At 44.0% G+C, this 144,179-nt stretch overlaps 1 protein-coding gene across 3 annotated transcripts; it reads left to right on the top strand.

Moving 5' to 3' along the window:
- Positions 1-37,498: 37,498 nt before the first annotated feature.
- Positions 37,499-137,816, top strand: MYOCD (myocardin). Of its 3 annotated transcripts, none has more exons than XM_055307107.1 (14): positions 37,499-37,826; positions 75,323-75,388; positions 84,665-84,720; positions 86,194-86,269; positions 89,162-89,323; positions 102,889-103,064; positions 105,771-105,896; positions 111,256-111,503; positions 113,055-113,208; positions 121,753-122,682; positions 125,630-125,773; positions 126,772-126,903; positions 129,409-129,466; positions 132,080-137,816. In XM_055307107.1, the coding sequence occupies exons 1-14, from the start codon at positions 37,772-37,774 to the stop codon at positions 132,631-132,633; spliced, it is 2,937 nt and encodes a 978-aa protein (XP_055163082.1). In that variant the 5' UTR covers positions 37,499-37,771; the 3' UTR covers positions 132,634-137,816. The 3 variants fall into 3 exon arrangements, with proteins under 3 accessions (XP_055163082.1, XP_055163083.1, XP_055163084.1); XM_055307108.1 differs by lacking the exon at positions 37,499-37,826 and adding an exon at positions 79,609-79,635 and having other exon boundaries at positions 75,321-75,388; XM_055307109.1 differs by lacking the exons at positions 37,499-37,826; positions 84,665-84,720 and having other exon boundaries at positions 75,324-75,388.
- The last annotated feature ends 6,363 nt before the right edge of the window (positions 137,817-144,179 follow it).

The raw sequence follows: 144,179 nt of genomic DNA, 5'->3' as shown, positions 1-144,179 counted from the left end.
CTGGCACCGAGGCACTGCTTGCCCTCACCTCACCTCTGTCCTTGAGGATTCATGGTGGCCATGTGTACGTAGCTAATCTCTGTGTTATTTTCCTCTTGGCAGTTTTCTGGACAGCTGACACCTTTGACAACGATATCAGAAGTAGGTTTCCAAATAGCCCTATCCAGAGCCCACTCAGAGAATCTGAGCAAATGGATTAAAGCCTTCCTTATCTTTGCTCTTTCTTAGGCAAGTTAGACCGAGGTGTGTCAGCAGCTGAATAATCTCCACCAGGGACAAAGAGTCTAGGGGGGAACCAAACAATAAAAGCTGGAAGACCTCTCAAGTGAGCCCTGAACTCCCTGAGCTTAGAAGAGAAATCAAGGGATAAATTCTTCCCACACTCACACGTCCATATCCCTCAAGCAGAAAGCAAAATACTGAAATGTGTGTGCAATATTATGGAAGGGAATTAGAAAGATTGAAAGGTTAAAGATAACAAAATATGGATTTTGTTAGGGTGATTAGGTGACAGGCCTTTTCTTTCATGACAGTTGTCTTCAGTAATTAGTATCAGTTAGATGTTGTAACACAATGAAAAGATGCCCAATATCATTAATCCTCAGGAAATTGCCAATTGGAAGCACGATGACACGTCACCTCGCACTTGTTAGAATGGCTAGTACCAAGAAGACAAGAAAGAACACGTGTTGGCAAGGATGTGGAGAAAAAGTGGGAGCTGTTGATGGGAATGCACACTGGTGCAGCCACTGTGGAAGGCAGGATGGAGGGTCCTCAAAAAAATTAAAAACATCAATATCACATGATCCAGCAGTCACCGCTCTGGGCAAATATCCAAAGGGGATGAAATCATTGTCTCCAAGTGATATCTGCACTCTCGTGTTCACTGTAGCATTATTCACAGTAGCCAAGACACGGAAATATCTCACGTGTCTGCTGACAGATGAATGGAGCTTTTTTTTTTTTTAGTGCAGTATATATCTACCATGAAATATTATTCAGCCATAGAAATGAAGGAAACCCTGCCATTTGTGACAACCTGGACAGAATTTGAGGGCACTGTGCTAAGTGAAATAAGTCAGACTGAGAAAGACAAATGCTGTACCATTTTACTTACCCGTGGAATCTAAAAAAGCCAAACTCATAGAAACAGAGAGTAAAGTAGTGGATGCTAGGAGCTAGCATGGGTGGGAGAGACAAGATGCTGGACAAAAGGTACAAACTTCAAGTTAGAAGAATCAGCTCTGGAGAGCTCGCGTACAGCATGGGGATTACAGTTAACAATTCTATATTATAGGGCAGCCCCAGTGGCCCAGTGGTTTAGCACCACCTTAACCCCCCGGGGTGTGATCCTGGGGACCCGAGATCGAGTCCCAAGTTGGGCTCCCTGCATGGAGCCTGCTTCTTCCTCTGCCTGTGTCTCTGCCTCTCTCTTTCTCTCTGTGTCTGTTGTGAATAAATAAATAAAATCTTTAAAAAAAATTAAAAAAACCAATTCTATATTATATATTAAACAGTTGCTAAGAGAGTAGATCTTTTTAATTTTTTAATTTTTTTTTGAGAGAAAGAACATGAATGGGTGGGATGGGGCAGAGGGAAAGAGAGAGAGAATCTCAAATAGGCTCCATGCTCAGCACAGAGCCCAATGCAGGACTCGATCTCATGACCCTGAGATCACCACTTGAGCCAATATCAAGAGTCGGATACTTAACCAACTGAGCACCCCAAGAGAGTAAATCTTAAGTTCTCAAAAAAAAAAAAAAACAAAAAAAAGCAACAGTCTTTAATGTGACATCATGGAGATGTTGGCTCAGGCTACAGCAGAAATCATTTTGCAATCTATAAGTGTACCAAATCAATACATAGTACACCTTAAACTTACACATTGTTATATCTCAATAAAGTTGGGGAGGGGGAGTTGCAAGACAAAAAAAGCTTGCAGCTTTTCATTTAGAGTGAGTCCTGTCCAGGTTTTCTGGCTCTGTTGGCTTTGATGAGAATAAGTCCACAGATGGTTTGCTCAGGCTTGACTCCACTTCCTCCCCTAAAATAAAGGCCTGTGACTGTGAGTGCCCCTGTCTCATCCACTAGGTAGCCCCAAAACCTCACACAAAACCTCAGAATATTTGTTGAACACTGAAGGGACCATGTCATGTAGGGGGTCACTGCCCAGACTCTGGAACAAAAGAAATGTAGAGAAAGAAACAGTGTGCCTCAGAGGGGGGGAACATGAGATTTTAGAAAATGCGACCCTGAACATGTGCCTGGAGTCAGCTGGAGAAGGAAGTTCCAGGCAGCAGAGAAAGTTGTTTTGAAGTCCATTAGATGGTTCTCGATTTTTATATCTGGGGACACAAGAGACTGGGGGTGCAATAGCACCTGCCCTCAGAGGTTTAAGGCACTCTAATCAGCAGATATGTCCACCTGAGGTTTGGGAGGTAAGACAAATCAGGCACTGGACTCAGCCTTATGCCCTCATTGACCATCTGGTGCTAAAGGTGAGCACGCGACTCTCATCACCCAGACAAGCACTGTGGTGCTGGAGGAAACTCATACTCTCGCCTCCTCTCTGCCCTCGGGGGAGAATCCAGAGAAAACAGGGAAGCAAATGATTTCTCCTGACTCTCCAGTCCATCCTCTCAATTCCTGTAATTACATCTCACTGTTGTCAGGAGGAGTGAGAGCAGACTTCCAGAGCCCCTCCAGGAAATTATTACAGCTGAGTCTGGAGAAGACCATGGGAACCATCAGAGCTACGTATAGAATGGGCTGCCTCCCCAGGCAGGGTCCCTGAATGAGCCTGAGGGACTGCATCAGTGGCATCGTCAAGGGGAGTCTCCACTGGAGGGAGCTTGAAATTGGTGACTCCCCCCCCCCACTCTTCCAATAACAGCACCCTGTTGCCAGCATCGCCAGCACCCACGTCCAATGTCAGCTGACCTGGAGCAGGTGCACTCACACCCCATTCCAACCTCTGAGGTGAGTCAGGACCGCAAAGCCAGGTGGCCCTTCTATCCTCTGTGGTAGGGTGCTCAGAAAACTTATCACACAAACTAGGACACTCTTACAAATGAAAGGAGACGGTCATAATGTGGTGCATCAGAGCAGGGAGGGATCTATGGTATTCTAATTAGACTGTGTCATTAACAAAAATCCCAGACTTATGGTGGGGTCCATGATTCTCAAGCATAGTGTTTATTAAAGGCCTAAAAATCTGCCTGGTGCTACTAAAGACCAAGAGTCTTCAATGAATTTAACAATAAATATAGCAGTGTGTTGTCATATAAAGACTCTTGGGCTGGGAATTCCAGTGATAGAGAATACGGAGGGGAGGTGGTTATGATTCAAGGGGACTCCTCAGGTCTGAAGAGCAGAGATAAAGTACTGAGGAGACGAGAGTGGGAGGAGACATACTTCAAACTGCATTTCCATAGATACTTTTAAACACCCTTAAAAGAAGACCACAAGGGACGCCTGGGTGGCTCAGCGGTTGAGCATCTGCCTTTGGCTCAGGGCGTGATCCTGGGGCCCTGGGATGGAGTCCCACATTGGACTCCCTGCATGGAGCCTGCTTCTCCCTCTGCCTGTGTCTCTGCCTCTCTCTCTGCATCTCTCATGAATAAATAGATAAAATCTTAAAAAAAAAAAAACTACAAAAAGTCTCAACTGTCCATGTCAAATTATATGATTTTTTTCCTTTTGTTTGCAGTGGCTTGGGGGTGTCTGGAATAGAAAGTGGGGGGAGCTAAATCTCCCTGCTGCACCAGGCCCCCACAGCACCATCCCCAAGTCACACACCACACTGGCACTGCCAGGATTTACACACATCCGAACTTCAGGTCCTCACCCGAAAAGCCAGCACAGATGCCTTTGCCCGTGGGATTCCATCCAGCTCGGCCCACTGAGATTTCACTGGCCTGTTGACCTACAGCAAAACAGTGGACATCATGCCAAGCCCTGCGGACCCACTAGAGTGATTCATTAACAATATTTGTAATCTCTGAAAAATGAGGTTGCACCATAGAAGTGTCAGCAAATAACCGTGGCTCAGTAACGTGTCAGCGTACGTACCTAGGAGTCATTCCTGACCAAACAATTTTATAAGCATCTGCTCTCTTACTTGCTTCCACTGGCTTCCTATTTTTCTCCCCTCTTTAGAGCTCCTAAAGTCAGACTCACACTGGAATAGCTTGCAAATTCCCGTCTTTTCTGATTGGGCCCATCTGAATGGGGCCGTCACAGTGTCTTCTCAAATGGCATTTCCATTAACATTTCTATTTCTGTCCATTTGGGGCACCTAAAGATTTCCCACCAAGATTTACATTGACTATTTTAAGAAAGTGCTTTTAAAAAGCCAACGCGTTGGCTAAGTTTAAATTTGACTTTCTCAAGGGATGCTTAAAAGAAATATACTAGGTTTTGTTGGCTTTTTTTTTTTTAAGAACCTTTGTAAGTTCAAAATAACATTCCAAAAGGAGTCACTAGAAAAACATTCAGGGTAAGAGGGAAAAAAAATTTTTTTTTTTTGCAGACCTCATATTTTTTTCTACGTTTGCTTTTTGACACAGAAAAGTCAAATAGCCATAAGAGTCAGATAATAATTGAAAGAAAAATGGGTTGTACTTCTCAAGTCCAGAATCTTCACAGAAGAAGGAGGAGTCAAGCCTGTCGAGATCCATTATTCAGTAGGCCAGGTAGAAAGGGAAGATTTTGACAAATGGTAGATCAAAGGCAGGGCTTCGGAGATTCTCTTAGATCTTGGAGGAGCAGCGTCACAGCCATACTTGAACCATGCCAACTGGAACTTTCCATCAGGCTGATGACCTGTGACCTCCTGGTGCCGTAGCCTGGTGAAATGCCCTAAATATGCTTGGACAGCTGCCAATCAGGAAGATAAGCCACGGATGATTACTTCGACAAAAACGTAGAGCTGAAGTGATTGTTTCCCTAGGCATGGAGACAGATCTCTGCTGGCAGAGCAACATGAATGGTGTATCAGTGAGAATTGGTTGTGTTGCTAAAACTAAAAAAAAAAAAAAAAAAACTCTCATAGTGTGGCAGCACCACAGCATCATCAGGGACCCAGATCTTGACTGTTTTCCACTGCCACCTTGAGTATGTGGTTTCCATGTTCCAGATTTACCTCGTGGTCCTAGAGAGCTGCCAGCCTGCCATCCATCAGAACTGCATTCCAAGGAGGAGAGAGAGGAAGGTAGGAGGGAAGTGCGGTCCCTCTCTTTCAGGGGATGTCCCAGGAATCCCACACAGCATTTCCATTATACCTCATTGGCCAGAGTGTGGTCACGCGGCAATCCTTAGCCACAGTGCAGAGGCTGAGAATTGCTCTTCTAGCACAGTGCTCAGCCACCTCTTTCACATATAGAGCCTGCAGTGAGCCTTTTCTTCTCTTCCAGAGGCACCAGCTGGCCTCCACTCAGCATGTTACACCACGAAAGACTTGATGAGTGTTTGCTCATCTTCGGACACAAGGAATAATCTGGATGTCTGAAAAGAATGCCATTAATTCATGCCCTACAAAAAAATAGTAAATGTTTAGTCTTGAAAATGCGGGTAAGAGTTTCTCCTATGCTTTGAATGAGCGAAGAAAGCCCATAGTGTAGTCTCATAATCATGTGGTGTCTTAAAGTGACTTTAAAAAAAGATTTGATTTGATTTTACCTTAATAATCTCTCTACACCCAACATAAGGCTCGAACTGGACAACGTCGAGATCGAGAGTCAGATGCTCCACTGACTGAGCCAGCGGGGCATCCCAAAGTGACCTTTAAAGGAACCTGCAGGGGCAGCCCAGGTGGCTCAGCAGTTTAGCGCCACCTTTAGCCCAGGGCCTGATCCTGGAGACCTGGGATCGAGTCCCACGGCGGACTCCCTGCGTGGGCCTGCTTCTCCCTCTGCCTGTGTCTCTGCCTCTTTTTCTCTGTATGTCTCTCAGGAATAAATAAATAAAATCTTTAAAAATAAATAAAGGAACCTGCAAAAACCATTAGCTTCCAGAGAATGGCTCCCCAGTGCTTGCAGCATTCATACCCAGAGATCCCAAGATCTAACTCTATTCAGAATAGCTGCAGAGGCATCAGTCTGGTGAGAAGGGCAACATAGGAGGTAAACTCGACTCAAAAGGGTATTTCCGGAGCAAGCATGATGTCTGGGATATGCTCAAAATCTGTCAATTTCTGGCCTAATCCCATTCCTGTGATGAGGCAATTTAGCCACATGAGGCGAGGCGGTCCTGAGTTGGAAACTTTCTCGATATTTCCACACAACCGATGTGTACAGAGCGGGTGCCAGCGACGATCGGGCTGTATTCAGACATCAGTCCATATGGGGCCTGCTTCCCGGGATACCACGAGATCCCTGGTGAAAATGCTAAGTGGGGTTTTCAGCTTTCAGTTTTTCTTTATGGCCCTGGTGGTGTTTAAAAAAAAAAAAAAATTCCAGCTTTCTGGAGGTATAATTGACAAATAAAACTGTAAGGTGTTTGGGGATCCCTGGGTGGCGCAGCGGTTTAGCGCCTGCCTTTGGCCCAGGGCGCGATCCTGGAGACCTGGGATCGAATCCCACGTCGGGCTCCCGGTGCATGGAGCCTGCTTCTCCCTCTGCCTGTGTCTCTGCCTCTCTCTCTCACACTGTGTACCTATCATAAATAAATAAAAATTAAAAAAAAAAACCTGTAAGGTGTTTAAAGTATACAAGGCGATAACGTGATATACACATAAAGGATGTACCCCGTGGAGTTAAGAAACACATCCCCTCATTTACTTAGGTATTATTTATTGGGGAGAACATGTAAGTACTTCTCTCTTAGCAAATTTCAATGATGCAATATCATGTTATCAATATAGTCACCATGGTATACATTTAGTTCTTATATCATATTCACCTTCTAACTGCAAGTCTATTTCCTTTTACCAACCTCCAGAGATTTCCCCCATCCCCAGCCCCCCTTTATTATTATTATTATTTTATTTTTTTTTTTTTTTTACCATTTCTGAGTTCAATTTTTGGAGGTTTGTTTTGAGATTCCGAGTATCCGACACCCCCTCCAGTAGGCAGATCCTGGATGGAATGAACAGGAAAGTGTGTCCATCCTGGGTTTTCTTCCTCGTCCCCCTCACCCTTATGCCCAGAGGCACAGAATCTAATGTGCATAAGTAGGTTCAGGAACCTCTGGAAACCGCACGCCAGGTTGTGTGTATTTGTGTATTTGCAGTGAGGGCATTCATCAGATTCTCTACAAGATCTGTGGTCCTTAGAACTGCTGCCCTGGTATTTTATACTCCAGCAATGCAGACACCACCACCCCACTCCCCGGCCATACACACAAGGTTACCTCATGCCCCCACATCTGCCGGGGCATTCCGGGTAGAGAGAAGTACCGTGAACCTAGCATTCTCCTGCTGGGCCTCAATACTTCAGCACAAAATCTGTCTTCTCTGTAAAACCGACTCCTCCAAGAAGATAAGAGTTTTGCTGCTTGTGCCCTGGTTCATCGTATTGTGTTGTAGCTGTTTGCTTGCCTGTGATAACAAGGCAATAACGTGATAGACGTTCCGAGTATTTCTCACCTAGTATCACAACTGGCATGTTCCAGTGAGTTCCCGGAGGGTGAGTGGGTAGACGATGGATGGATGGATGGATGGATGGATGGATGGATGGATGGACCCTCTCTTCTCATTGCTGATTTTGCTTTATCTACCGATCCTCCTCTGGTCCCTATCAGATTAGTCCTTTCCTCAACTGCCATGCTAATGGCAATGCCTGAAATCGCCGAATGTTTAGGCTTTGAAACAAAAAATCTTGTTGAACAGAATTTTGCTCCATCCATTTCGGTTTTCTCTGGACAAGTTCTAGAGCCACAGCTGTATTCTCTAAACAGGCCTCGTTCGGTTCCTAAGTAACAGGTCATGTCTTCTTATTGAGCGGGGGGTGGGGAGGGCTGCCTCATGCCTCTGCCCTTTTGAAGAAGGAAAAGAACTTCTGGACTCTGTCTGACCCGAATCTAGCACCATGTCTTGCAAGTTGTTTCCATCTTGGCAACTTTACACGGCTCTCTATCATCAGGCCCAGCCCTTGACAGTAACTGGATTTTATAATGGTCCATTGGTCGCTTCCTGGGGTTTTGACTAAGTTTTAACTTTGCAGTGCTGAGTGGCATGTCTTAGATGTGCCTAGCTCCAAGCTTATGCCCAGGAGCTGGTAGATTTTCTCTTCCATTCCCATCAGTCACAAAAGACCGAAGCACAGGGAGAGGCAAGAGTTACTGTCTCGCCAGCCCCAAGTCTGCCTCCTGGAGCAGCGTTTTGGATGAAGCTCATTATTTGTGGAAATGGTGTGTTCCACAGGCAAAAATAACTTTTTAAAAAAAGAACCAATCTGTACCCTCCTGAAGTCATCTCAAAATGGATGCAAGATTTCTCATGAAGAGAAGAACCTGTTTTGTTATGGCCCGAAGGGTCCTTGTGTTCTTGGCCACCCCACATGCAGCCTAATCTAGGAGGCTTTAGGGTCCAGAAAAAGTTAATAGAGGCTTAATGACGAGGTAATGAGAACAGAGGTCAAGGGTGGGAAGCAGGTTTTCTATTTGGAGCCACACAGCCATGGGAAAATCTCATTTGCAGACTGTAAACTACCAACAGAAACCATTGAAACAGAAAAATATGGGAGCTGTCCCTCACCTGATCTTGTATTAAGCACAAAGGACACCATGATTTAAATAATAAATAAAAACATAGAGGCCAGCTCCAAATGAGAATCAACTAAGATAAAGACAAAGAAGGGGGAAAAATAGAGGAGAAGGGAGGGGGGGCCTGGGTGGCTCAGCGGTTGAGCATCAGCCTTCAGCTCAGGTTGTGATCCTGGGGTCCTGGGATCGAGTCCCACATTGGGCTCCCCACAGGGAGCCTGCTTCTCCTTCTGCCTGTGTCTCTGCCTCTCTGTGTCTTTCATGAATGAATAAGCAAAATCTCAAAGAGAGAGAGAGAGAGAAGGGAGTAAATCGAGGAGAGAGAACAACATCTGGAGAAATGACCAGCACTTACTTTGTGCCAGGCACTGTTCAAAATCTAATGTCTCGTGGTTGTTTTGATCATTCTAACAATCCACAAAGCCTGTGTGGTTATTATGCTCTGTGAAGGAGTGAAGCACAGAGGGGTGAAGTGGCGTGCCCAAAATCAACCCAGCTAGCTGGGAGAGGAACTGGGATGTGAACCCAAGCAGCCAGACTCAGGAGTCCACAGTGATGCAGGTGTGTGGACAGGTGTGATAGAAGGTTCGGGAAGGCTGAGTGCTCCCGCCCAGAGCTGCAGACCGACTATTTAACTATTGGTATACCTTCTGGATTCACGAGTTGACACCTGACTCCAAAGGTGATGCTAATTAGGAGGCGGGGCCTTTGGGGGATGAGGTCATGAAGGTAGAGCGGGAGTGCCCTTATAAAGGCGGCCCCTTCCGCCATTTCGGGATGCACCAAGAAGATGGTTGTCTATGAACCGGAAAGCAGGCCAGCACCAGGTCCTGAATCTTCCAGCATCTTGATCTTGGGCTTCTGACCTCCGGAACTGTGAGAAATAAATCTCTGTTGTATTTGATCCCCCACCACCCTGCCTATGTTGAGATCCCCTGGAGCACCCATTCCAAATCCCACCAGTCCAGCTGCCCACCCTTTGCACACACCATGGACTTTTGATCCACTATTACTGAATGCCCAGTTCAGCCCATCACCTCTCATCCGGGGATGACCCCACCTTAATCTCCTGACCTATGTGACCTTGTGTCCTGCCCTCTGGGGGCCTGGTACCCATCTCCAATGGGCATGTTGGAGAGCTCTCCATTGCCTTAGCCACACCTCCTGCTGACAGCACACCTGGCCCATTGCTTGACCAATTGGTGCCCACCTTCTTGTCCTAAGCTGATGGAGTCCCTGGCAGGATAAGATGACATGAACATAACTCAGCACTTAGGGGTTCAACAAAAACAGATGCTGAGAGAAGCAAGAATTGGTTCTCCATGGGGATGTGCATAGTGGGGTTGGATGCTGATGCCGAATGGACTCAGATACTTCTGATCTCATCACTGTTGAAAACTAGAAGTTTCGGCAAAGCCAGTGAACTCTGCAGGGTGTACGTTCTAGCCTCAGTGGTAGGACCTCAGTAGAAGGGAACAGCACGTGATGATTTGTTGACTTGATGTAGAAAAGTTTCCAACCCTGAACATCTACCTTGATAAGACCATGCTATATTGGAAAATGTTGTTTTGTAGACCATACCCTCTAAGTAACAACTTCTGTTTCCTAGAAGTTCTTGTATAATCACAAGCTTTGCCTCTAGTTCAGAAGACACAGTTGGGAAAGCCCTGAGTTTGAGTTAGGTTGTGTTGAGCTGCATAGCAAATATAGTAATGTAACTTACTGGGAGTGTTGGGCACTGGTGGATCTCACCTGAATCTTGCTTAGGCATATGCTCTCAGCCAAACAGAATTACCCACAATTTCATCCTCTGCAGGGCACGTGTATCCACTGCCTGCTACTCAAGGATGGGGGATGAAAAAGCCTGGTCTTATTCCCTGAGGGCAGGACAACTCCAAAGGACCATCCCAGTTCCAGAGCTGGCTGGGGTCCAGGACTAGGACCTGCATGAGTGGAGGAGGCACTGACTCATCTCAGGTACAACGTGAGGCACCAAAGATCTCAGTGATCACGATGGGTACAATTTTAATGCACATGTTTCTTAAAGCCCCCCCCCAAAAAAAATCCATGGTAAATATCAAAATTTCAAATATATACTAACCTCAACCAGGCCAGGATTAGGATAAGGAGATTGAAATAAGTCCTTACAGATGCAGGGTGAAATTTAAAATTTTGTTCATCATGGATTTTTTTTAATGTCAGCTTAAAATTATTTATATTAAAAAGTTTATTTAATTTGAAGAGCACAAGCATGAGTGGGAGGATGGGTAGAGGGAGAGGGAGGAGCAGACTCCTCACCAACCAGTGAGCCCGATGTGGGACTGGATCCCAGGATCACGACCTGAGCCGAAGGCAGACACTTAACCAACTGAGCCACCCAAGCTCCCCACTTAAAATTATTTAAATGCTGCATTAAAATATTATGCATCTTAGCTGCTGAGTTTTCTGGCACCCCTTAGGTATTACCCCAAGGCAAGGCTTCATGCCCCCTGGTCCCAGCTGGGATCTGCTGGAAGCTTCCACTGCAGTCCCAGGTCACTGTAACACCCCCTTGCATGGTCCCGCCCACTTTCTGCTCTCCTTTCAGAACTTTTCCTAAGCCATGCCCAGTAAGCCTCCTACATCCACATATAACGACTTCCCCAGCAGTTTCCTAGAGAACCTTCACTGAGGACAGGAAGTCAACTTGGTAGCACAGAAAACTAGAGGGTGGGCAAAGCTGAGTTTGAAGCTCAGCCCCACGATTTACTGGAAGTGTGATCCTCAGCAAGGCGTGCAGCCTCTGCAGCTGTTTTACCCCAATGCAAAATGAGAACAATAATGCCTCTCATTCCCCTTTAATCCTGGAGCACTTTGAGGAGTAAATGAGTTAATCCAGGTAAAGAATCCCATTTCATGTCTGGCAAATAACAGGTGTTTGGGGAAACAGAACTACCCCTCCCAGGAGGAAATGACAAGCACTGTGACCTGGCACAATAAGGCTGGAAACTTTGAGTGAAGAGATGACACTGTTGCACTGGCTTTGCCAAAGCTGCCTGGGCGCATCATCCTACAGCTAAGTCAACACGCTTTATCCTTCTGGCTGCTGATAATCCAACCCAGTGCTTCCTGGTGAGATCCTAACGTGTGGGGTCTTGCTTCTTAGCCATTTCTAAACATCTGTGATTAGGGACAATTAGAGACTAGGCGTGCCTGCCATCCTCCTTTCTGGCTGAGGAGGAAGTCCCGATGCGCCACTATCAGGGGCGAGACAGCATCTGTCAGCTGGTCTCAGGAATCCACGGGCTCATTCAGACCCAGCACCAGTCCTGCTGACTTTATCTCAATTCCCCAAATGCCTCAGACTGTTTGCTTCTCACTGATAGGGGAATCTGGCGTCTCGTTTTCTCAATGACCAGAATGAGATTCCTAAATAGCAAGAAACTGAGATAGGTGTTATGGAATGTCAGGGAAATTGGGAAAACCAAACAGAGGATACGGTCCCCTCTCTCAAGGAGCTTCCAACATTCCAGTAGGGTAGAGAGAATAAACAGACACGAGACAAGCAAAACCCATGACCACAGACTTACGATAGGATATACCCATGTCCCTGCACGCTGCCTGTCAAAACCCTTCAGGGCACCTGTGACACCTCCACCGTTAAGTGTCCTGCTCTCCTGCACCAGCCCCTCTTCCCATCCCAGACAAAAGCCATTTCTATTTCCACAGCCTATTGCAATCCTATTACCATAGCATATTAGCATATACAACAGCGTATGTATAAAAGCATATTGACGTGCCTTCCCATTTCTAGGAGCTTTGCTTCAAATTTGGATAACTGCACCTTCTCCCATGTATTTTTTCATTTGTCTCTTCTACAGTATTTGTGCAAAATAGGTGCTCAGTAAATGCTTGCAAAGGAATGGCACTGTTAGAAAAGTCCAGAAGCCCCCATTTCCATGGAGGGGGCAGGGAATGAAATTTTTTTCTGACACAGCTTTTTTTTTTTTTTTTTTTTAAGAGAGGGAAGGGGAAAGTGCAGAGGGAGAATCCTAAGTAGGCTCCATGCTCAGTACAGAGAGGGACACGGGGCTTGATCTCATGACCCTAAGATCATGATCTGAGCTGAAATCAAGAGTCAGATGTTCAACTGACTGAGCCACCCAGGTGCTGTTCTGACATAGCTTTGGAAGGAACACAGCAACATGTTCCTCTGGCATTGGAGCTACAATCTGGAGCCCCAAGGGCCACATTCAGCCTCCCCACATGTTTACTGGGTTGGCAGGATGTTGTGAGGTTTGAACTTTAAATGCCTGTGGCCAGCATATACAGCCCCCAATGGAACCCTATTTGCCATCGGTTCTTGTTCTCTACAGCTAGGACAGATGCCTGGCTTCCAAGGCCATCTGACTTCATCTCCTGCTCTGTAGCGGCCAGTCCATAGCTGCTTCCCTCTCTGGAGTTAGATGACTCTGGCCAAAACACCTGGAAGATTAAGGTAAATTTCCCTCAATTTCTCAGTCATGTCCCTAAATGTAAAGTAAGCACTCCTCTTTCTGAGCCAAAAACAGATCTGGGAAGTCAAGGGAGACAGCTGTTTTTGAGTGCAGACCATAAAACAATGCTTTTTTTTTTTCTATTAATCCTGACAACCACCTTGAAATGAGTTATTACTTATCCCCATTTTACATAAGAGCACACTGAGGCTCAGAGAGGCTAAATAACTTGCCCAAAGCTACAGAGCTAGGAGGAGGCAGAGCCAGATTGCAGACCTAGATCTGCATGGAGCCCTCACCCCTAATCATATCCCAACTTGGAGTTGCCAGGGAGGGGCAGTGGCACCGAGCCTCCATTTCCAAGGGCAGAATTTGGGAGGAGGGCGATTCATGTTCTGAGCAGCATGGTGGTTTGCATGCAAGTAATTCCTGTTTATCTGCAGTAAGGCAGGCTGGTCATGTGCAGATAATCCAAAAATAGTTTCTAATTTTTCTTGGGATAAATATGAAATTTTTGGCAACAGACACCCCTCTCAAAGCGTGTTTTGATTAGAGTTACACGAAAAGGCGTTTTTATTCTCTGAGGAGTTGCCAACTCATGGGCAAAAGGGAACTGAGAAGTGTGCCAGCCGACCTTCCTCCTGCCCACCAGTAGGACTGTGTGGACAGTCCACACAGCTGTCAGCGAAAGGACACTGGTGGAAGAAGGACATCTGGGCTCTGGCTGAGTCCCTGCCACTCTTGAACAGGAAACTCAACTCAACCTTTCTCCTTTCACAGACAACATTGCTTAGGAAACTAAGATCTGGTTGTGAAGTGTCTTAGCCAAGGTCGCAAGGCAAGCTCGTACAGAATTGGAACTTGGAATGTGGAGCCCTTAACTTGTCAATACTAACCCGCCTCCCTGATGCTCATGTGGGACTGCCCCAGAGTCAGGAATGGCCAGGAATTGAGATAAAGAGATGCCTGCATATGATTCAAAGTATGGCCCAAAAATATGAGAAGCAGGCAATGACGGCTTCGCAATACTCTCTGTTCTAGGCTTCCTTGAATACCTTATTTCTGAAGAGTAATGAGCAACTTGGAGACAACAGTGAGGTGGTGTGAGTAGTGTGGACAGTGCTGAAACTTGGAGTTAGCCAGACCCTTGAGATTTGGGGAACATGACTTAATTTCTCCTGGCTTTCCCTCAATGGCAAATTTCAATTACCAAGAGAACTCCCAGGAGAACTTGACATATGGAAGTATTCAATTAATGAAGACAAGTGGTCTTGCTGAGGGTGAAGGAACCCTCTTCCTCTGGTCCTAATGGATGCATCTGGCTTCTGTTAAGTGATTTATTGGTTAAATTTAGTGACTTACCGGTGGATCAATTTTCTTTCTTCCAAATATCTGCAACAGATGAAAGAGAATTAATAAACAGTCACACAGAAAGAAATAAGATATATCCTTCCTGCCCCTCAGACTCAAAATCCATGCTCTTCTGTTCCACAGTTAGATGCTGATGGCAGAAGTTGCAACACAGCTGGATGAGGGATGTGGGGAAAGGAGGAAGGAGGAAGTGAAGCAGCCCTAGGCCATCCTTTTGGGAGTTCACCAGCTCCAGTAGACCAAGGTTGACCAAAATCATACAGCACAAACAGGAGAACCATCCTAGCTAGAAGAGCCAAACCAATGGGCATCATATTTCTGCCTCTACGATGGGATCTAAGAGAGGCAGGAGCTTCCCATCAACGTAGTCTTAACTGTCACTTACTTGATCTTAGCTGATCCTCAGGAATAACCCAGGAATAGTCAGCATGAATTCAGTAATTTCATTCTACAGATAAGCAAATTGAGACTCAAGTTAAATAATTTCTCCAAGAAAATAGGGCATGTAATGATAGAGCGGCTATTAGAACCTGTTGTGGATTGTAAGGGACAATTCACACACCTCATTACTGCTTTAGGACAATCTGTATCTCATTTATCTTGTGACCTCAGTGCTTAGCAGACAATAGGGCTTCTTTGGTAAGCATTTGCTGAAGGAATGAATTTCCTATATATTACGCTACTATGCATGTATTTGAGAATCTACTATTACAAATCCCCATGACTTGTCATCCCAACAGCATGACTTCAGAAAATCTGTGTCCAGAAACAGCCAAGTATAAGCTAGTACAACAGATCTTTAGCCATATTAAAGAGGTTTAGTATAAATATTGTTTTTTTAAAGATTTTATTTATTCATTCCTTAGAGACATAAGAGAGAGAGAGAGAGACAGAGACAGAGACATAGGCAGAGGGAGAAGCAGGCTCCTTGCAGGAGCCTGATGCGGGACTCAATCCCAGGATCCCAGAATCATGCCCTGAGCCGAAGGCAGATACTCAACAGCTGAGCCACCCAGGTGTCCCACAAATGTTAACTAATCATAGTTCATCAATCATTTAAAAAGTTATTGTTTGCCCAACTTTGAAATGTAATCAAGAGGTCTGAATTATAATTTCTTATAAGAAATGGAAAGCGCATCACCTAACAACATAAATCTGATGAGCTTAGGTGGCCATAAGATGAGAGGTTAAGTCAGCTGGGCATGTGTTTGTGATTAACAATGCCAACTTTAGAATTTCATCTGGGCTCCACCATTTTCATAGTCCTCTACAATAGTGTATTTTGGAAAAAGGACGTTCCTTTCAGCAAAAGAAAAGGAAGGAAGGAAGGAAGAAAGAAAGCCAGCCAGCCAGCCATTTGTTTCTTATTTCAAGATAACTCTGTCCATCATCTTTGAATCCATTGCCCCTTGCCTTTGGTTTGCATTCTTGCCTACATGTGATGCTTTCCACAGCTCCATTCAGTCCCTTGCCAGATAGTCCATGCAGACAAAAACTCTAAAGCCAAGTGTAGGAAGACAAGGGGAGGGGAGATGTCAGTAGTTTTGCACTATAAAAGAGCACTGACCTGACCCTTGAGCCTGAAATCTAACACCACCAATTCAGCATGTAAGCTGATAAATAGGAAGCAGCCACATTCCATGATTCTATGCTATTCTGTTAGGATTTAGAGCTGACATTTTAGTGAGGAAAAGGGCAAGGTGGAATATGAGATGGTATAGGATTACCAGAGGGGATGTCTGAGGTTGCTTGGGCTGTCATAACTAAATACCACAGGGTACTGGACTTAAACAAGAGACATTTATTTTTCTCATAGTCTGGACACTGGAAGTCTAAGATCAAGGTGGCCACAGGATTGGTTTCATCTGAGACCCCTCTCCTTGGTTTGCAGGTGGCCGGCTTTCCCCGTGTCTTCACTTGGTTTTGTCTTTATGCATATATGCCACGGGTATCTCTCTGCACGTCCTAATCTCCTCTTCTTATAAAGACTCCAGCCAGTTGGATTAGGGCCTACTACATCAGCCTCATTTACCTTAATCACTTCTTTAAAGACCCTGTCTCCAAAGGCAATCACATTCTGAAGTACTGAGAGTTAAAGCTTTGACATATGAATCTTGGGAGGATAGAGTTCAGCCCATTATCAGGTGATGTGTACATACACCACAATCAAGCTTCATCTTCATCACCAATTTTTTTTAAAGATTTTTATTTATTCATGAGAGACACACACACAGAGGCAGAGACACAGGCAGAGAGAGAAGCAGGCTCCCTATGGGGAGCCCAATGCAGGACTCGATCCCAGGACTCTGGGATCACAACCTCAGGCTTTGCAAAAGCTCAACCACTGAGCCACCCAGGTGCCCCAATCACCAAATTTTTCCAGGCAGATTTAGACATTGGACCTGGGAAAATGAAAAATGAATACATTTTCTAAGAGCATTGTATGCTAGTAAACATAACAACCATCCTTTGGGCAAAGGGGAAGCCATGATTTGTAGTGTTTGTCAATTTCTGTGGTGTAAATATTCCCAACACCAGATATTTCAAGTTAGCACTGTGATGTCACTGAACACAGGGCTGGGAAGAGATGAAAACAATCAAGATCTCACCAGCCAGTGTGAGCAGGCTCCAACACACTTGTAAAAATTGAAAAGTGAAGTGATTGTGTCGTCCTGGCCCGATTCCTTCTTGCCATAGTTGTCTCTGGCTTGAAGTCCATCCCTACTCTCTATAAGCTACTGGTTTTCTAATCTGGAAATTTGAAGATCTGTACATGTAAACATTTCCTGTTTTGCTTCATCTGAACCTGAAATATTTTAGTACTGATACACAAAATCCTCACTAGAACCTATCTCAACTCTCAGTACTGGACAAACCATTTCTAAGAATGACCATGGGGGGAATGCAGTAGATGTATGAAAATGTTTTACCATCTCTGAAAAGGGAACCCATCTGATAAATCAAAGGAGATGCCCCTCCATTTCAGTAACAGTTACTGCAATAATCATAGGCAACCTAATCTCTAAGGATGTATTTTCAGTACTTTTCAGGAGGATTTTACATTTCTGAAGCTGCTCCTGAAAAGGAAGCAATCTGACATTAGAAAATACTTATTAGCCATTTTAAAATGACAGAGACATTTTAAAATGCAGTATATAGCAAGTGGATTCTGTATAAAAATTGAATAAATATAATTATAGTACAAGTTCAAAAGATTCCCCAGTCTTGGAGGAGGAGAAATGTTCTTCAACATTCAGACTTTAAAATTGTACCAGTATAACCATCCTTGTAAAATAGACCAGAGAAGACGATTTCACAAAAACAAATAAATAAAATCAAGAGACAATGCATGATTGAAGAAGGCAAAATACAAATAAGTGGTGGTGAGTAGTAACAGTAATATATAGACTATGGTTTCATAGTTTTTGTTAGAATGATTCTGAAACTGAATGCAAATATAAGAACAATTCTTGCCAAAACAAAACAAAACAAAACTGTATAATGGAAAAATAAATTAAGCCTCATTATTCAGGATTTAATATTCTTGATTATTTTAGCAAAAACTAGAAGAGGGACAGTAGTAGAGGTTAATGTATACTCTAATTTTTTTTTGTATACTCTAATTTGAAGAATGAGTGAGGGGTTCCCAGAGGAAGCACCACTTACCCAAGTTCTTACAGAATGTCTAGGTGATAAAAAGGAGATTACTTTTAACAGAGGGAACATGTAAATGGAAGCCTAGGGTGTAAATAGGGAAATATATGTTTGACTATTTTTTAAATAGATCAGATAGTAATAAAAGAATAGGAATAAGATCTAGAATTTGAAAATCAGGGGCGCCTGGGTAAGTCAGTCAATTAAGCATCTGACTTTGGCTCAGGTCATGATCTCGAGGTCCTGGGATTGAGCCCTGTGTTGGGCTCCCTGCTCAGCGGGGAGTCTGCTTCTCCCTCTGCCTCTGCCCCCTCCCCCTTGCTCATTCTCTCTCAAATAAATAAATAAATAACCTTTAAAAGAAATTTTTTGAAAACTTAAAAGTCACTATAGGAAAAAATATTAAAGAGAAAATTAACTACTATGGAATCATAGAAAAGCAGAAAACATAAAACAAGGTGAATGAAGTCAGGTTTACAAACAATGTATCACAATAAATATTAATAGGTTAAACCTTCCTCATTAACAAAGACTCTGAAGTTGAATCATACTGAGAATCCAGATTGTGTATTTTTATTAGATAAGTACCTAAGACAACATGGCTTGAAAAGGTTAAAATAAAAAGATGCACAAAGGGGTAACTTGCAGAAGAAAACAAAGAATACAGGGATAGTTATACGAACATTAAAGAAGAATTCAAGGCAAGAAGCATTTAATGACACAGGATTGTGTACCTTTCTGTTGTTCTTTCCTTAGTATAAAATGCAGAAAATTAGAGACAGTAAGAAAGTAATGGAGAATATAATGAGTCCTATATGAATACTAAGTGAGATGTTGCTTGAAAGTACTTAGCACAATGCTGCCTGGCACGCAGAAAGAGTTAAATAAATGATGATAGAGAACATAAGAGACATCATTGACCAGTTCCTTCAAAAATTCTTTCATATCTCTCCTTTGCTCTCCAACTTCATCTCTACAACTGTACTATAGTCTCTCCTTATATTTCTACTGGATTACAGAAATAATCCCCTAACTGGTCTCCCTGTCTCCAATCCCACACATTTCAATCTGTCCTGCACAGATTAATCCTCTTAGAACACTATTTTTAGTATGTCACTCTTTGGCTCAAAAGTTGTATACAAGAAGAAATCCAAACTTTCCAGCCTATTATTCAAACTCTCTACAATATTCCATGATCCTACCTTTATTTACAGGCTTATGTTATATATTTTCAATATGAACTCTCCAGGAACATCCACCTTTTCAATAGCCCCCCAAAAATATTTTAATCATTTGTCTCTGTGTCTTTTTTCCTTCAAACTTGAAAGCTCCTTCCACCCATCTCCATGTTGACCCTCTCTGCTGCCAACCCCGGTACCAGTCTTAATGAAAACAGAGTTTAGCCTATTCCACAAAGAAACTTTCCCCTTCCAATAACCAAGGAATTAGGTCCTGTATTCCAACACCTAAATAAATCCTCCCTACTATCATTCTTACCTTATTTCATCAAATTTAAGACTCGTGGTTGTAAGAGAAATCATAATTGTATGTTCAAGAAAGAAAAAAAAACCTGTCAATGACAGTATGACATTCCATTAATTTTTAAGAGCCATTACTTCTTTGGTGATAGTGAAAAATGGGAAAATGTGCATCTTAGGTTCAATAAAATATGATGGTTATTTCATTCATCCATCCATCCATTCATTCAATCAGTATTTTCTTATTGCCTACTGTATGCTCAGTATTACACAGATAGTATCTACAAATAATACCAACAAGGTGCCTACATTCACATTTATATTCTTGCACATGCCTTTTATCACCCCTGCTCCCCAAAAAGGATGGTAAGGTCCTCAAAGGTAGAGATCAATGTCTTATACTTTACTTCCCACAGTAGGTAGTACTTTTCCTATTTTGCACATAGCAGGCATTTAGTATTTAGCAAGTGAGGTAATGGCTGAAAAGAAGTTGCACCGAATGCAGTCAGCTCAGTTCTAAATTCAGACATGAGAATATGTGATCTGTTAAGAACTAGTTATAGACCTCTCAGTGTGAATGCCTTTACACTAGTTTACAAAGGAGGGGTGGGGGTACAGTTTGAAAAGTGTAGGATGGAGTAAGGCTGTTATGTAGATGAGACTGGAGTCTGTCTCAAATACTCTCCAGGCTAAGCAAGAGGATTATTATGCATTATTTGCACTGCTTTATAAAACTACTGACTTGACGATTATTTTGTCTATGTAGCTTTTTTTTTTTTTTTAGAGAGAGAGAGAGAGAGAGAGATCGCGTATGTGGATGCCTGAGTTAGGGGGTGAGGGAAGCGAGGGAGGGAGAAGGAGAGAGAGAATCTTAAGCAGGATCCATGCCCAGTGCAGAGCCCATAACAGGTTGGATCTCACTACTCTGAGATCATGACCTGAGTTGAAACCAGGAGTCAGACACTTAACCAACTGAGCCAACCAGGTGCCCACCCAGTTATTTTGAATAACATATCAGTAGATCCTTGTCATTTGTTGATTCAAGATGTCTGTGTTTTACCTCATATGAGCACCCCTAGAACCCATGATGTCTATCAATTTGCATTTTTCTGGAAACTACATCACCCTGGAGATAGATCTGCAGCCAAAAGCCACCAGGCCAGGAGTGATCACTGCAGACTTCCACCCAGAATTCCAGAATTTCATTGCAGACTTGCCTTCTCCTTTTCAACATTATTCGGAAATCTGAGGATTCCAGAGATCACAGGATATGTCCCTTAAAAATACCCATTGTGGGTTTTGATCAGCTGGGGCCCCTCACTCTGGGAAGTTCCTACTTTTTAGTCACACTCCTTGGAGAACTGAGCGGGGAGAAGGCCACTGAGCTGCCAACAATGCTCATTTGATCAATCTACAAACATATAAAGAGATTTACAATGTGCTGGGCTCAGTGTTAGACAGTGGATCACGTACAAAGAGGGGTACACTCTGAATGAGTGCAGTGCTCCCTCAAATGCACACAGTCCACTAGAGGGCTTTTATACTTTTAGCTGTTCAGTCTGACTTTCCTTTTGGATCCTCATCACCACCCAGTGTATTAGCCAGGGTACCTCTTATTAGTTCCATTTTATACTGATGAAAGCACCACCCAGAGAGATTTATACAACTGCCCAAATTCAAGTGGCTAAAAAGGTTCCCTAAATTGCAATTCCCAGATTACAGCCTCTTGACTGAAAGTCTAATGCTCTTTGCCAGGATTATACATGTAGAGAGTCAGGGATACCAGAGAGGTGGATGGATTTCCAGATAATTAAATCCTGGGGCACCTGGGTGGCTCAGTGGTTGAGCTGCCTTTGGCTCAGGTTGTGATCCCGGGTCCCTGGACCGAGTTCCGCATTGAGATCCCCGCAGGGAGCCTGCTTCTCTCTCTGCCTGTGTCTCTGCCTCTCTGTGTGTGTCTCTCATGAATAAATAAGTAAAAATTTTTAAAAAAAAATTCCATGTAAGTCCTGATAATATTCCAGAAACATCACCCCTCTCCCCTGCCACCAAACACAAAAATCAATGAATTGTATCAAAGAGTACCGACTGAACTGAACATCTAAAGGTTCAAATTGGGATCCCTGGGTGGCGCAGCGGTTTAGCGCCTGCCTTTGGCCCAGGGCGTGATCCTGGAGACCCGGGATCGAATCCCACGTCGGGCTCCCGGTGCATGGAGCCTGTTTCTCCCTCTGCCTGTGTCTCTGCCTCTCTCTCTCTCTGTGTGTGACTATCATAAATAAATAAAAATTAAAAAAAAATAAAGTTTAAAGGTTCAAATATAAATGCCACACAGAAGCTCTGTACAAACCACATTAGCAATGGAAGACAATAGAGAAATTTCGGATGCCCCCGTGTTCCGTTTAACCCTCTGCTCTTGTCCATGCCTTGGTCCTGACCAAGAAGTTCCAGATGGAGCAGATAGTGTCTGGGGCCAGGCTTTGGGGTTGTGTTATGACTTCAAGTTGGTGTCTTGCCAGGTTGGGCCTTCACCACATCCTCCCCTGTGACCCTGGCCCATGTTGGCTGGCCAAATTATTTAAATATTGTACATTACTAGTTAATAGACACAACATATTGAAAGTTTTACAATCAAATATTTATGCTGCTAGAAAACATTTTACATTATCTTTAAACAGCCATGTCATCTATTTATTTTCAATCTCTGATCTTTCTGTTTTGTATCAGAATTAGAGAATTTAGCCTATTTACCCAGAAGTAAATATTATGATGAAAACATTGGGCAGCTCAAAAGTAGACTTTAGTAAAGCGTGGAAGTATTTTTTGTTATGGTCAATTGCACAACAGCCCCTGCATGGCAATACATTGAGAAATTTCCTTGAGAAGCTTGAAGCATGGAGATTAATATTTCATGGCTAGTCGTTGCTCCTACCTGCCTTTGGTCCCCCTTTGATGGAGCATCCTGACCCTACTTTCTGGCCATTCATCCCTTTTCTTAGCTGGAAATATAAACATTCTGGGGCACAGAATGGGCATTTGCAGGTGACTCTGATCAAGAAAATACATTTCATATTTAACCTTGGGTGTAAGTAAGCATTGACACATGGCAGTCTAAAGTCATCTGTTGGGCAATTAAAGGCCTCATGCCCTCAGCTTGGCCTACTCCTTTCATGCCAGATGCTCCCTTCAAATCTTCCAAATGTTTCTCTCTCACTCTGTCCTATGTTGCTGCTTTATTAGGCTTCCAAAACTAGTCACCGTGTCTCAGGGGCAACTTATCTCTGCCCTAGAGAGGGTCCAGCCAGTAAATGCCTCTCATCATTGACTCAGAAAGAAAGACCCTCCTTGAATATCAGGTGTTTTGGTTTTTTTTAATCCATGTCATTTCCAAAGAATACTCTTAAAATTACAGGAAATGTGCCTGGACATCAAGGGGCCAGAAAGCACCATCTTTCTGATGAGTTTTGCCTCCTTGTGTCTGCCTTGTGATGCTTAAGATGTAATTTCTGTCTCTGAGTTTTAGATTAGCTCTTTTGAACTCTCTGTTCCTTGAGCTTCACTTCTTCACCCATCTCTGATTTCTTAAGCTCAGGCTAAACTCCCAATCAGGGTGTTAGTTGTCTCACTCCCCACTTTGGAGGCTGAGTAACCTACAGATCCCTCTCCTGACTTACCAGACTTATGTCAGAATCTATGCCACTTTCTCGAAAGCCTTCTAACCTCCTTGAATGTCAGCTTCCTCCCTAAAGAAAGAGGAAAGTGGGGGCACCTGGGTGGCTCAGTGGTTGAGTATCTGCGTTTGGCTCAGGTCATGATCCCAGGGTCCTGCAATCAAGCCTACTTCTCCCTCTGCCTGTGTCTCTGCCTCTCTGTATCTCTCTTGAATAAATAAAAATAAAATCTTTTAAACGAAAGAAGAAAGAAAGAAAGAAAGAAAGAAAGAAAGAAAGAAAGAAAGAAAGAAAGAAAGAAAGAAAAAAGAAAGAAAGAAAGAAAAAGAAAAAAGAAAAGAAGAAAAGAAAGAAAAAGAAAAAGGAAGGTATATAGGTCTTAGGATTGCTATGAGGAATAGGTAAGAATTTATGTGTACATTTATGAATTATGTGTAAAGTACCTCATACTATGTTTGGTCCAGAGCGCATACTCCTCGATTAAGTAGTGATATCTGTAATTATTACTATTTGTGCACAAATGGCCCGACTTCCTCAAAGATATCCCAGGTCTTGATTTCTCCAGGTGCTCTGCCACATGAATATGGTTTTCCCCACATCAGTATCTAACCATCAGCTCTCAGTGCTTCCTAGCTACAAGGAGATAGGACATGTCAAAGAATATAGAGAGAGAATAGATAAAGATTGGGGAAATGCACAGTAGAAAATCCGTGCTCTACAAGAAATTACTCATTGCTTTAAAAACAGACAGATTCAGCAAATTGACCGTCAAGAGCAGAGGTCCCTTTCTACAGAAAAGACAGGATACAAATAAAACAGGAATTCAAAAAACAAGAAGGACAGCCCTAGGTCACAGAAACCCTGATTCAAGGTCTTATGTTCAAGACCCAGACAAGGTCTATTTCTAGGGATCTCAGCTTCCTCAGTCAACAAACACTTAAAAACCATTTACTGACCATCTACCATGTGCAAGGCACAGTTCTAGGAACTGAGGTTCCATTGGGGTGTAAGAAAGACAAGATTTCTGCTCACTTGCCTGTATCCTCCAGAGTGAAAGCTGGGATAGAGGAAGATCGTTCTGACTTCTGTGTAGAGAGTGACTTCGGAGGTGCAAGAATGGATTTTGGGGAGAGTATTTAGGAGGTCATTAACACCATCTAAGTAGGAAATGCATATTGGCGTGGTCTGGCATGGTGGCTGAAGATAAAGCAAAATAAATGGATAGACATTTGAAAAAACATTAAAAAAAAACAAACAGTTTCCACCATTGGCAAGAGCTAAAGGTGACCCTTCTACAAGTCTAATGGGAAATAAAAATGCACATATATTGTCACTGCTACAAACTCTGGAACTTCAGCACCAACACCAACAAATGTGGCTTTTAATGTGCAAAGTGCATTAAATGCATTAATACCCACTCTATGCTGTTTTTATTTATAAGAAGGAGAGAGAAAATAAGGAATTTCCTAAGCCTGGCATGTAGAAAAATGATTTGTCTAGTCGACCCGATAAATAACAAATAGTAAAGTCTTCCAGTTTTATTGTTGGCATGATCATAAAGAACGTGCTGTGCTTATTATCTGGTTAAAGGGGTTTCATTCAGTGTGATGTTGAAGTGAGTTATAATCTTTAATAAACAAATGTCAGAAATTTTTAATTCCACTGTCATGAATGTTTACGGAATTGAATTTTTTTCTCTCTCTCTTTGGTGACACTTGTTGGACATCGGAAATGCCTTTCTGTGTTCCCAGAGGTGGTATCATTTCCAACTAAAGATCTGAAGGCCAATCCTAGGAATCCATCTATGTCTCTTCAAGGATCAGGCCACACCAGTGACAAGCAGCTTAAAGGCTGGTGTCATAATACCAACCCTAAACCATTAATTCATTCCTGGAAAGCCCCATAAATAAACCTGAGAGCACTATTAAATTCATATTTGTATGTAAGGTAGAGCTAGAATGGAAGGTGGTCAGAGACCAAAGAGAATTGTGGAAGGGTTGTTTGATTATTCTGCACATATTAATATTGCTGAAGGAATTGATCATTTTTGCAAAATTTACACATACAAATCACAACTCCTAGTACTTTAAAAATAAAGAATGAATATGCAAGTGCCTCTGACATGCCTAAGGTCGAATAACAGCCCTGCCACTTACCCAGCTGGATTATTTTGTTCAAACTGCTTTACTTCTCTAAGCAAGGCTACCCACCCCTAGGAGGTACAGGAGATTTGGGGAATTTTTTTTTTAGTAGGGCTCCCATCTAAATAATTAATCTGAGTCACTCAAAATCAGCATGTCAGCATGATTTCTGGCAGCCTAATAACACACAAGTCAGAGGAAGTTATCAGCTCACCAGGCTGTCCTCCTAGAATCAGGGCTGGTCATGGGAGCACAGACCTCTCATTAGGTTCCAGTGCTAGAGCTCATGTGGACATCTGGTCAACCTCACTCCATACACATGGGCTAGAGGGTTAGAGAACACCCCAGAGGGGAGAAAGAGAAGGAGTGGGCCCATCTGGTCTGATTTGGGCTCACAGCTCTTAGCCAGAGTAGTACTGCTGGCCATAAGGCTTAAAAGATTTCAGGCAGCCCCCGTGGCTTAGAGATTTAGTGCCGCCTTCAGCCCAGGGCGTGATCCTGGAGTACTGGGATCAAGTTCCGCATGGGGATGGAGCCTGCTTCTCCCTCTGCCATATCTCTGCCTCTCTTTCTCTGTGTGTCTCTCATGAATAAATACATAAAATATTTTAAATTTTTTTTAATTTTTATTTATTTATGATAGTCACATAGAATGAGAGAGAGAGAGGCAGAGACACAGGCAGAGGGAGAAGCAGGCTCCATGCACCGGGAGCCCGACGTGGGATTCGATCCCGGGTCTCCAGGATCGCGCCCTGGGCCAAAGGCAGGCGCCAAACCGCTGCGCCACCCAGGGATCCCCATAAAATATTTTAAGAAAAGAAAATTTCAAGGGAGGCACTCCAAAGCAAGGGGGTTCCCTGAGATATGGCACCTGGGGTAGAACCCCTTGTCTAAGAATAACAGTCTTTCTGAATCTCAATTTCCCTGTGTGTAAAATGGGAATAAAACTGGTACTACTTCCCAAGGCTACTGGGTGTATTAAATGAAATAACAAAACCATTCATATCCCTAGAATTTACTTGATGTTAGCTAATGCTGTTGTGTTCTTGTACATACATACATACATTAAATACATACATTTAAATAAGTATTTTGTAGCCCAGATTCAAAAAACTTTTTGATGATAGGTCATGTCTATCAGCATTTAACATATGGCTTTATTTTCTGGCAGGTACAATATGTGTTGGCCTACAAAACTGCCAATCAGCAAACCCAAATACAGCAACAACAGCAAAGAAAAAAAGGACACAAAACTTTTTAGAAACATTAGTTCTAAGTTCTCAAACTTCTACCCAAGTAGGTATTAGTCTTAAGGGTTTTGGTTTTCCTTTTCAAGTAGGGCAAAAACCAGGGGCGCCTGGGTGGCTCAGTCAGTTAAGTATCCAACTCCTGGTTTCTGCTCAGGTCATGACCTCAGGGTCCTGGATCGAGCCTCACATTGGGCTCCACACTCAGCAGAGAGTCTGCTTGGGATTCTCTTCCTCTGCTCCTTCTCTCTCTCTCTCTCTCTCTCTCTCTCTCTCTCTCTCAAATAAATAAATGAATCTTTAAAAAAGAAAACGTAGTACAAAAACAAAACTTAAAACCGAATATCACTGTTTCCATTATTATAATTAACTTAAGCAAGGATCATTCCACATTTGTATTTCTCCTGTGGAATCTTTAGAAAAAACTCAGATGCCAGCCAATGCTCCTCTACCTGCAATACCACCACCCGGCCAGGGGGAGGCACTGATTTCTTGCAAGGACAGTCTGGTTTCATGTTATTGAAAGCTGTTTCAAGAATGCTGACCTTGCCACCCATGTGGAATTGCTCTGACTCTTTCTATCACAGAAAATAATTATTTCCCAAGGGGTCACTATTCACAGATCCTAATATGTAGCTTTGAGATTATATATATATATATATATATATATATATATATATATATATATATATATCGCTTTGCCTGCAAATGGGTTGGTTGATGCATAGATCACCACCACCATTATGGTCATCATCATGGCTCTCCTTTTTGGGGGGAGTTTCCCACATACCCAGCTTTGTCTTAAGAGCTTTATACATATTTATCTGTTGAATCCTCTCCATGACTTTATGACCTAGACATCCTCATCTTGCAGACAAGGAAACTGAGACACAAGGAACAGAGAAGTAATTTGCCTGAGGTCACACAGGTCATAAAAGGTAGAGCCTTGAAATTACTCTTAGGCATCTGGCTCTGGAACCCACATCCTTCGCCATAAGTAGTCTCTGTGTTACTACTGCCCCTGTACACAAGGGGAAGAATTATACTGCTAACAGTTCCAGGTTTCAATAAACTTCATTCCAAACTCAACCCATCAGCAGACAGGTAAATTTTATTGAATCTTCCAGGATCCTCCTTTGGTCACTTTTAACAAATTTTCTGTCAAGACTGGAAGATACTGGAAAGCCTTGGACACAAGGTTACTATTCTTCAGCTTTGCATGATAATGTAACAAAATCCTGGTTTGTGTGTGCCTGGGAGTGTGTGTGAGGTTTTTCATTGTGTGTGTGTGTGTGTGTGTGTGTGTGTGTGTTTTAATGGAATGGGTCAGCACCAAGGTCAGTTCACAATAAAGAATTTTCCAGAAGAAAAACAGGAATTGGCAACATACTGTAAGAAAATACTGCATGAGCCAGGAAGCTGCATTGAGATGTTTAAAGTTTCCCTGACATGAATACTGACCACCCAGAGGAATTAAAAAAAAAAAAACCCACCTGTCAAAGGCAGGGCATGTGGATACCCAGAGAGGGAAACAAGCGGGCTTCTGAGTCAACTGTCAAAGCAGAGGCTGCAAAAGCTCCTACAAAGAGCAGTCCCACAGAAGCGGGGAGCCCCAAGACCTGGTCTTAGCTCCACCTCTACCTGGAGGGACAACCTCTGGTGGCTCAGCACCCCTCTTTTCTAAGGCAGCTACTCCAGCCATCAAAAAGTGTCCTCAGGGGCACTTGGGTGGCTCAGTGGTTGAGTGTCTGCCTTCGGCTCAGGGCATAATCCTGGGCTCCCCTCAGGGAGCCTGCTTCTCCTTTTGCCTGTGTTTCTGCCTCCCTCTCTGTGTCTCTCATGAATAAATAAATAAAATATTTTTTAAGTGTCTTCAATACCTCACAGGATGGCTATGAGGATCACAAAGGGAAACACTCAGAAGGGCTTCGACAAGGTAAAGGTGCATTTGAATTGAAGCTTAGGGAAAATAGTACAATTGTAAAACAGGAAAGTCTTCTGGGAGGGTGGTGAATGAGATGGAACACAGAAGATTTTTAGGGCAGTGAAACTATTTTATAAGGTGGATCCATGTCATTAGCCCTTCATCCAAACCCATGGAGCATACACCACCAGAAGTGAGCAATAATGGAGACTCTGGAATATGGGTGATTCTGATATATCACCATAGGTCTATCAGTTATAACAGACCATTTGGCTAGGGGAGGCTTGGGAATGCGGTGGCAGATGGTGTATGGGAAATCCCTATGCCTTCCTTTCAGTTTCGCTGCACATCCAGAACTGTGCTAAAAAAGATAGTATTGATTTAGAAAAAAAAAAAAACTTACAAGAAGAGTCATGCTAAGGGTTGTAACCCCTGTCTTAACACCATGTGCATTTAAGTCTGAGAGATGCCCGGGTCAATTTCTATAAAACTGACACATCCATTCAACTTATGTTCATAAAAAGGAATTTTGCTACAGAAACATCCAGTGGATTCAAATATCCCTTGGCCTTTGGCTGAAATAAATGATTTTTTAAAAGATTTTATTTATTTGAGAGGGAGATAGAGATCACAAGCAGGAGGAGCAGCAGAGGGAAAGGGAGAAGCAGGCTCTCCACTGAGCAGGGAGCCTGATGCAGGGATCATGTCCTGGGATCGTGACCTGAGGCGAAGGCAGGTGCTTTACCAACAGAGCCACCCAGGTGCCCCATGAATGATTTTTTTAAAGTTTCTTTTTACTGGACACCAGGTTCCTGAGATGAGTGAGGGTGTTGTTGGCTAACACGGCCCCACCCTGAATTTTCTTTCCTGTTATCATTAACTGGTTTTAATCGCACTTGGATTTTGCCCTTTTCAGGCGTTCTTACTTGGAATGGACTGACTTCAATAGTGAGATGTCAGCTTTATTTAGCATGTTCTAACTCCCTGAGTGGGCCCTGTTGTTTTCAGAGGGAGGGAAACACCTTCCCACACACGGTGTCCCCCAGAACTCTTCTGCCTCATTCACAGCCCCGGAGACGTGGGATGAAGTAAAGAAGCAGTTTGGAATGCTCTCGAGTGATTGTGGCTCACTGAGTCGTACGGCTGCCTGCAAACCCTCATACTCCCACCCCACATTGGGTAGTGCTTCACTATTCCTTAGCCATAATAGGCGGCCCAGGTTAAGGAGGCCAGGCATGCAGGATTTGTCAGGGCATCTGAAGCAGGTCGGGGATTTATGGGTTTCCATTCTGTTTTCTGGGGAGCGGAGGAGACAGCAGGGATGCTGAGCAAAGTAAGGAGTCGGGAAAACAGAATGTGACCAGTTGCCAAGCAAAAAAAAAAAAAAAATGGTTTGGAAAAGCAAACTCCCAGATCAGACCACATGAACCAAAAGCAGTTTCGTCATCTCTGGAAAGCGTGAATGGAGTGAATCAGAACAAAACAGTCCCCACACCCCAGGCATCATCTCACCACCCCCTGTTCCAACTACTCTTTGAGAGCCCAGTTATAAGACACCTTGGTGAATATAAAGAATAATACGATGTAGCCACAGCCTTCAAGAAGTTTAGAAGCTCTTTGTAGAAGAGAAGACAAAGAGAAAGACGAGAAACACCGGTCTATATATAATAATTCAATCAGAAATTAGGCCGAAGGACAGTTTATTACAAGATGAGTCATGCAGGGAACTAACAACATAAAATCAAAAGGGAAAATAGATAGTGGGTTATGGACATGAATGAAAACAACGTCTCTGTCCCCCAGGGGCCCATAAAGTCCTGGAAGGATTTTTGTGTTAAAAAGTAATTGATAATCCTCCCTGACAAATACAATAACAGAAGCGCATACGAGATAGGAAAGTAGCAAAGCGAGGAGGGCCGGAGCCTCCCGGCCTGAACTGTCAAGGAAGATTTCCTGAATAAGGTCATCTGAGTTGGGTTGTGAAATATAAGAATGATGCTTTGAGATAGGAGAAAAGAAGGCATTCTCGGGGAAAAAAAGAAACATCTTAGGAAAAGAAAAACCTCTGTGTTCATAACACTATTTATCATTGCTAGTAGACAGACAATAAAATGGGAGGGGCAGGAACTAAGATAGACTTTGTTGGGGTCGAACAATATGGAGCTTTCTATGGCACCTCAGGAGTGTGGCAGTTGGGAGCCATGGCAGGATTTAGGCAGGAAGCAAAGTGATCCTGCTTGTGATTCAGAAACATCACTTCGGTGATAACACTTACTTTGCTTAGCATCATAAATCAGCTCCATACACATCGTTGCAAATGTTAAGATCTCAATCTTTTTTTTTTTTTTTTTTGGGTGGCAGAGGAATCTTGCATTGTGTGTATGCACCACGTCTTTTTTATCCATTCAACTGGCAATGGACATCAGGACTCTTTTGGGAAAGTACAGCAGAGAAAGCATTTGGTTCTATGGGTCTAGAGTGTTAGGGAACAATTTCAGGAAAAAATACAGAGGTGGAAGGAGTTTTGAGAGAAAGAAAAGGATTGGCAATGCCTGGCCCTCAAGAGAATCTAGAAGCACAAACACTAATAAGTGCCATTGGGACAGGGGCCCTGGGTGGCTCAGCAGCTGAGCATCTGCCTTCGGTCCAGGGTGTGATCCCGGGGTCCTGAGATCGAGTCCCGCATTGGACTCCCCACAGCGAGCCTGCTCCTCCCTCTGCCTGTTTCTCTGCCTCTGTGTGTGTGTGTCTTTCATGAATAAATAAATAAAATCTTTTTTAAAAAGGTGCTATTGGACAAAGATTATTCACATCCTGTGCCCTCCACATATAGGGAAAACAAATGGAAGTGGCCCCAAGAATTGGCATCAAGCAAATTCCATGTATCCAACAGTGAAGGACAACCGTGGGTGCCACTCTGTGCAACACGCACTTCCAGCTCCCGTATTCTTGAGGGCAAGCGAGTCCCAGCCATGCAACAGGCCCCTTGGAGGTACCCAGGACCCCAAGGAAACAGTCACTGCACACATTCGAGGCCAACTAGCTGAAGGAATACTCACAGTGTCGGAATGCACATTCTTTATTTCTGGTCTATGCTCCTCCCCGCCCTCTCAACAGTCATAGCAACAAGGAGGCCCAAGAAGAGGCAGCACATGGATGCATGACTTTTTAGTGCAGTGACCCTGCCCTCTAGTGAATGCGGCCCGACCCAGTGGCTTTAACCCAGAATGATCAAATCATATTGCCTTTCCTTGGGCACAAGCTAGGATGGAGGGTGGGAAGCATTGCTGGCAGGCAGTGCCCCCGACCGCCCCCCCCACACACACATACAGACGAGCTGTGACACCTACTTCCAACCGAATCCACTTCCTTTACATTTTAAAGAATGTTCAACTGAGGCAAGAGTCCTTCTACATTCACTTTGATGAAGGAAAACAGGTCACATTAATAGGGTGGCTCACATGAGTTCTATCTGAGATTTCATCCTGCTATAGCATAATAATGCCATTGGATTGGGAGCTTGGGGCTGCCTTGCCGCTGGCTGTGACCTTAGCCTCTGGAGGCCCAGGATCACAGCTGCATTATGACCCCTGCAGTGCTAGAACACAGTCGGCACTTAATAAATACTTCTGGAATTGAAACAAAGCAGTAGGCTGAGGCTGCGGTCCTCACACAGGTAATTCCTCAAACTGGCAGCACAGAGTTTACTTCCTGGGGTCACGGAGCCTTTTAGGGACCAGAGGTATGTGAGCCTCGTTTGGCTTGCACATGTGTTTGATTGGCTCCAGAGACAGATTTGCCATGAAGTTAATGATGCCTCAGCTTCGGGGTCTCCCTCCACCCACTTACATGGGCCCTGTGGGTGCTGGGAGTGGCTGGAAATTCTAAAGAGTTCCAGGTTGGAAGGGAAGCCAGGATGCAGTTACGAAGCATTTCCGCGTTGCCATTTCTGGTCAGTTGATCGAAGGATCTGAATCTTCCATGCCTTCCTTAGTTGCTGTTCAACTTCTCAACCTTGGCCAAAAGTCACACTTTTGCAAACCATCACATTTCTGATTTTGCACTCATTTTTTTAAAGCCCCACCCCCACCTCATATTGTATAAGGCTCAGGTCCCACATCCTGAATCTGCCCGTGGTTGACTCATACGGTGTTTTAAGAGTTGGTTTTGTTGTTTGTTTGTCTTTGTTTTTTGAAGTTACTAATAGTCACTCACATTTTCAGAAACCAATACATGTCACATTTTACCCTGGGTTCTCTGTTTGTTTGATCTGGAGGGGACGGCAATCAGTTTCTGTTTGGGCAGAATCAACCAGAGCATTAGGTCATAGCTGCCCCATCTGGACAGGGCCTGTGTGTCCGGTCGGCCACAGACACCCCCGCCCCCCACACTCTCTCCTATCCTTGCTCGAATCATGTGAGTTTGCAAACCCGTGTGCATGCTGGATGTCTACCAGGAGGGCACTCGCCAAAGTGGCTTGCACAGATCCCTATTTGCACTTTCAACGACTGGATAAAAGAGGAACAAATGCTCATCAGACACGTGGAAGAAAAAAAAAGAGAAAACAGATACCAGATGATACTGGGAAAAGGCATTGGGGACAAGGACATGATGAGATCCAAAAAGACAGTGATGCCCTTTGGTGAGCGAGGGGATTGTGCTAAGAAGAGAACTGGAGGTCCTGAGGTCACGTAAGAGAGCTGTTCCTTTGCTCCCTCCCTGCATCACGAGGAGGTCCACACAATGTCGGGTTCAAGCTGACCACCCTGAGCTGTGCAGTGGACTCACGTCTCCAGACACAACCACTCCCACCTGGCTGAAGGCCTGGGACCACAGTTTTGAAGAGCATAAGACTCTGAGTTTTACTCTTGTAGAGCCATCTCCCTTCAGCCTGGGAGGGGCCGGTGAAATGGGACAGATGACATGGCCATGGTTAGGTTATGTGATTGGGCAAATGTAAAGGGGTTTTGAAGATACCATGAAGGTTCCTTAATGGTGTGACTTTGAGTTCACCAAAAGGGAGGTGATCCTGGGTGGGTGTGGCCTAATCAGGGGAGTCCTTCTTAAAGGTCTCTTGTGAAAGAGAGAATCTCCTGCTGGCCTTCGCAGAGCAAGCTGTGATGGGTTCTAGAGCTGCAAGGAGCTGGATTCTACTCAGCCAGTGAGCTTGGAAGAGGATGCTTGGCGTTTGACGGGGTCGCGACCCCAGCCAGCTACCCTGACTGCAGCCCTGGGAAATCCTGAGCCAAGGCACACCCAGAATCCCAACCCACGGGAACCGTGAGAGAATAAGCACGTGTGTGCTGTTTTAAGCTGCTCCACTTGAGGTGACTTGTTACACACTCATAGATAACTCAGGGTGAAGTAAAGGGAAGCTGTAACAAAAGCTTCCAGGGTTGCCTGGAATCATCAAGAATGATTGGAGGTCAGGGGATGGTAAAGAGAGGGACCTAAAACACGCCAAGGAGAATTGTTCTGGGTGCTCCCAGTGTCCTATCTCAGTTAAACTTCCCAGCCCTTCTGGAAGTAAATATGTGCAACATCATGTTACAGAAAGACATTGAAAACTCACTCCAGGTCACAGAGGGAGCTCCAAGTCAGATGAAGGCCTCCCTGATGCAGGCAGCTCAGCCACCTTACAGCACAGGCTCGGGAGAGAAGTCACAGGGTCGCACAATGTGGGACAAGTGCCACCAAGGTGGTCAGGTTGCAGGACAGAGCTTGGTGGCATGCCATCGCAGCTTTGGCCTCCTGCTCTCCTAGCCGCTTCGGAGATCTTTTCCCCTTGGGAACATCCTCTCCAAATTGCCCCTTTTTTTTTTCCAAAAGAAAGCTTGCATAGAGACAGGGAAGGATGAGCTTCTATATGAGCATATTTATATCCAGAGATATTCCACACGGGGGGAGGGGGGGTGGCACATAAGTCTCAGAGGGCAGACGTCAGCAGCTCTGCGCTGTGATGGGAAAATTGACGTTTGGGTTACCAGCATTTCCCAAACTCACTCAAAAAAGAAACCAAGCTCCTCTACACACACACACACACACACACACACACACACACACACACACTCAGACCCGCGGAGGGAAAAACAATGTATTCCTGTCCAACTCCCTAGGTCACACAGACCCTTACTTTCAATGCTGGCTTCAGCTCTTTCCCTCACAACTTTCGCTGAAAAAGAATTCTGTGCCAAGTTGCGTGGACCTCTTCTCGGCCCTGCGGCGCTCAGGATAAAAATCTGTTTTGTTTTGGGTTTTTGTTTTGTTTTGTTTTTTTTTAAAATGTTGCCCAGAACAGTTTTTTTTTTCTCTCTCTCTCTCTACTCAGTTCATCTTGCAATATTCGCCGTGGCACTGGTCCCTTCCCTATGGAGCACCTCTGTGCCATGGGCAGCTCCAAGGCACTGGAATCTTTCCAGGCTCCTGGGGTCCCCACCCCACCCCGTTGACTCCTGTCCATTGAAGACCAAGAGCCCCAGGGCTCAACTGGGGATAAGAACCTACTGGCAGAAGGAGGGCTCACTCTATGTCATGCCAAATAACGTCTCCCCTCCCCACTGTTCACGTCTCAGTCCCAGGAGTCTGTTACACTCCTCGGCAAAGAGGAATTAAGGTAACAGGTGGAATTAAGCTTGGCAATCAGCTGACCTTGCACCACGGTTTCCCTAGGTGGGCCCAATTTCATCACAAGCATCCTTAAAGTGGGGATCAGAGCTACTCTGACAGGACGAGAGCCTGTCCCCGCCACTGCTGGCTCTGAAGATGGGAGAAGGAGACTGCCAACGAAAGAACATGCATGGCCTCTAGAAGCTGGAACGGGGTAGGGAACCGTTCTCCCCTAGAGCCTCCAGAAGGAAACATAGCCCCGACAGCACCTTGATCTTAGCCCACGAGAACCCATTTCAGACTTCTGACCGACCTCCAGAGCAGCAAGGTAGTAAATTGGTGTCCTTTTAATCCACTAAAGCCGTCACTTGTTACCGCAGGACTAGGAAAATAACACACTGTGTGTATGGAAGTACCAGTCACCCAGGTGCTCCTGTGTCTCCCCCCATCCTGTAAGCCACCTCCTCTGCCTCCAGGACCCAGTTCTCAATGGGAGCATGAGTGGATTGCTCTGCTTCCCCCCCTCTTTTTTTTTTTTTTTAAGATTTTATTTACTCATGAGAGACTCAGAGAGGCAGAGACACAGGCAGAGGGAGAAGAAGACTCCCTGCAGGGAACCTGATGTGGGACTCGATCCCAGGACCCCGGGGTCATGCCCTGAGCCAAAGGCAGATGCTCAACCACTGAGCCCCCCAGGCGGCCAGCTCTGCCTCCCTTCTGAGGCAGGAACTGAATGGCCTAACTCAGAAAGCCTTCTGTACACAAATCACTGGTCAGATCCAAAGCGTGAAGGCGAGGCTCAGAGAATTCTGGCAGAGGTCTGAGCTCAGGGTGCTGGAATCTGTCCTAGGAGCTATTGTCCTATGGGGTCTTCACCTGTCACCCACTGACCTTTCAAGGGTTGCGTTCTCCTGAGACCTAAGCAGTCATGTATGTGATCCAGGAGACTGGGGCCCAGGCGCATAGAAGGTTGCAGGTAAATTCAACCCAACATCACAGTTTGGGTTTTGTTTTTGCTGCTACCACCTACTGAGCAAGCTTCTTGAAACTAGAGTCTTCATTTTAACTCCCCAGGAGCCTTCTTTGCTAATTTGGAGCCCCTTCAGAGCAGGCAAAGCTTATAACCGCTGGCACATTCTAGATGTCCAATAATTCAGTTTGGGGTTCCGATTACCCCCACCCCCTCCACGGAGGGATTCATGCGTAGGAAAAGCCTAGAGCCTTTGCAAGCACAGCGCGACCCCAGCCCTGACACCCCCTGCTCCCAAGACCCTCCCTCCTTGAGTCCCACCCTACTGGATGGGGGGGGGGCGGCGTGCACAGGGCGTCCGTTCCCTAATGTGTCTTTCCCACCACCCAAGAGGGAGGGCCTCGCGTCCCGGGCTGGATCTGCGCGTCCACAGAGTCGGGTTCATCCCGGAAAGTGCGCATCCCGGGAAAACGCAAGGCTGGCTTCTCAGCGGCTCCGCGGCCCGCTGGCCTCTGCCTGCGCCCCGAGGCCGGGGAACGCGGGGAGGAGTTGGGAGCGCGCCGCGCCCGGAGCCCCGCTCGCTTCCACGCGCCCCGAGGCGCGCGCGCCCGTCCTGCCCGCCGGGATGGGGGGGCCTCGCACCCACCTCCCGCGGCCCGCACGCTCCCCGCGCGCGCCCGTCCTGCCCGCCGCGATGCGGTGGGGGGCCTCGCACCCACCACCCGCGACCCCCGCGCACCCTTCGCTCCTCTCGCGCGCGCCCGTCCTGCGCGCTGGGATGGGGGGCTCTCACCCATCCCGCGCGCCCCCCGCGCCCCCTGCGCCCCCCGCGCTCCCCGCGCGCTCCCGTCCTGCCCGTCGGGATAGGGTGGGGGGGCCTCGCATCCACCCGCCTCCCTCCCCGCGCACCCCTCGCTCCCCGCGCTCGCGCCTGTCCTGCCCGCCGGGATGGGGGGGCTCTCACCCATCCCGCGCGCCCCCCGCGCCCCCCGCGCCCCCCGCGCCCCTCGCGCTCCCCCGCGCGCTCCCGTCCTGCCCGCCGCGATGCGGTGGGGGGCCTCGCACCCACCCCGCCCCCCCCCGCGCCGCCCACCCGCGGGGACCCCGCTCCCGCCGCTCCCCCGGCGGCCCGGGCCCCGCTCGCCGCCCCTGATTGGCTGAGCTGCTGTCAGTAGTAAAAAAGTATCAGATGGCAAACTTGGGCCCTTCATAAAGGCGCGGTGGCGATCCTCGGCGCTCGCTGGCAGCCTATGACATCAGCCGGGCACGCCTGGGATGCCGCCGCGGCCGGGCGGCCTCGGAGCAGGAGGAGGGTCCCGCCCGCTGGGAGTCAGTTAGCCCCGCGCAGCGAGGGGGGAGCCGCCGGCTTTGCGGGGACGCGGGGTCCTCGGCCCTCCTGCCCCGGGGCGCTCCCGGAGAGCTGGATGAGTTCTGGGTCGTTAGCTGCGCTCAGCGGGGCTCCCGGGAGCCCGTTCCCGGCGGAAGACAGGGGGCGTCTGGCCAAGGGACCAGCGGCTCGCTGAGCCTCAACATGACACTCCTGGGGTCTCAGCACTCTTTGCTGATTAGGAGCAAATTCAGATCAGGTAGGGCTAAGGCACTTAGCAAATCCTTGCTGACTTTCCTCCTCCGCACCTCGCCACCCTGGACTGCTTTCCAGCCAGCGTCTCGGAGCCTGCGCTTGGCTCCCGCCACTTGGTCCTCCCAGAGCACATTTTTGAAAGTGAAGACTTTTATTTGACTTTGGGGTTGGGAGGAGGAGGGGGGGGGGACTTTGATGTCTTCCGTGGTCGATGCTTTGAGTTGCCGGATGCGATTTGTTGTTGTTGTTGTTGTTTGGTTGATTTGTGAAAAGGCCAATTCTTTTATTTCATACCCCCACCCCCACCCCATATCTGTGAATAGAAATTTTGGAAGGGTACCTCTGAAAGGGCCAACTTTGAAAATGAACAAATAAGGGATTTCGAGTTTGAGAGCTACATAATATCAGTTGTAACCGCTGAGAAGATGAACCTGATGCTGTGTATTAATAGATACAGGGTCACTTAAAATGTAGCTAATCCAAACAAATGTATTTCCCAAAAAAGTCACTTGGGGGAAGTAAAAATAGCAAATTTGGAGCACACCAAGTATTTAGGATGACATCACTGTAGAAAAAAAAAAGTCCAGTGCCACAAATATTTTTTCCCAAACCATCTGATATTTATAAATGGAGAATTTCCCCCCAAATTTCTGTGTTAGTGGCGCACAGAGAAACTTCTCAGAGAGGTCGCCGGGTGAAGGTGAGTGGAAGGGACAGCCGGGAAGTGTAGCGGCTCCCCACCAAGGGTTGGTTTAGGCGCCCACGGAAGGTACGAGCGAGTGGGTCTCCCCATTTAGACAGGGAGACATTCGCGGCCTTAAGCTCTTGATCTCAGTAGCACTGTGTGTAATACTGGTTTTATAAAAGTGGTGACAAACCACTCAATAAATGGCAAAATTTCTACCCAGAAGGTGGATTACATTCCTACCCGAACACTCCCTGTAACAGGTGTTAGCAGGATGTGGGCCTCGTTTAGGGTGTTCTCAAAGCTCTTGTAAATGGGACCATTCGGTGTTACTTTCACCTGAGATTCATGTTTCAAAAATGAGAAGCATGGGTGTGGAGAGTGAGGGTGGTCTGCGACCTCCTTGGGCGCTTCTGGCTTTTAGATGTCCGTGGGGTCCACTGGAGGTTTCCTAAGGCTCTGAGCTGTTGTAGGGAGATGACCCTTCTGGAGCTTCTGTGGCTGGTTGGTCGTCTCTTAATGAGCTAGAGACTGCCGCTTTGTAATTTGGTCAAAACCGCAAGGCAACACTGCCACCTTTCTGAGGAAGAGAGGATACGGATTTGTTTTGCAGAAAGCCACTGCTCATTTCAGCTGCAGCCTGGGCAGTTTTTTTGGGTAGGGGAGGGGCTGGTTTGCCTCTAAAAGGATTTGAAGTACTTGATAGTAAAATCGCAAAACCGACTTATGGAACTAATCAAGGGATCCTTCCTTGGGGGAAAAGTGCAGAGGAGAAGGAAGAGGAGTCTGTGGGTCAGTGGAGTCCTGGTGTCTCCTAGGTAGACACCCTGGAGCTTCAGAGAATTCCAGTTGCCAACTTGCTTTCTCTTTTTTCTTTTTCTTTCTTTCTTTCTTTCTTTCTTTCTTTCTTTCTTTCTTTCTTTCTTTCTTTCTTTCTTTCTTTTCTGAGCTTGGACAGGCTTTTGTGTCACAGGAAGAGTAGCTTCAGGAAAACATGAGATATCCATGCAGATAGGAGCATGCTTAACCCTCCACCTTTTGATAATCGGCCAAACTGGGGTCTGGAGGTGGACAAAGTGCTTTGATCATTGGAGATGCAAGGGGTTGATAATCTGCATGAGCAGAAAAGCGAGCAGCATGTGCGGCTAAGTAATGCAGTGTTGCAGACCTCGATGATTCTTCCTGGATATAATTGCAAGTCTAGCTGCACCAGCTCAGACCTTGGCTAGACTGCCTGCTTGCTAGCAAGAGGGCCTGCCTCTTCCCAAGCGAACTCCATTTATTTTGTGGCTAACCGTGGGTAGGGAAGCCTCTTCTGTTTTGATTTGTGCTCCTGGCTTTTTTCTTTTCTTTCGTGAGCTACTCATAATGTAAATTCACAAAACTCTCACTGCCAGTGTTTGCTTTGATGATAAACCCTGGTGTTACTTATTTAATTAAAATTATTTCAAAAAATAAATGGGACTAAGTTGTTCTCTGATCACAGCAAGGCAAATTATTTCAAAAATAAATGCAAGTAAGTTGTTCTCTGATCTCAGCAAGGCACCCCATACTGTAGGGCCTTTTTAAAAGTGAGCAGATGACCATTTTGATTCTGAAATTGGTGTGTATGGCAGCGACGTCCAACCGGCTTTCTGTAAACCGTGCTCGAGTGACCTTGGTATTAAGGATAAAATCCTGCTACAGGAGCAGCAAAGTGAGAAATTTTACATGTGTTAATATATTTAATGATATAAACTCCTCTTATTTGAGAGGCTGTTGCGGGGTTTCATGGTTGAGTGTGTGAATCCTGAGCCAAGCTCAGGATTGGATTTTTTTTTTTTTTTTTGCAGGTGCCTCTACTTTTGAGCTGTGTAACCTTGACCTTAGATAGATTTCATAATTCCCTCTGCCATGGTTTGCTTCACTCAAATAACCGTGATAGGGTTGTTGTGACGGTTGACTGTGATACCACAAGCAGGGCATTTTAAAAATGCCTGGTACTTGGTAAGCCCTCAAAAAATATTGTTCTGACAGTGTGACCCTAGGGGGGTCACTTCCTCTCTCTGAGTCTTGGTTCCTTAACATTGTGTCAGGTTTGGACTAGGTGATCTCGCAGACCCTTTCATAACATTTTGTGGTTTTATGAAAGCACACAAAGACTGGGAACAAACAAAATTGTGATGGGGCTATGTAGCTGTTGGACATAAATGGTGGTAGACTTTTCATACAAGTGCAATAAGTAATATTCCTTTGAGACTGATCATATTTTTACCTTCTTAAAAAATTCTCGCTTGTTTTGTCAAGATCTCTAACCAGAATCACTGTCAATGGTTTCCCTCAATACCATAATCCTCGTGGCAACAAAACTCCGACTCTAATATATGGATATAGACACACATGCAAACACACACCATGCACCAAGGATCAAAAGGAGAGGGCGAGGGCCATTCATAGATTTCCCTTCAAAAGAACTGCTTATTTCTTTTGCTTTTTGTCTCCTCTTCTGACTCAAACACTCCACGCAAAGGCAGACTCTGGTATCCACCGTGATCCTGCCTCCTTCTCCTGCACAAATTTAGGGCCGTCAGATTTAATAAGTAAAAAAAAAAAAAACAAAAACAAACAAACAAAAAAAAACACAGGATGCCCAGTTAAATTTGAATTTCAGGTAAACAAGGATTAATTTTTTAACCTATTGCAAAATTAGGGGCATACTGTTACCTAAAATCCAAACCGAACTAGTCCTTCTGTGTTTTTTCCGACAAACCCTGCCTTCAACCCAAGCCACCTTTGACCAGCACTCTCTGCCGCCCCCTCCAATATCCCATCAAGCTCTCGAGACTCTGGGTGCCCAAAGGCTCCTCAAAATGCAAAACTTGCATTTTAGGCATGAAAGAGGAGACTTGAAATGAAATGAGAGGTGTCAGGAGTATGAATGCTGGGTCACCTGGGGTAGAGCCAGCATGTGGGTTGAGGAAAAACATGGGAGCTTCTCTTTGGGCTTTCTGAGGAGGCAGAGGGCGAGAAGCTCAGCAGACCAGCTGGCTGGTGCTCAGGTGCAGGGGCTCCCAGACTGGGGGCTGCAGCCGAAAGAAGCCAAGGCACATGCAAAGCAGGTGCTAGAGAAGTAGTGGCTGACTCTGGTTGAATCTGCAATTGTTTCCATCTCTAAGACTTGACGTGTTGGTTTTTCCCCCCAAATGAATGGCCGAAAAGTTGAAGACTGTTAGCTTCGTAAAACCATTACCATGATATTTTCAGACTGTTGCATTATCAGGGATCTGGGCATACAGTAGGTGTTCAATATGTATCTCTCGAATGGATAAATGAATAATCCGCACCTGTCATCTTCATAATTAACACGATGTTCTAAGATAATTGTTCATGTGCTCACATGCTGCCTCAGTATTTCACTCAAAGCCACTTTTCCAGGTGAAGCCTACTGGAGCACAAATATCTTACCCACTCCTCGATTCCACCTTGCTATTGAAATGACCAGTTGGTTTATTTTTAAAATTTGGGGAAAACTTATCCTATCGGGAACTTTCAGGAATTTCTACTGGATGCAAGCAGAATGAAAGGAAGCTAAGGGCTAATTCTCACTCTGGGTGTCTGTGCAAACTTCTCCTAGCTGAACTAATTCTTTCTTTGCCACTAATTCCTTACTCAGCAGCAATGGCACCCACCTCCTGTGGCTGCTGTAGCAAATTACCACAAAGTTAGCGGCCTGAAGCGATGCACCTTTATTGTCTTGTGGTTATGGAGGTCAGAAGTCTGAGAAGGGTCTCCCTGGGCTAAAATCCTGGTGGTATCAGGCCCGTGTTCCTTTTGCAGACCCTACAAAAGAATCAGTTATCTTGGTTTTTAGATGCTAGAGGCGCTGGCATTCCTTGGTTCATGATCCCTTCAAGGGACAACGGTGGAGCATCTTCAAATCTCTAACTTGCACATATAAGGAATCTTGTGATTCCATTAGGCTCATTTAGGATAACCTCCTTATTTTAAGGTCAGCTGATTAGCAACCCGAATTATATCCCCAGTGTCATGTGTCTTACTAGTCCACATGGCCTGCTACAACATATCCTAGACTAGGGGGCCGAGACAATAGGAATTTATTTCCTCACAGTTCTGGAAGCTGGAAGTCCGAGTTGCTCTCCTCCCGGCTTGCAGATGACCACCTCCTCTCTGTGTCCTCACATGGCACAGAGAGGAAAAGAAAGAGGGGAGACATAGGGAGGGTGAACTCTCTGGTTCTCTTGTTCATAAGGGCACTCATCCCTTTAGGGGAGGCCCACCCTCATGACCTCATCTAAACCTAATATTTCCCAAAGGAAATACCATGGCATTGGGGTTTAGGGCTTCAACATATGGATTTGGAAAGGGAGGAGCAGGACACAATTTAGTCCATAAGACCATGGGAGGTAACCCACTCATAGTTCCCAGAGATGAGGACATGGACATCTTGGTGGGGGGGGGCATTATTCCTCCTATGACCCCACGTTCTAATATGTTATTCCCACCTCTTTAACCCCACAATCCCTCTGTTGTGCAGACTTTGTTCTGCAGAATTTTTCCCTTAATCTGGATTACCTGGCCATAATCCTAATGCCCCCCAACCACCACCACGATGGTCCACAGAAGACTGATGCTACACGACATCGACGTTTGCACGGCAGGACATTTTTTTTTCTCTTTTTTTTTATAAATTAATTTTTATTGGTGTTCAATTTACCAACATACAGAATAACACCCAGTGCTCATCCCGTCAAGTGTCCCCCTCCGTGCCCGTCACCCATTCACCCCCACCCCCCGCCCTCCTCCCCTTCCACCACCCCTAGTTCATTTCCCAGAGTTAGGAGTCTTTATGTTCTGTGTCCCTTTCTGATATCTCCCACACATCTCTTCTCCCTTCCCTTATATTCCCTTTCACTATTATTTATATTCCCCAAATGAATGAGACCATATAATGTTTGCCCTTCTCCGATTGACTTACTTCACTCAGCATAATACCCTCCAGTTCCATCCACGTTGAAGCAAATGGTGGGTATTTGTTGTTTCTAATGGCTGAGTAATATTCCATTGTATACATAAACCACATCTTCTTTATCCATTCATCTTTCGATGGGCACCGAGGCTCCTTCCACAGTTTGGCTATTGTGGACATGGCTGCTAGAAACATCGGGGTGCAGGTGCCCCGGCGTTTCATTGCATCTGAATCTTCGGGGTAAATCCCTAACAGTGCAATTGCTGGGTCGTAGGGCAGGTCTATTTTTAATTCTTTGAGGAACCTCCACACAGTTTTCCAGAGTGGCTGCACCAGTTCACATTCCCACCAACAGTGTAAGAGGGTTCCCTTTTCTCCGCATCCTCTCCAACATTTGTTGTTTCCACGGCAGGACATTTTTAACAGTGAGGCGGAGGATGCTGAAAAGTCACACCAGATTTTTAACCTCAGGATTTCTGGAAGACTTTACTAGTTCTTATGTAGGTTGTGGACTTTTAAAAAGTAGTGATTCTCCAATATGTTTCACCTTTATTCACACAGCATCCCATGGGGCAGGTTTATCTGGAAAAATGCGTTATGGAAAATTCTGCTCTGGACAGAGAAGCTCACAGTTTCCAACTGTGAATGCTTTAATGGGGTGAATTTCTGTATGTAGGTTCCTGGCAGGCCCTTCCCCACCCCAGGTAAGCACTTACTTTGATGGTTCTCCTTCCTGGCTGCTTGCTTAGGTGCCAGCTCACCCTTTCACTCTTTCAATATGTTTTGTTGTTGTTTTTTTTTAATATTTTATTTATTTACTCATGAGAGACCCAGAAAGAGGGGCAGAGACACCGGCAGAGGGAGAAGCAGGCTCCCTGCAAGGAGCCCGATGCAGGACTCAATCCCAGGACCCGGGGATCACGCCCTGAGCGGAAGGCAGACGCTTAACTGCTGAGCCACCCAGGCGTCCATGTTGTTAATTGGTATCAGGCATGAGTGCTCCCCACCCCAGGGATAATCTCTGTAGGATTGGAACCCTGTCCTCAAGAAGCTGACCTGGAAAATGCTGTGAGTTACATATTCATTCATTCATTCATTCATTCATTCGACAGCTATGTCCAAACAGGTTTCCCTTGCAGTAGATGTTACGAGAAGCTAGGGGTCTGAGTATACAGTTGGGGAGTAAGAAAGAAATCTTCCCCATCCTCACATGGAACCTTAGAGCGACCTGCTAATGTTCTGTGCATGGTTCCAGCAAAACTGTGCCTTCTGAAGTCCACATGAGAACACAATTAGCTGGACCTTAAAGGGCGAATGCATTTTCATTCCTAAATGGGAATTTAAAATCTTTTTTTTTCTTTTTTTTTTTTCAAAGCAAAAGCAACATTCAGGGTCTGGCTCAGGCCACCTGCTTGAGACCATCATTGTTCCCTCCTGTCTAGGTGTGTGGGGTTTACTCCTGTCCTGGATGGCCTTCCCTTACCATCTTCATTACTGGGGCAAGAGCCCCCACCACCCACCTGCCTTCTTTTTATCCATAGCTCTTATCAGTGATCAGTTATATTAAACATTTGACTTAGTTACTTGTTTGTTTTTTGTCCTTCACGCAGGCCAGGATTTTTGTTGATTAGTTTGTTTTCCCTGCTTTATTCCCTAGCATGTCAAATCATAATTGGCATAAAAAAGACACCATTAAATATGTGTTGCAAACATATTTTATTCTTTCCCTGAAGACTACTCAGAAGCAATAAAAGTAAACAATCTGTGTGGGTTTTTTAAGAAGATTTTATTTATTTAAGAGAGAGGGAGAGCACAATCAGGGGGAGAAGCAAACTCCTCGCTGATGAGCAGGGAACCCAATCTGGGCCTCAGTCCCAAGACCCCAGGATCATGACCTGAGTCAAAGGCAGATGCTTATCTGACTGAGCTGCCTAGGTGCCCCAATAATCTGGTTTTATGTATTTTTAGGCATAGATGTTGTGTATTAAAACTAGAACAGCAAGGGTAGAAAAGACTATAAATACAAAATTCAGAAAAGTAGTTCCTCTGGAGCAAGGAAAGGAGTAGTTAAGGAGGTCAGGAGGTAGGGTATAGCCTAGACTAGGGAAGGAGGTAGGTAAGGAGGTAGGGTGTAGCCTAGGCTAGGGAAACCATTGCTGGTGGTGTTTTTAATCAGGTTAGGCAGTGGGTGTCTGCGTGTTTATTATTAAGCAAATTAATTAAACAGTGTTCACTCAGGGCTCAATGATATGTGGTAATGCAACATGAATCGAGGATTATAATGAGTCCAGTTTTGTGTGCCTGGAGGGCTTTAAAGAAATTAAGTTTTTCAAGACCAGAAAGAGTAGCGTTCATCTTTTCTCTGCTATAGTATGTGTCAGGCACAATCAGGAAGACTTTGTCAGGTTGGATTGAACCAGATTGAATGGATTCTAATCTAGTTGAATCCAGTCGGAGAGTAACAGATGGACATGCCAGACCTAGAGATGCTCAGCTTCAGGGTTCAACTTTTATATACTTCAGAAAAGCCAGACATGAATAGAAGATGCTGGAGCACAAAGTGATCTCTCATTGCCTTTTTTCCATGTTATTAGCAAGAACTCACTGGCCATCTAGCAGATGGTGACCCACTATCATGCATCTCTGCCCAGATCCGGAAGGAGGAGCCAGCAGGTGCATTTCACAGGGGTCTGCCTTCCTGGGCTCACTCATGCTCTCCCATGGGCAGGGCCATGGGCGGAGCCCGTCACATTCCCGCCAATGACCTTGGGAAAGTCAGCCCTGCTCACTTGGCTTTTGTTTCCATCCTGATAAAATGATTCATGCCATTTGTAAGGGAAAGACTTTTGTAGAATCATTGACGGTTTCTTTTTATGGAAAGAAGTCCCCATCCCCATATGGGAAGGGACAGCTTGACGCAGTGGCATGCGAATTGCACAAGAAAGAAACATGGAGTGGTTCAAAGCTTTTGATGGACATAAATAGGACTTAAAAAACAACAAAAGCAATTAGCCAAGTAATAGTATTACAGCAGTGCTGTTCTACGACTTAGATTTTCAACTTTATCATTAGGTAGCATTTGTTTTTAATGAGTAATGTGCACTAATTTCTATTCTGATGTCACGTAGAATAAGTAGTAAGTCAAACTTACCCAGTTTTAGATTTTATTCCTAGATAAACTGAGGATCTCCAAGTGCTGTTAAAATGTGCCTTCTCTCTTATGAATAAGTACATAAAATCCTTTTTAAAAATCTTTTAAAAATGTGCCCTTTATTCCCAGAAATCTAGAATAAATAAGGCGATTCCTGATTGTATTTATTTTAAATTTTATTCATTTACTCATGAGAGACAGAGAGAGAGAGAGAGGCAGAGACACAGGCAGAGAGAGAAGCAGGATCCCTGCAGGGAGCCCGATGCAGGACTCAATCCCAGGACCCCAGGATCATGACCTGGCCTGAAGGCAGATGCTCAACCACTGAGCCACCCAGGTGCCCGGCTTTATTTACCTATTTTGCTGGGCCTAGGTCAATGCCCTCTGGAGCCATTGAAAACTGAGTAATTTCTTTCTTTTCTCCTGTTAGTCAAGGGAAGATAAATTTTTCCATTTCCCCATAGATGCTATTGAAGCATGTAGTTTAATCATGTCAGTCACCCTAATTGACAATTGTTGTATTCAGCCATCTTAGATGAGCCCCCTGAGATTAAAGAAGCAGTAGAATGCTAGGAGTAGAAATACTGATTTACGCTACTGTGACATTGTAGAATGTATATAATGGCTTCCCTCCTGTGTGGAAACTTAGCCATCACTCCATATGTGTAGCAATAAAGAGGAGATCTACAACCTTTCAGATACTTAGGACATCTTGCCTAGCGCCCCTGGTCTGGTTGCCCAATTGATCTACCATCCAAGTGAGATTTCTGTCCTCAGTCTACATCTCTTTCTTCTAAGCCCCTTAAGTGGTACAAAGTCATCAATTCTTTCTTGAGAAACAAAGTCAAATAGTCCCAGAGGCAGAGAAATGACTGGAATATCTCCCATAGCTTTCTGCCCTCCCTGTGTCTGGGAACACTCTTCCTTCTGGAAGTCATTCGGGTTTGTTCTCCTCAGGACTGGCTGGGCTGGTTCCTCTGTCTGAGGTTCCACATGGAACTTTATTGGTACTCAAGCTCCAGAGGGGGCAGGAAGGCTCCAAATCAGGCCAGATCCAGAAAATGTTACTCAACATTAATTGAACAATCATGTCAATACTTTAAAAGTTTTTACTATTTTGGGTTTCCTTCCTGTCCTTGTCCAGATGTGTAAAGATTTTTATAAAGTTACAGGGTGTATACATAGGTTGATAGTGTTTTTGCCCATGAGCGTATTATCCTAAATCATTTTCTGAGCTGCTGTGCTCGTAGCACATTCTTATTTAGAAGACTGTATCAAAGTCTATCAAGTGAGTACGTAGTAATTTGCTAAACCTTTTCCTTTTCGGTTGGAAAACGAAGCCTCATTATTTTTATATTACAAATAACATTATAAAAATCTTAATGCACATAGTCTTTTTATTCCCCAGGATTGTTTTCTAGGATACTCATTGTTTAGAGTAACTATCCAAGTGTGGGAACAATGGTTATGAATCTCTAAGATCCACTTTGGTAGCTAATATTTCTGGAGCACCCCCGATGTACCAAGCTTAACCCTAGTCTAATTTCCATATGCCAGTGAATGCTTGCCCCTGGAATAGAACTGGCTCAGAGTCAGCTTGGTGACTGATGTTCTGGAAGCTTTTCATACCTTTTCAGTCAAGAATAAAAAGGAAAAGGAGCCACAGTTACCTGATACCTTTGGAAATGTCTGTGTGACCTGCTCTTTGGGGATCACCTGTTACCAGATAGGACTGATGTTTCATCAGGGAGAAGCACAGAGGGCTAGGGGTTAATGGAGCACTTTTATGATCTCATTTAATCCTTAGGGAATGTTGTCAGACACCTATAGATGGAGAAGTGGAGGCTCAAAGATGTTAAGCAACTGGTTCAGAGTACTGTAACCAATAAGCTGTTGAGGCTACATCTGATCAGGTTGGTGCCAGGATGACCATAGCTATTACCACCTAAAAGCTCCCTCCTTCCACTCCACCCCCCCCCCTCCAACATATATGTCCACTGGCCAAGTGGATTTAAAATACTTCATTCTGGATGACAACACCAGACATATACCCAATTGCCATTCTTATCCTTGATTTCCTAAACAGTGATTTATCAAGAGACCTGTTTCTAGTATGAATTAATCTATAAATTATACACATCATTCTCCTGGAATTTTAGGACTTTCAATGAAAGCTATTTAAATCTCAGTTTGAGAATAAAAGTTCAAGAAATTTTTGAAAACCAATAGTAACAAGAATAGGCTTGCCCTAAGACACTAAATATAGCTTAAAAAGAAATATCCAGTACCAGAGAGTACATGTTGGTTGCCAGGGGCCGGAGGGTGGGAGACATAGGGAGGCTTATAACTTTCAGTTATAAGATGAATAAAGTCTATGGATCTAATGTATAATATGGTGACTGCAGTTGATAACATTGTATGTGTAACTGAAATTTGCTAAGAGCCTAGAACTTAAGTGTTGTCACCAAAGAAACAAACAAAGGTAAATATCTGAGATAAAAGCCCTGTTAATTAATTCATTGGTGGGTTTCCTTCCACAACGTCTAATAGCAAACCATCATGTTGTGCACTCCTATAATTTTATCGATTATACCTCAATAAAATGAAGGGGAAAAAAGCAACCCATACCCATGTAGTAATTAGTATTAGGAGAAAAACATACTATCAGTGGATCACAGTTGTGTGTGTGTGTAACGTATACATGTATGTATGAATTTACTCTCTATTAAACTCCAATGATAACGGTGTCTACTCAAATTAGCAATAAAATATGTGATGAAAGTGTTGCAAAAATTGACATCCTTTTGGAAGTAAATTAATTCAGCTATTTTATAAAACATCTTAAAAACTCCTTATGTGGGCACCCGGGTGGCTCAGTGGTTGAGCGCCTGCCTTTGGCTCAGATTGTGATCCTGGGGTCCTAGGATCCAGTCCAACATCAGGCTCCCCGCAGGGAGCCTGCTTCTCCCTCTGCCTGTGTCTCTGCGTCTGTGTTTCTCATGAATAAATAAATAAATAATTTTTTAAAAATAAAAATTTCATATGGATTAAAGAGCTAAGGAAATCTATAAAATATTAGAAGAAAAAAGAATAGTTTTATAATCTTGGAGTAAGAACTGTCTTTCCATGCATAATACCAAAGCCAGAGAAGAAATAAAAATTGATGTATTTGGCCACTTAAAAAGTTTAAAAGGCTACATGGAGGGGGGTGGGAATCAGCAAAAAGAAATTTTAAAAATCAAATAGTAGATTGAAAGAAAACACTTGAAATGTGTATTCAAAGTTATTAAAAGGACTTGTGTAAACAATGGGATTAAAAGCCCACAACCTAAAGAGCAAGATAATTCAAGGGAATTTCAATAAGCCGGCATGAAATGTATTCAACCCACTAACATTCAAGAACGTGCAGATTGAAAGACAGCATTTTTTTTCAAACGTCAGATTTGCAAAAATGTAAAATATTGATAACAATATTAGCAAGCATGGAGAAATAGACACCTAATCTCTTTAGTGAGCACATCTGAAAGGCTTAAGGGATACAGTTGGACAGTTTCTATTGCATTTTAAATGAGCTCACCATCAACCAAGATACATTAAGGCATCTTAATTGAAAGAAACACTTGTATGTACAGGGATTTTCAGGGCATTATAATTTATAATGGGACATTATAAATTACAATGCCAAAAAGAGTGGAAAGAACGTAAACATCCATTAGAGAGGGCAAGGTTAATTAAGTTACGCTACACTCAGGAAAGACAATAAAATGCAAAGGAAAAGGAGATAAAATTCCGTATGAACTGACATGGAAAGATCTCCAAGACATACACTTAGATTTTTTTTAAAGCACATTATGAAACAACCACACAGTATATTTGCAGTTTTGTTTTTAAAAATTGGTATAAATACATAGAAAAAAATCTTAAGAATAGAAGTTCAAACTGTTCACGGTGATACCCAGGGGTAAGAGGAGGACAAATGTTATCATATATATGTGTATATATAAAAATGGGATGGAGATACATATATATATATGATATATATTCTAATGATATACATATATATCATTAGAATCTTTTAGAACAAGAATGGTATCTATGAAAATTTTAAATATGACAATGTATAAAGAGAAATTGGCAACATCATGATAGAAGTGGAAAACAACACATTTCTGTAAGCCTAATTGAATAGACAAAAATTCAAATCGGCATTTGTAGGATATGAGCACTGAAGGTAAGTTGACTATATATTTTAAACCTCTGACATGACCTAGAATATTAGAAGACTATTTTAAATTCAGTGCCCACCCCCAACACAACACATGCTGAAATGTCAATAAATTTAAAATATCAAGCTCATTTCTTGACCATAGGCAATTTTGAAAGAAAATACTTTTATTTACTTTTTTAAAAGATTTTATTTATTTATTCATGAGAGACACAGAGAGAGGCAGAGGGAGAAGCAGGCTCCCTGCAGGGAGGCCAATGTGGGACTGGATCCCAGGACCCCGGGGTCACGACTTGAGCCATAGGCAGATGTTCAACCGCTGAGCCACCCAGGCGTCCCTAAAAGAAAATACTTTTAAAAGCTGAAATATTTTAAGCTCCATGAGTTAGGAATCAAAACAGACCACAAACCTACCAAAAGCGTTGAAGCATATGCATAGAAAAAAGCCTAGGAAGTGATTACCTCTGGGTGGTAAGATTGGGAGTAATGATTAATTTTCCCTATATTCTTTCTTATACTCCCATATTCTTTATTTTGATTATTCAGTATCTCCTTGGCCTTCTACAATAATCAGGAATGAGTTTGGTAATAAATCAACTAGCAAGTGAGCATTGTTTGTTTATGAAGTAACAGAGATTACAGAGATCTTATCTGAGGAACTAGATCTGGAAGTGGCTGAGCACCCAGCAGGGGCAAGTTCTTAATAAATTCTCCACCTGTCCTAAATCATGCTCATGTTGAAACTATAACCCAGGGGTGCCTGGGTGGCTCTATTAAGTGTCTGACTCTTGATTTCAGCTCAGGTCATGATCTCTGGGATGGAGCCTGGTGTTGGGCTCCCTGCTCAGTGGAGAGTCTGCTTCTCCCACTCCCTCTACTCATGTTCTCTCTCTCTCACTCTCAAAGAAATAAAATCTTAAAAAAAAAAAAAAAAAGTAACCTAAAAATTTTGCTCGTCTGTGAAGACCGAAAACCCCCTGGCCCCATCAGAAATTGTAAATGGATGTATTGAGGCATGGTCTCCAGGGCCTGGCTGGTGTGGGTTCAAATCCTAGCTCCACTCTTCGTGGTTATAGGAAGTTAAGCCTGTACTTTTAAGTTCTCAGACCTCCACTTATCTTTGTTGCCACATCTACAAATAGAGAGGCCTTCCCCCTGGAGGTTCTGTGAGGCTTCAGTGAAAAGCCATATAAGAAGTGTTTGACATAGTTCAGGGATGTGCTCACATATTCAATAAATTGTAGCAGTTTTATTCACAGATGGGTATCAATTCTATATTATTGTTAGATTAGCATGCATATATTAGATATGGTGTATTAATTTACAATACTTTAAAACCCCTTAAAAGGCATTATAAAACATGTTGTTTCTAAATTCGCAACCACCAGCTGCTTGTGAACATCTCTTAAGGTGTGCCACTAGCTTCTCTCATTTCTTTTTTTTATACCCCAAGCTGTGTTTAAGAGTGATGACAATAATTATCATCACTATAGAATGTACACTGTATTCTATAAAGTGCTCTGTATACGCGGTGTCACCTATTGTCTCCCTTGCAAGAAAATTCTTATAGAAGGCTTTCTTGTCACATTCACTTTCCAGAGAGGGGTGGCTGGTATCCAGCTTAGGTCCTTCGGTGTTATCTCAAGAGAGCCCGAGGCCTTGTCTGGGACCACAATGTTACCACTGGCTATGAGGATTAGCAAAGGCTCATGGCTGTTTTTCAGGCAGTACTGAGAACCCAAATCCTATGCTCTTAGAATCGAAAATACTGTTCTGTCTAAAAATAAAACCAAGAAGAAAAGCACTCTCCACAGGGAGCAAAATTTGAGGCTCACAGAGCTAGTGGAACAGTCAGCTTTATATACCATATATAGTGTATATTACATCATATAATATAATATATGTATATATTATATATGTATATATATGCATATGTATATGATTTATACATACATTTATATGTATTTATATATGTATTATATATAATATATTAACATACATCATATGTCATAATACATATTTACATATAATGTAAAATTATATAATATATAATGTATATGTGTATATAATATATGTATTATATATTACATATATATGCAATGTTATGTATGTGGAACACTGTATATATTACTCACATATATGATATATATGCAGTATTATATACATATAATATTTTATGGTCCATTAACTACCCCCCCAAAAAAATCCTATTAGTCCATATGCTTTTATTTTCATACCAACTCTGTGAGATCACAAAGCCGGTTGTACAGATGAGGAGACATTAAGACCTTGAGAAATGTGTCTGGGCAGCCCCGGTGGTGCAGCGGTTTGGTGCCGCCTGCAGCCTGGGGTGTGATCCTGGAGATCCGGGATCGAGTCCCGCGTCAGGCTCCCTGCATGGAGCCTGCTTCTCCCTCTGCCTGTGTCTCTGCCTCTCTCTTTCTCTCTGGGTCTCTATGAATAAATAAATAAAATCTTTAAGGAAAAAAAAAAAAGAAAGAAATGTGTCCAAGGTCACCCAGTAGATTTAGAACCAGAACTTTCATCTCTGGGCCTCCAGCATCAAGTTCACCATGTGATCCCACAGAGGAATGTGCTGGCAGGGGAAGTACAAACAGTGTTCAGACAGGCAGGTACCTGGTGTGGAAACCAGTGGCTCTCTCAACAAAATGGTCCCCCTGTTTAAAGCTTTCTTCACATATAGTAGCCATCTGTACTGGCCTCAGAATGGAAGGGCTGGAGATCAGGCGACGGGAAGATTCAGCACACCAAACGCTCTATTGGCTGAGAGTCGAGAACAGGATGAGTCTTAGGGTTTGCAGAGGAACCTCTGACTCAGTGGAATGCCAGCCTCTGCAACGGGTTCTGGTCTTAACACATAGATTAGAGCCTGACACCATGGAATGTCCCAGACACAGAAAATGTTCTAAATGTTATGTCTGGTTGCTTCAAAATCTTGTGCCTAATGGCAGGGCTGAGATTACTTTCTAACATTTTTTTAAATGTTAATATATCTACATTTACTATTTTTCCAAACTTGATAAGTACCAGTACAAGTATATTAATGAAAGGCCTAAGGTATATATAACATGTATATACTCATGTAGAGTCATACATATACCTACATATATATCTTAATATGTAGCACTTTATAAACATAATAGCATGCATGTGTAAGGTATAGTCTTATACTGTCTATTGCATATGTATGTGTACACTATACATATCATGAAAGACAGAGATTTCATATTTGTAGTGTTCTATCGGCTGCAGGAAAATTGAAAGAAAAACCTGAAATGTTCAACCAAAGGAGAATGTTTGAATACACTGAAAATGGGATTGTAGCATGCCCATTAAATATGGTGTTTTCAAAGTATACCTAATGAGGAGGAAAGCTGTCTACAAGGCAAGAAAGAGGTTTCAGTGTCCTACACATCCTGTGATCCCAATTCCTGAGAAACTGTAGAATAGATTTTTTAGAAAATAGATATTTTAGAAAATGAATAGATATTTTAGAATATAGATATTTTAGAATATGAATAGGTATTTTAGAATATGGGTAGAACTGTAGAATAGAAATTATATATCTATGCATATGCATATGAATTGGAAGAAGGAAGGCCAAACATCGACAGGTGTATCACGGCAAGTGTTAAAGACGTGAATGACCATTAATTTTGTGTTCCATCCTGGAACTTTTGTACATTTTCCAAGTTTTCCCTAATGAACATGCCTTTGTTTTATGACCAGAAAGGTCGTTCATGCTCTAAGTATAGTACACCACTGGCATCACTCGGGATCTCAAAAGAACTAAAATAGACCTTCAGAGAATCTAGCAAACGTGGAATGAAATTTTTTCTCTTAATCTGGGAAGCAGTCCTTTACCTCGGCCTCCTAAAACACCCCCTTTGTTCCAGGCTCTTCCCCCTGGTTAACCAGTTCTCCTCCAGGAAGCCACTGGACAGCTCCCTCGACCTTGTTCATATCCCTGTGGTAATTTACCACAGCTCATGGAGTCGGGGTTGGATCCTTGCAATTCCCTATACTTTGGGTACAAGGATGCCTTCCTTCTGGGTACATAAAGTGGGAATAATAGTATCTTCCTTGTAGGGGTTAGATCAAGGGTTGATCACCTGTTCTAATTCATGCACGTTGAGAAATAGCAGAGCTCAAACCGGGAACCCCACCCCTACCCCAGGCCTGGGACCTGGTGACCGCTCCGGCCAGTGGGTGGACACCAGGAGGACTAGATCACAGGTCCTTTCCTCAAGGACCTCCCTCAGCAATCGCTTTCAAGGAAAGCAGGTCAAACCGCAAGCTGCTTCCCCCCGCAGACCGCTCCTGGGCCCGGGAGCGTGCAGGCTGTCTGCTTAATTCACTCATGGCTCTGTGCCACGGAATACATAAACAAGTGGGGAAAGCCTCCGAGAGGAATCTGGATGCCCAAATGGAACAATCTGTCTTCTGAAATTATTGTTTGAAATTGTTTATGTCAATCGCCGCGTTTCTGTTCTATGCTTCGGGGACCTGTTTGTGATGGGGGGGTGGTGAGTATTCCCTGCCGCTGAGCAGGGACCCTTGAGGGACGGCTCTGGGGATGGTGTGGGGAGCTGTTCACCTGTCCTCCTGACACAGGAGGGCTTTGGGGAGACTCCATGTGCCCCCAGGATTACCTGGTGCTCGCTGGGTGCTGGATCCTCCTCTAGGCATGGAACACATGCTAATTTTCATCCTCGCAACAACGAGTTGGGAGGTGTCACCCCTCCCTACTTCCAAACTCACACATGAAGAGATGCAAGCATCTTGAAGGAAACTTAAGTTTCCATTTCTTAAGTTTCCTGGTCCAAACAGACCAGGTGGGACTTGAACGCTTGCACCCCAGGCTTCGGAGTCCATGTGCTCACTCCTCCCCTGTTCTGTGTCTCGTCCACACAGCACTGGCCAGGACTGGCTTCAGCCACCTGACTTCTCAACCATCCTCCCAGAGACCGCGCAGACCGTGATTCTGCCTCTTAGTGACATGGTAAAAACCCAAGGCATTAGGTCCAGGGTCCAGTCCTTGTGGTGTCTTGCGCTGTTGTAACACACACAAAAAGCCTTCAGCTCATGGACCTGGCAGTTTGGTGAGTGAGCGAGAATTCCTTTTGAGGCATGAATTAGTCTTCTTCAAATGTTTTGACAAACTGAGTGTGGTGCTTGGGAAAGAATAGCTTCACGGTGTTTGTGTGAACAGACCTCTTTCTAAAACCACTTTACACCCAGCCATGAGGCTTGATCATTGAAACAACGGTATGGCAAGGCCGAGTTTGGCTCTCTGGGTTTGAATAGCCTCTTGGTTTTTACCCTCCAAATGCCCTGTGCTTGAAGCCGGTCTGAATTAATGTCTCTCGGTCTCCTTAAAGGAACCTGGAGTCAGAATATCTCGTAGGATTAAGAAAGAACAGTGTGTGCCTGGTCCCAGACTCTTGCATGCATGCCTGCTTGTCTGTGAGGGCCACTGAGGCCAGTCCAATACCCCCCTCCCCAGGCTCGCCTTGTCCCCCTGCCCCAGACCACAAACCAGGTCATCATTTATACCTTCTCTTCTCTGGATGCTCCCAGCAGTGAATGGGTAGACTATTGGGCCTTTGTCATTCTTGGTCACTGGGGTCACTTGACCATACATCAGGATGCAGGGCAGTGTTTGGCCAGGGAATAGTTATTATTGGTACCTGGAGTCAGAAGGCAAGGAGCAGAGTGTGCTCAGGCATCAGAACTACACACAAAAATAAGTCCTGGCTCTGCGCCTTATTTGGGAAACATGGCCAGGACCCGGACAGGAACAGCATCGGCAACCTGCACATCAGGCCATGTTCTCCCAGCTGTCCATCCACAGTGGATCCACAGTCTCCTCTTGACCCAGGCAGGTTGATTGCCTGCACGTACCCCCAAGGAAGAACATGTCAGACCCGCAAGTGACTCACCTGTGCATGTGAAGGGTAGCTTTGTCCCAGAGTTGGGTAATGCCAGGTGGAAGAAAGAATTTTGTGGGTGGGCCACCCACTGGGCAAAAGGAGAGGTTGTATCTACAATGTGTCCCACAGTATCGACTTCCTGCTTTGGTTGCAATCCAGAACTTCCTGGAGTAGTCTTGCTTGGCCAGCAGTGGCCAACAGTGGTCAACAGCTTCCCAATGTCCTTTGCCTGACAGTGGCCCTAAAGACAAAAATGTCAAAGGTATGGGTCATATATGAAGATCAATCCGGCTAAAGTCAAGGGTTAAGTTATGGGCATAGACTGTTGCCCTTTCTGAGGGAAGGACCTTCAGCTGGCTGCTGCTCTCCTGTGTCCAGGGCTTGTGGTCTTTACCTGGCACTGTACAGAAAGGACACTGCAGCATTAACAGCCACCCAAGATGCTTTGAATAACCTGTGTCACCCAGGTTCCTGGGCATGACCTTGGCATATTTTGGCCACCTTCCCTGGTCTGAGTCCACCTTCCAAGCTCTGAGTCCATACACCTAGGAGTCTGGGCTGGTAAAACATGATTTAAAAACAGATCTCAACATTTTCCTTGGTTGGGCTCATAGCATCCCCCCACCCCTGGATGTTCTTCCCCAACAGTCATCAGTGGGAAACCTCCTTGTTTGCAAACAATAGAGAATCAGATAATAGTATCTTGAACAAGATTGAGCAAAAAGAAACACTTACTAGAAAGATACCTGGGTGTCTCATGAAACTCAGCCACAGGGATATGTTTGATACTTGGAGGAAAAAGAGCTAGAATTGGGAACTGGGGCACCTGCAGGCCACTGACCCTGGCTCCTGCCATACGGCATCTTGCCCTCTCCATCAGCCACCTGCACCATTTTCTCAGTTCACATGGTTGACAACAGCCACCCCCCAAAAGCTCGTGAGTTTGCTCCCTCTCAGTCCGATATCCAGAATTCCCAGGGACAAGTGCAGTGTGACTGGATCGATGCCTGTTCTTGAAACAAAAGCTGTGATCCGGGGGCGAGGCAGCTCAGTGGGAACATCTTAGCTGCATTAAAAGCCACTTCCATAGCAGATTTCAAAAAGGCATTTCTTTGTAAGAATCCCGTGGAAAGCCATTCAGAAGAGAATAAAAGGGAAGTCATCACGAGGCTTCTGGATTGTTCTCTTATTCCTCACACAGCCAGTAACTTGGCTATCCATATCTCCCTCTCTCAGGAGGCACGCCTAGTCTTCAGGAAATGAGAATTACCGCCACAACCCCAACACACACATGAAACAAATTAAGGGTTGTGGGCTTAACAGTTTCATTTATTTGTTTGTTTAAATTTCTCGGGAGAAAGAACCAGAAAAGCCTCCTCTGATTCCCAGACAACATAGAACTTCCCTTTCATGGCATGCCCATAGTTGTAACATTTGCTTAGCCTCTTTGTCTTTCTCTTCCCCTAGACTGCAAAGTTTATCTAGGCAGAGCTCATGACAGCTTTATTTCCAGCTGGATCTTTAGTGTCTGAACAGTGCCTGGACATAGTAGTAGGTGATCGATAAATGTTGAACAAATGAAGTGCATGAATGAATGATGTTAAAGTGTTCACCTGACTGCCAAGTTCCCAGATGCAAGTGTGACCCCAAAGGCTCCTGGTGACTCTACCAATCTGGTCCCAATAATCCTAGTAGCACTAATACCCCGATTCCTTCCTTTCTCTTTTCTCTCTCTCCATCTTTCTCTAATTTCATTAACAAGACAGAGTAATTCCTCCTTGTGATTCACTTGTTTCTCAAATCTTCCCTCTCTTCCCCATCCCCCTTACATGGAAGTGGACTTTCTTGCCTTACCCATGGGTCTGGAAGGGTCTTCAAACCAGTCCTGTCTCCCCTCTCTGTGTTAGCATGAAATTAGTCATCCCGAAATCTCAATGTTACTGTGTTGTTCCACTGCTCAAAGCATGCTCATATGCCCATACTGCCTCCTTGAACAGGATGGAATCCAAACACTTGATCACAGCATGTAAGGCCCTCAGTGCGTGAATCCCCACCTCCTCTTCCAGTTTCATCTCCTACCAGTCCATGATAGGATGGAGCAAGCCAGTATTCGAGGGGACACTACATAAATTGTGGAGCTCCATGCAAAATAGCATGGCGCCCTTCACTCAAAAATGATGAGAATGTCAGCTGGCAACAGCGTTGTGTTGAGCCAAGCACAGGGTCCTGCTGAACCTGGGACTCTGGCTGCACAGGTCATATGCTCCCAGAGCCAGCCCCAGTCAAGACACACCATGTTTATCCCATGTTCAAGTTTGTACGTGTGTTCTTCCCTTGGTCAAGAATGCCCTGTGTCAACCATCATCCCCACAGGATTCTCCCTTGCAAATGGAAAGGTCCCCTTCTACCCTTGGTAGCCTCCTGTGAAGATTTATTCTCCAGTCACCTGTGGCCTAACACTTTATTTATCTAACTCAAGTAAGTGTGTGTGTCTTGTCTTCCCCCCCCCCCCCCGGCTAGATTATTCCTGTCTTAAATTACTTTGTATCATCCCCCCTCTTCTACAGATGCTTCAGCAAATAGCAAGGAACTGTTAAATACTTTTTGAGAGACCAAACTGGCAGCTAGATGCATGGATGCATGATCACCAGACTGGCCTGGTGATCCTGAAGATTTCTCTAGCTGTTCTTGTTCCCATTTCCGACCACAAGGGTCACGTGGGGACCCTGTGTTTCTGACTTCTTAGAACCCATACTGCCTTGTGGTCTTTGTCAGCCCTTCCCTGCACTCTGAACACAATGCTAAGAACTATCACAAGGAATATTGTGATCTCATAGGGGAAACTCTAGGGATTAAGTAAAAATCCCAGAGGTTTGACCTTGGAGACAAGCAAAGTCCCTGGTCAAAAATGAAGCCAAGGATCATGAACTGTTAGCGCCCCGAGGAGCCTCTGTGATCATCAGCTCATCTTTCTTGCTTTATGAAGGAAGAGAAACTACAGCTTGAGGGTGAAGTGTGTAGACCAAGGTCACATAGTTATATAGTGGGAAAAATAAGACCTGATCTCCTGAACTCTTGTGTGACTTACAGGGTACATCACATTGATTTATTGCAGCAGACAGAGCTTTGGATGACCTTCTAATCACTACCCACAGGTATCTTGTATGCACAGCAGAAGTCAAATACAGAGGCAGGTTATTTTTGAAATATAATTCATTTTGCTTTTCTGTAAATTTCTGGACTTTGGCATCTGTCCTCCAATATACAAAATATTTAAAGGATTTGCATTTAGATGCAGAGCATATTATATATGCAGGATGTGGAAAAGGTATAGAGTGATGAGACAAGAAGCAATCGTGGAGTCTGATGGAATGATGGCTCCTATGTTACCAAGGGGTGCTGGTTGCCAGGCAGGGTCAAAAAAGATTCTAATAGTCACCAGGAGTCCGTTGTAAGAAGGTGCTGCCGAGCCGCAAAGACCCACCACCATCTGCTGGTGTAAAAGAAAGCTTCACTCTGGTGCTGTTGCTAAGGGATCTGGGATTGATCCTCGTCTGGAATCAGGAGACTTCCTGTGCTCGCGAGCCTTCACCACCCTGCAGGGAAGGCTCAAAGGACCAAGATGTTTTGGGGGGAACAGGGTTCTCTCCATGCGTTGGCACCATAACCCACCCCTCACTTCTTCCTCCTAAATAGAATCACTGCCATCTATTCCTAAGCAGCATCTCTTAGGTGATTTGAGACTTTTTTAGATAGAAATCACAAAAAATAACATTTAATTTAGAAAGGACTTAGGGATGAGCCAATCCAATGATTTTTCAAACTCTGCTCCATGGAGCAGTGACATTTTGTGAGGTTCTGCTTTTATCATTTGCCCCTGGGCTATTTTCTTCCTTCCATGTAAGATTCCGTTTTAAAAATGTTTCCAGTGTTTTGTTGTTGTTGTTGTTGTTGTTTTAAGTTTGAGAGGCCCTAGTCCATCCTTTTCTTCAGGGTAAGGAGGCTGGAACCCAAAGGAGTTCCTTTGTGTTATTACTTTGAAGTAGTGTTGGAAGTAGTCCTTAGGTTCACTCAGAATTTGGAACATTATTCTCACCTTCCTGCATAATCAAGGCAGAGCCATTCCTAGAGGGACTAAAGATCGTGGCACATTGGAAGAAACAGAGGATGATGATTCTGTGAATGATGAATATGTGGTTGATACAGTGAGTACACATCTTTCATTTATCATGCGCCATTTTGGGGGTAATTTTAGAATTATTTCGCCCCTCCAAAGTACTTGACTTACTAACTATAGAGTAAACGGAAGTTATTTTATGACTTTGGTAAAGTTTAATTATTTATTTATTTATTTATGATAGTCACACAGAGAGAGAAAGAGAGAGAGAGAGAGGCAGAGACACAGGCAGAGGGAGAAGCAGGCTCCATGCACCGGGAGCCTGACGTGGGATTCGATCCCGGGTCTCCAGGATCGCGCCCTGGACCAAAGGCAGGCGCCAAACTGCTGCGCCACCCAGGGATCCCGTAAAGTTTAAGTACAAATTAATTTATGATTCAGAAAAAGAATCTTGTTAGACTACACATTCTGTTCCTTTACAAAATACGACCGTGCTCAGAGGCTTGCAGAGGGGCTAGAGAGTAAAGTGCACAGAGACCACAGGCCAAGTGAGGCCATGGGGAATTGGCTTTAAAAAAATGAGGGTTTTGTAGGGAGAAACGAACAGTTAAGTGGAGGGCATGTAGGACACAAACTCAATCAAATATGAATAATATGATGGTCTTAAAGAGGCAGCATATCTATGGCAAGTAATGGGTAAGGATGATGCTCTTAGCAATGATGGCTTCTTGACATGGACCAAATACAAGGTTAACACACAGGTCCCAGGAACTCCTTTGTGATTCTTTGGATGATACAATTTCTTGGGCCCACGGAGTATTCTAGATAGAAGGTAATATAAACAAGAAGTAACAATTGCCAAAGAGTTGAGAAACACCAAGATATACCTAGTGAAACACTGGAAAGTCTCCTCTACCCAATGGAGTTGAAAGAACAGCCGTTTTGCACATTGCATGAAAGCAAGAGAGATTTCTGGGTTTCAGTGGACCTGCCAGCTTTGCCAGGGCAGGCCAAACTGAAGCATGGATGGGTGGTAACCCTGTTTATTAGAGGAGGATGCATAGCTCCATCACTCCGGCCCCTAGTTTTCTGCTTCCAAATTATCTAAACAGTTGAGCAAATAGAATCATTTTGAAATTCTTACAGCATATCTTTCATGTGAAAATAGGTTTTGTTTCTTTGCTTTTTATCCTTTACTTTCCTCTTTCTCCCTTCCTTAGAATCACCTCCATGTTGAGCCTAGCTAGGGAGACATCCCATGAAAAGGCCAAAAGCACAGCTTTATATACCCAGGGTCCTGCCAGCATAGTTGGCCTCTTACTTCCCACTTGGGGCAGAACCTGGTGTGGCATGATTTAACACCTCTCTCATTTTCCATTAAATACACATGAATTAATAGTCTTCACTGGAATATATATTTATACACAAATACTCTCAAAGTAAAAAAAAAAATTAAGACTGTTTTCCTACCATCGTTTCTTTTTTACTACCTCTTTCTATACCATTCTTCCATTCTTGTTTTCTCTCCTTTTGTCTGCTTCTCATTGTCCCAAAAAACCTCAGGGCATTCAGAATTGATTACTATGCCAATTTCATTGGATTAAACTCCTACCTGTTGCATGTTAAACACTTACATGAATATAAATAAATAAATAAATAAATAAATAAATAAATAAATAAATACCTAGCTCTACTATCTTATTGTGTTGAGTTGCCTCTGCTGCTGATGTGGGTAGAAACTACTTTCCACTTCTTGGTCCCTTAAAAATTTGCATTCTGAAGTCTTGGTTTGAGAGATCTAAATTAGGATTGTGTAACTGGGGGATTCAAATTATCCCAAATTAGACTCCTATACCCTATGAAGTGGATATTTAATAAGTCAGATAAACCCAGCCTGCCACCAAACAAAAGAAAATATTGAGGTCAGAAAACAACGAGTAGAAAGAGATTCAAGGTTATGCAAGTCTATAGTATGACAAACACAGTATCTAAAATCTCTTTGATCAAGAAATTGTTAGAAAAACTAGTTAACAGTTTGAAAAAAAATAACTAGAGACTTTTCTAATACCGTATACTAAAATGTGATGCATTGCAAAGTCAAATGCAAAACCAAAACCATGAAAATGTTAAGAACATTTAAGCAAATATATAATCTGGATATGGAGATCTTTCTAAGTGTACACCAAAGATAGAATTCTTAAGAGTTTTTTAGAAGGATTGAATATAGAAATGTTAAATGCCAAAATCATCACAAACAAGATTGAATGGCAAACGAAAGCCAGGGGAGGTTTACAACATAGATGACTATATTTAATGTGCTTTAGGGGGTATAAATAGCTCTCCCAAATCTATAAGAGAAAAAAAAAAAAAGAAAACATGTGCAAAGAATGTTACCAGGCAATTCACATAAGAAAAGATATGAATAGTCAACAAATCTATGAATGCATGTTCGACTAATTAAGAAATGTTAATTGGGATAACATTATTACTTATCAAATTAACAAAGCTTTTTTCCTCCTAAATAATAGCATCCATTGTTAATAAAGGGTGTTGACCAAGGAGAAGAGGCCATAAAGCAACCGGAAGTGCTTATTTGGGATCTTAGGGATTGCAAGGAACCAAACTCAAAAGTGTACTCCGAATTGTAAGCAGAGAGTAGGCTTATAAAGGCAGAAACCACAAGGTTACATAACTTGTTTTGAAGGAATTATGATTGGTGCTGACAGAGTTAAACTATCTCCTGCATGATTGGCTATTCAGCGACCAGATGCTACATTATCTCTGTTCCAGTCTAAAGTAGAAGGATGTGTTCTGGGACATGGTAGAGGTGCGACTGACAAGTCGCAATTGACAGGAGTCAAAAGTCCAGGGTGTTCCAAAAATTGAGACAGGAGATGCACACAAGCCACCTTCTTCAATGTCTTCCTCACCCTGTTCTGAAAGACTCTCTTAGCAGTGCTTGCTGCACTTTGGAGTTTTCTTTCACAAGGGGTAGTGAGATGGGGGCCCTCCAATAGTCCTAGTAAGAATCCAAAGTAGTATATCATTTCTGAAGAAAAGAACAACAAATGGACAATAAAAAGGGAGTAAACAGATATTGAAACATGGCGATATACTATATAGCCATTAAAAAATAAGAGTCTATACATACACACCCACATGAAAAGTAACCCTACTATTTCCAGTGAAAAAGCAAGGTACAAAGGCCCATAAACACATAGTTTTGCACTTTGTATTTGCATAGTTCTATTTCTCAAACCTACTTTTTCCTCAGAATTTCCAGGCAGGTTTGTTAAAATATATTTCCAATAGATCCCAGAACCGGCTGAACTTTAGGAAAGGGACCAAAGAAGTGGTTGTTGTTGTTTTTTTCAGTCCCTAGGTGACTCTTAAGATCAGGTAAATTGGGGAAATTGGAATCTAATCTGATCTTTTCTTTTGATTTATATTGACCTTGAGATCCAGAAAGCTTCTGAGACCTGTTTGAAGTAATGACTGTGTAGTAGCAGAATGTGGTCTAGAATCACATGTGTTGGATTTCAGATGAATGATCCCTTTCTAGAACACCAAGCTTATTTAGACTCATGTTCTTAAATTAAACTCCCAGCAACCTATTACTTCAGTCAGACAGGTAAGAAAACTTCTCCTCAACTCACTCCATTGTTTCTCATTCAGTAACGATATTTCTTTGTTGATGGCAAGTGGAAAGTTTTCTATTTCCACCGTTCCCTAGCAATATGACATTTTCAAACAGTAGCACAAAACTCTTTAAATAGAAAAGATCCATTTCCACTCTATCGTGACTCAGTAACAGCCACAGGATTCTTCTCAAACTTTCCTAAAAATGTCATCTTTGGGCTGGACTCAAGAGGAACATTTCAGCCAAGGAGACACATTTTCCACTCTGTCAGGAATGAACGAGCATGGGATTGGAACATGAAGTGTTTTGCAATCCTCAGAAAAGCAATACTTCTCACCAAAACCATGGCAACAACTCTGTGTGATGCCGTCAGAGTACGGGCTCATTCAGGAGCCTCATCCTAATCAGAGACTTAATTGGGCCCATTACCTGTGTTGGTTAGAAGAGCCACCCCGCTGCCTATTGGCTCCAGAAAGATAATGGTACCCTACATGACTGTTGCTATGGAGACACTGTAGGCAGTGCTGTTGAGCCGAGGGTCCTTATGTTGAGTTACATAGGTGGCAGGTAGTGTAAGATGTATTCCTCATGTTATGAGTGGCTCCTGCTCCTTCATTTGAAATTCATTAAAACATAAGGTAGAACATGGATCCAGTTGGAATTTGTACCCGGGAGTCTGAAACCATCAGTTTGAAATGTGCTTCCCTCACTTCATAACTTCACGGCTTTGGAGGAGTTATTTGTGCCCTCTGAGTCTTACGAGCTGCAACATGGGATGATAATTTCTAGTCCCATAGGCTTAGCAGGTGGTTTTGATGAGATGATGTCTATAAAAGCTTCTGTGATGAGTTAATAACTCAGTTTCTTCTGTCCTACTCCTGCCATCCCCACCTCACTCAACAAATGGTGGAATCCTTGTCTCTTCGGTAGATTCTGTAGAAGATTCCTTCAGATTCCTCCTTCCCGATTTGCACTGCCTCTCACTGCAGGGCCTGGAGCCTTGGCCTGGCCAGTGTTTAAGGCAGCATGACTTTTTAAAGTTCTACATTATTATTCCCACTGCAAATGATTCCCTTTTCTCATCCAGAGTCTGTAACCAGAACCAAACAGGTGGGCTTCCTCCTCAAACTGCCCTTATCAATTTAACACAGAAAGACATTTGACAGCCTTGTCTAGTTTAGGAAGTGGTTAACTCATTACCTCCATCCCGACAATGCTGTGCAATTGGTTATTATGATTTATTAGTCATAGGACTATTGCTGTGTATACAGATGAGAAGGCTAGGACTCATGGACACAGTGTCTTGTCTAAGGTCACACAGCATGGTGGAGTCAAAGTTGAGTCTTCTGTTTTCCGTTCCCAACTCCCTCACTCCATCATGCTGCCTCCCCCTGCATCCAGAAGGGCCTGCCCTCCTGTGCTGGGCATGTGGCAGAGGTGGCTGCCTGTGTGATAAGAAAAATGTCATAATGTCCATCCATTCTGGTATCTCCTGCCTCTTCAACCTGAAACTCTCAAGAGACCCTCGCAGTTATATCTAGTCCTTTGTCTCCTGGGTGGCACTGCTTCCTCTCCTGGGCCCAGGCAAGTGACGTGGTCTGGTTGCAGCTTCATGGTGTGTAAAGATATTCTAGCTCCCATTCTTGAATCGAGTATCCAGTCCCAGCTGCATAAAGGCAACTATTCCCAGTCCTGACCTATACTTCATCCAGAAGTTTCTATGTATTCTTTAATCATCATTAAACAGGAGGCTGTTTCTCTGACTGGATGGTGTTCACACTTTACAAAATAATAAAGGAACATATTCTTTTTTGGGGGAGGTAGTCCTTGGTGGGGGGATGCGGTGGGTGGGGGGAGTGAAACTTGCTGCCCTGGTCCTGAAGTTTATTTAGGGGGAAAAGACAGGTTAGGATGGTCACAAAATACTTGTTTCAAAGGGACAATAGAAGATTCTTTGTATTAGATGAAAGTCTATGGAAAGTCTACAATAACTTAAATAGTGTGGTACTGTGGACAAGAATAGCCAGACAGATGAGGAAATCAGACTTGAGAGCTCAGGACCTCTGAGGAAAGAAGCAATTTGAGTGCAAACTCCCAATTCTGACAAGGGCCAAAAGAATGCAAAAAATAAAATAAAATAAATGCTTTGGTTGTGAAAGCTACGGAAGATTGACACCCAAATGCCAGAACCGTAAGAGAACATACTGAGGTGACGGAGACTAAGAACATCCCTTCCTTCACCCGTCAAAGATGACCATGTGGCCTCAAAGGAGGTGAAGAGAGAGCACTTTATGAATACCTGTAACTTGTAGGTGGTTCAAAGTAGGCATTGTGGGTTGGGGGAGGCTTGGGCCAAAAAGCAACCCTCTGCTTAGAGTATTTTTAGCTACGGTGGATCAGTGGATGTTTGCCAAGAGCTCTGGGGACACAAAAGGCCCCAGCCAGCTGAAAGCAGGGGGAGGAAGGGAGGGACTGCCCAGGGAAGCACGCAGAGGCAGTTCAGGAAAGAGGCCAGTGCTGGCCAAGGGCAGCTGTGCCCACAGGGAAAGCCTGCTTCACCAAATCGCAAGGTTTCTGCCCAACCCATCAGGACTCCCCCACATGCAACAGGAAAACAGCCACAAAAATAGAGGTGGTCACTCAGCTCCCACCTCCAGCATCAGAAATCTGCCAGACCCGAACAAAAAGCCACCCAGGGACGAGTTGCAGTCCCAGGATCCTCCTGGCCTTGGCCCTCTGGCTTTCAATTTGACACATTCTGTACCCAAACAGTTGCACCTCTAGGAGTATATCCTAAAACCATATTGAGGGTGTGGACGTAAATCAACCACAAAGAGTGCCCACTGTAGTAAAAATACTAGAAAGTAAAGAATTAACAGTAGGCATTCGGTTCAATGACGTACAGAATAACCAAAAAATTAAAAATTAAATACCTACCAAAATGTCTTTTGAAGGGTATGAAATGATCTGGAAATATATCTGTGATGTGGTACTAATAAAAATCAGCTAAGGAAGGAAAAATTTATAATGTGACCCCACATAAACGTCTAGGAAAAAGGAACTTCAAGGACAGGAATCAGACATGAATAATAGTTAGCTCTAGTTCAGGAATAAGATTTTTTTTTCTGGAAGCTTCTCTCTGTTTAGCAATGTGTCTACATTGAGTACATACCAATTATGCTTTCCAGTCTTTTAGCCCTTGTCTTATGTTGTAAGAGAACCATTCAGTTCATCTCCTTGCTTAGCAATTCATGTTTAAATATGTTCGTTCCAATATTCGTTCCAATACTCAGCCACCCATTGAGTTTATCTTAATCGTTACTCAATGTTTGCTTTATTTCCATAATTTAATTTTTACTTATAAAACGTTCATAAAATTTACCGTCTCAAACATTTTTAAGTGTGCAGTTCAGTGGCATTAGGCACATTAACATCATCACACAACCATCACCACCATCTGTCTCCAGAACTCTTTTTACCTTGCAACACTAAAACTCCATACCTATTAAACAGTAATTTCCAATGTCTTCCTTCCCCAACCCATCACCTGGAAATCACCATTCTGTTTTCTGCCTTTGTGGATTTGACAACCCTGAGGAACCTCATGCCTCATATTTGTCCTTGGGTGACTGGCTTATTTCATTCTGAGTAATGTCCCAAAGTTTCATCCATGCTGTAGCATGTGCCAGAAGCTCCTCCCTGTTGAAGGCTAAGACTCTAGTGTATGCAACATGTTGCTTGTCCATTCATCTGTTGATGGACCCTTGGGTTACTTCCATCTTTTGGTTATAATGAATCATGCTGTTATGAACATGAGGGTACAAGTATCTCTTCAGGTTTCTGCTTTTACTTCTTTTGGATATGTACTCAGAAGCAGGATTGCTGGATCATATGGTCATTCTAGCTTTGAGTTTTTGAGGAGCCGCCATATTGTTTTCCATATGGTTGCATCATTTTACATTCCTACCAGCAGCAGACAAGGGTTCCAGGTTCTCTACAGCCTTTTCAACTATTGTTCTTTTCTTTTCTTTTCTTTTCTGCTTCTTTCTTTCTTCCTTTCTTTCTTCTTATTGTAGCTATCCTAATGAGTGTGAGGAGATGATTATTCTATTTTTCTGCCTCTCCCCCAGTTTATTATTAACTAATGAACATTGTCTATCTCTGAGAAAGGTATGTTTTCATTTGTTCACACTGTCACCTTGAGTATACGTTCTTTTTTTGTATGTTTAGGGTCTTCCCTTTGTGGTACCAACATTCCTTCCAGGGTAAGTGATTCTAATTGCACCCTCATACTGTGCTTTTTTGGAAACCTGTTAGACTACCTGATGCACAGGTGAGCACAGCCTGGGGGAAAAAGATACATTGCTGACACGTGTGCTTTGATTTGATTTCAGGGACTAGGAGAGAGGCACAGGATGCTCAGTAGCTAGTTTCAGGCAACAAAGGGTTATTGAGCCTCTTGGGTATTGCCAACAATCTGGAGTCCACTCCTGTGTCTCCCAGATACCATATTTGCTGTTCCTTCCTAGACACTGACAGCCCCTTCCCATTACCAATGCCTGGTCCAATGTGGAGAGGGATTCAGGACATGGTGGAGACTGATCTTTTCCTTGGGGACCCTATCTAACAGCCCTGTTAGAGGGAGCTTTACACTCACTTGTGCTTCTGGGCAAGGTGGACACTTGGCAAGGCTTTCTATTACTCACTTGCCTATGTCTTATGATGTACTTTTCCAATCCAATGCCATATTCTGTTTATCTCCCAAAGATCATTTACAGTTTCAATCCACTGAAGAATCCCCTTTGTCTTTTCAGGGCAGGTATAGATTTTTACAGCTCTCATTTCTGTTATTTATAGGACTCAGGAACCATTTCCTACTTTTGCTGCTAAAAAAGAGGGAAGGATCAAAAGTGTAAGTTAGTATAAATTAGATCACAGTTCACATCAGCATGTTAGTAAATGACAGAGGTGACATTACCAATCAGTAGACAAAGGGAAATTTTTTAATAAATGGCGGGTATATATAGTTCACAAAGTCTTTGGAATAAACTAAAATTATGGCCTAGCCTCAAACCATACACCAGATTCCACTGGTGGGTATATCATAATCCAAGGCAAGGTGTGTAAACATTTGGTAGATGTTGGACTCAGGTAGAAACAAACTAAACTGGAGGAGAGAGTTTGTGTGGGAATTGTACTTGTGGAGAAGACCTCAAACCCCAGAATCAGGAGCCACTCGAGGATACTACACAAAGGAATCATCCAAAAATAGAGTTTCAGAGAAATTAGTTTGGTTACACGTATAAGGTGCACTATAAGGAGAGGGCCTCCTGGAATAGATGTGAGATGATCTAGTCTAGGTCAGAATTGAGGGCACTTAACTTCTGGAGGTCCCAGAGACTTCTTAAAATCTGACAGAAGTCACAGGCCAATCCACAAAAATATGCATGTGCATGTACATTGTATACAGGTTCAGGGAATGAAAAAAAGCTCCTGAAGACCAGCTTCTTCTTTCTTTGGGGAAAGAAATTATTCCAGAGAAGGCAAAATAAAATAGGAAAAAAACAAAAAGGAATAAAAAGACTATGTGTTCAGGAAAAATTGTGTTGATCTCACCAGCTGGGAAGTAAACACTTTGAGAATGGTAACTGCCCATCCTATTCAGCAGTTAGGCTGGTGACAAGCATGTCTTTCACAGAGCCAACGATCAGATACTTAATGAAAGGTTGAAGGAATATAACGAATCATGCTTTTGATCTTTTGAACATGAAAATCTGCAAATGCTTAGCTAAAAAGTGGTGAGTATGGAATGACTGATGTCAAATAGTGCAATAATTTCTCCACATTACACACCCAACACTAATTATGCCCTTTACCAGCTCCTTTTAATGTTATACTTTCTTGATTTGTCAGATAATTTTTATTCCTATTTTCATTTTATCTTTCCTCTGATCGCATACCTGTCTTTTTTAGGAATTCTGATTAAAAGTTTTCGTGGCCACTTATTTGGAGACAATATCCCAAATCAGCTCTGACCCCTAAGCCTTTCTCCAGCCCTATTTCTCAAATTGCATATCAGAAACATTATAATTTACTGGGACTCCTAAAATTCAGATTGTTTAAAATTAAACTAATCCTTTTTTCCCAAGACTTCTTTGTCAACATCATTATAACTTGACTCTAGTGCATGCTCTCAAAACCCTGGATTTCAAATTTCTGGATTAGTGGGATTTAAATTTTGGAGGCTTTGGACCTCTTTGGGAATCTGGCAAGTGCTATGGACCTTCTTTCTCTCCAATAATACCCTTTGGCTTGAAATCTCTTTTACCTGATATTGGATAACTAGTCTAGCTTTCTTATGCTTCTTGTTTATAGGTATATTTCCCCCCATCTATTTACTTGCAACCAATCTGAATTGTTATATACAAAGTGTGTCTCTTGTAGACAGCACACTATTGCATATTGAATTTTTATTCATTCTGCTCATCTTTGCCTTTCAATTTGAGGGTTTAGACCATTGAAATTTAGTGTAATTATTAATGTTTTTGGACCTCTGCCATTTTAATATTTATCTTCTGTTCATCCACTGTTTTTTGTTTCTATATTCCCTACTTTTTGCATTCTTTTGGATTGTTTGAATTTTTTTTAGCATTTCATTTAATTTATTGGGTTTTTCTTAAGCTATTCTTTGTATTTTTTTTAAGTAGGCTCCATGTCCAACACAGGGCTTGAACTCATGACCCTGAGATCAAGAGTCAGGTGCTTAACTGACTGAGCCACCCAGGCTCACCTCCTCTTTGTATTTGCATTAGTTGCTCTTCCTTAATCTTTTGCAGGCTACCTATGGTTAATATTATATCATAATATGTAAATTGTAGAAATCTTGCAGCCAAAAAGGACCTTCTATGTTATTGCTGTAATCTGTAGTATGTCTGCATGCCTTAGGAACATCACAAGACAATATTATAACTTTTCTTTAAACAGTTACATACATTCTGTTAAAACTTAAGAAGAAAAAGAAAAAATTTAATATATACCAAAAGAGTTATTATTTCTGATACTCTTTAGTTATTCCTCAATATCCAGTTTTCCTTCTGCTTTAATTTCAATTCAGCCTGAAGATTTCCTTAAGCATTTCTTGTAGTAAAATTTGCTGGCAACAAATTATCTTCCTTTCCCTTTTCGCATCTTTATCTTCATTTCTAGAGGACATTTCCTATTCGGTGTTGACATTTGTTTCGTGTTTTGTGTTTTGCATTTTGTTTTTGTTTTACTGTCTGGCTTCCATGCTTTCTGGATAAGAATCAGTGTTTCCCTTTATATAATGTGTTGTTTTTCCCTGGATACTTTTAGGATTTACTCTTTGTCTTTGGTGCAGCCATTCGATTATGATGTATCTAAGTGTGGTTGTCTGTGAATATGTCTGGTTTGGGTTTTATCGACCTTTTGGAATCTGTGAATTCATGTCTTTGATGGAATTTGGGAAGTTTGGGGCTATTATTTTTCTCTCTTCCCTCTTTCTGGGACTCTAATTAGCTGATTTTAGAGTTTTTGATATTGTGGTACAGGTCCATGAGGCTATTCATGTGTCCATTTTTTACCATTAATTTCCTCTCTATTTTGATCTATCTTCAAGTTTACTGATTCATTCCCTCTGATATTTATTCTACTTTTTAAAAGCAAGCTCTGTGCCCAGTGTGGAACCCAATATGGTGCTCAAACTCACAACTGTGAGATCAAGACCTGAACCAACATCAAGAGTCAGACCCTCAACCAACTGAGCTACCCAAGTGCCCTTGATGTTTATTCTTTTATTCAGCTCATTCATGGATTATTACAGATACTCTAACATTAAGTTTTGATTTTTTATGGTTTCTTCTTATGTGTCTATTTTGCTGCTGAGATTTCCTATCACTTATTTCAAGCCTGTTTTCTTTTGCTTCATTGAACATAGTTGAAAATAACTACTTTAGGGGCACCTGGATAGCTCAGACTCTTGATTTCAGCTCAAGTCATGATTTCCGGGTTGTGAGATCAAGCCCCAAGTCAGGCTCCATGTAGGCATGGTGCCTGTATAGGATTCTCCCACTCCCTCTGCCCATCCCTTCTCTCTCTCTCTCTCTCTCTCCCAATCTCGAAGAAGAAGAAAGAAAGAAAGAAAGAAGAAGAAGAAGAAGAAGAAGAAGAAGAAGAAGAAGAAGAAGAAGAAATAAGAAGAAGAAGAAGTAGAAGGACTACTTTAAGGCTTTAGTGTGATAATTCCAACATCTAGATCATCTCAAGGCTAGCATCAGTTAATTGTCTTTTCTGTTTAAAATGGATCATATTTTCCTGGTTCTTCCTGGTTCTTTGTGTGTAGAGTAATTTTGGATGGTATCCTGGCCATTCTGCCTTGTGTTACATAAATTTTGAGTTCTTTTGTAATCCTCTGGAGAATGCTGGTTTTGTTTTGCTTTGTTTTGTTTCGTTTTGTTTCAGCATACTATTAACCCAGGTAGATTCAAACAGTAGGTCCTTTTTTGCCTATGTGCACAGAGGTTCACATTTCAGTTTAATTTTAAACCTTTGCCCTACTGCTTTGAGTCTGCCCCATGGAAACATCATTAAGGGATCAACCTGAAACTTGCAAGGGTTCTACACATAGTTAGGGGATCCCTTCCCTCTCTAATTCTCTCCCCTACGTGATGTCCTCCTCATTAGTGTATGGTCGTCAGCCATGGTTGTCCAGGTACCTTTCTCTGATTCCTCTGGCCAGAAAGATGAGCACATTTTCTATTAGAGTCTTAGTTGCCTGTGACCTGCCACTTCACGACTGCAGGTCACCCTCAATTTTCCCCCAAATGGAAAACTCACCCCCATGCAAGTTACTTCTCCAAGCTTCTACAATCTACCTGACTTTGTTTCCTGTTCAGAATCCTCGGGTTGTTATTTCTCATATTTTGTTCAGAGTTTACAGATTTTATTTAGTGGGAGGTTTTTTCTGAAGGGGGTCTTAAAAAACAAACTCTCATATCATTTTCTCTTTTTTGGTCTTTATTGTCTAATCCTACCTTAGAGTGAAATGAGGCTATGGCACAGTCTAGCAACCAAAAGTCATTAAAAGCAATTCAACAGCATTGATCTTTCTCAAAGAAGATGGACGGGGATCCATTTCAAAACCATAGCAGAACTTTAAAAAATTATCTTTCCCTGTTACTCTTTCAGTATCGTGACTGCATTTGCTCTGATGCTTTACTCCGAGATACTAAATAAACTTGAAAGTCAGCCCACATACCTTCCTATTTTTGCCCTTCTTCTCTCCAATCTAATTTTCTCTTCCTAAAAACAGTTCTCTTGTTCTCTCTTTTCATTATAAGTTGATTAGACCAATCCCTCTTTTTGCAAACTTTTGCTCTTTCTATCCTTATTCTGGGCAATTTAAATGCCAGGGCCAAGAGGGTAAACTTAGAATCTCCCTAAGCAGGGCTCCTGGGTTGCTCAGTCAGTTAAGCATCCAACTCTCGATTTTGGCCCAGGTTATGGTCTCAGGATTGTGAGATAGAGCCCCACGTAAGGCTCCATGCTCTGCGGGGTATCTGCCTGAGATTCTTTCCTTCTCCCCCTGCCCCTCCCCTAGTTCACATGGGTGCATGTGCTCTCTCTCTCTCAAATAAATAAGTAAATCTTTAGAAGGAGAAGGAGAAGAATCTCCCTGAGAAAATGGAATATCCATAAGGGAAAGGCTAAATGTCCAAAGATAGAATTTTTAGGGGGAAAGTAGAGAGGGAGTAGGAGAAAATCACAAATGCTACACTCATAATTTTAAATATAGTTTTTAGAACTATTTATATGTATATATGTATATGATACATATATTTGTGCTATGGATAGCAACAAAGTTTTATAAAGTTCAAACTTTTCTAAGCAAAACATGACTGGAGTAGTCCATCTTTGAAATTCCAAAGGAATCCCAAATGCTCAGAATGCCCCTGCTTATTGATGAATTATTTTGTGCCACTCTGCTAAGCAACTTGCATATATTGTTTATCAAACTTCATAGCAACACCTTAAGGTAGGCATTGTTCCCATTTACAGGTGAGGGAATCAGGAATCAGAAAGGTTAAGGTTAAGCAACTCCCATCTTTTGAAGAGGCTAGAGATAAGATTTTAACCCACCCACTCCAAAGTCTATTTATTGCTTTCTTCATTTGCCCTTTTGAAAATGCAGGCAAATTCCCAGCAGAATCGGCTGGTGTTTATCTCCAAAGTGGATGATAGTGAGACAGGGAGCATAGTGCTGTGAGGACAACATTCACTCTAAAAGAGGAGAGGAGTGTTACAGTGGCAACTTTTCACAGACTTCCTGAAAATCCCTGCAACCCCCTCAGGGTCTCTTTTCTTTCTCCACATCTGCAACAGAAATACAAATGTACCTCACACAAATGTTCAAGACTGTTCTAAAAATAAAATGAGGAGCTTCTGGGTGACTCCATCCTTTAAGCGTCCAACTCTTGATTTGGGTTCAGGTCATGATCTCGTGGGTCTTGAGATCAAGCCCCATGTCGGGCTCCATGTTGAGTGTGGAGCCTACCTGAGATTTTTTTCTCCTTCTCCTTCTGCCCCTCCTCCCCTTGCACAAGCACTCAGTCTCTCTGAATAAATAAATAAGATCTTTTAAAAAATAAGAATAAAATGCGAAGAGCTGCGTGAAAATTCTGATGTAAATGTAAATGACTATAATCACATGCAGCCCAACTTACAAACTAACACTTTCTTTTCTAAGTTTTGCAGTTACGACTTCAACAGAGAAGGACCCAAGAACAGCTGGCTAACCAAGGCATAACACCACGTGAGTAGCCGTATCTCTTGTTCGGGACCATGTGATGTGGGAGATGAAAAGTACCTCAGGGGTCATTGAGCCTAAGCCTGGGGATGGGTCTCCCAAGAGCCTCATAGACTCCATGTCAACAGAAACTCCACATATGGATGCTTTGCCCCAGATGCTACTCAGCTGCAGGGGCTTCCCTTTAATGATAGAGGTGGTAGCTAAAATTCCAATTGGTGGGTTTGTTTTTAGAGTAAATGTAATTCACTGTGGGCACCCCTCACCCTTCTGTTTTAGGATGTTGTCACTGTTCTTTCCAGAAGCATCAATCACGTATGCATCCTCTTACCACCTTGGTTTCAATTCTGTTTGGGGTACTTGAGTCCACAATTAATTTAATGTTGCCAAGTGCTTCCTTTCTGGAACAGAGAAGCAATGGCTTTCTAGTATAAATGGTATAATGTTGAGTTACTGGCCATAATTTGGGTCAAAGAAGGATTATATCTTTTAGTAGAGAGATTTCAAATTTCCTACCAAGTTAGTGATTAAAGCTAACTCTTGATTGCCTATAGAAACACACAGAAGGGGTGCCCCGAATGAATGAAGTCACAGTTCAAGCTCCTTTAGGTCATATTTTTAAATTTTCTTCCCCAATAAAGGGTAAAAGTCAAAATCCATGATTCTTGCAGAAATCCAGATCTGTCCTATTACTTTGGAGTTTAGCATGCAATAAGCAGTTTGGCCTGGATATAATGTCCTGCGGTTAGTAATATTAGAGCCCCATGACCCAAGGTCTAAAATTTGAAATATATAGTCCATGCTCCAGAGCCAGAACAGGACTGAGAATGTTTCAAAGCCTTTTCCATTATAATTCAAAAATAGCTCTTTGTTAATGGCTAAGCCCTCCAAACAGTAAACAGCAGGTGACCTTATAGTAGAGCAACATTTTTAGAGGTTTGCTAATAAGCACAAAAGAAACAGCTCACCCCATAATTTACAAGCTGCTTGCACAATTTGTACAGAGGTGATGAGAAGCCATAGGATCACATCTGAATGGCCTGTTTCATCTCAGCCCATTACTGGAGGTGCTAAAACCACAGGTGAGAAGAAAGCCTACAGACTTCTGGTCAGATAGGTACATTTTCACTCACAGCTGACCAGACCAGCCTTTTTCAGAATCCTGTTACACATGTGTAGAAGCTGACCTGGTTAAGCATCATCTAGAAGAATTATTCACTAAGTGGAAGCATGTAGATCCACCAGGATCCTTCCTGTGGGCCACAATCTGTGCCCATGCCCTCAAATATATGAGGAGCACTTCTAGTTGGGTAGTATTAAAATAATCTATTGCCCCACTGATGTTTCTTTTCTTTGATTCTGGAAGGGCACATGGAGTAGAGACCCAGGCCCTCTCAATTCACTCAAGCTGTTCACAACCTATCTAAAACTCGACTTGTGTGCTTAAGTACGCTAAACTGGGGTCTTGCAGCCAGCATTTGGTTGAAAATAAACTTTTTCCCCTTTCTTTTCTGAGGCTTATGAGGTTAAATCTCTGAGAATCCATAAGAACACCTAGGGAAGATAGGAATGAACCCTATAAAACACTTGAAAATAACGCCTCTATGTACGTTTTGTCAATTCAACGTCCATTTGTAGAGTGGGGTCCAGCGGGGCTATGACATTTTGTTCTCCAGGATTTCCAGAATCAAATAGCATACCTATTAACGAAGTCCTGCTTGACAGAAATTTTGCATCCTTAGTCCGTCGAACATTAATTACCGGGGGAAAAAAAAAGTCCTATGAAAACGAAATGATTTTTTTTCCTTTCTAATTCAGCAAAATGATAAAGATTAATTAAGTGTCATCCATTTTCCCTAGTCTTCAGCCAGCGCCTCTTAGCTAGGCTTCCAGAGGGTATAGATTCTGCTGTGGAAAAATGTCAAAGCCACAGCAGGTGCACACGGCAAGCCCAGCCTGGACAGACCTCGACTACTTAGCTCTTCTCAGAAAGTTAGATCCAGGACAAATCTTTCACCTGCTGAGCGATTGGGGGGGGGGGAGAGGTGAAGATGATGAGCCTCATCAGCCCAATTAGAGATTAAACATGCCATCTCAATGCAGTGCCGAGCAGCATGTGTTTGCTTGGGTACCACTAGGGATGTGTGTAAAGGCAACCCATCGGGAGAAGGAAATGAGAACAGGCAGTCTCAGGGGTCCTATCGATTCAGTCAAATTCAACAAATTTTGTTATGAGCCAGACTGTATGCAGGGTGTGTGCTCGGCCCTGTAGGGACAATGAGCAGGAATGTTCCTTAAGCAGATTCAGGATTTTAGAGGAAGAGGTGGTAGGAAACCCACAGGAGTAAAATTCAAGGTGGAATTTCTTACATAATTATTAATACAATCTCACTTTACCCATAAAGTTTGAAATAACTGCAATCCTCCCCACCCCCACCAGGTTTTAAAGCCTGTCATAAAATGGCTATTTTGAAAGCTAATCGCCAAGCGAACTATTAATTGTCCCAATTTATTACTGCATAGCATCACTATTCCTAACAGGTCCACAAAAACACCTGCTATCCTTTGGCAGAATTCCTCGTGGGTTTTACATCAGGTTAAACCTCAAAGGCATTGCCACCCCTCTTGTGGCAGAGCTGAGGCTAGAACCTATGTTGGGATTGGTCCCTGTGTAGAGTTCTTCCCTCAAAATTTCAAAAGGAATCGCTTGGACTTTGAAAGCACTTCCTTGAGTTCCTCTCAAGCCTTTTGTGGCCAAAAAATTCAGTTGGAATTTGGGGAAGTCAAAAATATATGTATGTGGAAATGCCAAGGAGAACCCAATGACTTTAACAAGATGGTGTCAGGTTTTCCACCATCATCTATACCTCACCATGACCAAGAGTGAAGAAAAAGTTCCACTGCATTAGCTATGCAGATCTTACTTCACTTGCACATCAAATTGATCATGAAAGTTTCTCTCCCTGCTGACTCCAATGAACCGAGCCATGTGTAATTTCAGTTGACTAACGCAACTAGTCCAAGTGGATTGAATTTAACTCCTTCCTTCTTCTTGGGCATGTATCCTGTAGGGTTTGAAGTTCCTGATGAGTAACAAAAAGGCCACAGCAACCAGGCACAAATTTTCTTTCATAATCCCCCTCAATCACTTCTCTTAAGAATTTACTCATTTCTCACTGTTGTCCATTATGGATCTGGGGTTCTCCCCCACCAGGTGCTTTGAATGAATGTAAAGTCATTGTTCCTTGAATTTAGTCAAGAAGGGCAGAGTGCTGAGGCCAGCAGGGAACCCCTAGAACAACTTTCAATAGTGGGGAGAGGTTCTCAGACCAGGAGCTTGGGGCCTAACCAGATTCTAAGATTGCTTTCACATTTATAATACCGTTGTAGAATTTGTAGAATTCACATTGTCAAAATAGCCATGAAATCTCAGTGAAATACCCTCTCAAAATTAGCTCAGAAATATTACTTTAAGAATGTATTACTTGGACTTGTCTCCAAAAATCCCACCTCTGAATCTCTAAATGAAGATTTCAAGTTGCCTCCTTTGCCACCACCAGCCAGGATTCAAAGGGAGCATATCACTGCCCCTCCCTATTGGGGTCAAGGCCGCAAAAGACATCTCCATTCTCTGTTTTCTCATGGCTTGAGGACAGAGCCAGCCTCCCCTGTTGACCTGTGGGGCTTGGATCTGTTCACCATTTCTCATGCGGATTTTCTCCACTACAATTTTTTTCCTCAGGCATCATTCTCCTGGGTGGAATCTAAAACACCACCACTTTATTGCAACCACTTGGAAAGGATGATCAGCTCTATGGAGCAGGTGCAACGAATGATCACAGCAATTCAGTAGTGTTTTGACCAACTGCTGTGAGGAGGACCCTGGGGAACACAGAGTGGTCAGGCATGGATTCTGTTTCATCTGAAACAGATGGTCTGGAAGGGGCCCCAGATCACCCCTGCTCTGTTGTTCCAAATAGTGATGTTGGAACCCAGGGGAGAGAGGAGGGGACAGGTAGCTTATTGTCCTCAAATACAGAGAACAAGACAACTGCAGTAGACTGGAGCCCCAGAGAGCCTGCGGCGTCTCCACAGAAACTTCCAGAAAGCTGCCTCTGGCCAGAATGTAGTGCCCGGGCAGCTTGGGTCCTTGATCTGATCAGAGTAAATGAATTGAAAAATACGATGAGCTGTCTATGAACGGTGCCACCTTATTTGTTTTGCAGACTAATCCCAGCCACAGCAAAGCCTTGGTAAATCCCCGAATTCTCTGTGGTCCCTCTCCTGAATAGCAGCAAGAATGACTGGGCACACTCCTGTTCCCACACCACATGCAGCTTCATGATAGTTTTGAGAAGTCGACTCTGCAAAGTCTTTCCTCCTCTTCTCCATGCACCCATCTGACTTGGCTTCTCCCTCCAGCACCCTAGCACACACACTGTTGGCTGTTTGAGCAGCACACGGCACGAGGGTTTTAATCTGTCTGCCTCCTCCCTTTCTTTTCTTTTCTTAAAAAAGATATTATTATTAGAGAGAGAGCATAGAGGGAGAGGGAGAGGGCTCCCCGCTGAGCAGGGAGCCCGATGTGGGGCTCGATCCCAGGACCCTGAGATCACTCAAACCAAAGGCAGAGACTTACCCAGTTGAGCCACCCAGGCACCCCCTTCCTCCTTTTCTAACATATCAAGTTCCAGGACAGGCAAAGGCACTCTGAATTTCCATGCCGAGCCCATATGGGGGTCTAGAATCCTAAATGTTGTCTTCTCCCTCCTTCTACCTTCTGGTTCCTTCTTCCTTAGAAACTAGTAAGCCAGTGATGACACGCATGCTTTGGACTCTTCTTCCGAGAACTGCCAAAGTATCATGTATGTTGCATTAAACTCTCCCAAGTATGCAGCCAGGTCTTAAGGATAACAAAGCTACCTTTTTGGACACCTGGGATTCTTCTTTGGGTGCCAAATAAACAGTTCATTGCCAACCTAAGAAGGAATGTGATTTCCAAAGCATTCACAGTTACACAGAGCATGTACCTCACCTGCTCAAAAGAGAGCCATTCACAATCTGGTTGGTTTAAAAGTGAGGCGAACAGATAGACCAGCATTTTATAGGTGGGAGACTCACATGTGTTTGAGGAGACAAAGAGCCAAGACGGGTGGTTCCCAAATTTTCAGTCACCCAAGATTTCTTTTTAAAGATTAAAAAAAAAAAGTTTTGTTTTGTTTTTTGTTTTTTTTTAAATTTATGAGCAACACAGAGAGGCAGAGACATAGGCAGAGGGAGAAGCAGGCTCCCTGCAGGGATCTCGATGCAGGACTCGATCCCAGGACCAAAGGCAGACACTCAACCATTGAGCCACCCAGGCACCTGAAGACGATTTTAATTATACTCCACACTATGTTTGAAATTGTTTTGTCCTCCCCCCACCCACCCAAAGAAGCCCACATTGATGAATTAAGGATCCATAGATCTGTTTTTGATTAATTAATGGCATTGAAAACTGACCAGCCTGTGCTTTTTGGTGAGAACAGCCATCCCCAAGCACTCTGTTAGGATCCTAGGCAGCAACAATGAAAAGTGACCATTCCCTTAGGCTAATCAGCCTTTCTCCAGGCACACGTTCCCTTTTTCATTAGTTCTTTGAAATGCTGAAAATCCTAGAAATTCACTTCTCTTATTTGGAATTCCTGGGTTCCTGAGGACCCTAGAGTGGGACCTAGTGGCCTAGTGAACTCCAGAGCAGCAAGTCTCAAACTGGGGCATCAGGATCAGCAAGGAGGGCTGTGTTTCCACCACAGATCCCCAGGGCCCACCCCCCAAAGGGTCCCGTGGTGTAGGACCTGAGAATTGGCATTTCTGACAAGCTGGCTTCCCGAAGATGCCAGTCCAGGAGGTTGAGAACCACTGTCCTGGTTGCTGCCCTGGGACACCAGCCCTATGATTCTGCATCACCCTCCTTATCTGTGATGTCGAGGGAACTGGGTTCTGTCCAACAAGCCTTGGAGGGAGCGACCCCGTGAGAGCTGCTGCCAAAAACAGGCCCCCTCCACCCTGCACTGAGGAGTCAGCCTGTCCCCTTCACTGATGTCTCAGTGGCCCTAGGGCCTGTATTCTTTTTTTCCCTGGGCTCCCATTGGAGACATGAGGTTAGAGTCCAGAGCAGGAGACCGCAGGAGGCCTGTTCTTTCCTGGGGCTCTTTCCTGAGCTTTAGTAAGCAAATGTTTATACACCCAGCTGACCCAAATTAGCTGGAGCTGCGGGACCGAAATAGGAATAGGCCATAGCTAAACTCTGAGGTGAAAACATGAATTCCCTTGTGAGAAGTGATTAATCTTCCTCCAGGGGGAGCAAGTCAGATGTGTGGCTGACTGAATTTACAACCATGTTTTAATTTGAAATCCCGTTGACTTATTATTTTTTTAAATTAGAAATCCAAATTCCTTTTCAATCTTAAATGTCAGAGTCCCCAAAAACACAAAATTTTGTCATCTGATACTCCCAGGGCTGGTGGCAAGAGGCCCTTTTTGTATTTTCCAAAAAGTCAACTTGGGGGGTGCATTAATGGCTTTCACTGGCCCTCAGGGGAGCTGGCTAAAACCCCACATTCTCTGGAGTCATGGAAAAAGCAAATGTCAATCACAGGGCCATGGCAGGATAGTTTTCCGTGGTGTGACCTCAAGCCAATACCCCTTATAACATCCCTGAAGCCCTGAGGAGAACAGCGTGTGGTAAAACACAGTGTGTGGACCTCTTTGGCTTTCTTCCCAAGTCCTTGCCAAATGGACATAGTGTATCCCACTCTGTCTCTGTGATAGAAGGTTCCAGAACCTTTGTGCTCCTGGCATCAGAGACCTGGATTGCACAAATCATTTCACAAGTTATTAACACCAAGAAGTGATGAATTACGGCTCTCCAAAGCTAAGATACAGGGAATGCACTGTTTCTTAGAACAATTAATAAGCTCTGCTAATAGGAATTGAAGAGTCTCAGGGGCAAGAGAACTAGATAAATTCCTCCTAATTCCTAAGCACAATTAAAAAAAAAACAATTGAGTTTGGAATCTAAGTGATACACCAGGAGAGATTCATACTGCTCCCTTAGGGCTGCTGCTTAAGGAAAAGGATGTGTTAATTCTTTTTACCCACTTAAGACAGCCACACAAAGATCATTTCCAGAGTATGTAAGTGATTTGGCCAACACCAATATGTAATGCCGAACTAGATGGCCACCAGACTATGGGACGGAGGGGAAGACCTATTGGGTCAGATTGTGCAGATTGACCAGGGCTCCCCTGGACTTCAAGGAGACTTGTAGGATCTGGTTGCCTTGGGATCAGGAGTTGCTTTCAGAGCTCCATCAGTATAGACTGCAGCTGCGATCAAATACAGAAAAACACAAGCCTCCTTACAAGGAATGGCGACCAGATCCAAATCAGAGAAAATGCACAAGCAATGCAGAAGCATGGCACATTTCTCCATATGATTTCCCAGAGCTACTGAGTGGGGACAAGTGTGTGTGTGTGTGTGTTTGTGTGTGTGTGTGTGTGTGTTTAGGGGGATGTTGTGTAGGAGGAACATTGGAAATGGAAGATTTTGCAAAGAACCCCTCATTTTTAAAGATTTTATTTATTTATGGGGGACACACAGAGAGAACAGAGACACAGGCAGAGAGAAGCAGGCCCGATGCAGGACTCGATCCCAGGACCCCAGGATCACACCCTGAGCGGAAGGCAGATGCTCAACCACAGAGCCACCCAGGCTCCCCAGAAGCCCCTTTTAGGAGTGAAATCAACAAAGAGAGACATGTTGGATTGATGGGAAATGTAATATTCAAGCTACACATTCTATTATTCTTCCTATAAGAAAGGAAGCCCCTTAATGTCTGCTCAGGGTGAGGAGGCGGGTACTCGCCCAGCATACTTGGCACAAGGCAGCCCGCTGGGACCATTCAGCACCTTCCTATGGTCAACACTACTAACATCCCAGGGAGGCAAGGAGGCTGAGGAGGAAGGAGCGTGCCTTAGAGGATGATAAGGTGGTCGACCAGCTGCCAGGACTGCAATGACATTTGTTGGATGTCTAACAAGCCCTCCTGAAAATCTGTGCTCGAATTTAGAATTTACCATAAAGACGGAACAAGACTCACACATTCACATACACATATACACATACCTCTAAGGGTCCATCTGGCCAGAAACCCAATTTTTAAGCTGGCCAAACCTTGGAAGAATATTTCATTGCCTGCCACTTAAGAGTGAACAACTCCTGGGGTGACACTTGGACCCCAGATCATGTTGGTCATGGGCTTGCCCAGGCTTAGAAAGGCATTCAGTGCGGGTCTGTGCCCTCTGACCGACCTCATCGCTTAGGATGCGAAGTGATTGTAGCTCCTGACTGATGGTTTCAGGGGGTTCAGGAAAGCTCATAAGAGATGCAGAATGTTGCCCAGCACCGTTCTGCTGCTTTGCTGAGTCAAAGGTTTCCCCACTGGAGAGTAGGAGGAAGAGAGAAGGATGGAGGAGGCCCTAGGTCCTGGCGGTTCAGGCTTTGGCTGACGTGTACTTTGGCTGACCCAATGCCTGTGTCTCCCAGGTGTTGATGTTTTGAACATCACACCTTGGAAGAAGCAAAGTTGTCAAAGGACCTAGGCCCTGAGCCCAAACTGTGACCCTGGGCAAGTTCAGCCAATTGCTGTGGACTCAGTTTCCCCAGGGCAGGAGCTCATTTCACCATCTCCAGGGCCCCTTCTGGCCCTCGAAGTCTGGTTCTGTCTTCTCACCCCAGCACCCTCAGTTTGTGCCTTCCTGTCCAAGCAGTCACAGACCTCATCCAAAGCTCGAGTCCCCTCCCTACAGGTGGGACGAGTCCCCCATGGTCTGCAGCGTCCTCCCAGATTTCTGCACCCAGGGGCAGAGCAAAGTGGAAGAGGGCATTAGCCACCCCATCCGCCCCTGTCCCTCACTCTGGATCAGCATCCAGTCTGCCACGGGTCCCCGTGCCTTCTCAGGATCTCGGAATGCCCTGTCTCCACCACCTCTCCCCCTGTCACACGTCTGCCTCTGCTTCTCCTCCTGTGCTCACCCTCGATTCCACCTTCCTCTGGACCCTCTGGCTTCAGGGAAGCTGGTGTCCTCCAGGCCTCTCGTCTTCAATTGCTTGTGGCCTAATAAAGGCACTCACGTCCATCCTGTCTGCGCACCACTCAGCAAGCGCACCAGCAAATCCTATCTCGCTTCTCAATGCCCTGAGCCTGCCTCTGCTCACCTCCCTGTCTTTTCCTTGCAGCACTGAAAAGTCCAACTGAATTCCATGAGCAAAGAAAACATTTGGATAGTGACAAGGTAATTTTTGTTTTTCAAACTGCCCTCTTTCTTACCTTGGACCCCAGGGTATAGATCTCTGAGTGCTCAGCTTTGGCTAAAGCAGGTGGAGTTTCTACCACAAACTTGATACATGCCCCCGTCACCACCACCCCCCGACCCACCAACCCCACCCACACCATAGGGAATCTTTCTCCTATGAACCAAAAACTGTAGAAAATGCATTTGAACACATTTAGCTTTGAATCTACTTTTTAGCTTTTAAGAAAAACACATCCCCAATCTTTGTGATGTTGGGAAGATCATTGCAAGGGTGCCGCAGAAGTCAGAGAGACTTTGAAAAGCCTTACAGCCCTTTCTTATAATCAGGTTTTTAAAAACCCAATTTAATAGTAAGGTAGGAGTCTGTGAAAGCAGAGCTGATTGGAAGTTACTTAAAGGCAAAAGGAGGGTTTATTTCTCTCTCTCTCTCTCTCTCTCTCTCTGTTTGTTTGTTTAGCACTTTAGGTTAGAGGGGGGATTGGCATATACTCTCTACCTTCTTAGCAGATCTCCACAAACTGAACTGACCAATATCATAAAAACTATTTAGAGGATAAATAAAAACTCATAAAAACTATGAGAAGGAAATGCAAAGGGGATGCCTTTCTCCTGGGATCTCTCTGCCTATGAGATATGGCCTTGCAACTACTTAGCAGGTGGAGAAAGGAGCAGAGCTCGGTACCTCTTCAAAGTTGCCCCTGTGAGGCTGTGGTCCCTGCTGCCTGGATAATAATTGTCTTTCAAATGAATGGGAGGGATCTCCAGACCCCTCTCAGGGGTCAAATAGGAGATCCAGTATAGTGGGATTAAAAACCCAGACCTAAAAAAAAAAAAAAAAAAAAAAAAAAACAACAGACATTGGGGCCCAAGGTCTAGATCTGGCCCTGCTGGAGCCCACGTCGTCCCCACAGACAGCTCCACCGTTGAGAGGACAGTGGGATTCGGTCAACAATCTCCCTGTGCCCTTTTTGTTCACAATACTCCTGAATTTACATCTTCATAGGTCCTAAGGGAGAAGGCAGGTGAATATTTGGAAGGGAGCGTACATTGTCATGTTTTACCAGATGGACTTGGGGTACATTTCGTCTCTAACCATAGTCAGTTTCGTGGCTGTTTTAAGAGTCCGTGAACTAGAACAGACTACAACACAAACAGCGTGACATCATTGGAGGTTTATTAATATTTTACTAACATGCACCTGCCTGGCCTTTTAGGGTACAGGGGTTCTTACCTCTTTACTGAATGTTTCCATCCCAAAATTACCAGAGAAGCTTTGGTTAAGCGTTCCTGCATCAAAAAGTAGGAGGCCAGGGATAACGCGCAGGTCCTGTTTGCCAAACAAAGGACTGTTTTCCCCTTTGAGAGAAACCGAGGCTCTTTTAAAAAGGCAAAATGAGGCAGGTCAACTGTGTGAGGTCACCAGCGGAATATGTCCTGTGTTTGTGCTTGCAGGCTGAAGACGGTCTGAAGCACAAGGTCAGAAACAGGCCCGACCGCGCCGACGTGGTTAATATGCACATACTCCAAGGTGAGTCTGCACCCAGGCATAAGCCAGGATGCCTGCCGAAGAGTGGGCCACATGCCAGAGTTCTTCCCTCTGTGTGTCCTGTTAAAAAGTGTCCCCTGCCATTCCAGAGTGGTCATTTGAGTTGTTCTAGGGCCTTGGAGACCGTCAAATCAGGAAGATATGAGCTGGGCTCAGTCTCTACTTCCTGAACCTCCCTGAGCATGCCTCTCTCCCTGCCATGTACCAGATGCCTCTGAAGTGTGTCCACCCTTTAGCCAGTAATGAACCTCTAGTATGTCAACTAAAGAAAATATTTTTTGTACAAAATATATATATACGTATATACAAAAGTGTATATACATACATACAAAAATGTATATACCGCGGTGTTGATTGAGGAGTTATTTTTGATGTTGAAACATTGAAAACAGTGAAATGTTCAACACTAGAGGATTGGCTGAATTAATTATCCATCATCTGGATGATTGAATACCTTGCAGCCACTACAAATGAGACTTTATTTTTGCTTTATTTTATTTTAAGATTTTATTTATTCATTAGAGACAGAGAGAGAGGCAGAAACACAGGCAGAGGGAGAAGCAGGCTCCATGCAGGGAGCCCGATGTGGGATTCTATCCCAGGACTCCAAGATCACACCCTGAGCCAAAGGCAGACACTCAACTGCTAAGCCACCCAGGCATCTCCAAATGAGACTTTAAAACAAACAAGATATAATGAGAAAAGGCTTGCAAGATGACGTTGAGTGAAAAAAAAAAAAAAAACAGAAAACAAAGCTATATTCATGGTCTGATTCGGGGATGGACAAACATACACATAAATAGTATTTGTAGTTCAATTCTGTGATTTAAGAAAAAAAAAAGAAAGAAAAGAAAAAAAAGAAACGTAGTCCAGGGGTGCCTCAGCAGCCCAGTTGGAGAGTGCAACTCTTGATCTCAGGTTGTGGGTTCAGGCCCCATGTTGGGTATAGAGATTACTTAAAAACAAATCTTGAAACAAATAAACGTATCAATCAATCAATCAATCAAAAACCTAACCCTAACAATAAATATAAATAGTTAAGAAAGACATCCACCTATTAAAAACAGTTGACTCAAAGTGAGGAGTTTCTTGACTCTCTCATCTTTTGTATACTTTTTTAGCATTTTCCATGCTTAGGATGGACAAATAAGTAGTAATACCACAATTAAAAATGCATGAGAGGGGCGCCTGGGTGGCTTAGTCACTTAAGCATCTGACTCTTGATCTCCGCTCAGGTCTTGATCTCAGGGTCATGAGTTCGAGCCCCATGTGGATTCTACACTAAGCATGGCGCCTACTTAAAAAAAAAAAAAAAGCATGAGAAATGTTATTTGTTACATCATCACAGTCTTGTATTGAAATAGGCTGTGAACTGCCACAACCCCCAGTTCAGTTGCATGTCTCTGGTGGTTCCCATGGGATCCTCTCTTCTCCCCAACAGAGATTGGGAATTAGCACCGTAGGACACCACAGATCTGCCAGATACTAAATGACCCCTCTTTGCAAGGGTTCATGGTCTAGTTTTGGAAGCAGCAGTATAAGATGGGAGAGCATGGCTCTCTGTACTAGAGGCAGGCAAGCAAAAGGGGCACGTTAAGATAGGCTTTGTGCTGGGACCTGAAGAATAGGCTGCTGGGCTGGTAGTGGGGAGAAGATAGGAAGCACACGAGGGTGGGGAAACTAAGCAAAGCTACAAAGGTGAACTTGGTAGGACATGAGAGACAGAAAAGGAAGGACCAGGGCCGCTGGAGTGATTGGGGATGGAGAATCTCCGTTCATGGTGCAGCCAGAGTGGCATCATGCAGGGGGTTTTGAGGGAGGAGTATTTTTTGAAGATTAATCCTGTGTTGGTGTGCAGGATGAATCCAAAAGATCCCTGAGGCAGGGGACCCAGCAGAAAGCCCTTGGCATGACCTGAGGGGACGTTAGGGAAAGTTCGAGGAAGAACTGAGATTCGAACCTGTTCTTTGGTTCAGAGTACGCATGTTTTGTCTCAATAAGATCTGACCTGTTGCAACCATACGACATCGCTGGACTGCTCCTGTATGGAGATTTCTAGATCAGCCACCAGACACCAGGTCTGTGTTAGTGGGTTGCTAATAATAGAATGACAGGGCTGGGAGGCTGGTATGTGAATATCTCCCCTTTTAAACCTTCAGCGTTGAGCCTAAAGCTACAAAGTTTTACGAAATCCTAACGGCTCTGATTAGAGCAACAACTGGTTGACTAGACTCTCCTCCAATTTCTTACACAGATTCTGGGAGTAATCGAAAGAGGAATATGCGGGTGATTCAGGGCTTGTTAGCAACCTTTATCACCCTCCAAATGATGAGAAACTGCCTTTTGGATGAATTGAATTTTAAATTTCCCGTTTAATTATGTAACTGTCTCAAAGGGATTTTTTTTTCTTTTACAACGGATCTTGACTTTGGCATAATTTAATGTCACAACGTCACCAAACCTAAAGCCCTTAAAAAAGTGATACTGCAAATAATTATAATAATAGATGGATTTGCGGCAGTACCAGCCCGTGCCAAGCAACCTACAGGCAGGATGTGCATGCAAATGCCATAGTTTAGGGTCAACAAGCAATGTAGGCCCCATGGACTTCCTGCTCACAGAATTGCCAAATTGCACATTTTTTTCCCCAAGAATCGGCGCAAAGCACGTTTCTCTAACTCTTCCGTGCGTCTCGATTTGCCTTTATTTGGAAGTGTCTAGTCTTTGCTGCTAATCCATGTGAAATGACCATGATCACACTGAAAACTCATTAGGGTGCGACACAATGGTTCGCTTACAAAAGCAAAAAACAGCACCGAAGCCAAAAATGATGTCAGAACTCTAGAACCGATTCTTCTTGTTTCGACCTCTTAGCCTCCACTGCAGAGAGGTCCATCCCAACTGCTCAGATGAAGCTGAAAAGAGCCCGACTCGCAGATGATCTTAATGAAAAGATCGCTCTCCGGCCAGGGCCCCTGGAGCTGGTGGAGAAGAATATACTCCCCGTGGATTCTGCTGTGAAGGAGGCCATAAAAGGTAGTTAGAAGCCATGGTAGGCTTCCCTCTGTGCTCTGGGATCTGAGGGCAGCCTAGGCTCTGACAGACTGGGGGCCCTGGGGGCGGGGCCTCTGGGGGTTCTGGGGGTGGGGCCTCTAACTGCATAGGAGTCCTGGGGGGGAGGCGGTGTCGCTGTCCCAGAGTCTTCTCCATCCCCAGAGGTCCTGGGAGTGAGGGCGACACTGTTCATCCTTTCACCTGTTTGGGGTTGCAGTGAATTTATAGATTAGTTGATGGGTAATTTATATGTTTAAAATATTTTAATTCTTTGGAGACAGGAATAGAGTTTCTCTTTCCACTTATTCAAATGATCTTTCATGTTTTTTTTAAAGTCATGTTAATTATGGCTGACATATAGGAAATCTATTAATTTTGCACATTGATTTGTAACTTTGAAGAATTTCTTAATAGGGCCAAGAGTTTCTCAATTTATCTTAGACTGCCTGGGTACACAATCATATCTCCTACAAATAATGATAATTTGTCTCCCACCTCATTTTTTTTCTGCCTTGGTGCACTGGCTGATACTTGAAAAGTAACATCAAGGTTTTATTAGTATATAATTAGCATCATCTAAAAAATTATAGTATATTCATAGTATAAATTATATAGAATTTTCATGTTTTGTTTACATTACATATTTGTGAATTATATGAATTTTATATAAAGTGTACAATATACTATATTAGATCAACTTAATATATATTTTTTTACATATAAGATATCTATATGTTGTTATGTATCATATAAAATTACAGATATGAATTATATAAAGCACATTATGTTATTTCATATTCTACAATGAAAAATGCAATTTAATAATTATAAATATATTACATAGTAGAAAATCATCATTATTTGTACATTGCCAGTGCTTCAATCAGTATTATATTATTTTATATATGTTATGTTTTGTTTTGTTGATAACAATTTTTTTGTTTCTATCATAAATGGTGATTTCTTCACTCATGTACCTCTGTATATGATGTTAGCTTTTAGGTATGCTAAGGAAGTATTTCTCCATCCTGTCCTATTAAGACTAGGGTATAAGACAGATGCTGAATTCTTAAATAATTTGAACATGCACAGAAAGATGATCACATGACTTTTCTTCTTTGACCTAGGAATATGCATTGCTCTTTCCTAATCACCTTGCATTTCTGGAAAAATCCTATGTAGAATGTTTTTTCTAGAAATATCTGATATTTTATTTAAGATTTGCATCTATTTTATTAGGGTAAGAGTTGCTGCTAAACAAACCACATTTCAGCAGTTTAACAATAGAAGTTTACATCTTGTTCATAAACAGTCCAGGGAGGATTTTCCATAATGGCAGATCTTTCAGGCACCCAGGCCCCTTCAGCCTGGCTGTTCCACTGTTCCCTAGAGCAGGACAGCAAACTTTTTCTTAAAGGGCTGGACAGTAAGGAAGCGATTTAAGCTGTCACAACTACTCAGCTCTGCTGCTGCAGTGCAAAGAGTCCTAAGCAATAAGTCAACAAGTTGGCATGGGTGTGTTCCAATAAAACTTTATTTACAAAAGCAGGCCCACAGGCCATAATTTGTCTACCTGTGCCTGACAGCCCCCACATCCTCTGTACCTAGCCAGTGAGAGAATAAAAGGAATGGAAACACCCACTCACCTATTTTAAAGGCCTCTACCTACAAATAAGCACATCACTTCTGCTCCTATTCCACTGAGAAAATAGTGGGTAGGGCTGGGGAAGCTTTTTTTTCTGGCTGAACAGTGATTTTCTGGCAATGTCTCTCTACTATGAAAGGTGGAACATAAATTTTGATGGATAGCTAGTCTTCTCCACTACAGTGTTCACAAAAAATAACCGTCTTTGTTGTTGTTTTATGCTTGTCAGGTTTAAAGTGTCAAGATTATACATGTTTCACAAATAAGTTATAATTATCTTTCCATATTTTTCCATGTTTAGAAAATGTTTAAATATGACCCCAATGATCAGCTGTTTGAAAAGATTGCCTATTAAATTTGTGGAGGCTCTGGTACTTACCTTAGCAGTAGTCCTGTGATAGCTGTCCTTTAGTTTTGTCCATAGTTACTCATGTATTCAAATTTTCTCCTTAATAAGACTTGTACAATTGCAGAAGGGGGAGAAACAGAAGGGGAAGGGGCAGAGGGAGAGGGAGAGAGAGAATCCTAAGTGGGCTTCATACCCAATGAGGAGCCCAATGAGGGGCTCAATCTCATCATCCCAGGACCATGACCTAAGCCGAAATCAAAGAGTCAGATTCTCAGTCGACTGAACCACCCAGGTTCCCTTAAAATTTGCATTTTTCAAAAAATTCTCATTATTCCACTGACTTACAAAGTTATCAGCCTAAAGTTGTATAAAGTCTTGGCTTAGAATTGTTCTAAGCTGCTCTCAACCAGGGGTTCTGTTGTATTTTTCAATGCAGTGTTGTTAAATTGTGTATTTACTCCCTTCTTCCCTCCTTCATCGCACTTGCTAAAAGTCTTTCTATTTAGTCAGTTATTATCACAAAGAAGCAGTTTGTGAATTTGTTTTGTGGGTTTTGGTTTCTGGTCTCTTACTTGGATTCATTTAATTTTGCTTTGCATCAAGGTCATCAAGCAGGAGAACCTCCATGAGGAGAGCTGAGGGTCAAGACTATTCATTAGTTTCGGGTGCAGTAGGGGCAGGTGCAGGCAGAGGGAAGGTTAAACAACATGCCTCCATTTAGGTGAGGAGTCAGAGCATAAGCAGGAGTATGGTCAGCAGAAATGGATAAACACACACACACACACAAAAAGAAATGGATAAACATGAGGGCTAGCAAAAAAAGAAAAAAGAAAAAAAAAACAATACATCAATTGAGACAAAGGGAAGAGATAACACTTAGGTTTCTCTTTTAGGCAACTGGGTAAATGGCAGCCATTTATCAAGATGGAGCCCATGAGTAGAAGAGCAGATTTGGGGCAAGATGATGGATTCTTGTTTCACCTGCGGAATTTGAGGGGCCCACAGAAAATCCAAGGGCAAGGGACTAAGTAATGTGCTCTATTGAACTAGAATGCAGGAGAATATTGACCTAGAATTACAGATTTGGGAGACTTGAGTATATAAATTAATGGACTAGATAAGATTGGCTTTTCATGCATATATTTCTTCACTTTCTATCTATGGAGTATGTTCTATGTCAGACATGATTCTAAATGCTTGAGATATGTTCATGAATAGAACATTTCTGCTTCAACAGAGCTTCTAGTGCAGTCGGGGGGAGGTGGGTAATATACAAACAGGTAATGAATAATTATATATCATAATTAAAGGGTTTAAATGATGTAAAAGTGAAGGTAGTATAGGGTTGAAGGAATCAAGGGTGCCCGCTAGAGGGTAGTTGGGAGGAATGGAGAATGTATGAAAGGGGAAGAGGTCTAGGAGGCTCCTAGGCAGTGATCTTTAAGACAGAGGTAGGGAGGCTATGAAAATGAAGGGGACAAACGGCCACAGAAAGAGATGGAGCATACGGTTGACCAAACCAAGGAAAATCCAGCACTAGTAATGGGGACTGATCCCAGCATTAGCCTTTTAGCAATAATCTTTCGATGTGCTTAAGAGTTTTGATGGCATCATACGAAATGTCATAAAGACCTAAGAGTTACTCAAAGACCAGCTGTAGATCTAGCACTTGGAGTGGCCCATCTAGTGGTGGTGATCACCCAGCCCCCTCTTCTACCCATCACTTCTTGTGATCAGATCATCTCCCCATGGTGAAATGTTGACTTGGCGATGGTTCATTGTGGGTTGTTCTCTGGTGTCTGTGTATTACTCCCAGTCTCCAGTGCTTTTCCAGATGTACTTAGATTCTCCAGCACTGTCTACAGCTGGGTTTCTATGTTTCCACCAAGCTCTGGGTGGAACACTTGGTCATTGTCTTCCTCCCGGTTTTAGTAAAGACCAAGTACTCTCTAACCCCCGACTAATCCAGAACTTCTCCCAACACAGAAAAAGATTTTTTTTTAATTTTTAAAAATTTTTTACTTTTTAATTTTGAGTCTAGCAGAGTTAATATACAGTATTATGTTAGTTTCAAGTGTACAATATAGAGATTTAACAGTTTGTACATGACTCAGTGCTCATCATAAGTGTACCCTTAATCTTCTTCATCTATTTCACTCATTTCCCACCCACCTCCCCTCTGGTAACCATCAGTTTATTCTCAATAGTAAAAGTCTGTTTCTGAGTTTGTCTCTTTTTTTCCCCTTAATTTATTTATTTCTTAAATTCTACATATGAGTGAAGCCATAGAGTATTTATTTTGTTCTGACTTATTTCACTTAGTATTATACCCTCTGGATCCATCCATGTTGTTGCAAATGGCAAGATTCCATTCTTTCTATGGCTAAGTAATATTCCCTTGTTTATACACTACATCTTTATGCATTCATCTATTGATGGACACTTGGATTGCTTCCGAAATTTGCCTATTGTAAATACTACTGCTATGAACATAGGGGTGCATATATCTTCGTGAGTTAATGTTTTCATATTCTTTGGGTAAATACTCAGTAGTGGAATTACTGGATCATATGATAATTCTGTTTTAAGTTTTTGAGGACCCTCCATACTGTTTTCCACAGTGGCTGCACCAGTTCGCATTCCCACCAACAGCGCATGAGGATTCCCCTTTCTCTGCATCCTTACCAACACCTGTTGTTTCTTGTGTTGTTGATTTTAGCCATTCTGACAGGTGTGAGGTGGTATCTTACTGTGGTTTTGATTTGTATTTCCCTGATGATGAGTAACATTGAGCATATTTTCATGTGTCTCTTGGCTATCTAGATGTCTTCTTTGGAGAAATGTTTATCATGTCTTCTGCCATTTTTTATTAGATTATTTGGTTGGTTGTTGAGTTATATAAGTTATTTATATATTTTGGATACTAACCTTTATCAGATATGTCATTTGCAAATGTCTCCTCTCATTCAATAGGTTATCTTTTACTTTTGTTGATTGTTTCTTACATTTTATTTTGATAAAATCCCAATAGTTTATTTTTGCCTTCATTTCCCTTTCCTCAGGAGAGACATAACTAGAAAAATGTTGTAATGGCCAATGTCAGAGAAATTACTGGCTGAGCTCTCTTCTGGGACTTTTGATTTCAGGTTTCTCATTTAGGTCCTTTAATCCATTTTGAGTTCATTTTTGTATATGGTGTTAGAAAGCGGTCCAGTTTCATTCCTTTGCATGTAGCTGTCCAATTGTCCCAATTCCATTTGTTGTAGAGACCATCTGTTTCCCATTGCATATTCTTGCCTCCTTTGTTGAAGATCAATGAACCATATAAGTGTGGGTTTATTTCTGGGATTTCTATTCAGTTCCATTGATCTATGTGTCTATTTTGTATCAGTACCATACCGTATCAGTACCATTTTGGTCTCATCTTTGTAGTATATCTTGAAATTGGAGATTGTGATACCTCTAGTTTTGTCTTCTTTTTCAAGATTGCTTTGACTTTCTGATTTGACTTCCACAGGAGGAGGCTTAGGCCTCCTCATGGCCACATTTCAGAGGAGTATGCACCTGATTCCCTGTTTCCTCTTCCTAGAAAGTCACTAAAGGGGTCTGAGCACCCACTTCCAACATATGGGGGGAAGGGATTCTCCATACCAACAAGCAATGTGCAGAACACCAGCTGGGCATCCTATAATTCAACTCAATTCTGACACTACCTACCTGGTATAGCATCAGATCTCACAGGTAAAGGGTTCAGTCCCGCAAGGTCACCCTCCTCTTCAGACACCAGTCACAAACATTGTCACCTATGCTTCTGATCAACTAACTACAGCTCAGAGTTTCCCACACTGCCTCCCTTGAGTTCAGTTAGTTTGCTAAAGCAGTTCACAGAACTCAGGAAACCCATTTACTTACTGGATTACCAGTTTATTATGAAAGGGTATAGCCCAGTAATAGTCAGATAGAAGAGATGCAAAGTCTCAGTCAGGTATAGGGAAAGGGTGAGGGCCTTCCATGCTCTTCAGGTATACCACTCTTCCCAAATCTCCACATGGTCATCAATCCAGAATCTCTCCAAACTCTATCCCTTTGGGCTTTTAATGGAGGTTTCATTATAGTCACAATTGATTAGATCATCGACTACTGGTGACTGAACTCAATCTCCAGCCCCTCTCCTCTCCCTGGGTATCAGGGGGTGGAACTGAAATTTCCAGGCCTTCTGATCACAAGGTTGGTTCTCCTAGCCACCAGCCCCCATTCTTAGGTGAGGTCCAGAAGCCACCTCATTAACATAACAAATGACACTTTCGTGGCTCTCCTCACTTAGAAGATTCCAAGGATTTTTCAGAGCTCTGTGCCAGAAAGGGGGTCGAAGTCCAAGTATACATTTCTTACTATAAATCACCATATCACAACTGCAAACAGCCAGAGTCTCTCAGGACAGAACCCTGAAACAAAACACCAAATATGATGTTACAGGGGAGTGAGGATTTATGAAAACAGAAATTATATACTGGAGTTTAGCATGGCCTCCTTGAGCTGATTAGTGGGTCATTATTACTTAAAGATCCTTCATTTTGAGACCCCTGGGAGTCTACTCCTAGCTTGTTAATTCTCTATCTGGCCATCTGAGTCTTTACTTGACAGGAGAAACATCCCTCAGCTTCCAAGGAAGCTGCTTCTTGTCCAGAGGCCTGGCTTCTGCTTAAGTGAAACAGAACCCCTGCTGCCTTTCCTGGTTTTTTTCAAACAGTGGGAGGATGCTGGTTTTCAGTTCTAATAGACGAACTCTTCCTCCTAAATTGTCCTCACCTTTCCCTTGGTCTGGCCCAGGTGGCCACCTGAATGCCCAAGTCAGCTACTCAGCTACTTTAAAAAAAAAAAAAAAAGACTTGAACCTGCGACTCCGTTGTCAAAGATAAATTAGCTCTTTGTGTCACTATAACCCTTCAACATAAGGAGCAGTATTTCTAGTCCACCAGGCCTGGTCTGGAAGACATCCATTTACAGCTGTCACTTCCATTTCTAAAAGATCCGATGCTAGTCTTTGCTCACTCACATCCCCAAGCTGCAGACTTCATAACCAAAGAAAACAATTCCTATTTACTAACAATCCGGTCATTCTTCAGTGTCTGGAAGTCCTGACACTCTGATCATTTATTTCAAGGCAAATAGACAATAGTCATGGCCCTGAGCCAGATGGTAGAGTCATTTGCTTTGGAAGAAGAAGAAAGAAGAAAGAAGAAAGAAGGAGAAGGAGAAGGAAGGAGAAGGAGAAGGAGAAGGAGAAGGAGAAGAAAGAAGAAGAGGAAGAGGAAGAAGAAGGAGAAAAGAAGAAGAAGAAGAAGAAGAAGAAGAAGAAGAAGAAGAAGAAGAAGAAGAAGAAGAAGAAAAGAATAGGTTTGCTTTGGCAAAACTTTCTCGTGACAGAATGTATCATTCCATAATGAGAAATAATTTCAAAAATGCACCCGATCCTGAGGGAAGGGGGCAGGGGGGCATATGCGAAAAATACTTTTCTATGCTGGGGGCCTTTGCTGCCCCATGAAGCGGTCACTGGCATCACGAAGTGCCTGTAGCCGGAGACAGGTGCTGCTCCCCTGAGAGAGCTCTGATGGGGCAGCAGGTAGAAGGGAAGCAAGAAACGAGGCTCAAGTATCTTCACACACTTTCTGGTCTCCTTTGTCCCTTGAGAATTAACCTCAAGCTCTGACACAGGTTGAGTCCTGTGACCTGTTGTTCTCCACTCATGTGGTCCTAGCACCAGCGTTATGTCTTAGACTTAAGGCAAATTTCTAAACTGCCAGGAATCTGAAGAAAAGGAGTGGTCGCTCCTCTAAACACCCACTGACATCCAATTCCATAATAAAGGCATTTATCTAATCCCTTTCAAGAGCAGCAGGTTCTGCCTTTGTTGGAAGATGCCATCCATCCTCTACAGACGGTGGCATCTTCCGTGTATTAAAATATCTTTAGGCGAGAGCCACATTTAAACCAGAGTTACTTCCCCAGGGATCACGTCCCTTTGGAAATGGATTTTAGTGGGCATTAAGTCTCTTCCAAGAGGGCATTAAGAAGAGATGGTCTGTCTGTGAATTAAAATAGCTCTCCTACCGTCCCACTTCATGGTCTCCTGCCCCTGGGGCGGGTCCTAGCGGAAAGGTACCTAGGGCTCCAGCTATCTCACTTAATCTTGGATTCTTAAATGTTTATGCAAAGAAAGTACAACTGACTCATTCATCTAATTGCTTCCAAGAGGGACAGGGAAAAAAAAAAAAAAGAGGGACAGGGAAAGCTCAGAGCTGCCAGGCCCACATCCCCCAGGGGCCAGTGCCCAGAGCCAGCCCCGTGGGCATAGCAGGGCGGGGGGGTGGGGGGATGATGTCAGGGCTTCCCAAAGCGGGTCCTTGTCACCACACCACCTGACGTGTGTATAGGGACAATAGCCAGCGCACCGCACTCCAGCAGCATCCAGGGCGCCCCGTGCGGGGGATGGGGGGAGATTGGAGAGGAGGCCCAGGGTCACAGCACAAAGCCCACAGACTTGGTTGTTCTAGAGGCAGGCCGATGATAAGATGACCTTTGTGCCTTTCCACATGAGCCTGGCTTGAGCCAGGAGGGAGAGGCAGTGACAAGCAGCCTTTCCCGTGACTCACTGGCCCTGGGGGAAGGTCTGTCTGTCTGGCTTTCCTAGGACGACCCCCTCAGGACAAACCATTTTTAAAAAACAAAACAAAACAAAGCAAAAGACTCTGGAATTGTGCTGATCTTTGCAAAACTGACTGCAGGACCCACTGCCTCCTGGGTGGTCTTTTATTTATTTATTTATTTTTGAGAAAGGCAGACTTGCCACAAGCAGATACTCCTAACGAAAGCAACGACAATCCTCAGGGCTAGAAATGATTGAGCACTTGCCCTTCAGGGACTGGGCTGGGCGCTGGGCACGGGTGACGCTGTCTTAATCCTCAAAGCCTAGAGAGGTGATGAGGACTGTTACTTTCATTTTCGGGACGGGGACACGGAGGCTCTGGGTGGTTCAGTAACTTGCTGACAAGAACTAGCGCTGAAGTGGTAAAAGGACCAAGAAGCAAAACCAAGACCGCCCGAGTCCAGACTTGAAGCCCTTACTGACCGCGCTAAACAAACACATCATCCATCATCCCCAAAAGGAAGCCACTGCCTTTTGCTCCCAGTGCCTCTCTGTTTAGCTTCTCCTGCCGACAGGGGCTGAACTGAGTGTGCAGCCATGTGGGGGCCACTTGGTCACCGAGCCAAGCCACCTGCAGCCCTGAGGCGGTGGCGATGGGCAGCCCTCCTCCCCGACCCAGAGCAGGGTCTCTATGTAACTGTGTGGCCTCAACAGCACATTCTGCCCTGGCACATGGCGCCTTTTAGAGATCAAATAGGAGTCCTATTTGGGGCCTTCGCCCTCACCCCATTGGCTCCTCCAGGTGTAAACGACCACTCCGAACCTGGCTGCGCGAACGCATGGCTTCTTCATTGACTTAGACCGAAAAACCTCTTTAAATGATTGCTCGTCCCTTGATCCAGTAGACTGCTGGCAGCTGTGTCTCTCCAGGTACTGGCTCCAAAATAGTTCCATCCCCTGGCCGGGGGGAAAGCTCTTCCTCCCCTTCCCACAGCCATTCTGCTGTTGGCCACTCCGTTAGCTTCCCTTTTGCTACCTCCCCCCTCCCCGGGGATGTCAGGTGCGCCCTCTCTGTCTTGTCCACAGCTGGCGGTCATTTCAGGCTCAACCCAGTCTTGCCTCCTCCCGGTATCCTGGCCCATCTCCACACTCGCCGGGCAGTCTAGTCCTTGCCCAATGTCTCCAACTGTGTCCCAGGGAGATGAGCTCTTCCTCGAGTTGTATCTGATTTTCCTTCTGCGTCTCTAACTTCTCCTGAAGGGTGCAGGCTGGCTGGGGACACCATAACCAGAGAGGACCCTATCCAGCTCTGGGGAAAGTGGACCTGATTCTGACTCCTTTATTCCAGACACTCTACTTTGAGGCTTTTCCCCATCATCTCCTGCCCTGCTCCTAGGTCACCAAATGCCAGGTGTCAATGCAGGAAAGGCATGCTGAATAACTGGTGACAACAGTGAGGCTTCTGGAATCCTTCCAACCCCCCCATGCAATCATCACAACCGCCCTCCCCAGAATGTCCCGCCTTCTCCGTCCTCATGATGGCAGTGTCATCACCAGTCCCCTAAACCTCAAAAACTCAAGTACAAGGTGCTGTGGAATATGGAGAGAGCCTTAAAGCACGTGTGTAGAAAAAGGAGAGGCGCTTGCTCTGCTATGTCCTCCTTCCATTACCCGGTGGGTGTTCCCTAAAGGACATGCCGCCAGCTGGTGGCTTCCAGGGAGAGTAATGGATGTTCATTGCCCACCCCTCTGCTGGTGGCCCTGAAGTCACACTGCCGTCTTGGCTCAGTCCCTGTGCGACGGGGTGTCGGAGCTTTCATGTCCTCAGACACAAAACAGCAACCAGAAAATGTGCCCCTGCTCTGACTTACTGGACCATTATGAGACCCAACAAAGGTGGATACTTTTTCTTACTGCTGCTACTACTACATAAACTCCTGATACAAACTTTTTATCGTTTGCTGTCACTCCATTTGAAACCAAGTGGGATGTTGCAGATGAGAAAAGGAACCATCCTCTCTCTTTTTCTCTGTCTGCCTCTCGTAACATTTCTACTCACATGTTAGACTATTCAGACACCATTGTGATGTGATGAACTTCCTCTGACGTGTGCGTACTTGGGGTGTGATACTCGGCATGGGTGTGGGTGTGGGTGAGATGGTGGGGGGCCCATGGGGTGCAGGTGTCTCTGCCCTGCAGAGAATCAGATCTTGTGGAAAAGCTCTATACCCAGTTAGACTGAGGGAAGTCGGGAGGGAATATCATAAAGCTTTCAGATGGAGGGTCCTGTCCGGCAGACAAGACTGGGTACCCCAAGGACCTAATGCACTCACATGCAGGACTCTCTGAGGATGGAAGAGGTGTTGGCTCAGGGCATGTGTCGAGCAAATCCAACAAAATGCTGTGATTTCCTGGGTGGGGAAGGCTTGTCATTCCCCACAACCCTCCCACATCTGCCTGGCCCTTAATAACACAGAAGGTAAGCCTTCGAACAGGGACAGTGCCTTCAATTCCACCAACAGAAGCAGGACTTGAAATTTTAATGACAAATAAAGGTCTATTCGAAGAGTTCAGGGTTCCCTGTAAGAGAAAGGAAGGGTGTAACCCTGGACTCTTACAATAGAGCACCAAAGGGGGAAGAGCGACCCCAGATTGCAAAGAAATAAGTCAGCAGTTGTCAAATCCCCAGTAAAACCCCTCTCTTAGAAAACAAATGGGTAGCAGAAATAAATATCCCAAAAGGCTAGAACTTATTTATTTCTGGTGATGGGTAAACAGGTGTTATTTTACATTAAAAAAAAAACCAAACAGGTGTTTTTTATTTAAAATTCTTTCTGGTTTAAAAAAAAAGGACACCTCTGCAAATAGAAGTTGAAAAATAAAAGTTTCCAGTAATACAATGGAGTACTGTGTAGCTATTGCCAAAAATATATATATATTTTTTTAATTGAATGCTATCTCTGCGTGCTCCCAAGGAAAGGACTCTAAGTAACATTGTAGGGTGAATAAAGCAAGTTTCAGAAGGTGTATTTCACCAGTCCCATCCAAATGAAATACTTTGTGCCTGTGTGTGTGTTTTGTCATATGCACAGAACTAAATCTAGAAGAGGCACCAAAAAAAGAAAATTAGAAGAGACACAAAATCGTGAACAGAATATGGGATGAATGTATAGGTTAGGCCTCTTCACATGGTATGAATGTTTCTGGCAAGTAACTCTTACATTTACAGTCAGAAAAGGCATCATGAGGTTGCCTCAAAAGAAATAATTAGACCTAAGGATAGAAAATCCTAGGGATAAATTATAGATTAATATTATAAAGGTTTATAAACAGTCCTCGAAGCACTGGAGCAGCCATGCTGGTCCCTAAGTCCTTCTAGGTTAGTGGGGTGCCCCGGGGGGAGGAGGGCGGCAGCAGCTGGAATTTCCACCTGCCCTGTCTTTGTCCGGCTCTTTCCTGATTTGACACTTGGATGTCTGAGTGAGGGTCCGTGACAGATGCCAGCAGTGGTGGTGATGACAAGCCCCAAACCATACTCGTTCCATTTCTTGCAGCTCCTTGCTGCTTTTCCAATCTCCACCGTGAAAGCTCCCCCTCTCTTATCTGCACGAAGCAGGAGTCAAAAGTTCTTGTCTGTGTGATTGCAGAATACCGGGCTGGGAAACTTCCTGATAATACCTAAATGCCTTTAGAAGAGCCAAGCCTGGGATCGGGTCAGGAGGGCCTATGTGGCCTGAGCACATTTTATACCGTGCAGCCGGATAATAAGCCAGATACAATTCAGCACTGTAAAAGAAAAACAACAACAACAACAGCAGCAGCAACAACAACAAAATCCATAAAGGACATGGAAGGATATCATTACCATGCCACCTATTTGCTAGTCCCTCCCCGCCAAGCTGATGAACCTGGTCCCCTCCAAAGGCCATGCAGGCTGCCGAGGAAGAATTTCTGCTTTTCCAGCTGTTGAAGGTTTCCAAAATAGACACAGAGATACGAGGAATACAAAGAAAATCCAAGTAATAATAATTTTAAAAAAAAAAGATCACGCTGCAGTTTTTGGAACATATTTATGGCTTTTATAAACAGCTGTGCATTAGTTGAAAGGGGCTTTTTGTGATACTGGTGACATTAGCTAATTCTGACCTTTAGGAATTTAGACTCAGTAGCACTCTGGCTTCGCCCGATTCGCAAAGTTTGCTAAACATTTTGTGCTGTGTGCCCTGCTTTTTATTTGAGTACGATGCAAAGGGCAATTGTCATCTCGGTTCTGTGTCGCGTCGTAAAACCTGAGGGAGACGGGCATTCTCCATCTGCACTCTCCTTTGGCCTGATTCTGTATCCAGTGGCCTCTTTCTTTTCTTCATCTTCCCTGATTTGTTTCAAAAAGATGCAAGTCTCACATAGAAAATGTGCAGGAGGGATGCCTGCGTGGTTCAGTGGTTGAGCATCTGCCTTCTGCTCAGGGCGCGATCCCGGGGTCCCAGGATTGAGTGCCACATCAGGCTCCCTGCATGGAGCCTGCTTCTCCCTCTGCCTGTGTCTCTGCCTCTGTCTCTGTGTCTCTCATGAATAAATGAATAAGTAAATATTAAAAAAAAAAGAAAAGAAAATGTGCAGGAATAGATAAACCTGAAGGTAGACTTTTACAAGCCAAGAGAGACCTTTACTAGGTCCTGCATTCTTCCCTGCCAGATGTACCATTTTTATAAAGATGAGTTCCCATTTAGAGTAAATAGAAGAGGCGCCCCGTAAGTTAAAACCTGTCTTCACTTGTACCTGGCACCAGAAACAGATCGAAGGAGATAGATGTGTGCTCCTGATAGGGATAACACAGCGAAGCATTTCCAGAGAGTGCTTTGGTGTGCCCAAGCCACTGATCCAGTTCTTGGATTTTACCCCATCAGGTAACCAGGTGAGTTTCTCCAAATCTGCAGATGCATTTGCCTTTGAAGAGGACAGCAGCAGTGATGGGCTTTCTCCGGACCAGACTCGAAGCGAAGACCCCCAGGGCTCAGCGGGATCCCCTGCAGACGCTAAAGCTTCAGAGACCCCTTTGGCAGGTCCTCTGGGGGCAGTCCAGGTAAACAAATCACACCTCAGTCTGTCGTGTCTACATGGGCTCAAAAGCACATTGCCACCTTTGCTTAGAGACCCTGGAAATATCTCTTGATGGCACTTCAACCTCGTGTCTCTTCACCCCCTATCCAGTTCAGGGATCAGTGTGTGGTGGCCAAAACCTCCAGAAAAAAACTGAAAGAGAATCCTCAGGACTATACCCTTTGACTTACTCTTTAAGCATCTACTCTTCCAAGTGGGTATCTTTTATCTGCCAAATTTATGGACAAGGTAGAAAAGAGACTCCCTGAGACCAGATGACTCACCAATGATCTCCCAGATAGAATGGGCCAGAACAGGACCAGTTTCAAAGCCCACAGACTTCCCACTCCCTGAGGAATCTCTACAGGGCCCTGGGGGAGCGCAGAGTGGAGGTGCTGATTGGCTACACAGCAGGGAGCCCGAAGATGGTTCTAACCTTACAGATTTCTCCCTGCCAAACCCCTGCAAGGTCCATATCCAGCCCAACCCAAGAACAGCACTCACCCCTTTCTGGACAAATCCTCAAATTCCTGAAATGTAAGGAACATACATTGCAAATACTGTCAAAAGCACATTGGTAAGAAAAATAATTAGCAATGGCTGCTGGCATGCATTAAGTGCTCAGTCCCTCCCGGAAACTGTGCGAGGCACTTTCCAAGCATTTTTCTTTGAGGTGCCACAATGCCCTCCAGGCAGGTAGCATTTGTGTCCCTTCTGATGGAGGAGGAACCCAGGCTCTGTGAGGTTGAGCAGCTGCATGGTCTCCAGACGCTGCAGGTTCCCCACCCCCTGGAGCTTCCACCTCTAGAAACCACACAGAGGCTTGCTGGGGGCTTCCTTCAGCCTAGCATGAGGGTATTCATGCAGCCCCTAGGCCAAGATGCATGTGGGCACACGCACACATTCATATATAAGGAAAGAGATGCATCAGTGTGGCAGCAAGACGTGGGCCTTCCACCCACAGACTTTGCAGAGAACCTCCCTTTTAGGAAGAGTTTGGTCCTGCTGGCCTCAGGGGAATTGTGTGATGGGTTGAAATTTGGTATTATGTTATATTTGAAACCGTGTTTACACTGGAAATTGCCATATGGGTATCAGGGACAGCTTTGCTAATTATCATCCAGAGCCCTGTTCCAGAAACCCCGCTACTTACCCGTTGTTGTCGTGCCCTTCTTCACACCACGAGGTGAGCAAAGCTGGGACTGGCAAGGAGAAAACGTAGAATGGGAGGAAAATGAGAGCTCTTGTTAAATTAGAGCTGAAACATCCAAATGTGTATCGTGCATGGTTTTAGAATCAAAGCGTGTTCACTTCCCCTGTGTGCCGCAGCTGGTCTTCACAGCCGAGCTTCTCTGATAACAGCAAACGATATTCTGGATCCTTTGTATCTGTGATTCTGATGGCAAGTTCCTTGGCTTCTGATTTAAGAATGGTTTCAGGAGAAGACAAATTCTCGTCTGCTTAACCCAGAAGAAGGGGTGGAAGGGAACGAGCGCAGGATGATGCCAGGCTGAGTGCAAAAATCATTTTGTCCCTGCACCTAGCAGCTCCAGTGAGCAGATAAGGACACTGAATCTCAAGAGGAAAGGGTTCTACAGACCTTTACAGATGCCAAGGCTCAGGAAAGGGCTGAGATGCTCCAGGAGGAGGACATGAGCAGACCTTGTCCCTTTTTGTCACAGCATCAGATTGCAGGAGAAGGACAAGATAATTACTTGTTTTTCCACTTCTTCCACATAAGAAACATGTATCTCATAAAGGTTGTTTGTGACACTCCATGCACACCCCTACATATACACACGTGTACACCTACATATATACACACACAAGTAAATGTACATAAACACACCACAGACACATACATATATACACGTACACATAAATATACATAAACAGACACACACCACATATGCACACATATACACATGCATGTAAATATACATAAATACACATACCTCACATACACATATATATGTACACAGACACACACCACATATGTACACATATATACACATATGAATATACATAAACACATGCATACACACACAAACATCACACATATACATTCACACATATACCTGGACATACACATATGTACATACCTATACATATGTGCACATACACACATATATGTACAGACACATTCACATATGTGCAGACTCACACACATGCACACACATGCAATGTGTACATGCACATATACACATATGCATACATACAAACATATATATCCAGAAACACACACATACATGCACTTTCCCTCTATCTGCTAACACCATTTTTATCAGGTCTTTTGATCCTATGTTCCACTAAATTCCTACACCTACTCCTCCCTCTTCCTTTTTTCATCAATCTCATTATCAAGTCCAACAAGTAGACCTTGTCACAGGTGGAACCCTCATACAGAGTAACCAACTGTCTGGGTTGGCCTACAACAGGCCATTTCTATTCCTATCTTCTGGAATAATTGTTAATGATGACCCCTTTATCTCTCAAATGTAACCTCAGTTGGTTGACAACTTACATATGTGACTCCTTTCCCTGGGGAGGTAATGTGATATGAACTTGGATGTGAAGGTAAGATTGAAAAAGCAGAGCCATATATATGGTAGAGGAGGAGGGCCTCTACTTTGGTTCTGTCATACAGTTTTTCCTCCTGCATCCTAATCTGCTGAAATTTGGCTTTCAGGATCATTCTTCTGGCTCAGAAAATGACAGAAAAGACTCAGCCTCACAGCCCAGCAACCAGTCAGACACAGGGAAGCAGGGGCTCGGTCCTCTTGGCAACCCGATCTCTGTACACACCGCCGTAAAGGTAGGGACGGGCCAGCCTCCCAGTACCTGCCTGCGTGCTTTCTCATAGAGCCAGCTGGGAGCAGAGCTCTCTGAGTTAGGTGTGGCAACATGTGGAGAGTCACACGGATCCATGTGTAGGCTCGGTCCACCGGGACCATTGCAAGTCAGGAGGGGATTAAGGTGCCATCCGTGTGTGCGGATCAAGTCTGTTATCTGTGTAGGCACAGCAGGGATCTTCCCCATGGAGGAGAAACCCATGTGCTTGCATTTCTTTGCAATCACAACTCAGCCAGCATGTTCCTGACTTAAAAGACTTCATAAGGTCAGCCTAGAGACAGGCACAGCTGATGGTCATACCAACAAACAGGTAGAGAGGAGTTGGGTTTTATGCAGAGGAAGCAGATCGAGGCCTTGAATAATATAAAACCTCAAACATTCAAGCCTGTCTCCCTTTGGAGATAAAGGGACGGGTTGCCTTCCCAGTTGAGTACAAGCATTATAGCAGATTCTTGGTTAACTTTTCTCTGCATTATACTTAATAGTTCACAGAGGGCTCTCTCCTCTTACCAATTAACTGCCTCTTACTAATAATCATTTGGTCTTCTTCATAATATTTTATCCCAAATGACTTGTTTTGTTTTGTTTTTTGTTTTGTTTGGCGGGGGAGGAGCAGAGGGACAGGGAGAGAGAGAATCTTAACCAGGCTCCACACTCAGCATGGAGCCCAAAGAGGGGCTCGATCTCACAACCCTGAGGTCATGACCTGAGCCAAAATCAAGGGTAAGACACTTAACAACTGAGCCACCCAGGTTCCCCTATTCCAAATAACTTTTCATCAGTTTGGGAGCAAGTTATCTCAGCTCTAGGGTCAGCCACTTAATGAAAGCTGAGATATCTCTTATGAAACATCTTTCAAAAGATCGTAAGTTAATGGGGCAGCCCCAGTGGCCCAGCAGCTTAGCACCATCTTCAGCCTGGGGTGTGATCCTGGAGACCTGGGATCGAGTCCCACGTTGGACTCCCTGCATGGAGCCTGCTTCTCCCTCTGCCTGTGTCTCTGCCTCTCTCTCTGTGTGTCTGTCATGAATGAATGAATGAATGAATGAATGAATGAATGAAACAAAAGATCATAAGTTAAGCATCAGTATTAAAGCAACAGGCCCAGAGTCCCTTCCACTGCATGCATATACACAAAAGCGGTTCTAAGTGGATGGCAGAAATTTCAGTCTCCCTGTAAATCTCCCTAAACCTCATTTAAAATTCACTCCCTAAGTAGCTTAAACCTTGCTTTACAATTTACTCAGCTCAACAGCTTTGGAATTACATGACTGTTGATGAACTTTGTTCACTGCAGGTGGAGGAAGGAGATGGCTCATATTATTTCTATTGTATACCAAGAGAAATTTTATTTTATTAATATTTCTACCAATGTGTTTAAATTTTGCTTAAGTCAAATTAGCACTGCCTTCAGCCTCACTGCACTAAGGAAATGTGATAGTTGCCCAGAGGAAGGGAAGGTCAATTGCAATGAAGAGCAGGGTTGACACACAGCTGATCCAGAAGGACTGGTTGTTTGTGGAAGAGCCAGCATCCCTGTTGATCGGTCAATGTCTATGAATTCTCAGTTGTTTGATATTCATCATCTCTATGCTAAGAGGATATGACAGGGCTTCTCAAAGAAGGGAGCAACCTAGCTTGGGGAAAACATCTTTGCACTATTGGTTTTGTAAGGTACATATGAGGCCACTGAGAGAATGCACAAGAATAAAAACCCTGAAAACTATAAAATCCTATGAAGGGAAAATTGTTCTCAATGAAGGCTCCTAGAAGATATATTATCATAGCTGAATAAAACATGATTCCTGGGGCATCTGGGAGGCTCAGTCGGTTGAACATCTGCCTTTGACTCAGTCATGATCCCGGGGTCCTGGGATTGAGCCCTGCATCTGTTGGGCTCCTTGCTCAGTGGAGAGCCTACTTCTTCTTCTCCCTTTACCATTCCCCCTCACTTGTGTTCTCTCTCTCTCTCAAAATAAAGAAAAAAAATTTAAATATGACTCCTGCACTATGGAGCCTATAGTCTAATTAAGTATCACAGCTAACACTACCCCACACAGTGCTGTGACCAGGTAAGAAAAATGTGCGACAAAGGACCTGAATAGACATTTTGCCAAAGAAATTGCCAATGAGCACATGAAAAGGCATTCAGTGTCATTAGTCCTCAGAGAAATTAAACTCAAAAATCACAACAAAATACCACTTCACACCTACTAGAATGGCTATAATGGAAAAATAACAAGTATTGGTGTGGAGATTGGAGCTCAGAGCTCTCACACATGGTACATCTGCTACAGACACCAGCTTGGTGGTTCCTCAAAATATTAAACACAGAATTACCATATGACCCAGAAATTCCTCCCCTGAGGTATATGCCACCAAAGAATTGAAAACACTTGCTGATCAATGTCTATGAATTCTCAGTTGTTTGATATTCATCATCTCTAAATTAAGAGGATACTACAGGGCTTCTCAAAGACGGAAGCAATCTAGCTCGAGGGAAACATCTCTGCCCTATTGACTTTGTAAGGTATATATGAGGTGTTCTAACAAGATCTTGGACATGAATATTCATGACAGCACTATTCACAATAGTCAAAAGTTGGAACTAACTCAAATGTCTATCAGCTGAGGGATGGGCAAGCGTGTGGTATATCCACACAATGGAATATGATTCAGTTATAAAGAGGAATGAAGGCCTGACACAGAAATGAGCCTTGAAGGAAGCCAGACATAAAAGGCCACATAGTGTATGATTCCATTTATATGAAATATCCTGAATAGGCAAGTCCATGGAGATGGAGTGCAGATGAGTATTTTCTTGGAATCACAAGATGGAGAAGGGGAAGGGAGGGAAGGGACTGCTTCATGGGTATGGGGTTTCCTTTTGGGTTGGTGAAAATATTCTGGAACTACATGGTGATAACGCTTGCACAACATTGTGAAATGTATACTTTAAAATAGTTACCAGGGTGATTTTTCTGTTATTTGTGTTTTACCGCAATAAGAAAGAGGGTCCCCTTTCTGAAGGGGGTGGGCACCACCTTTATCAAGGCCAGTAGCGTAGGAAGCAGAACAGGGGCTGGACTTCAGTCTCCCCGACCCCCTGAGCGGGGTATGCAGTGGTGTGACCATTGTCAGACAGCCTCAAAATGCCATATGAAACCTGCAGATGAGAGGCCTCTTGCTGTGAGTGGAGAAAGGCTTCCCAAGGGATCTGGAGTGTGAGCTGGACTAAGAGGATGAGCCCAAGTTGGATAACAGGTACAGAAGGAGTTGCAGACAGCAGGAAATTACAAAGAAAAGAGGTTGGAGGGGTAAGCTGTTGGGTGGGGGAGTCATGCAGGTGGGTGAACTGTCTTGTTTGGCAGAGGGGGTTTGGCTTTTGTCTTGCAGGGCAGGACAGGCAAACTGATTGTAGGCTGCTGGGGTGGTGCATTGCAGGGCAGGCCCACGGTGTGAGCAGGTTTGAATAGAATGTCTTCTTGCAAAACAATCATGGACCCTCTAGCCACAGACCGCGCCGTGCCCTCTTGCATTAAACTAACTGCTTTACACATTCACGCCTGGGTCTTAAACCACTGGATGTTGTATCCACCTCTGCTTTAGAGAGCCGAATGTGTTCCCCTTCCATGGGCCATGCAGTTCTAGGCAGAAATAGAAACAAAAGCAAAAAAACAAACTTACAACCTTGTATCCCCTGGTTTCAAAGTGAGTCTGAAACTTTACAGTCCTGTGGAATCAGAATGCCACAGGTTCAATAGCCTTTGCCTTCCACTCTCCAGAGAAAACAGTCCAATTTGAGTAACTTCTGGAATGCTCAGAGTCCCTGCACCAAGGCAACATGAAGGCAAAGTTCCCCAACCCCGACTGACCTGCTAAATCCGGGCCTGCAGCTCCCCCAGATGAGGAGGCAAGTCCTAGGATGAGGCAGGAACAGAAGCTGAGGTGGAGCAAAGCAGGGCCAGGCTGACGGCAGGAGCCCTGCAGAAATGCTATTATGAGTGCAGAAGACTGATTAATTAACTCAAACACTAATCGATGAAGGAACAAGGAGGAATCCAGCCACCAAGCACACAGGGAATTCTTGTGTTCATCATTTATTACTTTCTGAGAAGAAGCCTCCTTTAGGAAACACAAAAGAGGCTCCAGTGGTGGGATGTGCAGAAGCAGAGAAATGCAAGTTGTATGCTTGGATGGGTCACTTTCAGATGTGTTTTGTGGTTAAAATGGGGAAGCTGCCCAGTAGGAGCCTGCCAGCCAGCTATTCAGGGGCCCCCTCTTCTGGACACTGCTGGTACCACACGTCCCCCCTTGCAGGGTTGCCCCAAATCCTCAACACGCTTGTCATGATATCCATGTTCTTCATTTCAGGCTTCTCTAATTAAAGTCAGGGCTTGAAAATTAAATTTTTTTTCAACTGATGACAGTACGTACTACTGTTTCCTAAAATATGGAGGCCTTTTGATTTCAGGAGCAGGTCATAGGTATAACCACAGTGTCCTGCGAGATCTGTCATTATGTCGCTGGTATCTTTCAGCATCGTTGTATTGGTCACTGAGATAAAAAGTAAGAATATTTTCCTCAATTTTCAGATGAGATGTAGCAAAGTATTTGTACCGTGTTCAGAAATTTGTCTTAACTTCCTGGCCTATAGCTTTGACTTTTTTCAATGTGTCCAAGTCACGCTCTGCAATGGGAAGCTTCTAGAAGGACCTCAGTGGGTGGCTGACCCTTCTCATAGTGAGTTAAATATCATTATCTCAGAGGGTGTCAGTTCCTGGGGTTATACCAGTATTTGGGGTATTGGTGGGAGAGAGGGCTATCTTACTTTTCCACTCAAAGCAGCAAAAAGCCACATTAAAGATAAGCTTAATTTGATCCAAGATGATGTCATTAATAAGTCATTGTTCTAAGTGCATCACCAAGGGTGATTTCATGTATCCATGGGAAGGAACTTTCTTATGACTCCATATCAAGATCAGATCATGTCCTTTATCAGGCTGTCTGTTGGTTTTAGCTTAGGAAAGAATTCTAGGCGAAATGCAGGCTTACATCTTACTCTGCACTGGGAAGGAAATGCTCCTGGAGCCACTTCTAAGATTCATGAACCCCCTTTCTAGGGTGAGGCACTTGCAATAGATCTGTTCAACAGATACCTCAGTGCCCCAGGACCTCTTTGTGCATTGTGCTTTTGCTGAATTGTATTTCTGGGATTCAAGAAAGCTCATTAAACAGAACCTCCTCGTGATGTAGCCATGACATCCATCCATGCCTACCCACCCCCTAAAGCACCTGCTGTTTCTTCATCCCCTTTGCAGTCCAAATCTTTGAGCGACAGTAAGAACCGCCACAAAAAGCCCAAGGACCCCAAGCCCAAGGTGAAGAAGCTCAAATATCACCAGTACATCCCCCCGGACCAGAAGGCAGAGAAGTCCCCTCCACCCATGGACTCGGCCTATGCCCGGCTGCTCCAGCAGCAGCAGCTCTTCCTGCAGCTCCAGATCCTCAGCCAGCAGCAACAGCAGCACCGGCTCAGCTACCCCGGGATTCACCAAGCTCAGCTCAAGTAAGTCGGGAGAGCCCAGGGCAGCGGTAGTGGCGAGCAGAGGCCAGTTGGGGAGGCCTCCTGTGTGTCTGAGGCTCAGGGGGCCAGCGCCTGGGTGCCCAGTGAGTCCCCGATTGCACCACATCCTCATCTGATAGGTTTCAAATGGGACTGGGTTTAGAAACCATGCCCACCATTCCAGGAACAGAAGGCCCAGGGTCGGGGGGTAGCAAATAAATCGATGTCCTCGTAAGAGGTATTTTTGGGAAAAGAGAAAGGATTAGCACTCTCAGATTGAATTGTAGAAGCAGAAAAGAAAACCAACCTAAGAATGATTCCGTTTCTTGGATCTGCTCAGCCCCTATGCTTTGGGAAGCAACAAAGCTGGGCGACTGGGTACCAGCCCCGAAAATTGACTCCGGGACCCAGGCATGTGACCTCACTGTGGGTCACCTTTTAACTAGGTATTCGCTTCAACTCTAAAGTTGGGATGTGGGTTCTGCTACCTGTCCCCGTTCAGCCTCATGTCGGGTTGGCAATGATGCTGAGTGCAGAGTGTAGACGTGCTTAACCAGGTGAGCTTGTGTGCCCACAGGACAGCGCATCTGCTCAGCCATAGCTGGCCATGCCCTCTCCCCTATGCCAAAGGCTCTATGGCTTCCCTCTGTCCTCCCAGGTCTCAGCTGGAGTGTCACTTGTCACTTACCACTGAGCACACATCGTTGTTTTCTTCACCCTGCCTCTTCTGCTGATTTATTTCTTGCCTGATCCCTGCAGGCCATTAGCTTGTGACCTGATCTAAACACAAGCTACCCATGAAGGGTTCTGGCCACCCAAATCTAATGTGTGGGGGGTAGGGGCCTTTCCCCACAGCACCAAGCAATTCTCTGGTGCTGGGTGCCCTACATAGAAGTTGTAACCTGGGTTCGGTTGAGCCCAGCTATAGAGTAGAGGTTCCCACGATTTCCACCTTGGGTTTGATTAATTTGCTAGAGTGGCTCGCGGAAATCAGAGAAACACTTTGCTTACTAGATCACTGGTTTATTATAAAAGGATATAACTCAGAAACAGCCAGATGGAAGAGATGCATGGAGCAAGGTAAGGGGGGAAAGTGAGGAGCTTCCACGCCCCTTCCAAGCAGGTCACTCCCCTCATTCTCCATGTGTTCACCCACCTGGAAGCTCTCTGAATGCCATTCTTTTAGGTGCATTACAGGCAGGAGTGATTAAATCATTGGCCATTGAGGAATGACTCAGCCTCCAGCCCGGTTCCCCAGAGGTCAGAGGGTGGGGCTGACAATCCCAATCTCAAACCACAGGGTTGGTTCTCAGGCAATCAGCCCCCATCCTTAGGTGACCTACGGGCTTTCACAGTCGCCTCACTGACATAACAGGTGACACCTCGGTGGCTCTCATCACTGAAGGAGATTCTAAGGATTTTAGGAGCTCTGTGCCAACAAGAGGGACAAGGGCCCAATATGTAATTCCTCGTTGTAGATCACAGTACTACACCCCATATATATATATATATTTGGCCCATATTTTAAGTGCCTCTTTTTTGTTTGTTTTTCAGGGAGCCAAATGAACAGATGGTCAGAAATCCAAACTCTGCTTCAACACAACTGAGCAATACCCCTTTGTCTCCTGTTAAAAACAACTTTTCTGGACAAACTGGTGTCTCTTCTCTCAAACCAGGCCCACTACCATCAAACCTAGATGACCTGAAGGTAGTGATTCTCTTCCCTTCCCTCCCTTCCTTCCTTCCTTCCTTCCTTCCTTCCTTCCTTCCTTCCTTCCTTCCTGTCTTTCAACAAATACATCAGTAGTTTTTTTTTTAAGGTTTTACTTTTAAGTAATCTCTATACCCAACATGGGGCTCGAACTCACAATTGCATGATCAAAAGTTGCATGCTCCACTGACTAAGCCAGCCAGGTGCCCCAACAAATACGTAAGTAGATTTTTAACATTTTGCCTCCCCCCCCTTCCCATACAGCAGAAGACCCTGGGCTTCTAGCCTAGCTCTTTCACTGGTTGTGCCACCTTGGGTTAGTTTCTTAATTTTTCTGCATCTTCGATTGCTTATTTGCATATGTGATATTTTGTGAGAACCCAGTGGAATTGTATATACATGGTAGAACTTAGCATAGAGGGTGCTATAAGATTGATGTGGACTTCCAGAATGCTCTAAACCAGCAGTCAGTTCCGTGATGAACTTTTTACCAATCTCTGGTGAAAAACAAGAATCACGGTAAAGGGCTTTTCATAAATCTAAGTGTGTTCAGCATACCTGACTGCACTTCATTTAAAGTATTTATTTCCTCCTGATGTTTTGAATCTAAAGAAAGATCCTGTTTAGAAACAATGATAGTCGTAGGTGGAAGTTGAATGTTTCTGGTAGAGTTTTGTTTTTTCTTCGTATTAAGTAGGGCTATCATTAAATAAGGATGTTAGTCTTGTGTGACAAGATGAAATGTTGGTAACCCTGTGACCGCTGCGTAATTTGAAACAACATACTGTCCTGTGAAATCCCCAAGTCTGAGAACTTCGGCCTTGACATGTGACAACAATGTGTCAAGTGCTACGTGCGTCTGGGAGCAGTTAGGATGAATCACGGACTTCAGGGACTTCCGTTCATTGAAATGACCCTGGGCTTTGAGCTGAGCCTCACACATTCCAGAGCGGGGCTCACGATTGGCATGTTCATCCATCCACTATTTACAAAAGAACTGAAGGAGGCAGTGGCAGTACCTTTGACTTCTCTAATGTGTGAGCACACCTGCTCCCCTCAATGCCTCCCCATTGTCTGTGATTCCAACTGTTTACCTGGTTTCCACCCACCTATTACTCTCCTCCCCAAAGGACCTTATCATTTGTCCCTGAAAAGCCAAATTCCTACAGATCCCCATGGTCTTCACCGTGCCAGGCTTTCTCAAGCCTTTATTGGTCACTCTCTATTCCCATTCCCGGTCTTTGGTCATTGCCTGCCTTGGGGAATGGTGGGATTGGGACTATTTCAAATGAAAGAAGATTAATTCTATGGCTGCCAATGGCCAACTGCAGTCAATAAAATGTATCTTGGGTTATGATATCAAAAGCTCCTCTGTTCCTTCCACTTGGAATAAAAATGCTTAGGTATTCATTGAGCTCGTTCCAATTTAGCATCCATAGACCTGAAGAGGATCTCATAGGCCTGTGATAATGCCCTCCAGAGCAAGTCACCCACCTTCACTCCCCAGGTCATAAATCCATGGAGGTATTAAATTAGGTCCTCTCATCTAGAAAACAATATGCTAAATGAAGTAAGCCAGACACAACAGGACAACTATCATATGAGTCTACTTCTATAAGATACCTAGAGAAATTCAAAGAGACAAAAAGTAGAATGGTGACTGCCAGGGTTGGGGAGAGGAGGAAAGAGGAGTGGGTGTGTAATGGGTACACAGTTTCTGCTTGTAATGTGGGAAATGTTCTGGGGATAGATAATAGTGATGTTTGCACAACAGTGTGAGTGTACTAATTCCACTGAACTGCATACTTAGAAGTGCTAATAGTGTATTTGATGCCCGTACATCTTTAACCACAATAAAAAAGATTTTTTAGATGCTCCTGGGTGGCTCAGTTGATTAAGCATCTGACTCTTGATTTTAGCTCAGGTCTTGATCTCAGGATTGTGAGAAATCTTTTTCAAAAAGTTTTTTTTTTTTTTTTAAGATTTTTTTAAAAATCAGCCTACCTTAGGATGGGAGCCCAGTTCATGTAGATCTGAAGCTTCCTTGACCCCAGACAACATAGTCCCACCCATAGTCATGGGTGATGTGCCATCTGGCAGAGCCACCAAAGATGATTTCCGTGATGGCACATGCTCAGAACAATTGGCTGGCTAGAGTTAGAATTAGCATAGGTTCTGGGAAATGATGATAGCAGCAACTGACATTTTTTTAGTGTAAACTATCAGTTGACCATGCTGTATAGATTTGCTTCCATTTTCACCCTGCAGAATAGGTTTTAAATATGAACATAAAAATCAGGACCTCGAAGAAGCTAAATGAATAAGGTCTAACTCATTATCAAATGAGTAAGGCATAAACCATATCAAATATTTTTGATACTTACTTTTATCATGAATGCTATAAAATGATTTGCTATATAGAACAAAGATACTGTTTTTTAAAGATTTTTAAATTGTTTTTAAAGGTTTTATTGTTTTTAAAGATTTATTTATTTGAGAGAGAGAGAGAGAGCAAGCATGTGTGGAGGGAGGAGCAGAGGGAGAAGCAAATTCCCGGCTGAGCACAAAGCCCGATGCAGGGCTTGATCCCAGGACCCTGAGATCACAACCTGAGCCAAAGTCAGACACTTTACCAACTGAGCCACCCAGGTCCCCCTAGGAGAAAAATATTGTTCATAAATCTAACATCAACCCTAATGGCACAGGTAAGAGAAGTGAGGGAAATATGTTAGTTCTATGAGGACATAGGTTAACATGTAAAAGAGATTCTTTTATCTCTACATTTTCTCCCCAGACCTGTAGAAGCCATCCCACCTTGGTCTGATCATTTGACAACTTTGTCTTGTGTTTCCAGAACCCACAAGTCAATCCAGGATGCTAACATCTGAAAATAGACTTAGATCTCATCCTGTAGAAGCCTAAAAACCTTTAAATTATGAATAAGTTTGGTAAATTCATAGGATTTAGTTTTAGTTTCTCTGGTAACACTGATTTGTGTATTTTAAGAAATTAAAGTAGGAAGTCTGGAGTTATATTTGGGAGACGTATGACATTTATCATATCAACTCAACGTCCCTACATGTGTTGCATGTTGTAAAGTTTTAGTGATCAGTTGTGAGTTTACCATTTATACTGTAGGCACAAGTTTCACTGAGGTCATATGGTAATTGTATAAATGTCTTGCTTACCCCTACCCCTCCCCCCACCCCACCAGAAAGAGGTTATGCAAGTTAACCAGCTTATAGATGACAAAGCAGGGGTTAAAACTTAAGTGAGTGATTTTGTTTTGTTTTAATTTAATTTAATTTAATTTAATTATTTAATTTAATTTTAAATTCCAGTAGAGTTAACTAATACAGGGTTGTATTAGTTTCAGGTACATAATATAGCAATTCGAGAATTCTGTACAACACCCAAAGCTCATCACAACAAGTGTGTTCCTTGATCCTCATCACGTATTTCACCCATCCTGCCACCAACTTCCCCTCTGGTGACCATCAGTTCTCTATAATTAAGAGTGTGTTCTTGATTTCTTTCTCTCTCTCTCTCTTTTTTCCTTTGCTCTGTTTGTTTCTTAAATTTCACATATGAGCGAAATCACATGGTATTTTGTCTTTCTCTGACTGACCTATTTCACTTAGCATTATACTCTCTCACTCCATCCATGTTGTAGCAAATGGCAAGATTTTTTATTTTTTATGGCTGAGTAATATTCCACGGTATACATATACCACATCTTCTGTATCCATTCATCTATCAATGGACACTGGACTTCTTCCATAATTTGGCTATTTTAAATAATGCTGCTCTAAATATAGAGATCCAAGTATGCCTTTAAATTCCTGTTTTTGTTTTTTTAGTAAATATCCAGTCGTATGATTACTGGATTGAAGACAAGTTCCATTTTTAATTGAGTGATCTCAAAGGTTTTCTTTTGTCACTCAAGATGAGGATGGAAAAGGGGATGGACAGATGGAGAAACCTTAATTGGACTTGGCCACTGGGTGAATGAGGAGAGGTATCACTCAGGATTGGGATACCAGGGGCAGGAAACAGGAGGATAGAATGGGGAAGTGATCTGAAGGGGTGTTGGCAAGTGCATTCAGTTTGGGGAAATTGAGTCATAAGTACCATCAGGACAACCAAGAGGGAAAGTCTATCCAGTTTCCAAGCAGTTAGAAACATACCAACCTAGGTCAGCTCAACTGTGTTGTCAGGCTAGGCACGGAAATTTTGGAATTGTCTGGAAAGTAGGGTGGTTCGTTGAAGCCACAAGACTGAAAGAGATGGAAGGAGAGCAATTGGAAAGAGTGGAAAGGGTGGAAGGAGAGAAGAGGAATAAAGGAAGCAGGTGATATAACCACCTCATTCCTTGGAAAAGGAAGAAATAGGAGGAATTAATGAAGGTACCCTTACAACAGGCAATCAGAAAGAAGGTATCAAAGGTGGTTGTTCTCCCCAGATGCTCATATTTTACTTAAAAAGAGTAAAAGGGGAAAAGCACTGAGAAAAAGAGTTTGATTTCTCATTAAAGGCTATACGTGGGGGGCACCTGGATGGAGCAGTTAAGCGTCTGACTCTTTTTTTTTTTTTAAGATTTTATGTATTTATTCATGAAAGACACACAAAGAGAGGCAGAGACACAGGCAGAGGGAGTAGCAGGCTCCCTGTGGGAAGCCCAATGTGGACTCGATCCCGGGACCCCAGCGTCATGCCCTGAGCTGAAGGCAGGCGCTCAACCACTGAGCCACCCAGGTGTCCCTAGCATCCAACTCTTGGTTTTGGCTCAGGGTCATGATCTTGGGATCATGAGATGGAGCCTCCGCACTCAGCAGGGAGCCTGCTTAAGATTCTCCCTCTCCCTCTGCCCCGACCCCAACTCTTGCTCACTCTCTCTCAAATAAATAAATAAATAAATAAATAAATAAATAAATCTTTTTTTTTTTTAGATATACGTGGTAACATCACAGTATATGTACTTTTTTGCTAATGTTGTATGTGGGTTTTTTTTTCATGTATCTAAGAAACTGGAGAGCCAGAGAGCATGATAGCATGAGGGAGAAACAAGAAAATAATGGGAAATGTAAAAACTGGGAAAAATATGATGGATGTTAAGAAATAATTGTTCATGTGGGTTTTTAGTTGTGATAATGGCCTTTGATCCATGTTTTTTTTAATGCACTTATTTTTTAAGGAAAGATATCAAAATATTTACAGATCAAATTGTGTGATGTGCTTCAAAATAATTCAGGAAATGGAGTGGAAGTGGTTTGAGGTCTAAATGAATCAAGGCTGGGCATGGATGGATTGTTGTTGAAGCTGGTTGATGGGTACATGGGTTTATTATACTTTTTTATCGACTTTTATATATGTTCGACATTTTCTATAATATGCGGTTGAAAGAGTGATCGGCAATTAAAACGTCAGTGAGTGTACACAAACCTTTGTCCCAAGCAAGCCCACAGAGCACAATACTCTGAAATGTAAGGTAAACTAAATTCAACAATTATTCAGGTTATTTTGGAATATGAGCTTCATTATTTAATGATGTAGTTTAAAATATTCAGTGCCAGAACATATTCTAAAAATAAACATAGAACTCATTAATTTTAAGTAATTCAAAGTTAAAACAATAATGAGTTGCCATTCTTCACTTTTTCAACCCAGCAAATCTGAGAGAAAATGACAAAACAATACCAGAAAGACAAAGGGGGTGATGGTATGCTTACGCTTGCGGCAGAGTGAGTTGCTATAATCCTTTTAAAATAACTTCTAAGTGATTATAAAGTAATTATTTACTATTGAAACATGATAGTATAGGGAGAAATAAAGAGTATTTTAAAAGATAATTGACCCACAGATAGCATTGCAGAATATATTTCCTTGTAAACTTAATTTTTTAATTTTTTTAAAGATTTTATTTATTTATTAATGAGAGACACAGAGAGAGGCAGAGACACAGGCAGAGGGAGAAGCAGGCTCCATGCAGGGAGCCCGATGTGGACTCGGTCCCAGGACCCTGGGATCACGCCCTGAGCCCAAAGGCAGACGCTCAACCGCTGAGCCACCCAGATGTCCCCCCAAAATACTAAAATTCTTGCCAAAGAATACATATTGTAAAAATTTCTGTCCTGAATGTTTGTGCCAATCTACCGCCAGAAACAGTGCTGAGGCAACATTTTTCAAGCATGAATGTACACACTAAACCACCTGGGTCTCCGGGTAAAATACAGGTTCTGATTCAGTAGATGTGGGGAGGAGGCCTGAGTGTCTGCATTTCTAACAGGTCTTCAGATGCCGTCAGAGCTGGTGGTCCAAGGACCACACTGGAAGAACAAGGTATTAAGAAACTTTTTTAAAAAACAAATTTTTATTTGCTCATTTTTGCTGCTGTTTCAATAATGCAAAGTGTAATTAATTCCTTTGTCAATCTGATGAATGCAAAAATATGTCTATATTTATTTATTTGGATTACTACTGCTGGTACATGTACATTATTGGCCGTTTTAAAAAAATGTATCTTTCATCTGTGACCACACCCATTACCCATTTGTGTTGATTTATTTCAGGGGTTTGTTAGGCACACTTGGTACATCGAGCTTACTAACACTTTATTATTTGTCCTGCAATTATTTTTGTCTGAGGCTGCTATCAGCATTTGCATTTTCCTTTGGTGTTTTTGACTTATAGGGGTTTTTGATTTTTGTCGTCAGTATTTTTAGGATCACCTTCTTTGCTTTTAGGCTCAAAAGAGCTTTCCCTGCAGAATATCAGAAGAATATTTCCCTATATGCTCTTCTAGGTGTTTTATGGAATTACTGACTCTTAGATATTTAATGTTTCCTGTTTTAATTACAAAAGTAATATGTGAAATGTTTAGGATGCAGAGATAGAGAGAAGCACTGTTAACATTTTAGCCTATGTTTATCTACATATTTTCATCTGCAAGCATAGGTTTAAATACCTATATACATATGCACAAATTTATATAATTCTTAGAAAAATAGAATCAAGCCATTCAAACTACTTTTCACTTAAAAATATACCATAAACAGTTATTCATTATTTTATGTCAACAAATAAATAAATCTATAAATGTATTAGCATCAGTTTTAATGGATTTAAGTATTCCATCACTCATAGACGGTATCATTAATTTAATTTAGTTCCCATATTTTTAGATATCTGTAGCTTATCATTGATGAAAATTATAAAAAATGCAGGGATGAAATTATTCCATGTGAATCAACATAATCATGGCAAACGCTTATACCACACTAACCATTTGCAAGACTCTATTCCGAGCACTTTACAATTGTCAAGCCATTTTAATCCTCACAAAAACATATAAGGTCAATATGATTGTCTCTGTTTTGCAGAAGGGAAATGGACACACAGTGATCACTGAGCTAGGAAGAGGCAAGGTCAGGATTTGAACTGATGGTCTTATCCTGGCATGCTCTCTCTCAGTATGTGACTATTATCTAGCCACTTATTAAAATATGGATGTAAGCTGAGTGTCATACTATCTGTTGGCAAATTGAATTTAAATTTTTAAAAAGGGAAAAAATTAGGACATAAGTGGGGTGTCTGGATGACTTGGTTGAACCTCCATCTCTTAATTTCAGCTCAGGACACGATCTCCGAGTGGTGGGATCAAGCCCTGCATCAGGCTCTCTCGCTCAAGATAAATAAATAAATCTTTAAAAAACAAAAACAGGGACTTCTAGGTGGCTCAGTGGTTGAGCATCTCCCTTTGACTCAGGTCATGATCCCAGAGTCCCAGGACTGAGTCCCGCAAGGCTCCCCGCATGGAGCCTACTTCTCCCTCTGCCTGTGTCTCTGCCTCTCTCTCTCTCTCTCTCTCTCTCTCTCTCTCTCTCTCTGTCCCTTGTGAATAAATAAGTAAAATCTTAAAAAAAAAGAAAAAAAAAACAAGATATAGGTGTTAATGGAGAACCATAGTTCTCAAAAACTGATCCTAGGACCAGTGGCATCAGGATCCCTTGGGAACCCTTTAAAAATGTACATGCTCAGTCTCCACCCCAGCCCCACTGAAGCAGAAATTCAGGGCTGGGCTGGGTTGTCTGTGCTATATTTTGGGGGCCTGAGGTTCCCTCACCTGTTCAAGTTGGAGAACCCAGGACAGAAAGAACCTGCCAGGGAAAGGGGTGACCTAGGAGCAGAAGACCTGGAGTCTCAGCCTGACCTGCTGATGGCTAAACCCAAGCAGAGATCAGTCTTCCCAGCCATAAGATGGGGGGAGGACCAGGATGGGGGTGGGAAAGTAGTCGAGTAGGTGACCTCTGTGGTTCACGTGGGCTATACATTTCTAGGAATCTGGGATCGTGGGGAAAAAAAAAAAAGCACGGTGCAAAACCTATTGCTATCAAGGGCAGGGCAGGGATGGGGGTCACCAAGTAATAGGAAAGCGGATGTTGTAAAAGCCCACGTGTGATGTTTTAAAGCTGATGTAATACTTTTTGTGTTTTTAAAGACAGTCCTTAAAAACGGTGCACTCACCACTCCCGGTTTCTGCAGGTCTCTGAGTTAAGACAGCAGCTTCGAATCCGGGGGCTGCCGGTGTCGGGCACCAAGACGGCCCTCATGGACCGGCTGCGGCCTTTCCAGGACTGTTCTGGGAACCCCGTGGCCAACTTCGGTGACATAACGACGGTCACTTTCCCCGTGACGCCCAGCAGCTCGCTGCCCGGCTACCAGTCCTCCCCGACCACCAGCGCCTTATCCAACGGCTTCTACCACTTTGGCAGCACCAGCTCCAGCCCCCCGATCTCGCCCGCCTCGTCCGACCTGTCGGGGGCCGGGTCCCTGCCCGACACCTTCAACGACGCGTCCCCGTCCCTCTGCCTGCACCCGTCCCCGGTCCACGTGTGCACCGAGGAAAGCCTCCTGAGCAGCCTGAACGGGGGCCCCCTCGCCCCCGAGCTGGACGGGCTGGACTCGGAGAAGGACAAGATGCTGGTGGAGAAGCAGAAGGTGATCAACGAGCTCACCTGGAAGCTGCAGCAGGAGCAGCGCCACGTGGAGGAGCTGAGGTTGCAGCTGCAGAAGCAGAAAAGGAGCCACTGCCCCGAGAAGCCGCCACCGCCTCCCTTCCTGGCCGTCCCCATCAAGCAGGAGGACGCCGTCTCCAGCTGTCCCTTCGCGCCCCAGCAGAGATCTGGGAAGAGACAAGGCCACGGCTCAGAGGGCCAAGCGCAGGCCTGCGAAGCGGCTGGGCGCCGGCCCCTGGGGCCTGCTCCCTGCGCCGAGGCCTCCTCGGGGCCCAGCGACGCGCTGCCTTCCACGTTTCTCAGCCCCCAGTGCTCCCCTCAGCACTCGCCCCTGGGGGCTGTCAAAAGCCCGCAGCACATCAGTTTGCCCCCATCACCCAACAACCATTACTTCCTGCCCTCCTCTTCAGGCGCCCAAGGAGAAGGGCACAGGATCTCCTCACCTGTCAGCAGCCAGGTATGTACTGCACAGGTAGGAACTCGTGCCCATGCCCCCCATGCACCCCTGCTTTCTGGATGTGGGGCGTGGCTTGCTGAGGCCTCCAGAGCCCACATTGGAAGTTTTAACGGGAAGGGTTTACCAGAAGCCCAAAAGCAACTTCCGGTCTTGGTGGTAGACCAGACTCCCCTCTCTGAGGTTGAGGTTGGCAAGACTGTCTTGTAAAGGGCTCATGATGACTATTGTGCCTTCGTGGGCCGTGTGGGCCTGTGTCACAACCACTCAGCAGGACTCTTGTGTCATGAACACAGATGTGCACAATTTGTAAAGGAATGCAAATGGCTGTGCTCCAATAAAACTTCATGTATCCAAACAGGTGGTGGGCCGGATTGCCAACCCCCCTTTTCAGGACTCGTTGGTATAAAGCCTTACCACAGACCAAACCAGTTCCTCAAGAGAGCCAAAGGGGAAGTTACCATCCCCTCCTGTTCTCTCCATCTATTGGTCTGCACAGTGCAGAGAGTTACTGAGCACCTCCTGTGTGCCAGGCCCTGATCTGGTCTCTGGGGATGAGTGCTGAACTAGCCAAACAGAAATCCCTATTCTCATGGGAAGACAGACAGCAAATAAAATAAACAGGTGAAATATATGATGTATTAGGAGATGATAGATCTTATGGAGAGAAAGCAGAGAGGGCTGGTGGCAGGACATTTTCAGATTTGCAACTTTACATCAAAAACTTTAAATCCAGGGCCATTTGAACAAATCTATAAAGGAGGTAAGGGAGAGAGCCTGGTGAATATTTGGGGTAAAGAAAGAATCCTAAGCACAGGGGCCCCAGGGTGGGAGTTGAGTGTGGAATATTCAGAGATCAGAAGGAAGGTCCGGGCAGCCCAGGTGGCTCAGCGGTTTAGCGCTGCCTTTGGCCCAGGGCGTCATCCTGGAGACCCGGGATTGAGTCCCACATTGAGCTCCCTGCATGGAGCCTGCTTCTCCCTCTGCCTGTGTCTCTGCCTCTCTCTCTCTCTGTCTCTCTCTCTCTCTGTCTCATGAATAAATACATAAAATCTTGAAGAAGAAGAAGAAGAAGAAGAAGAAGAAGAAGAAGAAGAAGAAGAAGGAGGAGGAGGACGAGGAGGAGGAGGAGGAGGAGGAGGAGGAGGAGGAGGAGGAAGGCCTGTGTGGCTGGAGCAGAATGGGAGGCAGTTGTAGAGACGGCTTACAGGAGTAACTAGTTCAAAGACTCAACCAAGGCGATCATGAGAGACTTTCCTTATCCACGTAGCTCAAAAGTCATTAGGAAAGTCTACTTAAGCCTCTCTGAGAAATAAAATGACATCATCAGGGACGCCTGGTTGACTCAGCGGTTGAGCATCTACCTTCAGCTCAGGTCGTGATCCCGGGGTCCTGGGATCGTGTCCCGTATCGGGCTCCCCACAGGGAGCCTGCTTCTCCCTCTGCCTGTGTCTCTCTCTGTGTGTCTCTCATGAATAAATAAATCTTTTTTAAAAAGTGATATCATCAGAAATTCTGAAATCTACATTATGGGAAAGGAAATAGGAACATACCCCCCATCACTGGATCCTACCACATGACCAGTGTTAAGAGGCATGCCTCTGAGTGATCCCGTTAATTGTCACAGCTTTCTGAGCTCCAATTCCTTATTCTTTATTTGCCACTGAGGAAGATGAGGCTCAAGGAGGTTAAACCAGGTGTCCAGAATCACAGGGACCCAGGGTTAGCTGATTCTAAAGGACATGCCTTTCACACACTGGATGTTATGGACTCTGGGAATATGGGGTGTGGCCATAGGTAATGGGAATATGCTTTTTTGCACTGGCCAGAGGAACACATTCAAGCAAACGATGTCCACTTCAGAGTGGGCACTCTGGGAGGGGCGGGGACCTCGCCTGGATTAGCATCACTGTTGACAACGTTTACGGAGAGCACGGTGTCCTAGGCAACAAAGGTAAAAATAGTTCTGGAAACACAGCTCCGGACCCTAAGACCATTCTAACGATATGGACGCTCTCGAGAAGAACTAACATTTGTGCAGTGATTCATAGTTTACAAAGCACTCTCTGAGGACATGGACAAGTTACATGGTAAAAAGATAAAGAGCAATACAAAAGAACATGCCTGATGTGTGCTTCTGGCATCAAACGCTGCATGAAGTGTTGGGGAGGGTGGGGGAAGTGGATGGTCATGAAGGATTAGAAAGGTCCAGGAGGGTTTTGATTTTGTTTTTTTTTTGTTTTGTTTTGTTTTTTTGGTTTTTGTTTGTTCAGGAAGGTTTTGCAAAAGGGTTGGACTCAATGAGAAGGGTAGAGCTAAAAAATAAAAAAAGAAGAAAGAAAGAAAGAAAGAAAGAAAGAAAGAAAGAAAGAAAGAAAGAAGAAAAGAAAAGAAAAAAAAGAAAAAAGAAGAGTAGGGAAAAGAGCTTTTTTTTTTTAACTTTATTTATTTATCCATGAGAGACACACAGAGAGAGGCAGAGACACACGCAGAGGGAGAAGCAGGCTCCATGAGGGGATCCCAATGTGGGACTCGATCCCAGGACCCCAGGATCATACCCTGAGTCGAAAACAGACACTCAAGCACTGAGCCACCCAGGTGTCCTGGTAAAAGAGCATTCTGTGTGGGGAAAGACAGGGAAGTATGATGTGCAGGGCGTGCTGAGGGAAGTTTGGGGAGGGATTAGTAGAACATAAGCTTTTGAAGGAAGTGGGACCTGACCTGAAGCATGTTGAACAGTGGTTACAGGGGGAGACCCAATGCTGTGGCTGACTAGAGCCATGGAAGGTTTTTGAGCAATAGATGGTGTGTATAAAGCCAGATTTGAGATTTTGATAATGAGATTTAGGGAGATTTGCAAAGATAAGACCCAGGGTAGGGACAGGATTCTCAGCAAAAGCCCTCAAATGTGCAGCTGGAGGCCACTTCATTGGTTGTTTCTTCCTTTCAGAACTCAGGGGCACATGAGAGCCATCCTGCAAGCTTCTCTCCCCAGCCTTCCAGCCTCCACCCACCTTTCTCTGGAGCCCAGGCAGACAGCAGTCATGGTGCTGGGGGCAGCTCTCGTCCCAAAAGCCCAGGTGTCCAGCCAAAGGTAGGCACCTGGGAAAAGATGTAAATGTTGCCTCTTCCCTCTTCTGTGGCCTCGTCCTCCAAATGAGGAGGTTCAAAAGCAGAAACAAGTGACATGTTAGATAAAAAACAAATCTACTTGAACAGGCTGACATGGATGTACAGATAGGGTGTTCCAAGGAGCCATCTCCTGGGGTTGTCCTAGAAATCACGAGCACTAAAATTAGCATGGTTTGTTTGTGAAAGAACACGGCAAACCAACCAGTTTCTGTGGCGTTGAAGATTGGGATAACGGCACATGGGAAAATAATGCCTGAGAAAGCAGAAGGTATGCGGATCTGTGGAAAGGTCTAGAACAGTGCAGAGAGTTTGAGTCACAGTGCTGTGTCTCAGTGGGGAAAAAGACAAGGTGATACATACCAGCAGGTGAAAATTAGGGATGGGAGAGAACCAGGGTATGGGAGTTCCACAGACTAATGCAGAGGTGATAAGAAGAAGACAAGCAAGATGGCCATGATGCAGAAGCGCTACCTGCCACAAGGCGTCCTTTGGGAACAGAGACCCTGAGATGCCCCAGGCACACCGTAGAACACTCATAATACACAAGGCTGGTTCCTAAAGAGATACCCCAGCAATGCCTCCCCCTCTGCAGATGCACCCGTTAGGAATGAAATGCCCTAGGCAGTAAAGTACTCTGGGAGTTCCTGGGGTGATGGACTTCTTCACATTGGACTGGACTCTTACTTTATATCCTTTTCTCCTAGCCAAAGAGGGTTCATCCTAGAGGGAGAAATGAATCTGCCATCCTAACGTGCCCTCAGATATGGACTATGATCCACCTATGATATGCCCATGATGTGAACTACTGTCAATATATTAGGGCTGTTTTCTAACCCCTAACTCCTTTGTTTTCCCCCTCATATCAATTTTTCTAAAAATCGAGCCTGGAGTTTATAAAAACAGAAGCCGTGCCATTTCCAACACATGAGTTGACTCTCTCTCTGCCTTGTACCCCCACAGATGGCTGGTTTACACTCTTCTTCCGATAAGACAGGGCCAAAGTTTTCAATTCCATCCCCAACTTTTTCCAAGTCAACTTCAGCAGTTCCAGAGATAACCCAGCCTCCATCCTATGAAGATGCAGTAAAGCAGGTAACTTTGCAAGATGTGTCCTCTGTCGAGAAGCAGGTGGCCTAAATAGACATTGTTTTTCATCATTGAGCTTCATGCAGTTTGTAGATGGTGACATTGAGTGAGTCAGGAATCCCTCGATGAAAATGGGCAAAGGGCCTGGAAGGCTAATTGCAGGAAGATGTTGCGGGTACACAGTGCACAGAAGGTGTGCAAGGCAGGCCAAGAAGAGGTTCCGCTGGGCATCCAGGCCCCTGGACTCGGTGTCAGCTGTACCAGCTGCCACTGTCAATAAGGTTAGACAAGTCCTCAACTTCTGTGATATAAAATAGGGTCCCTATCTACTTTGTAAGGATTCTAGAGAGTGTAGCACTTTTACCCCATTGTCCAGGCAAGAGGTAGGTACTCAGGTAGAGGGAGCGGTTGTGTCAGGGTGATACTTTTGTAAGGTTCGTTCTTAGTTTCAGAATTCAGTGATCCTGGCAAAGTATTGATGACCGTCATCATCATGACTCTACTGTCATTTATGTTGGGAAATTTTCCAAATAAAAGGTAAAAAAAAAAAAAAAAAAGGAAAGCAGTGAATGATCTTCTATTTCAAATGGTCTGGGCTTGGAAAAAAATATCGGATGGCCCTTTGTATGTGCCTGACCTCGCAAGGAAGGATTACGTCAACTGCTGCATGCTAGTGTCCCACAGATCAAATTCAGCTTGCAGTTAGGTTTCACTTGGCTTAAAGAGTATTTTTAAATGTCAGGAGATTTTAGGCGAAAAGTAGGCTTTCTCGTTTCTGAAAAAAATGAGAGGATCTAGCAACAGCAGAGCCACATTTCTATGGGAGGACAAAGTATCCACTGCCTCCTTGAACCACAGTACTGGTTGTGCATTCTATCCATCTATCCTGTTCTATATTTGGCTCATTTCCATTACCTGCCAGACCCTGTAGACATCTAATGCCTTCTGGACTGGCAGGTGACTCATTCTCTGAGCAGCGCTCCCGTGGTATCGATTATTGTTGCCTTTGTGTACCGGGAGTGGGCTCTCAGGGGCGAGAGATCGGTATGTGCCCCTCTTCTCCCCATTTTCTGCCTCTGGTATCTGTGAAGCATCCACAGATCCTTTATGGTTTCAAAAGAAAAGGAAAAGGTCAAGCAAAGTGGACTTCCATAAATAAGACTCTACCGTACAACTCAGATGAGCCAGAGGGAAGGAGCATATACCTTACGAGTGTCGACAGGTTCCATAGGCCCTTGCAGTGAGGAACCAGGAAAGCATGAGTCACAGCCCCCCAACAGGAGGCAGATCTGTCACTTCAAAGTGAGAAAAACGTCTATACTCTGTGTAATAAGAAGCCCTGCTCCTGGGATGGAAGCCTCTCAGCCGAACTCACTCTGAAGGATTCTTGTGGGGAGCACTCTGCGTCCTTCTCCCCTTCTCTTGCTATAGGTTGTTTCAGGAGCTTTCCTGTCTGAAATGAACACTGAGCTTTATTCTTGTGGTCAGCCAATTATTGTCATGTTCACAGCAGCATCATTCACAAACGGGGGGAAGCAACCCAAGTGGCCATCGATGGATGAATGGTTAACCAAAATGGGGTGAATGCATAGATTTAAGGGGTGCCTGGTGGCTCATCGGTTAAGCGTCTGCCTTTGGCTCAGGTCATGTTCTCAAGGTCCTGGGATGGAGCCCCGAATTGGGGGGGCCCTGCTCAGTGGGGAATCTGCTTCTCCCTCTCCCTCTGCCTGCGGCTTCCTCTGCTTGTGCTTGCTCTGTGTGTGTGTGTGTGTCAAATAAATAAATAAATTCTTTTACAAAAAAACCCACAGAATTAATACTAGTCAGTCTTTTTTTTTGAGATTTTATTTATTTATCCATGAGAGACACAGAGAGAGAGGCAGAGACACAGGCAGAAGGAGAAGCAGGATCCCTGTGGGGAGCCCAATGTGGGACTCGATCCCAGGACCCCGGGGTCACACCCTGAGCCGAAGGTAGATGCTTAACCACTGAGCCACCACTCAACACCTGAGCTACTGAGGTGTCCCAATGCTAGTCAGTCATAATAAGAAAAGAGATTCTAACACATGTCTCAACATGGAGGAAGCTGGAGGATATTATACTGAGTGAAGCAAACCAGTAATCAAAGGAAATACACTGTATGAATCCACTTCTAGGAGGTATCAGATTTGTCAGATTCGTGGGAGCAGGAAGCAGAATGGTAGTTGTCGGGGGTTGGCGGGAGGAGGATGGGGAGTTCATGTTTGATGGGGACAGAGTTCCAGCTTGGGAAGATGATAAAGTTCTGGAAGACAGATGACGGGGATGGTCACAGGATAATGTGAATGTCTGGATGCTTAAAAATGATTGTGATGATAAATGTTAATGCTGTGTGTATTTTACCACAATTAAGAAGAAAACCCTCCTTAACCAAACCTAGTTCAAAATTCTGTAGCCCTGCTTCAAGATCTCCCACGGAAGAGGTGGGCCACCTTCTCACTTCTCTGTTCTCCTCTGCTTACTTTGCAACAGCAAATGACTCGGAGTCAGCAGATGGATGAGCTCCTCGATGTCCTCATTGAAAGTGGAGGTAAGACTGCCTATGTGTTGCCCCTGGGATCCTTTGCACCTGCATGTGCTCTGGGGGCACATAAACCCTGAGGACCAAGGTCAGGTGTGCACTGGAGGTCAGAGCCAAAAGCCGTGAACAGGTACGGTGTCACTTCACATGAACTCGCCGTCCAGGCACAGCGGCTGACTCCCTCAGCGACTTTTGTCCCTCTGTCCTAGGAGCTTGCTCACCAATCATTGTGCCAGTTTGCATTCCCAACCCAATCACTATTTCCCTGAGTGCTTCCTCTTGCTCTTCCCATTTCTCTCTGCCTTTCTAATCCCAATCTCCCTAACCTGTTAAGAAGAAGAAGAAGAAGAAGAAGAGAGCAGACAAAGCAAGTTTTGTGCTACCTACCCAAAATGAAATTCAATTAGTAATCTCCTGCTGGATGGTCCATTCAATTCCAGGCTTGCAAAAAAGAAAGAAGAAAGAAAGAAAGAAAGAAAGAAAGAAAGAAAGAAAGAAAGAAAGAAAGAAAGAAAGAAAGAAAGAAAGAAAGAAGAAAGAGGGAGAGAGAGAGAGAAGAAAGAAAGAAAGAAAGAAAGAAAGAAAGAAAGAAAGAAAGAAAGAAAGATCAGCATGTTCATTTTGCCTCCTTTTTAGTCATTCCTTTATTTTTAAAAGAATTATAACACATGTCTATCGCATGTGTCTAGACATGGCATATGCCCAGAATCTGAAGCCACACAGATGCATTAAGATCATGTAAGGAGAACATGTAGATAGGAAAAAACAAACAAACACACCACAGGGCCAAGCCTTTCGATAAGAACTTTAAGGTTCGGGGAAGGAGTGACCAGGCATGGTACTAGGCTCAGGGCCGCACCAGACCAAGTCCCCACCTTTGTGGAGCTTGCAGTCTGGGAAGGCAGATGGACAACAGGCAAGTTATTAGGTAATTCCTACATTGTAGCAAGAGGAAGAAGAAAAAGATGGGCATGGGCATGTGTATCTTTGTAAGTTTTTGTAGCAGACAGAGGAGAGGGTGATGTCAGACACCCTATATTTTTAATGAAATCTATGGCCAGATCAGCAAAGGTAAGGGTGCAGGAGGAGAGCATGGGAGATTGGAGGACCGAAGAACCATTCAAGGACAGTTATAAATCCCTCATGAATGAATTCTCTGGGGAAGCACAGCAGAGTGCTAGGCTGTATTAAGTGCCACTGATAGGACTGTGATCATGAATCTAAAGTGAGACCAGTCAGCTCCATTGTGTCATTTTTCTCTTGCAACCAAGATTCATCCAGGCGTGGCCTTTTTTTTTTTTTTTTAAGATTTTATTTATTTGAGCGAGCATGAGCAGGGAGAAAGGCAGGTGGAGAGGTGGAGAAGGAGAGGCAGACTGCCCACAGAGTGGGGAGCCCCATGCAGAGCTTGATTCCAGGACCCAGAGATCATGACCTGAGTCTTAACCGACTGAGCCACCCAGGCACCCCTAGGTGTGGGGTTTTGCCACAGGAATATGATGCAAGGAGAAAAGAGCAAAGGGATTGAGAATATTTATAAGATGGAGCTATGATGGTGGAGCAGGGCATACCGGCTAGGCAGGAAAAGAAGCGAGAGCCAAGGGGGTTGCTGGATGGAGAAAGTACTAGAGTCTAGACTGCAGTGACCCCAAGCGGCTGAGAAACTGTCATCACAGGGTGCTTAATAAATGAACTAGAGGAATGGGAGGGGATGGGTGGAAAGGGGAGATTTTGCTTGAGATTGAGCTTCCAGGGGATGCAGGATTTGGGGCTCTAGGGTGTCCAACAAAGTGGGAATGGAGGGAGAACCGGAGTGGAGGTGGTAGGGTGTCAAGGCACTGGGAGGCCACTGGACACTCAGCCCCTTCCCAGGATGCCGAAGTCATGGAGAAGGACAAGAGCTGAAGTCGGAAGGGCAGTGAACTGGGGAATGGGGTTTTCAGTGCCTGTGGGAGGGGGACCCGGAGATGACTGCAGGGAGGGCAGCGCAACCCTCGAAACCACCGAAACCACCGAGGAGCTGGCAGGAGGATGCCGAGGGTGACAATCAGAAGGTGGCAGTGGTGTGGTGCCTGATGACTCACCTTCTGGCTCCCCCACTGAGAATGTAAGGAGGATGCAGTGTCCTTGGGGACAGCCAGGTGTCAGTGAAGGAGCGGGTCAAGGGACCTTCTGGGAGAGGTGGCTGATGAGAGTGGAACTGCCACATAGAAAGTGTTTGGGGAGGGATGGGAGAGAAGAACTGGGCACAGAAGGAGCACTTTCGAGGATGAGACTGGGTGAAGAAGCAGTGACCTTTCTGGTCTGACCTTTCATGTCTAAGTGTGACTCCTTTGTTACAAAGATCCATCCTATGTAGGGACGCCTGGGTGGCTCAGTGGTTAAGCGTCTGCCTTTGGCTCAGGGTGTGATCCTGGGGTCCTGGGATCAAGTCTCACATTGGGCTCCCCGCAGGGAGCCTACTTCTCCCTCTGCCTGTGTCTCTGCCTCTCTCTCTGGGTCCCTCATGAATAAATACATACAATCTTAAACACACACACACACACACACAACCAAGATCCATCCTATGTAGCCTGTTCCACTTGAAGCCATTTAACAGTTCCCGTTGTGTTTTGCCACCAGAAATGCCAGCCGACGCTAGAGAGGATCATTCGTGTCTTCAGAAAGTTCCCAAGATAGCCGGGTCCTCCCGGAGCCCCACTGCTGCCCTCGCCAAGCCCTCGTCCTCGGGGGCCCAGCTCTCCTTCGACCCCTACGGCGCCGACAGCGACGAGCACCTTGAAGTCTTATTAAATTCCCAGAGCCCCTTAGGAAAGGTGAGCGATGTCGCCCTTCTCAAAATTGGGAGCGAGGAGCCTCCTTTCGATGGGATTGTGGATGGATTGTCCGGGAAGGCTGCAGAGGAGCTGTTCAGCGCACACGAGATCTTGCCGGGCCCCCTGTCCCCAATGCAGACTCAGTTCTCGCCCTCGTCTGTGGACAGCAGCGGGCTGCAGCTCAGCTTTACCGAATCCCCGTGGGAGACCATGGAGTGGCTGGACCTCACTCCGCCCAGCTCCACCCCGAGCTTTAGCTCCCTCGGCACGGGCGGCCCCAGCATCTTTAACATTGATTTCCTGGATGTCACGGATCTCAACCTGAATTCCCCCATGGACCTGCACTTACAGCAATGGTAGGGCTCCCGAGGCCGGGGCGCTGAGGAAGACCGCTGGGAGTCCTGCGGGGGACAGCACCCAACCAAAGACACTCACGCCATCCAAAAGCAGGAGGAGGAGAGGAAGAGGACAAGGGAATCGCAAAGAAACCGTGGAGACTTCTGTGACCATCAATGAGAACAAATAGGAGTCTTTACATATATAATGTAATATTCACCAACAGTCAGTGACTGCTAATGATTTCAGCAATGCATTCCAGAATGTGCTTTCTCAGATCAAGAATGCCCCCACCCCACCCCACCCCCAAAAAAGAAATTCTTTCACTGCCTTTTCAAACACCAATATTCTCGTGGCCCATAATTTTTCGCGGGCATGGTTCGGGCAAGATCTCACATGGTAAGCCTCTCTCGTGAATTTATGAGACATACTATGGAAAGATGTCTAGGGGTTATAGCATGACCATCACCGTTTCTGGAAGATATACCCGTGGTGGAGGCTGCTTCCTATCCCTTCCTTGTCTCTCAAAACAGAAGTCAGGCCCAACTTCAGTTAGGTTTTTGAGGTAAAGTAGAGAAACAGAACCAGTCCGTTCCCAGGGAAAGGAAGTCAACTCGGTGTTCCCTGGCCACAAAGCTGCCCCCTTGGGGTGGTTCCAGGCCTTAACCCAGGACTCTGTGTGATCCCAGATAACAACTAACCTATATCTGGTCCAAAGAACCCTGCCCAGAATTTCCCTTCTTTGCCAGCCAGTAGCTAGATCACTTCCAACTGTCTCTGTGGTGATAAGCACCATGAAACAGTCAAGAACCAAAACTCCAACAAAACTCAAAGCCTCCTGCCATTGAAGGTTCCCCAACACAACCCCCTTTAGTTTCAAAGACTGGAAGTGACCCCATAAGCAGAAGAAAAGACTATCTCTAGCTTCAGGAAGCCATACCAGGAATCGTTCAGACAGGCCTAAAAATCACTGTTTCATGTGTCATGAGAATAAGTACCATTGATTACTACAACAGGATAACTATTTAGGGAGGTCCAACTTTTTTTGGGGGGGAGGGGGTTGGTGGTCTACTTCAGTTTATCTTTCTCCTACTTTTCTTTCAAGATACCAATCTCTTCTTGCTCTTCTTTTGAAACTCTTTCTGCCCCAATATCAAGAGGGACTCCTCAGATCTAACAAGCTGCCATAACCCTAATAAAGCCATATTTTAAAAGGCTAAAACACCAGGTTCTCCCAGAGAACTCATTCTCCATATGCATCATTTGCTGGAAAAAAAAAAAAAGAAAGAAAGAAAAAGGCCGAAAGAATGTCCTTGGGGGAAAAAAACTGGTGACGTGGCCCATCAGTCTCAAAGCTCATTCTGCTCCCATTTTGATTCATAGCAATCATTGATTTGGGTGGTTTTGGGGAAATTGGAAACCATTACATTGTAAAGATCTGAATTATATTTACAAGGATAGAGTGTTTCAGGTCTGAGTCAGTAAAAGAAAACACGGTTGTGCATGGAACACGAAGGAAAGAAGGAAGACGATGGTCTTGTGTGCATTCCTCATTACCTCGTGCTTTTGCTGGGAGTTGAAAAACTCAAATGGCAGGACGGTCTCTCTCAAGCTCACTGTGGCTCCAACTCACCGTCTCATAGTGTTGCATGCTGTAGAAAGTAGCTATTGCTGGTTGGTTGGTTTGTTGTTGTTGTTGTTGGTTTTTTTTAATTTAAATCACTAAGGCACTGTTTTCTTCTTTTGTAAAAATAATAATAATAATAATAATAATATTCACTGTGCACTTATGGAGAAGATAACCAAAAATGTTGTGATTTTAGAAGTTCTCTTTTTGATAAACCAAAGATTCAGAAGTCATTCCGTTGTTAGCTTGTAAACATGTGTGAACACAGAGTGTTTTGGGGGGGACTGCTGCTCTGAAAGCTGCCCAGTCTTTTGTGGGGGCAGGTATGCATGTGTGTATAGAGATATACATATGCATATGTATGTGTGTATATATGTGTGCATATATATGTGCATATGTGTAGGTCTGCACACGTGTGTATATTTGTACGTGTCTTGAAATGCAGTGCTATGGAGAGTTCTATACCAAAAGCCCTCAAGCCCCAATTTGCTGTGAAATGATACACGGCCTTTCTCACTATGAGTTCCTGATTCATCAACAGACTGCATGTTGCCTCTCTGTGTATGACTAACGACTCTAGCCCGATGACTCACAACCACTTGCTTCCCATGAACACGCTCATCTTGACAAGGGATATGGATGTGGAACGACTGAACAGCTTCACCATGAGTTGCTGGGAATGGTAAATACAGTCTCTTGTAGAAAAGCATCAAAGAGACACGAAACCCGGTTTTACACTCCTTGACCTGCATTGTGCTTTCAGACATTCACATGGTACATTTTTCATTTTGCCTTTATGTCATTCATCAGAACCAAAAATCAAGAGGGAAGAATTAGCTGTCTTTTCCATGGAGGTGAGGCTACGGGGAAGAAAACCTTATTAACGCTTTCCTCACATTTGTCCCTCTGATGTTGAAGCTTTACTTGGATCTTGATGAAGCTTGCTGGTCAGTACATTTTTCATGTGCCACATTGTGCAATTTTTATGCTCTCCCCCCCCCACCTTGCTGCCTTCGGAAAACAAACTTGTAGTGTCCCTACCTGAGGTATTTCTAGCAGAAGGACTAGACTTGGTAGGGAGGCTGCTGTACTTTAAGACTGTGCATTTTCATTAAGACCTTTGTAGGAATTACCAGCACTGACACACACACATCACAGCCAACAAAGGATATTGCTACTGCCATCCGACACACTTAGCACAGAGCGGACCCCTGGATTCTTGGTCTCAGCCCCCACCCACCCACAGGCTCCATGTACCATATGCACTCTGTCTCTCCATAGATCAGATGGGAGATTTACGGTATCAAACCAGGAATACCTGGGAGAAAATTGAAGAAGTTGGCTGCACCCAGTGGACCAGCTAGACCATGCTAATTCATCTGTCTCCTATTGGGAGTTTTTATTTGAAGTACTTTTAAACTCTTTAGTGCATCCTCTTTTCTGGAGATCATTTGGGCATGACTGGGAGATGCACAGAGACTTCTGAAGATGGCCACGTTCGAGTTTCTTAATGCTCTCAGAGCCTGGAGATAACCACACGTTGTTAGTGTGGTTAGTGCACATGCGTGTGTGCACACACACATACACACACACACACACACACACCCCGTGGTGAAGCAGACCTGCAGACACAGAGTTTGTACCAATCCCAATGTGGCTGCAGCCCCATGGGTTCAAACTTACCCAACAGAGTCAGAAAATGCCTTTGTGCAAATGCTCTCATTAAGCTGGTGCTCATTAGCAGTAGCCCTGCTTCTAACAATATTATTGAGACAACACTCATTCTGTTATAAGGAGGAGAGGGAGAGAAGGAGGAAGGAAGGAAGCGAAGGATGGAAGAAGGGAAGGAAGGAGGGGAGAAAGGAAAGAAGGAAGGGACAGAGAGAGGGAGGGAAGGAGGAAAGAAAGAGAGGGAAGCCAAGAGACTTTCCACCTGAATAGTCAAGGTTCTGTGCACTGGTGGCTTTCACCATTCAAAGACATTTATTTCTAATCTGGAAAAACGCTAAAAAAACTTATCCCAAGCATTCAAGACAGTCCTTTTCAAAATATATTTAAACTCCATTAGCTCTTCCAGAAACAAATGCTGGCCCGCTGAAAGCTCCGGCATCCAGTTTCCTCATCCAATGGACAACTACCTGATGTCTGACCTGTGCCAGGCACACCAGACATCCACTACTAACCTGACAAAGTACACATGGTTCAAATTCAGTGATGGGGGAGCTGTGCTTCCTACAAGCAAGAACACTGGGAATCTCCCAGTCCTCAAACCAGAAACCTTTAGCTCTAATTAAAAAAAAAAAAAAAAAAAAAAAAAAAAGGGTGTGTGTGTGTGTGAAATCCTTCATTTTTCCAGAAGTGAGAGTAGAAGGCCCTTTTTCTGCCAAAAGTTATCACCCACAGTAACATTTTTTTTTTTTTGCTTGTCTCTGGGGTCAAACAGCAGCATAGCACTTGGGAGTTCTCTCCATTTCCCCCACCACTTAAACCATCTGTGAGAGCTTTAGGGTTTGTTTTCATTGCCAGATACAGAAACCCCTTGAAAATCAGGGAAAGATGAAGGAAGCTTTTATTATTATTATTATTATTATTATTATTATTATTATTATTATTACTCCCAGCCCCTGTCTTTGACTTTTATAACTAGGTCTCTATGCAAAAGGGACATTTGGGGGGGAAAGAGTTCCCACATGAGCCATTAGGAGGAAAGCACTTGCCGCCCTGCCCCCCACCCAGCCCTTCATTTGCCACTGGGGGAAGCCCACAAGGGCTGGCACCCAGTTTGCTGTCAGGGATGAGAAAACTCAAAGTGAAAAGAGTCTGGGGTCTTTGTTTTCCTATAAATCCAGTCTAAACTAGCAGGGTGTTTCAGCTGCAGAAATTCTAGTTCTTTCTTAGATGGTTCTGGAACAAGATGGTCCTATGGTTCCAAGAGCTGCTCCGGTTGTGTTAAGGAGCTGGCTTTGATTCTAGAAACCACATTTTCAGAGGACCCCTGGCTAGGCTGAGACTAGGCACTAGAAAATGATTTCAAGATAGGGAGAGATCTGGGAGGAATTTCGCTCTCCTCTGTTTACCAGGGAAATTGGAATAGGATCACTAGAGCTGATAACATACAAGTAAGCTTCCTTCTGATTCTAGGATTTGGTGATTTCCCCCCAATGGATTAGGACCAACAAACTCCTGAACATCTCTTGAGCTTCTTTCATCACCTCCCATCATGGACACTGATCACATGAGTTTCCTTTATAAATGGTTTAACAGCTCCAGAGTGTTTATGGAAGAGGAAAGTATAATGATGGGGATCCTGGATGCTATGCTAGCGTTTTCCAAAGGAAGGGAACCCACACTGCCTCCTAGAGTTCCCCTCCAGTGGTCCTGCAATGAGGAAAAAGGGTGCTTGAAACTCTCCCTTGGAGAAACCCAAAGAGGTGCTTTGCAAAGAAAAGAAGAAAAAAAAAAGCCAGCATTCATTCTCTGTGGGGACCTCTGTATTGTGCTCACATTGGTCTTCTTTACCGAACTATACATTACCGGAAAGAAATGTGGATTGCCAGGAAAAGAAGCAACGGCTAAGATATCAAAGTTGGCATGTGTTCTTTTAAAAAATATATAAATATATTTTTAAATAAAATGTTTATTTTGAAAAAAGACATGAGATTTTTTTTCTCCCGCTGACTGTATGATACACCAGGCACTATGCCACACCCTTCATGGGTCCTATTTCGTGTGTGTGTGCAATGGCACCATGAAACCACTATCATTTCCATTTTACCTATGAAGAAACTGAGACTCTGAGTGGCTCAGCCAATTGTTTAAGGTTCTACACCTGAAATATAGAGCCAGCAGCCAAATGTTTTTCTCTCCAAAACCCCTGATCTCAAACAGTACACATCTCACTTGTATTTACTACTGACACTAATACGATGAAGACTTTTGTGAAAAGGAGGAGACTCTCCTGTCACAAACATGCTGTAAAAATACATGAGCACACACAACTTAGCCAACTCGATGTTTTCATCAGTGTAGCAAATGCATAATGAACAGGGCATCAAAGATACACATAGACCCCCCCCCCAAGTAAGGCTCAGTTTTTATTTGATTTACCTTCCTCAATTTATTCCTGTTTTTTTTTCCCATCAGTGAATATGTAAACTGTGTGCAGGAACTGATATATTGTGAAAGAGCCCTGGAATGGGGATCCCAAGCCCTAATTTAGAGTATTTGATCTCGCTTCATGCCATGGCTTTGCCTTCCCAGCTCCTCTCTTACTTTTTTTCTGCTATTACTTTCTGGTGGGTTCTCCCCATGTAGAAGCAAGAAGGACACACAGATTGTCAGAAGTCCTAGACGTCCATCCTTCAGATTAGCAATTCTAGTAAAAAGATTATCTCTTTCCTAAGAGTCACAGCAGAAATCTCACAGCTCTCTCTCAGTGGGCCCATCCTGGAATCCATCTCTGTGGCCCTGAGAATGAGGTACACATTCACTCACAGGGTCTGGATCTCCCATTCATCCCTGAGCTGTAGGGTGGGATCATTTGAATCTCATGGGCTGGCAGTAGAGAAAGTGAGATTTTTCTAAGGGAAAATTGAATTGCTATTAGCAAAAGGAGGAACAGGTGCTGAAGAGGCACAAACTGCAGATTTCCAACACACAATCCCTACTTTCAAGAATTTTGTTATCTGGTGGAGGAGATAAAGAATGACAACATAGTTTGGTAAGTGCTTACATGGGAGTAAGTGCATACTACTCCCATATAGAATGTGTTATATGCATTCCGTAAAATCTTAGGTAAACAGGATGGTCAAGGACTCTCCAGAGGAGACCACTAATGACATAGCAAAAGCATTACATGCATTCCAGGCAGAGGGAACAGGCTATACAAAGGCTTGAAAATAAATGAGAATTTACCATATTCAGGGGCTATAAGAAGTTCAGATTGGCTAGCTATTGGAGCAAGAAGGTGGGGAAGGCAGGTTTCAGGGTGGAGATGTGGAAGGAGCTCTATTTGTTTGCTGGGACTGCAAAACAAAATGCCACAAATTGAGTGGCAAAAATTTATCATCTCAAACTAGAAGTCCAAAGTCAAAGTGTTGGCATGGTTGGTTTCTTCTGAGAGCTGCAAAGGAAGGATTCATTATATGCCTCCCACCTTGGCTTACAGATGGCTATCTTTGTGTTCACATCGCATTCTCCCTGAATCTTCACATTGTTTTCCTTTCTGTTATATTGCGTCTCTGTAAGCAAATGTCCCCTTTTTATAAGGACATTGGTCATGTTGGATTAGGCCCCACCCTAAAGACCTCATTTTTAACTTGATCACCTCTATAAAGACCCTCTCTTCAGATAAGGTCACATTCTGAGGTAGCAGGGATTAGGACTTCAACATATGAGTTTGGAGAGGGGATTGGTGCAATTCAACAGGGGCCAAACCGTGAAGAGCCTGATAATACATGTTGAAGAACATGAACTTACAAGCTTTAAAAGTATGAACTTTAGGGAAGTCTGGTTGCCTCAGTCTGTGAAGTGGTTGCCTTTGCCTCAGGTCATGAAGTCCTGGGATCGAGTCTGCTTCTCTCTCTCCCTCTGTCCCTCCCCCTCCCCCCACTTGTGCTCTCTCTCTCTCAAATAAATCAATGAAAATACTTAAAATAAATAAATGAATGAATGAATTTTAAACCCATAGGGCTTCAATGAATAGTTTTAAGCAAGGAATTGCTATAATAATCCTTACACACTTTAGAAAGAGAATTCTACAGCATGGAAATGAATTGGAATGGTAGGATAAGGGAAAGGCAGCCCAGTCATTGTGTGAATTAAGTCTGATAAATCATTGGTGCCCTGAGAACTTAAAGTGAAATGATGAGTAACCCAATATATTGGATTTAGAATAATGATGGGGTGAGGGTGGGGTATGAGTGAAAGTGGCAACTTAAGAATCTGTTGTGATAAACTAGCCAACAGGTAGATAGTAACTCTACTCAGAAAATGGTAGTGGTAATAGAGACATGAAGGTTGTTTGAAACTTGTTAATGAAATGGAAGTATGGGATGGATCATCAGATGTGGATAGTGAAGAGGATTTGGAATGGGAGGGATAATTGGATGTTGGATGTTGAGTGTATATTAATTCCATTCACATAGGCAAAAGGCCAGCGCGAGGAATAGCTACTTGATAGGAAAAATTGTGTATTTGATTTCTGAGTTTCTAGTGTCTGGGGGACACGCGCATGTCAAAAGTCTTCACTAGAGAGGTCTGGACCTCAGAGTGCCATTCCATTGAAATTTAGATATGGGAGTAGCCCATATTTGGGAGATAGTAGAAGTCATGGGAATGGCTCTGACCTACACAAATGTGTGCAGTGAGAAGAAAAAAGGAGTGCCAAGGAAGCCCAATGTGTAAGATATTGGCAAAGGAAAGAGGAAAGAGAGTTGCTATAAAACCAGGAGAAAAACCAGGAGCTGACAATACCCCAGACACTGATGTGGGAGAAAATTTCAAGGAAGAAGGAGTCTTTAATCATATCGAATGCTGCCATGTTCTGTAGATAAGGGGAGAAGGCTGTTGCACGATAAAGTGATAAGGAGGTGATTGTTAATCAAGGTGAGAGCATCTTGGGGGCTGTGGTGAAGAGAGGTGGAATAGACTGAAGAATTAAAAAGAGGTAAGAAAGTAGACACAAGGAATCCAGACATGCCTTTCAAGAAGTATGGTGATGTGGGGAAGAAGATGCACATGGCCAAAGCAGAGTCAAAATCAGTCAGAGGACTGATTTTTTAAAAAGATTTTATTTAGTTATTTGAGAGAGAGCAAGAGAGTACAGGCAGGAAGAATGGCAGAGGGAGAGGGGGAGGGAGACTCCCCACTGAGTGGAGAGCCCAACATAGGGCTCGATCCTAGGACCCTGAGATCATGACCTGAGCCAAAGGCAGCTATCTAACCGACTAAGCCACCCAGGCATCCCTAAAGGACTGATTTTCAAGAGGAGAGATTTTGAGCTAACTTAAAAGCTAATAAGAAATAGGTAGTATACCCAAGAGAGAAGGTGGTAGAGAATGGTATTGAGGTTGAGTTGCCTTTTGAAGAGGGGAGAAATGTCTATCGTGGCAGGAAAGAAAAAAGAGGGTGGGTGGAGATGTGGGTGTGTTGACAGATGTGGTGGTAGGACACCCAGGGAGTTGTCATATGGTGGCTTCTATTTCATACTTAAAACAAGAGGGAGAGACAGTGTGCATTTATTGGGGAGAAGAAAAGTGGGGTACAAGTTTTAATAAAAATGGAGGAAGCTGATGTAAGAGCAGCAGAAAGAGCAAGAAGTGATCAGGATACCTAGAAGGACGGGTAGGGCACAATTGGAAAACTTAGCCAGAGGCCAGAGATCCTTCTCTCTGCACAATGGTGGGACTTTCCATTAACAACGTCGGCAGCCCAGCAGCAGAAGCAGAGAAGGCAGAGAGGTGCCTTGAGCCAAGTTAAGGATGCTGCAGGAATAGACATGGAAGAAAGAAAACAGAACTGAGTAATTGAGGGTATGATTAAAACAGAGGTAAAATGGTGAACTGTATGGTCGACAGATTAGAGGCAGAAAGAGGTGGGTCAGAAACTACAAGTGGACCCAGGCAATTGATGTTGACTAATACAATATTGCTTCAATACTGCATCAGTCATGATTTTCCAGAGAAAGAGAACTGATAGGATACATGCATATAGAGATAGAGATAGATAGAGATAGAGATAGAGATAGAGATAGAGATAGAGATAGAGATAGAGATAGATAGAGGAATAAAGGGACTGTAAGGGAAGTGGGGGGTAACTGAGGGAGTGGAGAAAAATTAGAGAGGAAGACAAACCATAAGAGATTCCTAACTCTGGGAAACAAAGGGTTGCAGAAGGGAAGGTGGGTGATGGGATGGGGTAACTGGGTGATGGGCATTAAGGGGGGGTACATGAGGTGATGAGCACTGGGTATTATACTATATGTTGGCAAACTGAATTTAAATAAAAAAATACTTTTTAAAATATCTTTAGATATGTGTATCTCCATAAAAATACAGATAAAACTATAAAGACACATCTATAAATATTCTATATAGATACCTATATAGATATTCATACACAAATGTATGGCATCTATCTATCTATCTATCTATCTATCTATCTATCTATCTAGATTTATTTTGGGAATCACACAATTTTGAAGGTTGAGATATACCATGATTTGCTGTCTGGAAAGCCAATAATGTAATTCAGACTAGGTTTGAAAGCCTGAGACCCTGGGTAGCCAGTGGTATAAATCCCAGAGTCCAAAGGCCCAAGAAGATGGATGTCCCAGCTCAAGAAGAGAGAGAGAATACGTCCTTCCTTTCCTCCCATTTTTGTTCTGTTTGTGCCCTCAACAAATTGGATGACACCCAACCATATTGGTGAATATGGCTCTCCTTTACTCAGTCTACTGACTCAAAGGCAATCTTTTCCAGACACGCTCTCATAGACACACCCAGAAATAATGTTTCACCAGCTATGTGGGCATCCCTTCATCCAGCCAAACTGGCACATAAGAGTAACCATCCCAAATACTACTACTAATAATAAAATCACATTGTCGTCGTCATCACCAGCATCATAAATGAATATCCACATTTATCATTAAGGGGAGATGAATAACCATCTTCCGTTCTGGCTCAAAGTGGAAATCTTGATTCCCCACATGCCTAGATTATAGGGCTTCATCATTCTAAAGCCCATATCACCTCCAAAAGTCAAGAAATGCCCTTGATGCAATAACGGAAAGAAGCACCTACTGTTCCTGAATTTGTTGTAAAAATGGAACACAAACCTATATTCTATGAGACCGGAGGATCCTATATCAACTAAGATGGGTTGTTTTGAGATGGGCCTATGCACTTCCCAGCCTCCAGGTCAAGGAACTGGAGCCACAGCTGCTGAGAGGGAAGTCTAGGGACTTTCCACTTAATACTGCTATCAGCCTGAGTGGCTCTTCAGAAAGTGCGGTCTCACTTTCTTGCTATCATGCTCAGCCAAGGGCCCTCCAGGCCAAAGCCAGCTTGGTTTTCACCAAGGTGGAGAACTGGTGTTCTTTGAGTAACATGACCCTCTAGATTGGCATGCTGAAATCCCGCATTCTTGTGATTCTTCCAAGCCTGGGGCAGGATTTGAATCCTCTGTGTTTCTGTTCCATGTCAAATTGCTGAGAGCTCATGCAGACAGGGTCCCATGGCGGTGACCATGGAATTTATCATCTAGATCAGAACACTTCTGTTCAGGACAAGTGCTCTATCCAAATGAAGGCCAAGACAACAGGCATATCGAAGATTGTCCCTGGGAAATCAAGACTATGGTCACCTTAAACCTAGCCACCTGAAAGACCTAGAACCCCCATTCACTTTCACTTATCCCCAATTGTTCACCTGACAGGATGCAGGGACCAGGCTGCCAGTCTCACATCTTTCTAGCATAACTTTTTCCCTCTGCAGAGGTACCTACTATCCTGACTTCTATTACCATCAATTTGTTTTTGCCTGTTTTTGAAAGTGGAATCAAATAAAAAGTACTCTTCTGAAGCTGCCTTTTTCTGCTCAGCCTTTTGGGTGAGGTTCATGCCTGTTTTTGCACACTGTTGGGTGAATGTATCCTTTTTCCTTGTCATGAAGTATTCCACTGTATGAATGTATGAATGTATCACCTTTTATTTATTTATTTTATTTTTTTTAAATTTATTTATGATAGTCACAGAGAGAGAGAGAGAGAGGCAGAGACACAGGCAGAGGGAGAAGCAGGCTCCATGCACCGGGAGCCCGACGTGGGATTCGATCCCAGGTCTCCAGGATCCCGCCCTGGGCCAAAGGCGGGCGCTAAACCGCTGCGCCACCCAGGGATCCCCCACCTTTTATTTATCTGCTCTACTGGTTCTTTCTGTTTT

Source organism: Nyctereutes procyonoides, unplaced genomic scaffold (assembly GCF_905146905.1).
Source record: "Nyctereutes procyonoides isolate TBG_1078 unplaced genomic scaffold, NYPRO_anot_genome, whole genome shotgun sequence".
Classification (NCBI taxonomy): Eukaryota; Metazoa; Chordata; class Mammalia; order Carnivora; family Canidae; genus Nyctereutes; species Nyctereutes procyonoides.
The sequence above is the reverse complement of the archived record's forward strand: the minus strand, read 5'-3'. Positions and strand labels throughout refer to the sequence as shown.

Bases quoted from the DNA above. Each gene is read 5' to 3' on its own strand.
- MYOCD (XM_055307107.1), top strand. From the start codon at position 37,772: ATGACACTCCTGGGGTCTCAGCACTCTTTGCTGATTAGGAGCAAATTC. The intron at 37,827-75,322 runs GTAGGGCTAAGG...TTCTTTTCTAAG, and splicing joins TAGGAGCAAATTCAGATCAG to TTTTGCAGTTACGACTTCAA. The intron at 122,683-125,629 runs GTATGTACTGCA...TCTTCCTTTCAG, and splicing joins CCTCACCTGTCAGCAGCCAG to AACTCAGGGGCACATGAGAG.